Raw genomic sequence first — 144179 nt, forward strand, 5'->3', positions numbered from 1 at the left:
TAGTGGGAGGGCAGCAATCTCCAGCTCTCTCCTCTCCAACGCCCCCTGCCACTACCTGCCCACTCCCCGGGCCGCGAGGAGACTAAGAGCAGAGGACGAGGGGGAAGAGAATGAGAGGAAAAGCAAAGGCCACAAGTTTGCAGCCTTTCTGGGAGCCCCCGGCTCAGAAAGGCTCCTCTTCCACTCGGAGTCGCTTTTCTTCTCTTGTCTCCGGCAAAGGTTCAGTGAGTCCATTTTCTCAGCCTCCTGCGGCAACGGAGGCGGGAGAAGCAGTCTCCTAGCACCCCAGGAGGTGGTGGAAGTGCCTACTGCGGGCCGCCCAGCCTTCGCGGAGCAGCCCCAGGCTCCCTTGCCAGGCGCTCTAGCTGCGCCCTCCCGCAGGCTCCTCCAGCCTAAAACTCTGTTGTTGCACCCTACGGGGCCGGGTGCGGGGAGGGGCAGAGGCTTCCTTGGAACTGAGGGTGCTGAAAGGACAGCTCCACTCCGTTCAGAAGCTCCCCCAAACTATCGGGCGGGGCTGTGCCGAAGCCCCGCTGGGCGCCGGCCTTGGGCTGAGGGTCGGGAAAGGCTTCTTTCACTCCCCCTCTCTGTCTCGCCCAACCCCTGCGGCTTCGCCCCCCATCGGGTTCGTCGGCTAGTCTGGAGGCGGCTCCCGAGCCCCCCTTGCGACTGGCGCGGGAAAGACAGTTTTCTTCCTCTGAGCTCGAGACAGGGGGCTCCTCTAGGGAGGGTGGCTTTCTTTGCCTATGCCCTGGAGGGCTCCCCTTCACTCCAATCACACGCCCCTCTACCTCCTCCCCTACGTTATATTAAGGAGATAACGGCTTCTTTTCTCTTCTCCTTTTGCCCAAACCCCTTAAAGATTCCTCCCAACACCGGGCTCAGGGCGCCCGAGTGCTTTTAGGTTGCGGTGGAGCCCGAGGGAGAGATCCCGAGCTTCAGAGACGTGAGCCCCGCTAGCTGTGAAAGGCATCCAGCCCAGGTAACAGACAAAGGCCGCGATCAATAATCGCCACCCCCGTGGGGCCTGCGGAACAAGGGGACTTCAAGGTGATTGCACCCGATCTTCCTTCGCAGAGAAGGGGACTGACGCCCGGAGCTCGGACCCAGAACTTTTCCTTGCTATGCTAGGAAGGCCTGGCTCCTTTTAACCCCAAGAAAAGTTTCCTCAGACACCTAGGGGCTTTTATTGCTCGCTCACACTCTCTTTTTCTGAAGTTCGGCGGAATAGTCCGAGGGAGGGAGAGGACACGAGCATCTGTCTGTTGCCTAATTGTCCGGAAGAGAATCCGCCAACAAGCCCACTGGCAGTGAAAGGGTTAGCTGCTTGGTGTTGATTGTTTGAGTTCTTGAAGCAGGGTGAGGGGGAAGAGGGCGGGAGCCAAAGGGGCATTTTAATTTCCTCGCCTGACACAGAAATTCATTTTTTGCAAAGAAAGAGCCACATCCAGCAGCTTGGGATGATGGATCGGACTGAGACCTGTCGCTAGAGACTCTGGAGAGGGCTTCCCTTTCGGTACGTGTGCTTGTGTGTTTATTTGTGTATGTAAATTGATTTTAATTGATTTTTCCCAAGTGGCTGCGGATGGGTGTACACACACACACACACACACACACACACACACACACACCACGCCACAATACACACACACACACACACACACACACACACACACACACACACACACACACACTCCAAAGAGCTCTATGACTGCCCGGGAAGTCCCAGCACACTGCCTATAGCGGAGCTTTGAAGCAGGACTTTCAGGCGGGGATTTGGTATGTTTTCTTCTCTCTCTACCACCCCCACCTCTTCCTCTCACAATTCCTGCTCTCCCTTCCTGCCGCTGCCTGCTCCTTAGGAGGTTACTGCTCCCGGGGCAGTGGTGGAGGTCAGCTTCAAATCCATGACTCGAAGAGATAAAAACGGGAGACCTGGTTTGGATTTCTATTGAGGAGGATTGGCAAGCCAGCCCTGTCTCTCTAGTTCTCTAAACCCACCCCTCATTCGCTTCTTTCTCTCCGCCCCGCCCCCCAACCCCCCACGTGTAGACATCCAGCTGCCTGTGTATGACACGGACACCAGTATATGTGGGAAGTGGGGGGAGCACTGGTATCTAGGAAGGTAGAAAGGCAGCTGGCCACAGGCGAGACCAGGGACCAGGTTCCCAAACTGCTTCTTTCTCCTAACCAGGCGAGGAGCTCGGGAAGATTTTGAAGATAAAGGAGTCCAGGTCATTTACTGAGGCGGGAGGGCAGTGGCAAAGAATAGTGTGGTGTGGAAGGGAAGATCCTAGCAGGGTGGTTGGGGGCTCTGTTGGTAAGGTTGGGAGTGGGGAGAGGAGAAGCAAAGATGCAAAGCGAAAATATGTATGTGGGGGTGTGCGCGGGGTGGGAGGTGAAAGTGGAGGGTGAGTGGGTGAGATGAGGGAGGAGGGTGGAAGGTCTCTCTGCTTCGGGAGAAGCCACTGTCTCCCTGTCTCCCTTTAAGGTAGTAACATCTCTCTCCTCTCCCTCTACTCTACAGGAATGTAATCTAGGATGCTCATTCTCAGGTTACTCAATGTGGTAGCCCCAGTCTACTTCTTGTGCATCTCCCTGGTGACCTTCATCCTGCAGCTCTTCCTTTTCCTCCCCAACATGTTCAAGGACCCCACAATCACCCCTCTCTTCTCTCCGGCTTTGCTACATGGGGCTCTCTTTCTCTTCCTTTCTGCCAATGCTCTGGGTAACTACATCTTGGTGATTCAGAACTCACCTGAAGATCTGGGGACTCGCAAGAATGCGGGGACTAAAGGAGTGGCCAGCCCTTCTGAGTGGCCAGAAGCAGGCAGGAAGGCCTCATCTTCCTCACAGAGCACCCACTTTTGCAGGCTCTGTGCTAGGGTCACCCTGAGACACGACCATCACTGTTTCTTCACAGGAAACTGCATCGGAAGCAGAAACATGCGAAACTTCATCATGTTTTGCCTCTATACTTCCTTGGCTTGTCTCTACTCCATGGTAGCTGGAGTGGCCTACATCTCTGCAGTACTCTCCATCTCCTTTGCCCACCCTTTGGCCTTCCTCACACTCCTGCCTCATTCCATTAGCCAGTTTTTCTCAGGTAAGTCGGCCTGATAACAGTGACCAGTCTCAAGGTCATAGCTACCACCACCAAGATATCACATAGAATCTTAGAGCTGTAAGGGAATTGAGGAACCACCAAAAGTCAAGCCCTCTCATTTTAGAAATGAGCAAAATGAGATCCAGAGAAATGAGTTGATAGGTCCAAAGTGATACAGAGCTATTATCTTTTCTCTTTACTGTCTTCTCCTGGATCTTTTTCACTGACAATGTGATCTTGGACAAGTCACGTAGATTCTCTGAACTTTTGTGCCTCAATTTCCTCACATGCATAATAATATGCATAATATTAATATATAATATTAATAACATGCATAATAATGATTGCACTGCCTATCTCACAGGGCTATTGTAAAGGAAATATTTTGTAAGCCTAAGGTACCATATAAATATGTTATAATTAAGTGGCACAGTGGATAAAACATTGGACATGAAGTCAGGAAGACCCAAGAGGCCTCAAACTAGTTGTGTAATCTTGAGGAAATTACTTAATTGTTGACTGCTTCAGTTTTCTTGGCTGTAAAATGGAGATAATAATAACTCCTATGTCCTAGGGTTGATATGATATTAATAACTACATTCTATAAACTTCTAGATGCTATATGGATGCTCTAGCTAGTAATCATGAATAAGTGCTTTCTAGGATTTTTCTGTTTTCCCAGAGCTTTGTAACCATTTAAATTAACTGGATCCCTTTACACTGCTTAGAGGTGACTCAGGAATGGCTATTTCCTTGGAGCATGAATTCTGGTAGCTCCTCCAACCTGGGAAGACTCTGAATCCAAATCCAATGATGGACTATGTGCCCATTGTCTGAGGACAAATCTATTTAAATTGGAAAAGTCTTATGACAAATTTAGTGACAAGGGGATGAATTTTTGGCCACAGTACCTCATGAAGACTATTTCCAAGGGAAGAGAGTGATTGGGGTTTATACTGGCAGAGTGGGCACCCACCCAGATGTGATCTCAATGTAGCATTGTTACGTATCAGGAGTTGTTATTTTGCCCATGTACAAATTCTCTTCCCTGAGGCAGATCACAGATTTTTACCTGTCTGTGACTTGTTAACTCTGAGACATTTAATGATTTCCTCATGGTCACACAACTGGTAAAATTTGAACCCTGGTCTTCTTGAATTCATAAGCAGTGCTTTATCCACTATACCATAATATCCACTTCTCATTTCTATACATATACAAGAGAAGGTTCATAAATTTTCCTGCCCCCCAAGATTGAAGACAAACATCAAAGAAAAAGAGATTACCTAGCAAAAGTTAAATCACAGACTCATACATTTACAAGGTCTTCTTGGGGTTACCTTAAATGCAATCCCCTTGTTTTTCAGAGGAAGAAATTAAGCAACTTGTTTAAAGTCACCTGAGTATTAAGTAGCAGTACTGGAATTTGGACCCAGGTCCTTTGACCTGCAATTCCACTACCCTCCTGTCAGAACAACTCCAGGTGCAGTTTCTTATTTTCCAAATCTTCCCTACTTTCACTCCTCCATCACATCTGTTTTGGTAAACTGAGCTGGATTGAATGGTATCAGCATTTTGGAGAACAAATTCAGGATGTCCAAAAAGTCTTAGTACAGTTCTAAGCTTGAGTAATTTAGAACTTTTGGGACACTCTGTGTAATATTGCCCAAGTAACCACTGTAACTGACTTAAGTGGGAAGTCTTGGAATTCAATCCCTGAATTGTTTCTTTTTATTGTCATTGACTTCTGACTTTACTTGAATGTGGATACCTCAACCCACCTTAAGAAAGGAGAAAAAAAGAAATACATGGATTAAAACTGAAAAACAGATCTCTACAAAAAAAGAACACCCCTTACTGGCTGTTTGACTTTGCATATATCTTTTTCTTTAGATACCAGTTTCCTTACCTATAAGAGGACTGTTCTAGATTAGGTAATTTTAGCCCAGGGTTCACAATAAGATTTTAAGGAGTCTGTTAATTTGATTGGAAAAAGTGGCAATTTTGATTTCCACATAATTCATGGTTTTCTTTATAATCCTTTTTAAAAATTATGCATTTATGAAATCCTGTATTTTATTTTGTACACCTAGATATATTATTCTGAGAAGGGAACCATAGACTTCACCAGACTGCCCATGGAATCTATGCCATAAGGAAACAGTTACTTTTCTAGTTCTTTAGAAAAAGTCTGTTCAATCCCAAATTTTCACTTTTTCCCCACTTAAATCTGGGTTGGTAAGGATAAGAGAAAATGTATTTTAGATGTGAAAGTGGATTAATAGGGAGTAGAAAGGAATAAATAGAACTGAAGTGCTTTCCACCATGAATGAATTTAGCTTTACTGAATTATATTTTTGGTAGCCTCCCATAGCATCCATGCTGATTACGACCTGTGAGGTCAGAAGTATAGGGGAGCAGAGCCAACCCAAATCCCACCTATAAGGTATAGTTTAAAATCTATTCATACATACTTAATTAGTTGATTCTGCAAAGGAGATGGTAATGGATTCCATGTCACTACCCCCATCCCATCCTCTCCCTCATTTCTATAAGAATAAATCAAAGGAAGACAGAGAATGGCACTTTTTGGTACCACTTCCTTCTTGGAATGACAATCATGTGGGGAGGAATTAGACTGAGGGAATAGGAAGTATGTAGAAACAAAGGAAAACTTTTAAGACCATTCTGTTCCTCACAAGGTATCATTTTGGTGATAGTATGGTTGATACAATTTTCTGAAGTATAAGCTCTTTCCAGGCAATGGAAGTACCAGGCAGAATTTCATCAGAGAAAATTCATCGGAGTGGAGGAGTTGTGGCACAGAATATAATTTCATGAGGGTACAAAGAATGACCCATTTCCTAGAGAGTGAAGTTTTGTTCATATAGGATTTCCTTTATCTTGATAACACCAGGAGAAAGGCACAACAGTGACAGAACCCTCTAGGTATTGGTAGTGGATGATTGTACCTCAATTATGAATTCAAGAAGACCAGAATGTCACAACAGCTGGATGACAGTTGTGGGAAGATAACATATCAACCCAGAAGAGAAGATGACTCTATAGATATTAGAATCATGATGTTAGAATCAAAGACCCATTTGCTTCTTGCTAGTAACTATATAGAAAATCATTAATTATATTTAAATGACATTTGGTTGAATCCTGAAGAAATTTTTAGTGCTGGGGATTGGAACCAAGAGAGATTTGAGTGATTAGTGCTAAGATAACAATAATCCTCACTATGTAGCACTCAGACCCACAAAAAAACACTTTTTTCACTGTTTTGTTGTAAAGATTTCATCTCCATCTTACACTGAGAAAATTGAAGTTAAGAGAGTTTAAATGATTTGCCTGTACTAATGAAGCTAATAAGTGATAAAACTAGGATTTAAGGAATCCTAGGTTGCTTCTAGAACTCAGAGACCCAAGGTTTCTGAAGAAGAGGAGAAAGGGGTTCTAGGGAAGTGATTTTATAGCAATAATCTGACAGTATGAAAGCTAACAAAATAGGTAGGTCAAGGGTGGGGTGGGAATGGAAGTGAGTTCAGTGGGGTATGAGCTGAGGCAGATGGAATGGGAAAGCTGTGGGATTGCTATTAAACTTTCTTTCCAAAGTAGTTTAATAATTCAAAATGGACTATTTCAAAGAAAGAATCCTGAAATAAGTATCTATTAATGATAAGAACAAGTCTGGGAACCACTCCAGAGTGCAGCCTGAAGTCTATTTGAAATTTACTCAGATTGGGACAAGGTGGGGAATAAAAAGAAGCCTCTTTTTTTAAGCTGATGGAAGAATTTTATGCATAGTTGTGAACACCTGGAAAGTGGACTGGTGACCATACAGAGTTTCTTCACCTACATATGAATTAGGAATGAGTCTATGGGTTGCTCAATTTTCTGACTCCACTCCAGACATGGAGAATGGACAGTCTTTTTGTCTTTTCACTCCCATCTTATCCTAAGAACATTTTATTTGGCACTTTATAATTAATACAGCATTTTGGTCACAACATTACTGAGGAATAGATTTTTTTTTTGCTTTTCAGTCAGTTCTCTCCTATTTAACTCTTCATGGTTTCATTTGGGAATTTCTTGGCAAAGATACTGGAGTGGTTTGCTATTTCCTTCTCCAGCTCATTTTGCAGATGAGGAAACTGAGGAAAACAGACTTAAGTGACTTGCCCAAGCTAGTAAATGTCTGAGACCTGATTTGAATTCATCTCTTCCTGACTCCAGGCCTGATGCTCTATCCACCCCTTCACTGCTTTATTATTATCTCTATCTTTGTAAAATTATAATCTCCATTTTATAAATAAATTGTTGTTCAAGAGGTTAAATGGTTAAATATCCCAAAGATTTAATACCTATGTATAATCTAGGGGAGCAACTTCTGGAACCAAGTATTACCATACAACTCATTCTTCCTTCCCTCTCCCGCTCCTTTATCTCTTTCCAGACTTTCCCAAAACTGCTGTCCTACCTTACATATCCACATCCCCTGAAGAACCCACTGAGGCACATAACTTCTATTCAGGGTGTCCGTTGCTATCCCTCCTTCAGTCTTCCTTTCTCCTCCAGTATTTTTTGATTCAAAGATTTGAAGCCACGTCCATTCCCACCCAACCTATCCCCAGCTTTTGAGAAAGTCTAGAAAATTCAAAACTGGCTCAAGTTGTTTAATATAAATAACACTGCTCTGGCCTTATGATCTGGTATTTCAGATGCACATCTTCTACAGTCAATAAAATTGCAAGTGATGTGTGTCCTAAGAGAGGAGAGGATTTTTTTTTATCAAAAGTGGTGCCTAGTTATTGTCCTTTTGAAAAACTAGACAATTATTATTGCTGAGTAGGTATGACACCTTATTAGATATAAAGTCAAATTCTCAGTCAACATTTCCACTACTTGGCAGAGTAAAGAGAACATTAGATTTGTAATCAGGGGACCAGCTTTGAATCCTGACTCTGCCATTCTCAATCTGCATGCTCTTGGCCAATTTGACTGACCCTTATGGGCTTTGATTTCCTCATCTACAAAATAAAGAAGTGGACTTAAACAAATTCTAATGTTCCTTCTAGCTTCAAATCTGTGATCCTGAGGAGCTTAAGGTCCTTTCACTAATTTGCTGTGTGACTGAAAACAAGTTTGCTTCATCTCTTGCAATGTCAGATTTCTCATCTTTAGAATGGAAGTAAAATAACTTAACCTTTTCCTGGCATGCAATGATAAATAAGATGGAGTGCCTCAAGCTCTTCAAAAGAAAGGTGCCAGAGAACTTTCTAACAATTAAAACAGTCCGGCTTTAATTCCAGTTCCAGTTTAATTCCAGTCAAATGGAACAGGCTATTATCAAAGGTAATGAGCTTCCTGTCCCTGGAAAGATGTAAGTCAGGTCTGGATAAATATCCTCTGACAGGGATTATTAGAGGAGAATTCTGCAAATGTCTAACTCTTAGGATTTTATGATTTGATGAAATATCCAGTATTGTAGTTAAACTTTAGAAGAAGCAGAGGCAATGGGTCTAGACAGCTCAAACACCTAGAAAGAAAACAGGCTCCAGCTTGTAGATATTGCATCCTAGGGGAAGAGACAATAATATCTTCTCTATTCCATGCTTGAATTATCATTAGGCTATATCTCTAGATAAAATTCTGCGATAAATAGCTCTGTCTTGTCATGACTTGTCCCTGGATCTCACTGAACATCAAGAAAAGACAAAGTTAGATTATGTATGTGGATCTACTCTAATTGGTGAGACATTTCCCTTCCCCCATCTTTTCTGCTCCATAATGACAATTCTTTCCAGTCCACCTTCCTTTAGTCCTGAATAAGCAATGCTATGGGGGATCCTTAAGGAACTTGTTTCCTTCTTGGCCTGTGGACAACCAATAATAATCAGAACTGACAGGAGAAGAAATGGGTCAGAAGAATGACTTAAAAAAACCAAAATTATTCTGGCCCTTTTTCCCCTTCTCATCTCATGCTGGCAGAAGGTGATTCTTTGAAATGTTAGCTGGATTGAAGTCTCAGCCTCTTGGGCAGTTGGATTTATTTTTTTCTGACTTTACAAAAAAGGAGAATCACCAAACCCCATGGAAATTTGGGTGAGATAAAAATGCTAATGAAAAAGTCCTAACTCATTCCTGCTTCTTCTCTGTCTGGCCAGATAACACTTCTTAACAGGCCTCACCTAGATTTAAAAAGGCAAGATGTAGGCAAGACTTAAAGTAGTGAGTGAACTGAAGTCCATGGGGCCAGGGAATATGTCAACTAGCAAGGTAAAGGGGACATATGGGATTTAGAATTCAAAACCAAGAATAGATTATAATGGTGGCTGTAACCTTGAGATCATTTCAGAAGATAGTATTATCTGATAAAGAGAAATTCTTATGGCTGTGACAATGACTATTTGGGTGGACTTAGAGCAACATAATTTGAGAAACATCTATTAAATATCTACAGTAGACAGAACTGTATTAAGGTATTGACAGAGATGTATTTCCAACTTTCACAAAGTGGGAAATGTACGGTCCATCAGCATGGCATAACACATTCAAAAAACCTATAATACAAGATAATAAATGAAAGCTACAAACACAATGCTATATAAAATCCAAAAGGGGAAAGGTCATTATTAGTGGAGAGATAAGAAAAATTAAGAATATAGATTTTCTTAGTAGGAATATAGGGACTTTTGAAATCATCTATTCCAGCTGCATTATGTTACAGAGGAAAAAATGAAGGCCTAGGGAGATTAAGTGACTTACTCAGAGTCACACAAACAATGAATAGAGCCTAGATTTGGAGAAAGGTCTTCTGATCCCAAACTATTGCATTATTTTGCCTTCATGAAGGAGATGACATTTGAATTGTACTTTAAAGGATAATTCAGAGGACATAGACATACCTAAATAGCCTATCAGATCCCAGAAAAGCAGGGCAAAATAGGGCGATTGTGTTTGAGGCTTTGGAATTTAACTTCAGCCACCGTACTTCATCTCCCTCGGACATTCTTTTCACATCTATAAAATAAATGTGTGACCACTGTCAGAGAGAACTGAAAGTAGAACTAGAGCTAAAAACTGACTGAACATTTTTCTCTCAACCAGAGTCGTTTGAAAATTACTTTGATGTCCCTCCTGAGGTGAAAAAATAACTAAGTTGATAAAACCTGCTCACATGAGTCAGTTTCAGTTTAGGTTGGCTTGCCCAAACTTCTTTAGTTTGAGTTAAATGTGGACCTTGGCCAGTCCCTAAAAGTTCATGTTTTCAGGAAATTTCATGAACTAATTGGGACACAGCAAAATATATTAAGGTTAGAGGTTAGGAAGAACTTCCTCATTGTGGGAGGAGAAGAATTTAGATTATTTCTTCATGGAAGAGCAGAAGGATGGGATAGACAATGACCTATCTGGGTCAGTTTAAGTATGGTCTTATTTAAAGAAAGTACTATTAGAGAGCTCTGGGAACCATTCAGCTTGAGGAGTTTTAAGATGAGTTCTCTGTTCCCCCTGCATTTCTTTAATGACTTTTAATCACTTCTGAAGTGAGTATTTCTAGAACCAATCCTGTGACTTATTCTTGGCCATTCTGTCACAGAAGGTTAGAACAGAAAGGACCCTTAAAGATGCCCATGACCAAGCCCTCTAGTTTGACAAAATGAGGAAACTGAGAGACAAAGTGATGAAATTTTTTGTTTAAGATCCCTTAAATAGCAGAGGTAGGATATGAAACTAGATCTTCTGCATCTGAAACTGTCTCTTTCCACTAGATCAACCTAGAATCATCATTCTGTTCCAGTTAACTCATCCACCTTATAAACTGACAACCATCTAGCGACAGTCTTCCTGTTTTGTCCTTTAATGCCACAATCTTGTTCCTCTGCCCTGATATAGAAATTTTCCTCTTGCTCCCAGCTGGGAAATAGAAAAGAGGGAAGTAATGATACAACTCCACAGAAATATCAAGTGTTCTTTTTCATGTTCCCTGAATGAAAAGCATAATGGATCTCTTACCTTTATAAACCACCGTTTCTATTCTCTCTCCCATTCATCCTCCTGGCCCTCCCTTCCTGTGACCCTGATAAACAGCAGCACAGAAAGAAAAAAAAAAGTTAGGGCAGTTAGTTCATTTCTTTTCTCCCCTTGCTGCAGCTCTGTCTGCAATTGCTTCAAAATGTAGCTTCGGTCTCATTAATCTCCTGGCGGAAATGCATGAATGGGTAATGTTTCTGTACGTGGTCTGGGTGTATAAAATGTTCTCTTCTCTTTCCTTTTCCCCTGCTCCTTCTCACTGCTCCCCACCCCCTACCAGGAGCTGTCCTTGGTTCTGAAATGTTCGTCATCCTCATGCTATACCTCTGGTTTGGGATTGGACTGGCCTGTGCTGGCTTCTGCTGCCATCAACTTCTGTTGGTGCTTAGGGGACAGACCCGACACCAGATGCGCAAGGGAATGGTGGTTCGTGCCCGACCCTGGAGGAAGAATCTGCAGGAGGTCTTCGGCAAGAGATGGCTCCTGGGCCTTCTGATCCCCATGCTCAATGTGGGGAGCGAATACCCTCGACATAAGGGCAAATAATCATCCTGCCCTATCTGGCTTGCTCTCTCTCAGTCCTCCCCTTTCTTTATCTTTATCCCTGCCGGAACACAGGCATATTTTCTCACTTCTACTGATGATACACTAGAATACTCAGCAGTAGGGAAAGGTCAAGTCAATTCTTAGCATCCCAACCTACAATCAAGTAAATAGGTAGTAATAAATAGAGGACCAGCTGTCACTCAGTAGAGAAGAAATTCAATAGCCCAGAATTCTGATACTCATATCAGTAGAAAAACAAATTGACAAGATAGCCATGAATTTCCTTAGGACTGGTTCCCACTGCTCTTGGAACTTCTTTTTAGGTCCCCTCTTCTCTCCTTACCCCCAATTTCCCAATCCCTCTGTCTCCACTCATAAAAATTATATATGATGTTATTAATAAGGTATACTCCTCTCTGTACAGTCTTCCTCCAATACCTTGATGAGGGTAAGGTTGGGGAATGATGGATTGCTGAGACTGGTGTAAGTCTTAGAATGGCCTTGAATGCAATGAGAAATGTTTAAAAATAAAATATATGAGAGGCCAAGCAGTTGCTAGCCCCTATTCTGTCAACAACAGGAAAGACTAGGCAAATTTTAGAATAATAATAACTTACATTAATATAGTGATTTAAAGTTTATAAAGAACTTTGCATCTCATTTGAAACTTACAGGAACACTATGAGGTAGGTACTACAGGTATTATTATCCCAATTTCACAGATAGGGAAACTGAAGTCCCAAATTGCTTCTTCAATGTTAATTCTAGAAAGGAGCATAGAGATCATGTAATTCAATTTCTTTTTGTAGAAAATAGAGTCCCAGAGATTTCCCATGCCTTTAGTCAGTGGCAAATTGGTACTATAACCCAGATCTCCTGATTCTCAGTCCACTCATTCAATGCCCTCTCTTTCAAGACTTTAGAAGAAAATGTAAGAGGGATTCAGTTACTCCTTTTTATAATGCATCAAGGTGACAGCAGATGGTTTTGAATTTTTACTTTCTGATCAGTCACTTTTCCTGTCCACCCTACCCTACCCTGTCTCTGCTGTTCACCACAACTCAGAGCCTAGTGATCAATTTGATTTTAAAGACAATTACTTTTCATCCACCTGGCTTCTTTCCAGCTCTTCTTACTTGGTTGGCATCCAGGAAGACAAGGGCAGTAGTCATAAAGATAAAAAGGAGCAATGAAGTTAGAAAAATGTGTGAGGATATTTAATGACTGTATGTTGGGCCAGCAACATGGACTGCAGTATATTGGGGTCAACAATGAAAGAGACTGAGGTAAAAACAAAAAGAGTGTTTTATGAATGAGAGTTTATTGTTAGAGAGGGAACTCTGTCAAAGAAACCTTATAGAACATACATGAAGGATCATATGCAAATAAGATTCCAGAGCTGGAAGGGTTCTTAAACATCATGTTATAGAGGAGGAAACAAGTCCAAAGAAGTGGCAGAGCTTGCTCAAAGTAATACAAGGACATGACAGAGCCAGAAATCAAAACAAGATTTTCTGACTCCAAATCCAGTGCACATTATTCTACACCTCATTTCAATTTACCTGATGCTTTCCCCCACAATGAAATGGGCTGCCTTGTGGTATATTAGTTTTAGAAGTATTCAAGAGAAGCTGGATGAATTAGTGTCAAAAATTAGGTCATTTGACCATTTAGTTCTACCAGAACCTGTAGTAAACCTTAAAGGGTAGAATAAATAGTAGGTTAGGACTAATGGAGATTTTTGTTAACAAGCTAAATAAGGGAGAATCAGGGAGTAGGAAGTCTTTATTTCTGGCAACCAAGTATTCTACAAATCTAAGGATGTTTAACCTCAATTGCGTGTATTAGATTAGAAATGGGGAATAAAAATTTGAAATCCTGACCCTCTCCTAATTCTACAGAACCCTCCCCAGCTCCTTTCAAGCTATGAAGCTAGTGATATGGTTTTGTGGAGTCTGACGGTATACTGGGAGTGTCAGTGTAGAATAACCTAAGAAAAGAAGTGGGTCAGGTGAAACTTAGGGAGACAAAAGTCTGATTCCCATCAATAAGGGGTGTGGAGGAACCAAGTGACACTTATATATATGGTACTGTATTTTCAACAATGAGTGACAATAAATGTTTGGTTTTTTTAAATTTATTTTAAGTTACCATCTGGACTCTTTGGTTGTCAGCTGATTTATTGTTTTGTGTTTAACCCTCACATGGGTGTGCTATAACTGTTCATTGGTAATTTATGGACATATCAAAGAGGCCTAATTCCTTTCCTCTCCTTTCTTATTTGCCACCTTATAATCTGCCTTCTCCAACATCTCTACTTTCTCCTGCTCTTTCTCTTCTTGTTCTTACTCCTACTTCTCTATCATTCCATCATTTTTTACTACTTCCTCTTTTTCTTTTTTCCTGCTCTGGGACTCCTGAGCTCTCCCATTTCTTCCTCCCACTGCCATTCCACCAACACACACACACACACACACACACACACACACACACACACACACACACACACACCTATCATATGCTATCCACTTCAATTTTCAATGCCACAATCTTTTCATCTAAGAAAATGTACTATTTTTTAAAAATCTTACCCTAGGGTTTTGGCTTCATTCCAAAATCCAGGAACAAAAAAGGTTTTAAGTGGCTTATTTTTTAGTATTAGCAAACCAACATATTTTATCTTCTTCCTATAGAAGGAGAGTCATTTCTTTACATAGAACAGTTCCATTCATCCCATCACTGCTTCAACCACTTTCCTTTCTCCTGGGATTGCAATTCTCTTTGTCTCTGTTTGTTGCACCTGGGTCCACACAAATCTTCTGACTCCTGCCTATAATGCCTTGCTATTTCCCATGGGGAATGGGTTCTGGGGCTGCTATGACAGAGTCTCTTCACAGTGAGACATAAAGAGAAATCTATTGACAGGAAGTCAAATTAAGATGATTATAATAAACTAGATATTCCCAGAGAGCCTTAACTGTGAAGCCAAAGGCCTTAAAGAAGGAATAATACTAGGATAGATTTATATGATTGCTTTATTTAAAGGGCTGAAACTCTGAACAGGTGCACTAGAATCAGACAACCGAGCACTTAAGGCTAATTACCCATTGGGCAATACTCTATTAGCTTATGGTTGGAAAATGACCCTTCCCACTATTCTGTGCTGGCTTGGATCTTTTGATGTACACAGATAATTGTAGGAGGGATTGGGGTGGGGTAAGACAAGCCAGAGTCACTTTGGAGGAAAACAAGAAGAAGGGAGCTAGGTGGAGAGTATGTAGTTTTGTCCATCTCCTTTACTTTTCCTCCTAAAGACCAAGGACTTTTGCTGATCCGGACTCTGGATGATCCTGAGGCCTCCAGGGAACTAACTCGGACTTCACAGCTTTACACAAAAGCCTTTCACATATCACATCACATTTGATTCTTACTATAACCTTAGCAGATAAATAGTGCAAGCATTAGTATCACCCTTTTCCCACTCTCATTGATGGGAAAACTGATATACTAAGAGATACAATAATGTGTTTAATATCACACAATTAATGAGAATCAAGAATATCTAGATGGATATCAGTGGATGGAGTACTATGCCTGGAGTTAAGAAGACCTGAATTCAAATCTGGCCACAAAGACTTACTATATCTTGGGCAAGTCATTTAGGCTGTTTGCCTAAACCCACTAAAGAAGGAAATGGCAAACCATTCCAGTTTCTTTACCAAGAAAACCCTATGAGGGAAGAGAAGAAATAGCTTGATGGTGCAGTGGATAGAGCACCCACCTTGGAGTCAGGCTAACCTGAGTTCAAATCCAGCCTCAGAAACTTAACACTTCCTAGACAAGTCACTTAACCCCAATTGCCTAAAAGGAAAGGAAGGAAAGAAGAAAGAAAAGCCTATGCATAGTGCTGGTCATGTAGTGTCAGATACAACTGAATGGCTGAACAACAAGAATAATAAGAGTGAGCATGAAAGTCAGAACTTACAGGACTTGGAGTTAGAAGGGAAGTCAGAGACTCCTTATTCTGATGATCTCAGAAGAAGACATTGAGACCCAGGGAGGCTATGCTAACTTGACTAGGATGATATAGCTAGTAAATGACTGAGATCAGATTTGAACTCACTTAACTCCATGCCCAGCCATGAGCCACCCTACATGACAGACTCGAATTCTACCCCAAGTTCTTTTTGTCATATAAATTTCCTAAACAGCAGTAAGCCATGGAGAAGAGCCAATGGGGCCTTTGATGAACTCAAATGGTCTGTTACCCATATGGCCACATCAGTGGAGCTCTGATAAGACATGGCTATATTTTAGTTACAAAACAAGCAAAAACAACCCATGATTTGTTCATAGTTCCCTTTCCTTTTGGGGTAATACATGTTGTCATAAATCATTTGGGAATATCTTGGCTCACAAGTTCACATTATTTTCTTCCCTTCTTTGGTGTCAGATTCATGAGTTAGTGAATTACCTTGAACTCCCGCTTCCTGTTTTCACAATTCAACACAAAAGCAGCAAGCACAAGATGCATACAGATCATGCTTTAGAGGTCTTTTCATCAGGGAACTATCAAAATATGGTAAACCCATATTGGAAAGCAGTTACAGAATTCGCCATATTGCTAACATTAATTTGTCAGGACATTTAGACTTTTCATGAAGAACTTTATGATCCTATAAAGTCCAGAATGGTTTCTGTGGATTCCAAGGTCACATTTCCTTTCCATCCTAATGGTTTATCCTAATGGGGAAGACAAGATGTAGACAATGATGTGCAAAAACTTATATGTAGATAAATTGGAGATAATCAACAGAGGGAATTCTCTAGAGTTGAGAGAAGTTGAGAAAGTCTTTCTGTAGAAGATAGATTTTAACTGAGCCAGGACATAGAGGTGAGGTAGGAGAACATTCCAGACATGGGGAAAGACAGTGAAAATGCCTAAGTTGGGAGACTGGGTTTTTTGTTTGAGAACAGCAAGGAGGTTAGTCTCAATGGATCAAATGACAGGCTTCAGAAAAATCTGGGAAGACTTTTATGAACTGATACAAAGTGAAGTGAACAGAACCAGAAGATTATACACAATAATAGCAATATTGTATGATGATCAAGCATGAATGACTTAGCTATTCTCAACAATACAATGATCAGTACCACAATATAATGTGGTTGGACTTATGAAAAATGTTGTCCACTTCTAGAGAAAGAACTCATGAAATTTAAATGCAGACCAAGCATTTTAAAAAACTTTATTATTCTTAATTTTTGATCTGTTTTCTTTTGCAACATGACTAATGTGGAAATGTTTTGAGTGACTGACTGACCATGTATAATTTATATCAAATTTCTTGTCTTCTCAACTTGTTATGGGAAGGAATTTAGAACTCAAAATTAGAAAAAAAACTGTTAATTTTTTTGCCTATATTTAGGAAAAATTTTTTTAAAGCTAGAAAAGTAACATTGATGCTCTGCACCCTCTCTGCAACTTGTATAGTTTTAGAAATTGCCTAGGAGCACTGAGAAGTTAAATGATTTGTCTTGGGTCACACAAGTCAGTATCTGAAGCAAGACTTCAATCTGCCTTTTCCTGGTTCTAAGGCTAGTTCCATTTCTTACACACACACATACATACATACAAAATAAATATATGTGTATATATATATATGTGTGTGTGTGTGTGTGTGTGTGTGTGTGTGTGTGTGTATCAGTATACACACAATACTGTCTCTGGCTTTCAAAAGTTTAAAATAAAGAATGGAAACAATTTATCTAAACTCAAAGGGTTAGAAGAATGGAAGGCTGAAGAAAGAGTAACACCCTTTCCATATGGGCCATCTCAAACAAAATGTGCAATGTACAAAGCTAAAATCCTTCCATATTTTTCTTTATTTACATAGATGGAAAGTGTTGTTTCCCAATCACTCTGTCACCCAGATTTGTCCCACTGTCTCTAAGTGTCCCACAAATCTCTAACATCCCTATTCAATTTTGTTTTTCACTCTATTAGTTGCTTTCTTTCTGATGTGTTTGTCTCCCTTATTTTTTGGAGGAAAATAGCTACTTGCCCTCTTTGGCTGATTTTAATCATCATAAGCATAGCTACTTTTCCTTCCTTTTCCTGTCAAATTTCTCAAAGAAGTGATCTTTACTTATTACCTTAAACTCCTGAAATCTGTAGTCTCCACTACACTATTAAAGTTTCCTTCTCAAAGGTTTCCAAAAAATCCCATGCTATCAAATCTTAAGTACCTTTTGGTAATCCTCATTCTCTTTGGCCTCTCATTCAAATCTAGCCTTTTTCTTATCCAGTTGGATATTATGGTGCTATCTCATACTCAATAAATCCTAAAATGAATGCATTGCACTTTCCCCCAAACCAATTGGCTCCCCCAACTTCCTTTTGTACATTAGCAAAACCATAATTTTCTATGACTTTTTGAAGGCTTTTTTTGATTCTTCTCTCCTCTCAATATATTATAACTAAGCAATCACCAATTTCTGTCAAATATTCTTTCTGAATATGCCATGTGTCTTATCTCTTCCCATGATCACCACAGTGGTCCAGCCTGATATTTCCTTTTGTCAGATTGACTGTAATAGTCTGATATCTTTTCTGCTTCTAAACTGTCTCCAATTCTTCCCCTAATTAATTTACCAGACAGCTGGGTGACATAGTTCAGAGGTATCATGCAGCCTGAACCAGATTGAAATGCTATTTGGAAATGTTTAGCTGGCTAGAAATACAATGAAATAGAAAATCTCACAGTTTAAAACTAAGTCAACATGCAGCCTGAGAAGATCCTTATGTACAGATTGGTGGGCCCCCATTTTTATTTAAATTTAATTCTACTAGTATAGTGGATAATATGCTACATGTATGACCCTGGACAAACAATTTTATCTCTTTTGGCCTCAGTTTCCTTTGTAAATGGAGTTCTAACTCACAAAGTAATTGTAAGAATAATAAGACAGAACATATAAAGTACTTTGCAAACCTTAAAGTATTTTAAAATATTAATTATAATTATTACTATTAAAATATTTATTTCATTATGTTACTACCCTTCAAAGACTTACAGGGACTGAGGCAGGGCCCTACAATTCTTTCTCTCTTTTTTTTTAAATTTAAACCTTTTTTATTTTAAAAACATATGCATAGTTTTCAACATTCATCCTTGCAAAACATTTAGTACCAATTTTTGTTCTGCCTCGCGTCTCCCTGAAAAGAGCCACATCCATCAGGATTGATCATTGTATAATCTTGTTGTTGCTGTGTATAATGTTCTTATGATTCTATTCACTTCACTTAGCATTGGTTCATGTAAGTTTTTCCAAGCCTTTCTATACAGTTTTTTCAAATCTTTATAGGGTACACGGTAGGCAGTCAATTAATATCTGAACGAATGAATAATGAAGTTTGTCCAAGGTCAAACAGTGGGTCAATGACAAGCATGATTAATAGTTCATGCTAGCTTTGGAAAAGACCAACTTCTCTAGACATATTGATAATTGAACTTGATTTAGCAATTTCTTTTGGAGCCTGAAAACATTTTTTGAATCTTGGAGGGGATAGCATTCTATTTGAGCTTGTGGAGTGATACATGACAACAAAAAATGGCCTGTGCTATTCTGGGATACATCCCTCTGCAGTAGTGACGTGAATGGTCCAGGAGGTGGTCAGAACTCACCACATTGTCCTGGTACTGTCTCAAGTGAAATGCTGTGTATTATATCTAAGTCATCCGATACAAAAGAGACAGGAGCTGCACCAGGAGAGAATAAAAATGACCCAGTGCTCAGCAGAGAAGACATCTGAGGAAGCAAAATTTGTATCGTCTGGGAAAAGGAAAGACTGAGGAGGGTCATGATCAACTCTAAAAATATCTTCCAGGTGACAGTGTACATGAAGGGCAGGCATAACTCAAAGTCAAAAGAAATGACAGAACCCAGAGCAATGACCTAAAACACAGGAAGTGAGATTAGTTCCATCCTATCTTTCTAACCTTCTCTAATGTTAATTCCTTTCCACATACTTGATGCTTCAGAAAACTAGGCTGTGTCTTGTTCCCTGGCACATATATCTCATGTTTTCTACTCTCTGCACCTCTGATTTACAACCAAAAATATCACCCCATCCTTTCTAACCACTGGATTCCTTTCAAGCCCAATACAAATGCTACCTCATTCACAAAACCTTTCTTATTCTCCATCTCCTTCCTTCTCCTGTGATAATAACTACTCCCCTTGGACCTTAAAAAGCACTGTATAATTCTCCAATATGCTTACTAAAGAATATTAGATAGTGTACCTATCTGGGTTTGTGTCATATACCTGCAATAGACTGCAAGCTTCCTAAAGATAAAACTATATTTAAATTTTTCATCCTAGCATGTATGTTCTCTATATAATAAATGTCTGATGAATGAATGAATGACTGCCTACAGGATAAAGCTGAAGGCTAGTTACTGTAGACAAGATGGATCTTGGAAGTCTATACAGGGATTTAAGGGGTTTACCCAAAGAATCCTATTCAAAAACATTTCTGCCTATCCAGACTTTAGCAGTGCTTAAAATTATAACAATTAATTAACAATTCATTCCTTTAGGTTAAAACATTCAGTCTTCAAAAGTCTCTTGTTATGATGCAGATATTATGGGGAGAAATAATTCCTTGAGGTGGTTATTAGCTATTCATACTCTCGAGGATTGGTTTATAAGATCACTATCTAAATTATAGATGACTGAGGACTGGTCAGAGATGACATAAAGCAAAGAAAGGTTAGATTGAGTTGGTGAAAATGACAAGTGACATCATGTGTATAGGGCATTGCTTAGGAAGAGCAGGCATTGATGGGCAAAACTATAGCAGCAACATCTGGGAAGCAGCATGAGAGCACTGAAAAGCAAGAATTGGGATTGCCATCCCTGGTAACAACCATTTTTGCTAGGGTTTGGCATTCTTACATCAGAGCTGGCAAAAAAGATATCAACCTCAATTTAAGGTAGGGGGCTACCAATCCAAAGGTGTTAAAAGGAGGGGAATGTGAAGAGAACTCAATTCAGATAGATGGAAGAAAGGATAAAACTGCAATCTTAGAGCAAATGTTCCTTATGGCTTGAAATTCTTTGATCTTAAGAGATCAAAGCTTCTTGAACATAGTTCATTGGACATAGTAGACACTTAAATGTTTTAAAGTAAATGAATGGGTGAGTGGATGGATGATACAGCATTAAAAAGCACTGGTTTGGGAGTCATGCGACTGTATTAAAGTTCTAACTTTGCCACTAATTAGCTGTGTGTCGTTGTTGTTGCTATTCATGTGTCAAACATTTTATGACCCATAGCACACCATGCCCTGGACCGGAGGGGCTCATCTTCTGATGTCATGCATTTTAATAATATTGTCCATGGGGTTTTCTTTCATTTAGCTATGAAAGTCCTTCCTCCATAACAAGGCAGTGATTCAGGAGGGGAATTAGCTGTGTGTATCCTATTCAAATCATTTCACTTCCCTCAATCTCAGGTTCCTTATCTGTAGAATATGGGAGGTAAGCTAGATGATTGTTAGAGACCTTTCTAGTTATAACCTTTGGATCTGTTTTATAAGCCATGAGAAATAAATTGTGGGGATATAGGCACAGGAGGGAAACAATGAAGCCTTTCACAGTAGAGTAGTAAGGATGATAGTGTGGACTTTGTGCAAGACAGGTGCTCAATAAATGTTGAATGGTGAATAGATGGAAAATAACCATGGAACAAGGTCAGCAAAATACAAATTTTGATTTAAATAGCCATGGAATCAAACAGTAATCATGCAGCAGGAAGAATAATAGATTGAATTCATAATTAACAAGCTGTGTGATCTGGACAAGTCTCTGAGCTTCTCAGTGAAGACTTATGCAGCTTGTGTCAAATATTCCTTTCAAACGTCTCTCAAATTAGCCTATTCTCTTTAATTACCCACTGATTCTGCTTTTTAGTAGATCATCTTCAGTCAGGGAATAAACATTTAGCAAATACCTGCCATGTGCCATACACTACTAAGCACTGAGGATACAAAGAAATACAGAAGATACTGTCTGTTCCTTAAGAGTTCACTGTCAAATGGAGGAAACAAGACTTAAACAAATATATAAAAACAAGCTCTATATAAAATAAGTTGGAGATCATGAATAGAGGGAAGAAAGAGTGGCATTAAGGCAATCAGAAAGGGCTTCCTATGGAAAGTGAGAGTTTAGCTTGAAGGAAGCCAGGGAAGCCTGGGGGCAGAGATGGAAAAGAGCATTTCAGGTTTGGGGGAAACCAAGGCTTCTGTAATTTGTATATCTTCCCCATTGAAAAACTTAGAGAAATTTAGATTTTGAGAAAGAAGGGACCCTTGCTGCAGGCAGAACTGCACCTAGAACAGAATGACTGAGGCTTTCCCCCAGAGTATCAATATCCATAAGATGCACTTCCACCTCAGTGGCAATCTTCCTCCTTTCTACAATTCTGAGCTAGCAGATCCCTGTGTATTATAGTTTGCAAATTTAGGGCAGACTTATCCACAAAATGAGATAATTTCCCTCCCCAGGAACTACCCTAGGCTCCTAACACTATGGTACTCCTTCCACACTAACTCTTTGGATGGTGGTGTAAGGGAGAGGAGAGGGGAGAGACAGAGAGACAGACTGTCTGGGAAACAGATTACATCCTCTCCTGGCACAATTGTATTCACAGACAAACTGTCTTCTCTGCATCATCAGAGATACTACCTCTACTGCCACTCCCCATCCCCAAAACATTTTTTGGAAGCTGAAAGAATTTCTAGTTACAACTGTGATGACAGATCACCTGTTCAACTTCCTCATTTGAATATTGAGAAAACTGAGGCCCTGGGAGGTTCGGTGAAGTCACATAAATAGTGGTGGATGGCAGAACCAGGATTTGGACTTAGGTCCAATACAATTTCTCCCAGCATCAGAGATATGAAACCGATAGGATTCTGATAATAAGCATAACTAAAAGTGTTCCAAGTGGAAGGGAAGGAGGGAGAGAGGGAGAAGAATGTGTGATTGGAATGAAAAATTAATTCACTGACACAAAGGGAAAACCAGTTTTCAGAATGGCCATTTTACCTGAGCTAGCCAAGGTAAGTAAGGCAAGATCATAATGATGCTTCCCTTACACAGGCAAAGTAATTAGCATACAGAAAAAAATACCAAAAGGGGGCTGTTAGATAAAAGTATTTAATTAGATAAGCTTTCAGTAGGAAATTTAAATTACAGGGCAGGATGGTAAAATCCGAGGAAAACAAAACTCTTTAAAAGATGTTTTGGGTCTCTAAGCATTCTGATACTATAATGCTATCTTCCTGATAATCTTATTTATGATACTGAGTGAGTACAAATTTAGTGACTGCCTTGCTTAAATCCAATTCACACACAAGTCTAGAGATTACTCTATGATGTCATTGCTTCTCTTTGAAAACAAAGGATGAACAACAACAAACATTAAAAACCACAAGATGACTCCAAATCACTGATAATAAGATAAAAACATTAAGATTTCTCCTCATTCACACCCGGAAAATTGGTAAAGATGACAGTAGTCAATGTTAAAGAGGTTGTAGAAAGACACGGATAAATTGTTGGTAGAGCTATTAATTGGGCTAACCATTCTGGAAACAAGAGCCATTAAGAAACTGTGGCTAACATGACCAGTTTCTGACCAAAAGACTCACTGGTAGGCACATACATTGAGGTATATGAATTAATCAATAAACAGTAAATTCCTACTATGTGTCAGGCATTCTGGTATGTGATGAAGATATAAAGAACAAAACTTCTATTCTGAAGTAACTTCACAAATAAAAAAGAAAAGTCCCTTTTATACACACAAATTTGCATTTTTAAAAAACTAACAAAGAACTGGAAACAAAATAGGTGGTGTATATTGCCAGAATTTTGGGTTAATTTTCCTGAATTGATTATTTTTATTGATTTTTGTTACAAGGAATGACTCTGGTTAATGGAGGGGGGGAAAGCTATATTGGGAAATGAGTAATATAAAACAAGATATTAAAATTTTTCTTTAAAGAATTCAATATTCTATCACCAGTTCATCTCTAAAAATCTATGCTCTGGGGCAGATAGGTAGTGCAGTGGATAGAGCACCAGCCCTGAAGTCAGGAGTACTGGAGTTCAAATCTGGCCTCAGACACTTAATACTTCCTAGCTGTGTGAGAGTTACTTAATCTCAATTGCCTCAGTAAAAAAAACAAACCAAAAAACTTATGCTCTAAATTTTCCTTAAGTTGATATATTCTTTGATACTGTTCTAAACCATAAAAGCACATTTATGTAAACAGTCTTTGCTTTACTTAAATTTGTATTACACAAATTCAATTTTTTATAAAGTATTCTAAAAGAAATCCTCATTCTAAAAGAACTCTGGATTAATTTTACTGTATAGTATTGCAGTCACAGTCTCTCATTCCTGCCCCTTGGTTCGGCCTCCTTTTTCCCATTTTTGGGGCAAACTCTAGTCATATAAAAATCACTTTATATAGAGGTCTGTGGAATGGTCAATTTAAGTGAAGTGAGAGCTGTCTGCACTAACTGTCCTAACCTTGAGCAGATAAACACCTGATGTTGCATATTGTTGTCAGTAGGGGGAGGCTCTGGGCCATTTCTGCAAACAGCTTTTTGCAAAACTTTACCTTGGCAATATGGTTCAGGGAATAAATCTTGTATGACAGGATTACTTGAATAAATAGTAAAGCAAGCCAAATGGTTTGTATTTCTGTTCTTTTGCATAAGTATAACCTTTTGTCTTCTCTGTCCTGTCCCTCATGCTGGGTAAAGCATCACCCTCTACCACTGAGAAGAGAGTCCCACACAACCAGGCCTTGGAACAGTGGTCCATTGATTAGATTGAGGTCTTCTAGGACAGAATTGTGCTGGGGCTGGAAAACCTTAATAGATTTCTAAATCTAATCACTCAGCTCTGGGTCACTCCTGACAAGCAAGGCCCATTGTCTGGCTAGGTCTTTGAAAAGAGTGAACAATAGTGGTTTTAAAAAAATGAATCAGTAAAGTTGGCAGGTCAGCAAAGTAGGGGCAGAAGACTTGGATTCAGTTATAGCCATACCATTAATAGAATAATGAAAACACATAAATGCTGAACCTCATTTATTGCCATTCAGTTGTTCAGCTGCTTCTGACTTTTTGTAACCCTGTGGACCAAGGCATGACGCTGCTAATCATGGGGTTTTCTTGAGTGAAGTGTTTGCTATTTCCTTTTCCAGTGGATTAAAACAAAAAGGTTGCCCACGGTCACACAATAAGTGTCTGAGGCTGAATTTCATCTTAGGGTTTCCTGAATCCAAGCCCAGCATGCTATCCACTAAGTTACCTAGTTACCTCCTTTTCTCACCTGCAAAAATGACAGTATTCATTAAGATTAACCCTAGGAGCAAAACTGTCTTTTCCTGATATGACTTTAAGATCATCATGCTCTTATTACTATTAGTTTTATATCCCAAAGGAATGAAAAACAAAAAGGAAAAGGGCCTATTTGTACAAAAAATATTTATAGCAGTTGTTTCTGTACTGGCAAAGAATTGAAAATTGAAGGGATTTCCATGAATTGTTGAATGTCTGAACAAATTTTTTATGATTAAGTAATTAAGTAATTAAGATTCAAAACAGTAAATGTTTTTAATTGTATACCTATTTTATATACCTACATACCTGGGGTCATGTAAAAATTTCTTGGGTGAAAAAGGGTTGCTAGTGGAAAAAGTTTAAGAAGCCCTGCTATAAGAAGTGATTAGGAGCTCTCAGAAAAACCTGTTAAGATTTACATGAATTGAAGCAAAGTTGAAATTAGCAAAAATAGAAAATTGTACATGGTAACAGCAATATTGTATGATAATAAATTGGGAATGACTTAGTTATTCTCAGTAATATAATGATTCAAGATATTTCCAAAGGACTCATAATGAAAATTGCTATACATATTCCAAAAAAAGAACTGATGGAGTCTGAATGCATATTGAAGCATCCTTTTTCTTTACATTCTTTATATTTCTTAAGTTTTTTGTCTGTTTTCTTTCATAGCATGATTAACATGGAAATATGTTTTGCATGACTGTACACGTATAAAGTATGTCAAATTGCTTGCCTTTTTCAATGATAGGGGAAGGAGTGGAAGAGAGAATGAAGAGAATTTGGAACTCAAAGTTGAAAAAAATGAAGACAAAACTTGTTTTTACATGTAATTGGGGGAAAATGAAAGTATTTAATATTTAAAAAGATCACCATGCCCTAGGCACCTGGTGATATACCTGATTGAATTTTTTTGCTGCCTGATTCTAATCCTATTTTAAAAGTTTGTTCTTGCTCAAATATGAGGAATTGTTTAATAGATTTCTAATTTAGAAATGAGGTTCCAGACCCTTTATAGATGGCTGTCCTAGTTTGGAGATAGCTGTCCTGGGCACAATGTGAAGAGTTCATTGGACTGCTCTATCATTGGTTTTCTCTGACTCCTACTTCTATGGATTTCTCTAGTTAAGCTACATGACCTTCCCTTTTGGAACTTTCCTTAAGCACTTCAAATAAAAGAATGTATTGCTTTTAGCACTGACTGGACTGACAGATTCTCCTTAAAAGCACTGTTAGTTCTGGCATTATACTATGTCATCCAGTCGAACCGTTACCTATAATTTCATATTCAATCTGTGCATCACATTTTAGGAAGGACATTGGTAAACTGGAGAGCATCTTGAGAAAGAATATCAGGATGGCAAAAGGTCCCAAGCTCATGTCAAGTTGTGATTGGTTTAACAAACTAAAGTGTTTAATATGGAGGAGAAAATATTTAGGAGATACATAAACGATATTTTCAGGGCTGCCAGAAGAAAGTTTAAATTTGTTCTGTTTTACCTCAGATGGCCCATTTAGAAGTAACAGGTAGAAGTTGCAAAGATACAAAATGTCCCAAAAGTCTCTGTGCAGTTGTTAAGTCTTTTAGGACATTCTGTATACAAAGCAAACACTTTGTAACCACTAGAGTAATAGAAGAGTTGAATGAGCTGACTCAGAAATTAATAGGTGCTCCTTTACTTGAGGTTTTCAAGTGAAGGCTGGGGGAATACTTGTGGATATCATTGAGAGGATTTTTGCACTGAATTAGATGGCTTCTTAATGTCTCTCTGAAATTGTATGAGATTACTAGAGGAGAAAGTATTATCAAGAAAAATGAGAGGAAGACCCAGAATAGAACTTCAGGAGACCCTGATATTTAGGGGATAGAAGATGAGTGATGATCCATAAAGGAAATGAAATCTCCATTTTGTCCATCAAAATACCGTGAAGGACTTCAATTAATAATTAACAAACACTTATTAAGTATCTACTATGTATCAGACACTGTACTAAGCAAGGGGAATATAAAAAGAGGCAAAAGATAGTCCCTGCTCTCGAGTTTATAATTGGGATAAACAAATATATACAAGGCAAGCTTTATATCTATAAAGCAATGGAGTTTTAAGAAAGATATATTTACTTCATTGAATCTTATATTGACCCTCAATAACCTCCCTTCCCCATTAAAAGAAGAAACCCCAGGAAAACTCAAAACTTCTGAGCTATTCTGTCACAGTAAGATTATTAGTAATGACTCCTAATCCCTTTTCCAGTAGTAGAGAATTTAAAAATCAAGTAATTGTTAATTCCCAAGGAACCTCCCCACCACCCCACTAGTGTGAATCTATGTTTCTTGCATACACACCCCCCCATCCTGGTTTTGTTAGATTAAAAAAAATATTAAAACCCATCAGATTTTGTTGGTTAGCGTTCCCCATTTCCTCTGGGATCCCAGCAAGATGCACACAATTCTAACTGGGTCTCAGGGGAGTACTTTCAATTCCAGCTAGGGCTAGTAGATCTGACCTGTTTCCACCATCTTCCCTGACTGTCCTTAATATAGTAAGTTGTTGTTTTTCAGTCATTCATTCATATTCAACTCTTTATAACCCCATAGACCATTGAATGTTAATATTGTGCATGGGGTTTTCTTGACAAAGATACTGGATCAGTTTGCCATTTCTTTCTCTAGTGGATTAAGGCAACACAGCTAGTAAGTGTCTGAGGCTGAATTTGGATTCAGATCTTCCTGACTCCAGACCAGGTACCCTGTCTACCAGGTACTCTGTCCACTGAGCCACCTAGTTGCCTCCAATATGTATGTAAATATGTGTTCTCAATGGGCAGCTACATGGTGCAGTGGATAAAGTACCAAGCCTGGAATCAGGAAGATTTGTTTTCCTGATATAAAATCTGGCCTCAGACACTCATTAATTATGTGATTCTAGGCAAGTCACTTAACCCTATTTGCCTCAGTTTCCTCATCTGCAAAATGAGCTGGAGAAGGAAATAACAAACCACATTTTCTTTGCCAACAAAACCCCAAATGGGGTCACAATCTGAAAAAAAAGTCACAGACTGAAAAAAATGTCTTCTATAAGGCTGGCTTCTTTTACTATTTTATTGTGTGCTTCATATTTCTTTATTATTTTGAACCTTACTAGATCTCCATTAAGACAAGGATTTGCTGAATCTAGCTAAAATAGGTCTGTTATGGTCAAAGTTAAAAAGAACTAAGAGAAAACAGTGACATAGAAGCCAAGGGAGAGACCATTTTAAAAGGTTGAGATGATCAGTGTCCAAAGATGCACAGAGGTCAAGGAGAATCAAGTCTGAAGAAAGGTCATCATTTTTAGCAAATAAGGGATTATTGATAAATTCAGAGAAAGAAGTATCAGTAGAATGAAAGTAGATTACAAAAAGCTAAGGAGTAGGTGCTTAGTGAAAATCTGAAGGCAGCCAGTGAAGAGTACAAAGGAAAATAGCAAGGTCACACAAAGGTCTTAAGGATGGGAAAGATCTTGGCATGTTGGTGAAATATAACTACCGATTCAAGAGACCATTTTGCTGATTTTTAATTGTCAATATTTGTGTTCATACACCCAATTTAATCTACACAAATCTGTCAATAGCAAAGAAAAAAGGCTTCAATTGAAAAGAATTATGGGACTGTTATCAAACTTTTGGCAAGGAGAAAATTATAGAAAGCTAAAGAATTTTTCTGACACAATCTTTAAGATTATTTCAGAAATCATGATGCCTAAGAAATCAATGATCATATATTTGTTCAGCAAGCAAACTAAAACTTAGAAAGTGGCAAACCAAATGAACATAAAACTGAAGCAGTCTGACATTTGAGTTTCAACCCCAGACATGACTCTTTTGACATTGAAACTCTAAGCCAGTCCTTAAGCAACAATTGCAAAATTCAGGTGATAGGGCTTCTCTACCTAAAAGAATTTTGCAAAGTCAATGTTTGCATAAATCTTTAAAGAACTAAGGGCATAGGCCACAAAGGACAATGCTTCCAAAGATAATTAAGGCTAGACTGATAGATGGTTCATGATTCTAAAGGAAATTTTTTTTTTACCCAAAGGTCTTCTGGCAAACTCTCAATTCTCTGTCCTTGTGCAGCAGGGGAGCAGTTGCCCAGACAGGGAATGCTCTGATTATTCTAGCTGTATATTTGGCTGCTACAGCATTATGAATTGTTTGTTTTCCTGGCTCCTTATTTATGCTTCCTTCTTATGTGTGTTTTGCCTCAGTTAATATTCATTTGAATTTACTGGCAATAAAACAAAGAAATACCATCAAGAAGATGGTGCAGTGGACAGAGTGCTTGGCCCTGAGTCAGGGAAGACTCATCCTTCCAAGTTTAAATCTGTCCTCAGACACTTACTAGCTGTGTGACCCTGGTAAATCATTTAATCTGTTAAGTTCCTCATCTATAAAATGAGCTGGAGAAGGAAAAAAGCAAAACATTGTAGTATCTTTGCCAAGAGAACTCCAAATGAGGTTGTGAAGAATCAGACATGACTGAAAACCAGCAAGAATGAATCTTAGATTAAGGTCAGAGTACCTGTGTATTAACATACATACAGATATTATGCATATCGGTAGATGACTTTGGGCAAATTACTTCATTTTGTGACCCTCAGTTTTCTTTTTTGGTAAAATGAGGAGATTGGACTTGATGATCTATGACCATTCATGCTAACTCTAAATTAATGACCAGCTGCTTTTTCTTGTGCAGCATGATGGCTAGGGAAATATGTTTAAAAGAATTGTATGTGTTTAATCTATTTTGGGAAGATGAAGAGGGAGAAAAATTTGGAACACAAAGTTTTGCAAAGATGAATATTAAAAACTATCTTTGCATGTATTTGGAAAAACAAAATACTATTAAAAATAAATAACCAGGTATCTGTAAACTATACCAGATGAATCAAACAATAAACTTTTTTTCATTGTGACCTATTTGATTTTTTTTATTAAAGCTTTTAATTTTCAAAACATATGCATGTACCCTTTGACTCAGCAGTGTTACAAATAGGCTTATATCCCAAAGAGATTTTAAAGAAGAGAAAGGGACCTGTATGTACAAGAATGTTTGTGGCAGCCCTCTTTGTGGTGGCAAGAAACTGGAAACTGGGTGGATGCCCATCAGCTGGAGAATGGCTGGATAAGTTATGGTATATGAATGTTATGGAATATTATTGTTCTGAAAGAAATGACCAACAAGATGACTTCAGAAAGGCCTGGAACTGATGCTAAGTAAAACGAACAGAACCAAGCAATTATACATGGCAACAACAAGACTATACGAAGATCAAATCTGATGGACGTGGCTTTCTTCAATAATGAATTGATTCAGACCAGTTCCAATTGTTCAGTGATGAAGAGAGCCATCTACAACCCAGAGAGAGAACTATGGGAACTAAGTGTGGATCACAACACAGCATTTATATTCTTTCTGTTATTGTTTGCTTGCATTTTTGTTTTCCTTCTCAGGTTTTTTTTTCTTTCTAGATTCAATTTTTCTTGTGCACCAAGATAACTGTATAAATATGTAAACATATATTGGATTTAACATATATTTTAACATGTATTGGACTACCTGCCATCTAGGGGAGGGGTGGAGAGAAGAAGGGGAAATTTTGGAACAAAAGATTTTGCAAGGATCAATTACCCATGCATATGTTTTGTAAATAAAAAGCTATAATTAAAAAAATATGCATGGATAATTTTTCAATACTGACCCTTACAAAATCCTTGTGTTCCAAATTTTCCCTCTCTTGTCCCCACCTCCTTCCCTAGATGGCAACTAATCCAATAAATGTTAAACATGTTTAAAAAATATGCTAAATCCAATATATGTATACATTTATATACAATTATCATGTTGCACAAGAAAAATCATATCAAAAAGGGAAAAAAATGAGAAAGAAAACAAAATGCAAGCAAACAACAAAGAGAGTGGAAATGCTATGTTGTGATCCACACTCAGTTCCCACAGTCCTCTCTCTGGAAGTAGATGGCTCTCTTCATCATAAGAACATTGGAATAGGCCTCAATCATCTCTTGTTGAAGAGAGCCACATCCATCAGAATTGATCTTTGTACAATCTTGTTGCCATGTACAATGATCTCCTGGTTCTGTTCACTTGGCATCAGTTTATGTAGGTTTCTCCAGGCCACTCTGAAATCATCCTGCTGGTCGTTTCTTATAAGACAATAATATTCTATAACATTTATATATCACAACTTATTCAGTCATTCTCCAATTGATGGGCATCCATTCAGTTTCCAGAGGTTTTTTTTTTGCCACACAAAGAGAGCTGCCACAAACATTCTTGCACATATAGGTCCCTTTCCTTCCTTTATGATCTCTTTGGGATACAGACCCATTAGAGACACTGCTGGATCAAAGGATATGTACGTTTTGATAGCCCTTTGAGCATAGTTTCAAATTGCTCTCCAGAATGGTTAGATCAGTTCACAACTCCACCAACAACATATTAGTGTCTCAGTTTTCCCACATCTCCTACGATATTTATCATTATATTTTCCTGTCATCCTGGCCAATCTGAGAGGTATGCAGTGGTATCTCAAGTTGTCTTAATTTGCATTTCTTTGGTCAATTGTGATTTAGACTACTTTTTATATGACTAGAAATGGTTTCAATTTCTTCATCTGAAATTTGTTCATATCTTTTGACCACTTATCAATTGGAGAATGGCTTGAACCAATGGTCTTCAAAATTTTTAAATAGGGGGCCAGTTCACTGTCCCTCAGACTGTTGGGGGCCGGACTATGGTAAAAACAAAAACTCACACTGTCTCCGCCCCTCAGCCCATTTGCCATAACCCCGCTGGCCACATAAACGTCCTCAGCAGTCGGCATCTGGCCTGCTGCCCGTAGTTTAAGAACCCCTGGCTTGAACTCTTATAAATTTGAGTCAGTTTTCTATATATTTTAGAAGTGAGGTCTTTATCAGAACCCTTGAATGTAAAAAGTTTTCCCCAATTTATTGCTTCCCTTCTAATTTCCTATTTTTCCAGCAGTTCTTGTCAAATAGTGAGTACCTATCCCAAAAGTTGGGGTCTTCAGGTTTGTCAAACACTAGATTACTATAGTCATTGACTATTTTGTCCTGTGAACCTAACCTATTCCACTGATTGACTACTTTATTTCTTAGCCAGTACCAAATGGTTTTGATGACCAGTGTTTTATAATAACAAAAAATATTAAGTACACTGTATTGAATGTGAATGAATAAAATGTGTTTCTTATACTAAGCATTGGGAATAGTAGTACAAAAGCAAGAAAGTTTCTCCCCTCAAGAAATTACATTCTGAGAGAGACAACATATGTAGAAAAGTACAAGCCAAGAAAGAATGGAGAACTCCGTACAGGAGCAAAAATTTGCCACAGCCCATCCATAGTGTGGATAATCATGCTCTATACCAATGTCTCTATTTTTGCTCCTATGTTAAAAATAACATAAAACTCCTGAGGTAGACATATTCATGTATAATCTTAGGTCTCATTATTTCACACCTTATTTGAAGGAAGTTGGTATTTTGAAGAAAGTAGGAGAGAGAAGTTAAAATGATTCAGATAAATTATTTTGACTTTTTTTTTTAACAGCTTCAATTTTTGTAGCAAGCATTGTAGGCTTGTTACATGCTTCTAAGTGCTTCTGATTTCTCCACTAGACAAATTTAAGCTATACTTTACACTCCTACATGAAGTGCTGGCTCCAAGCCAATCACTTTCAGCTGCCCCATGGAGTGCAAAGACATCAGCAGGTTCTGCCCTAAGAACAGAAGCACTGATGTGGCTCTGATAGAAAGTCATTTATTAAAATAAACAAGCACCCTTCCAACACTTACTGCAATCCTCTAGATAAAGTAATCCTTTCTGAAAATTATTTGGAAAACTTCAATCCTGTACTTTAAAGTCCAGATGAAGGGTTCTCTCCTAGAGCTTATCATTCCAACTATTGCTGCCTCCGACTTTGGCTGGTGCTTTTGGTTTAGGATTTCTTTACTAAGTCCCCTGAATTCATTTTTTTTTTTTTGCAGCTACCACACTCACTGTGTTAACTTCATATTTCAAAGGACTTTGTTGCTTCATCCTCTCCAGCTGCTGTAATGGAGCTATAGGCATCCAGAAATGTTTTTTTCTCATCCAACAAGCATTCAGAAGTGGAAATAAAAAGAAAAATTTGATGTATTTAGAAAGCAATTGGGGTTAAATGATTTACCCATTGTCACATAGCTAGAAATTATCTAAGATTGGATTTGAACTCAGATCCTCCTGATAGTGTTATCCAGTGTGTCACCAAGAGAGAAAGGGAGAAAGAGAGGGAGGGAGGGAGGGAGGGAGGGAGGGGGAGAGAGAGAGAGAGAGAGAGAGAGAGAGAGAGAGAGAGAGAGAGAGAGAGAGAGAGAGAGAGAGAGAGAGAGAGAGAGAGAGAGAGAGAGAGAGAGAGAGAGAGGAGAGAGAGGGAGAGAGAGGAGAGAGGGAGGGAGGGAGGGAGGGAGGGAGGGAGGGAGGGAGGGAGGGAGGGAGAGAGCGAGAGAGAGCGCACAATACTCTGTTTTGTTAGGTGGTATTTCATTTTAATAATAGCTAATATGTATATAGTACTATAAAGTTTGTAAAAACATTTTATAAACATGATATAATTGGTCCTCAAAACAATCCTGGGAGATAGGTGCTGTTATTATTTTCATTTTTGCAGATGAGGAAATAAGAGTCAGAGTGTCTGAGGCAAGATTTGAATTCATCTTCTTTGACTCCACATCCAGCACTTACTCACTGAGCTTGCTATCTGCCTAAGGAAAAGGGACATAGAAGATATACACAAACAATTATAATACAAGTGGAACATTAAGGTCAAATAAAAGTACAGCTGGGTCTGTATCCCAAAGAGATAGCTAAAGAGGGAAAAGGACCCATATGTGCAAAAATGTTTCTAGCAGCTCTTTTTGTAGAGGTAAGGAAATGGAAATTGAGTGGTACACATCAGTTGGAGGATGGCTGAAAAAGTGACGGTATATGAATCTAATGGAATATTATTATTCTATAGGAAATAAGTAGACTGATTTCAGAAAAGCCTGGAAAGACTTACATGAATTGATGCTGTGTGAAGTAAGCCGAACCAAGAGAACATTGTACATAATAACAAAATTATGTGATGATCAACTGTAATGGATTTGGCTCCTTTCAGCAATGAGATGATCCAAGATAATTCCAATAGACTTATGATGGAAAGTGCCATCTACACCTGAGAGAGACCTATGGAGACTAAATATGGATCATAACATTATATTTGCACCGCTTTTTTTTTGTTGTTGTTTTTGGCTTGCTTATTTTTCTTTCTTGTGTTCCCCGCCCCTTTTGATATGATTTTTCTTGTGCAGCATGATGAATATGGAAATGTTTAAAAGAATTATGTTTAATCTATATTGGATTATTTGCTGTCTTGGGGAGGAAAGAAGGAGGAAGAAAGGGAGAAAATTGGAATACAAAGTTTTGCAAAGGTGAATGTTGAAAATCTGCATATTTTTGGAAAAGCAGAATACTATTAAAAATTTAAGAAAGCATAGAAAACAATATGTGATCTCGAAGGAGTGATGGATCACATCAAAGAAAAAGGATCAGAGGCAGACTGGTAAATAAGATGGCTCCTAAGTTGAACCTTAAAAGAAAGGTAGGAATCATATTCATCAACTTATTAAATAAAAACTTATTAAATACTTATTTATTAAATGCCAACTCCTAATGCTAGGCACTGTACTCTATGCATTAAGGAAATAAAGGCAAAAATGAACACCCCATACCCTCCAGGAAGCTTTCATTCTATGGAATGGAGAGAGAACATGCCTCAGGTTTTTCCACCTGCAAAATTGGAAGGTTGGACTTAATGACCCCTAAGGTCCCTTCTAGTTTTATGTTTATGAGTCTATGGAGGGAAAGGAGATTCTACTTGGCAGTGGTTGGAAGGAAGTGCATTTTAGACATGAAAACCAGCCTATGCAAAAGCAGAGAGATGGATTGTGGTGTCAGGTGTGAGGAAAGCTCAGTCTAGCTAGAACAGATCTTGTGAAAGGGAGTAATGTATAAACTAAGAAAAAGGGGTGAGCCAATTTATGAAAGGCTTTAAATGCCAAGCAGAGAAATTGATATTTGGTCCTCTCAAATTGGAATTTTTTCTTTGGGAGGGGCGAGGTGATAGTGATTGGGAGGGGTGGAATCATGTCTTCATTGTAGTACAGGAGCCACTGGAGTTTGAGTGGGGATGTGATGGGACAGGTGATAAAGTCAGGCTGATTTGGAGAAATCATTCTCTCCTAGTGCTGACTGGTCTCTAAACTCTCCTGGACTTTCTCTATAATGTCCCCCTTATTCTTTTTCCTCCTTTTATGTATATTCTTAATTAAATGTATATTCTCCCATTAAAATAAAAGCTCCTTGATGTCAGGAATTATCTTTCTTTTGACATTTATCTGTATTCCCTGAATAGTACCTGGAACATATTAAGCACTTAATAAATGCTTTTTGACTTGAATTGGACTTTAGGGATGGAAGGAAGCACATATACTACAGACAAGGTCAATTTATCAGCTTTTGGGGGGTTAATTATACTTCTTTGTCACATAGGAAAGCTCTATAGAGACTTACTGAGAAGTGAAAATGAAGCTAGAACCTTCCCCACCCCAAAAAAGCATCTGTAAAAAAACAATTTTAAGTGAGCAAATGAAAACAACGAGCCCTGATTTTTCATAAGAAGTTTGGCTGAAAATAAATGGCATCTATGATTTAATTCCAAGTGAGTGACAATTGAAACATTGAGAATGTTACTTAAGGGTCCTTATCCTGGATTCTATCACTAGAATTCAAAATATTTATCTGCACACTGATTTTATGATATCTTGTGCCATTCTTTGAAGCAACTTTAAAGCACTTTGGAAAGTGCTTTACACTTTACACTTTAGTTCTCAACATTTCTTTGAGTCAAGTACATAGTAAGTACCATCCTCCTCCTCTTAAAATGGAAGAAATTGAAGTACTATGAGATAAAGGCTTCTATTACAAAGATGAATTTGTCATTTTCTGCTGCCATTCCCCTGAGCAGGTTCTAATACTGCTGATTCTTTTTGGTAGCTTTTTTCCATCTTTACTCCCTCATTTGGTGTGGTAAAAAAGTATTATACAAAAGACTGGGATCAGGATAAAGCTATCACAAAGTAAAGCCTCTAATTTGTGACTACAATGAAACTACATTAAAATGGACATTAAGACCTACATAATAAAAGGCAAATAGGCTTCATACCTGGTAGTGGGCAAAGAAATCCAGACAAAAATAGATATTTATTTCACAATCACTTAAAGTTAGCATATTACCCAAAATATAAAAAATGACATCACGTCCCACTTATGAAGGGGGTGATTGATTGGAGAATGATAATTACCAGAAAAAAAAAAATATAGCATCTGATCTAATTTCAAGTTTAAGGCCTCTTTGGAGAATAATAATTCTTTGTTTTTTTCTAGTGCTCTGAATTGTCATTAACTGAAGTCAGATAATGCAAAATCATAAGCAATGCAAAGCCACTAAAAAAAGCAATTCATAGATTTTGCTACCAACGATTCTTAGTCTAAAAATCCATTTAACTGAGTCCTATATACCTATAAATAGAATTTTCATAAAACTGAGGAATTGCTCTATAAGCTAGCAAGACTTATTCCCAACAATTTCATTGCAAATCTGTTTCTAAATGGACCAAAGTCCATTTTTAAAACCATCTACTCGGCTGTCAATAGGATAATGGTTTAGCAGGTACCTTAGCAAATAGGTAACCTTAGATGAATCAAGGTCATTTTCATACAAAAACTCTTCACATAAAAGACTTTCAAAGAAAGAAAGAAATATACAAGAAAACACACAAGATATAAAAGAACCATTTCTAAATGTAGGCCTACTCAAAGCCGTTTGAAAAGGCACTGGTGTATCTTAAAAAGTTTCTAATATAGGTTTCTCTTTTTTTGTTATCACATCCAGATAAATAAAATGGCTGAATGAACTACTCTCTCTCTCTACAGGTTCCACAGAATATAAGAATATAGTTACAGATATACTTTCACTGCACATGAAAACAAAGTGCTTAATTTCTCTTCCCTTAACTCCCTGGAAACCATCTCTCAGGGAAACATCAGATTTTTTTAAAAGATGGTAATTTTGCTTCAAAAGTAGTAGTTTCTTTAGTCATTTTTGCCTGTGATGTATGCTCATTTTATTTAAAATATGCTTTTAAATAGAAATATACTTATATTGTACAACAAAAGTTCCCAGCGTTTCTATCTCCCAGCCTTCAGATCACTGGTGCCATGAAACTGAGGATAGAGAGGCTTGGAAAATAATAAGCAAGCCCAAGGACAAGAAAAGAGTGACATCACTAACAGAAAAGCCATTTATTAGGTGTCTATGAAAGTATGGCAAGTTCAGAGGGCAGGAATGAATGTAACCATGGCCTGCTTGATTGCTTATCTCATACATTCTTTTAACTTTAACAGAAATTAAGTTTGGGGAATCCAAAAACATAAGGCAATGTGCCTGATGATTCTCAGGTCTCCCACGTTCCCTAGTTAAAAGTTATGAACAGCTTTTGCTTGTGAAATGCGAAAAACTTCTAAGGTCGATGAATTTGGGCTTTTAACATACCTTCATTCTCTAACTCCACATTCCAGTTTTCTCTTTAAAAAACAAAACCCAAACAAAAAACCATGAGTAACGGGGAGATGAAGCATGGCATCACGGGAGGGCTGCTCTTGGAATCAGTCTGGACAACCTAGGGTCAAGTACTGCCTCTGATTTACATTAGCTGTGTGACATGGGCAGGTCACTTTTCCCCAAACTATCAATACCTCAGTCATTCTCTCCAATGATCACTTATGGGTAAGTTACCAATCTCCATTAGTATAAGATAGTTTCTACACCAAGTTTCCCAAACTGATCAAATCATAGGACCAGTTTACAATTTTTAAAAGTTTGAAAGGTCTGAAACCAACTCAGACATTTACTAGGGATGTCAGCTAACATGCCCTTAACTTCTAGGAGCAAAGTACCATATTGTACAAAGTGTTCTAGGGAGAATACATATCTGTTCTCTGCCCCACAAAAGATCATAGACTTCTGTTATTAAAGTGAAAAAGACCAAACATTATTCAAGTAGGTGACTTTTATTTCTCTTTCAAATTTCACAGCCAAGTCAATTTCTGCAAAATTGCATCCTTTTCCCAAAAGATATTGGTTAATTTCTACCCTATAGAATTCATAGCTGGATATGCATATTAATGTATGCATAACAGTTATGTCCTAACTATAGGTTTCATGAAACTGGGAGGGGAAGGGAGAGTCAGCTAACAATTCTATAGTTAAGAAAAAAAGAAATAAAAATGTTATCTATTATAAACTTCATTGACTCCATTTCCATATCCAATTTAATCCAACACCAATTTTTTTTTCCTAGAGGCATTTCCATGTTGTTCGTAGTAACAGCTAAAATTCTATGAGCCAAAAATACATCTTGGACACCTTTTGGATAAGGTGTAAGCCAAGATTGACTTATTACTCACAAAAATGTTTGCTGTTTCATATATTAGATCCATGTACGCAATCTGCAAAACCAATGCTACTTACAGCCTTATCCAACCAATGAAGCAGATATCTTCCTGATCAGCCCAAGAGTCGTTCTCTCACACGCAGATCTGGTTTCTGTTCCAGTTTGCTGGCTTCAATGCAGCTCCCTCCACCTTCCCAAGCTTAGATTCTCTACTCAGATCTAGCTACTTACAGTTTCATTAGAGAAAACCTATGCTATACAATCTCTTAAGACTTTCAACACGGGGAGATCTAGAACAGAAAGATCATCCTGAATCTTATCTGTTTCCTATTTCCATCTAGTAGTAAGGATCAATGGCAGATTTCATTATCTTTTGCTACGATACTAAGCAAAATGCAAACCTTAATAGGGGAAGAGTACAAGAAGCTTACAACTCTACTGAGGATTTTTCTGATGAAATTAATTTGGTTCCCAGTAAGTGTTTTCAGTTTTGCCAAACAGCAAGGCTCATAAGCGGTGTCCAGGCTGTTCCGGAATGCACCTGGCTCTATCGCTTCAATGCCAAATTTATCTGCCAAAAGGAAGTTTTCTTAGCAGGGTGCACAGTGTGCCACTGCTCTAGTACCATACAAACAGATTCAGAGGAAGTAAGCAAGTTGGGCCAAGAGAAGATCTTCAAAGGACAAGAGACTCTGTTCAGTGCCATAATTTGCTCTTGATTTAACTTCCTCAAGAAAACATAAGGTAGGTAACAATTCTGTACTGATTAGAGGCGAGTATAGATAAGTGTAAGAAGAATTTTTAATATTTATGTTGTATAATTCTTTTGAAATCAACTGTTCCAAAATCCTAATTTAAAGGTAGTGGGTCCTTTTCCTGTGACCCAAGGATGAAATTTTCTATTATGTTAAGAGTTATTCTTATAAGATAAAGAGGATTACCTTCAGCTTCCTTAAATTTCTTTCTTTCTTTTTTTTTTTTTCCTGAGGCTGGGATTAAGTGACTTGCCCAGAGTCACACAGCTAGGAGGTGTTAAGTGTCTGAAACCAGATTTGAACTCGGGTCCTCATGAATTCAAGGCTGGTCCTCTAACCACTGCGCCACCTAGCTGCCCCAGCTTCCTTAAATTTCAAGACTTTCCATATGGTTGAAAAGTTGAAGTCCCTGAGAATTTTTCTGTTGTCTTCATTATGAAAATTATTTCCTACACACTGAAATCTCAAGATAATGAAATATTTAAATCAAGGGATTAAAAAGTTTTCTGGGTCTAAAACTTTTTCATATAAAAACTTGTTTTTATCTTTCTGCTCCAATAGAAAAACATCATGCTTTTAACAAGTCTGAAAAATCTGATTATATCCTTCTTTTCTGTATGAACTAGGATCAGCTATCTAAGTCTTTAGGGCATTTCAGTAATCTCAAAAAGATGATGGAAGATGTTATGATATAACCCAACCCTCTCTAATACTGGAAGCCAACATAAGTTTTAGGGCTTGAGGGGAAAGTGATAAGCCTGAAGAGAAGTTTACAACTGAAAAATTTTACAGAATTCAAGGTTCACCCCCTAAAATGTTTCTCCTCAGACCTTCAAAGGAATGAGGAAAGTACAGGGTAAACTTTACTTTGGGAATCACCTCAATTTGGCATGAGAAGTTTTAGATCCGATACAAAGCCAGTTATCTCATAGCTGATGAGGAATAAAAGCATAGCCCCTTGAACTAGACAGATACAAACAAAAACATCTTAGTTCTTCAGGCCACCAAGTCAAACAATTAATTCATCAAAAACCATTGCCAGGTTTTTATTAGAGGATTCTAGATGTTATGTAATCCACTAAATACTTCAGAAATCTTAAATTATTTTGCTTAGGTGTGAGGTCTTGATGTAGAGCAATCTGGTTTGTAAGTAAAAATCTATAACTAATGTCACTTTAATGCTATTACAGTTTCACCTCAATTCTCCAGTTCAAGACAATGAAATCTTAAGTGGTTAGACTGCTTTGCATATTATGTACCAAAGGAACTGAGGGTTTGGATCAAGTGACATTCTATCTGTGAAATATAGAAATAATGCAGACACACATCCACTCGTTTTTATATGTGATTAAGACAAGTCAGCAAAGATCCATTAAAATAAAAGTTTCCTAGTCTTCAGTCTTATAGATGCTATAGGACCCACTCTGTGTGTATGTATGTGTGTGTGTATTTCTCCCACGCTATGCACCTGTAAGCCTGCTAAATGAGTGGGATGATGAGGGGGTAATTTCTAGGAGAGCTCAGAAGTATGATCCTTTCTATCCTCACTGCATGTGTCTCTTTTTTCTACTACTTGTTTTTACCACTAGAGTTCAGGGACAACTCCAACCTGAGGTTTCTGCTGAAGTATGACATAATAAGGACATGTACAGATTAGCCACAAGAGCCAATGTATGTAGGTGCTCTCACAAGTGAACCTTTAGGCATGTTCTTAAACTATAAAACAAAAATAAAGCTTCTCTAGAAGCTTCAGGGGACAGAAGCAAATGTCAGTCAATCACTAGATTCACTTCAAATGATGGCAAAATATGCCTCCTATGCTAAGTTTGTATGAGCAGATAACACCTCAAAGTGACTTCCAGTTGGACTGGACACAGATGTTAAAGATGCTTGTAATCTGGCCCAAGCCTGAGGAGCATTGCCCCTTGTGGCCTCCAGCAAGAGCTGGGTTTGTTCTCTCAGACGATCCAGTTCAACCTGAGTTGCCTGGTTCTGACGAATCAATTCCTTGGTTTTCAAAGTGATCTCCAATAAGCCAGACCTATGCAAGATGACCAGGGTGTTCTGGAAGCGCCTATGCTTGTTCTGCCGTTGCTCATGGAAAGGTTCTGAAGGGTGGCAGAGCTGGTCTCCTGCTCCAGGTGGGCCATAAGGAGCTGATAATGCCGAAAGTGTCATGGGACTCTCTAATCCGTGCAAAGTGCTATCAGATGAGCCAAGGGGGCTAGCAGGGGAAGCAAAAGCCAGATTTGGAGCTTTAGCCATATGGCTGCTAGATGCTGCTGGACTATCAGGAACAGTCTGTAGACTTCTACTTGCCACCAAAGGTGACAAATTCTGCTGAATTGAGTCCTGAGCAAGTTTTGTGTTGGGTGGCACTTGAGAAGAATTTGATGACAAAATATTAGTCTTGATTGACCCAACAGAAAGTAAACTTGTCCTGTGTCTCTCTGTACAGACTCTTTTCTGCATACCAGTTTCTCCTCTTTCCTCCGGGTTTAGGGCAAGGCCCCTCTTGCCTGGATGTGGAGCTATTTTGGTGAAAGAGTTTAAAATAGGCAAGTAGTTTCTGGAGTCATTTTTCTTCTCACCAGCAGGATATGGACTAACAGGAGGCGGCACAGATGGATGAAGGAATAGTAGCTGTGGCTGAGCTGAAATCACTTCAAAAGAGGGCTGGACAGTCCAAGACTGAAGATTGGATGAATTTCTGCCCTGAAAAGAAGAAAGGAAAAGAACTCCATTACCACAATTTACACACTTATTAACATTAACAAAGCATCAATCAGAATTGTCAGAAAGGTTCCTACATCTCTCTAACCCCCACAAACAGGGTTTCCATGGCATACATAACAAATCTGGATCACATCACAGTCATGATCTGAAAGAAGCCCTTTCAAAAGCTGTGCTTCTGACTACAAACCCTATAAAATAATGAAAAGCTATTTCATTTTAACACCTTTTCTAATAGAGAACAAACATTTTTATTCCAAAGGTGTCACTTAGTTGTCAGTAGCTGGAGTTATTGTATAATTAGGGTCATAGCTAAGGTGATAATAAAGTATGATACCATTTCTGACATCAAGTTAAAAATGTAATGCCAACACATGAAATATAGGCTTAAGGTTTCATCCTATATTTCTCCCTCTCCATTGTTAACACCTAGAAAGTGTCATATAAATTTACTGCCTTCACTTCCTTACCACCCACCTAGTTCTCAGTCCCTTCACCACTCTACTGAAACTCCTCTCTTCCAGTTCCAATCTGATGGCTTTGTCTCAGCCCTGATTCCTCTCTCTACTCCCAATCTTTCTACAGATTTTTGGAAATGCTGACCCTCCTCTTCTCCTACCTAATCTCTCGTCAGGATCATATGGTCACAGCCTTAAGAGCTGAAAGGGACCTCTGAGGTCATTAAAGAGAAATTAAGTGATCTGCCCAAGATTACATAGATAGTAAGTGGCAGGGCCAGGAATGAAGACAGTCTTTCCTTAGTATGGATGATAATGAGCATTCCTTTGCTGGATCATCAGCCCTTTATACATCCATAATTAGAGTGTAATGTTCTCCCAAAACTTGGTCTGGCCTGTACCCTTCTCCAAGTTCTTTTCCTTGCTTGTCTTATCCATTCCCATGATTTCAAACTATCACCTTTATATAGATAATTTTCAAATCTATAAATCCAGCTTTAATCTCTCAAATTTCAATTACATATTATAAACTACCTATGGAACATTTTCACTTAAATGTTCTGATCTACAACTCAAGCTAGACAAATTAAAAACTGAACATGACCATCCCTTCTAAATCTCCCTCTCTCCTCAATTTTCCTATTTAGAGAATCACCATCTTCCTAAGTCAGTCAGTTTTGTAATCTCAGCATTTCCTTCATGGCACCACCATAGTTCAGACTCTCATCTTTTAAATGTAATAGCTAACCAATCTGTGTCCCTAATACAAATGTCCCCCTCCCCTTTCTAATCCATCTTTTACATAGCTACCAAAATAATCTAGGAATTATCATATCACTTCTCAGCTTTAAAAAACAAACAAAAAAAAAACCCTTTCAGGCATTTTCTACGATCTCTGGGATAAAAACATAAATTTCTCAGTCTGGCATTTAAGGTCCTGTACAATCTGGTTGCAACTTAGCTTTCTGTCAGGCAGTTAAATAGCACAATGTACAATGTTGGGCCTGGAATCAGGAAGATGTGGGTTTTGAACCCATTGGCCTTAAATACTATCTGGGTGACTCTAGATAAACCACTTTACCTCTGCTATCTCAGTTTCCCAACTATAAAATGGGGACAATAACTGCACTTACTTCTCCAAGTTTTTGTGAGGATCAAATGAAATAATATACATGAAGCACTTTGAACAGTGTCTAGAACATAACGGGCACCTAACATACTTATTTCCTTCCTATTTTTCCCAGTACTATATAGTCTTTTACACTATGTTCTAGCCAAATTGGACTTTGTTCAGTAGACTCTGAACTCAATGTCATCTCCTGCCTTTACACAAACCTTCTCCTATAATATCTAGAACACTCCCTCCTCAGTTGGATTTTTTGAATCTTTATCTTCCTTCAAGGATCAGCTTGTATGGATAACATGATTTTGTTGATTTAATAATTACATTAGAAATTCTTCAAAACAACAAACATAACAGTGGAAGCCATCTCCTCTCTTAAGTCTGATTCATCCAAGTATTAGTGTTCTCTCATTTGGTCCCTTCACTCCCTATCTTGTATCTTGCTTCTTTGCCAATATATCATATCTGTCTTCTACCCCAATTGAATATAAACTTCTATAAGGCAGGGTTGCTTTATTTTTGTTTCTATAGTCACAGAACAATATTTTTTTCATAGTAAAAACTTAAGTATTTGCTGCATTTAAGTTTGTTGTAAAGTTGACTTCCATTCACAAAGAGAATCCATTTTTTCAAACTTTCATAAATTTGACCCTAAAGTTGGGTGAAATTTGCAGTAGATAATTGCTTTCTGTTTTTAAGGCAATGAAACCGGAGAGATATAAAGTGTTTGGTGATATGTCTCATAGAAGATCTTTAAATCACTGATTCAGATTGGATTGTATCCTAACTCCTGCAAGCTGGTCCAGTTCTACCCCAGTATTGAAGATCCTCAAAAGGATCTTATAAAGGTATAGGTCAATTCAAGGTCACCCTACTATAAAATATAACCACAGAAAAACATTTAATTCTGAGATTTAAGCCTGTTTTGCAAGACAGACACATAGGATAGATATAACCAAACAAAGAGTAGATCTGAATGCCCAGGAATATGTTAGACTAGGGATAAACCAGGAGTAAAGTGACTATTTTAGCCAAGAACAAAGCAGAACTTTTATCTTGTTCCTAATTCACTCATATTATAAGTGTGGGTCAGAATAAAGAAGAGATTTATAAGGTAAATGCTGATTGTTTCACTCTATTCCAGTCCTAGGTGTTAAAAATGCCCCCTCCCCTTAACCCATCATTATTTATGAGAATGTTTCACTGGTACGCTTTAGCACAATACAATATGTCCACTGCTCTAAACGCCATTTGCCTTAGTTATCAGATATGAAAATTTATTTTATAGCCAAGTATCACATAAATTTGTGAGCTAGACAAGAACTTAGATCTCTTGTAACCAAACTCCCTCATTTTTACAGATAAGAAATTGAGGTCCATTTTCGACAAAGATTTTGTCAAGGTAACAACTAACCAGTAAATGGGACTATAACCCACACAAGAGAAAAATAAAAATATGTTAAACAGTACAGCAAAGGATAGAGCATATTACCTAATAACACACAAAGAATATCATAAAATGGATACAATATGCTTCATCACTTATCATACAAACAACAAAAAGGGTCCTAAAACAACAACAACAACAACAACAAAACAAAACACCAAACACTTAGCAAGGTAAGCTACTTAAAATTAATTCTCCATTCTTGTCATTCCCTAGATTTTCTACCCCAATATACCACAGCAGCTTTTCTAGCCCATCATATGAAGACTATAGCAATGCTGGAAAAGCACATTCAGAACATAACTCTGGATTATCATCAATTTTCTACCAGCCTGGTCTACAACAAAGAAAAGCTATAACTACACACACAAGAAAAAGAAGCAAGGGGCTCAGAGAAAAAGAAACACAAATAAAAGACACAAAAGAATGAGACTAGTGATTCAAATACATTTAAATTAGTTTTTATTTACTACCTTTAATCTTGCTTTTCATTGAGAATTGCATTAGCAGCTGAGAGATGATTTCTTGAACAATATCCCTTTTCGTAATTCACTACAATACCACTAGGCTTCCCTGTTAGAAATCAATAATCCAGAAAAAACCAGGCAATAGTTATAATGCTAATGTTTCTTGTGAAATTAGAATCATGTTCTTTAAACTACACAAACTAAGATGTAAAAGTCAGCTATTCAAAGCATTTTTATCTTCTAAGATACTCTCCTCAACCAAGGATGGTCTTCATCACTATAAGAACCATGTTTTTCTGACCACAGAGGATGAAAAGCTCTTTCCTTAAATGATTTTTTGGGCTTAAGCATTTTCTGTTCCTCAGCTTTTGCTAATCACAAATAGATTCACAGCACTAAAGCTCTGCTTAAATTGTAAACCTGGGTTTACATGGTTATTATGTAATGTGTATCATTAAAGTACAAATTTACATACTTCCATTGTACCATAATTGTTAACTATCAAATCTGGTCAAGACTACATATATATAAAAGAGTTCATTTATCAAATAAATATCAATGGGTGCTCTTGTCCCTAGACCTCTGTATACCAGTAGGCACAATCTTCTGTTCCTTTTGTGTCTAAGCAGTGAGTGAATGTTTAAACTGTTCATATAAATTTCCAAATTCTAAAGATGAAATTCTAGGGTTATCAAAATCTTATAACCACTTTTCCTATCTCACCTTCTAAACATTCTTTTTGCCTTCTATTCCTTGACAACCAAAATATATCTAAATCTAACTAGAATGACTTTATATATCACTTTTTCATATTTGCCATGCTCTGAAATACTAAACTGGCCTAGTAACTGGTAAGACAACACGCTAAAATAAATTGGCATCCAAGAGGATTGCCCATCTGGAAGCATTACAGGACAGATTCCTTTGTATATAATTAAAGGACTGACAAATGTGTTCACAGGACTTACATGTTAAAGTTCTCATAATCAAAGATCTAACTCAGATCCAATTGATCAATGATAGACAGAATCAGCTACACCCAGAAAAGGAACACTGGGAAATGAATATAAACTGTTTGCATTTTTATTTTTCTTCCCAGGTTATTTTTACCTTCTGAATCCAATTCTTCCTTTGCAAGAAAAAAAAAAAATTCGTTTCTGCACACATATATTGAATCTAGGATATACTATAACACATCTAATATGTATGGGAATGCCTGCCATCTAGGGGAGGGGGTGGAGGGAAGGAGGGGAAAATTCAGAACAGAAGGAAGTGCAAGGAATAATGCTGTAAAAAATTACCCATGCATATCTACTGTCAAAAAAAAAAAGTTATAATTATAAAATTAATTTTAAAAAAAAGTTCTCATAATCATTGTTTTTAGCTATATTAGTGAGTGGAAGATGAACATTTTTACCTTACTAGAAAATTTCAGCACTAGTCTGTTCTTTTCTGACACGATCCCAAAACCTTTGCTTTATTCAAAGGATAGAAGATAAAAAGACAAAAGTCCTTAATAGAATGAAAGAATGTGTGTGATACACACACACACAAATATTTATATGTATATATAAAATCTACTAGGGAGAAAAAAAACGGTACCATTTATGTTCTTCACTCTAAGTGGCCAAATAAAAAGAAGAAATCTTTTAAAAATGGAAAGTACAGGCTTTTAATATACAGATTTTCAGAGACTTTTTTTTTCAGTGATCCTCACCTGTTTGACCAACACATTCTTCATGACAACCATGGAAGACAGAGCTGGAAAGGAATTACTTGGCGTTGTAGAGTTGTGTCGGGATCCATCTTCTCCATGCCAGTTTAGAGTGTTCAGCATATCCTCTGCGTCCATTTGTTCTGTAGAGCTTAAGCATTCTGAGCTTCCATCTGATGCCAGGAAAAGTCAGAAAAAGTAATTAATTGAATTTGCAGCTACTGGACAACTTATAAGCATTAGTCTTATTCAATGGCCACTGTTATTGATGAGGGGCTCATGCTAAAATGAATGCTACTTGATGGTTACTTGGCAGTCATTGGTTGCAATGAATTGTGGAGTTCCAAGCAGATTCTTCTGAACAGGGATTCATATTTAAATCCCTCTCATCAGAAGGACCACAAACTGAACCTCAATGAAAATCTAAATGGGGGGAATTTTTTATGTATGAAATTAACTCTTTTAGCTTGGATTTAAAAACTATGAGGAAAATTTACAAGTCCTTTGTACTTGTACAATCCAGAATTATATAAATAGGGTCTATATTCCTAATATAAAATGCACAAAAACTGAAGAGAAAATAAAAATTATCCCCAGCCCACTTTAATTGGAGTTATACACCACTATTTCAAACTTTTTTAAATATTTTAATATCTTAAAATTTTTTTATTATTAACAACCAGTAACAAAAATTAACATTTTAACACAGAAAAAGATCAAGAATTTGTCATAAGACTCTGAAAAGAAACTGAAATTCTGTTGTTTTTAAATATATAAAAACATATATGTGACATGTGTAAAACATATATATTCAATATATAAATAACAAAAACTATTCTATATGTTTGTCTCCTATTTTTTTTGTTTCTTCTGTGAAGATTTAAAAAGCATATGGTACTAATCTTTTCTTCACATATTTAATCACCAAAATACTGACAGAATACTCCAAGAACTTTGAAGGAGGAAAACAAAAATTAAGAACAATGTTCTGAATGTTCTAAAAGTTAATTTCTGGCAAACAAGTTATTTTAATGCATCACACAGTAATTTTATTGAGCTGATTTCTTAATTGTTAGCGATTAACAATGTGCAAAAGTGGTTTTCCTGCAGTCTGATAAGCTATTCGTGTGGAGAAAACAGCTGAAACAACAGAAGCATGAGCACTGAAATATTTTTCCTTGCAACCACCTGCAGCAGTGGGAAACATTTGGTTTAAAGCTCAGAGATCAAGCTGTAACTAGATGTCCCAATATCCAGATATTGCTGGCAGGTGCTTTAAATGTAATGTTACAGTGTGACATCAGAATAACTATTTTGGGGGCAGCTAGGTGGTGCAGTGGAGAGGGTAGTAGTTCTGAAGTCAGGAAGACCTGAGTTCAAACACTCAGACACTTAACACACACACACACACAAAGAATAACAATTTTCAATTTTTTAATATTTATTCTGCAGATAAAAGTGTCTCATCTAGTCATATGTTATGAGTGGAGGAGATTTGAAAACAAGCTGTTATAATGGATGTATGGATGTTCAGTCATTTTCAGTTGTTCTGATTCTGTGACCCCATTTGAGATTTCTAGGCAGAGGTACTGGAGTGGTTTGCCATCCATCTCCAGCCATCCTACAAATGAGGAAACTGAGGCAAAACGGGTTGTGACTTGTCCAGGGTCACACAACTAGTAAGAGTTTGAAGAAAGATTTGAAGTCAAGAAGATGAATCTTCCTGACTCCAGGCCTGGCACTCTGTGCACTATGGTACCACCTAGCTACCCCCTATAAAATGAAAGATAACAAAAAAGTATTTTTAACCTGAAAATCCAGAGTCCTTATCTGACTCAGCAGCTGCCATGCTGAAGTGATGAGCCATTTGTTTCTTCTCCATTACTTTGCTGAGTTTAGCCAATAGCCTTCTTGGGCTGCTTCTGGGTGGGTCTTTTCTCTCCATACTCTCACTGTGCAGGAAGCCAGTTCATCAACACTCTTTCCATCTGGACAACCCTAGGATAACAATCAAATAAGAAGTCCTTATGCCTTAGGAGCTGAAGAAATAACTTCAATGATGAGGAGCAAATCACACACACAGCAACTAACTCCCTCCAGCTTCTGCTCTGTTTTCTCATAGACCTCAAGAAATAACAATTTATTGTAGTTGGTAGATTAATTTCCACCCAACTTTAATATATGGGGACTTTTAGTTTCATTTCCAAGTTGAAGTATAGTCAACTGAAAGTTTTGCATATCTTTAGCAAAGAAACATTTTACTAGAATGTAAAATTTTAGAAAAAATAATAATTTCTCAATTTACTTTTATTTCTGAGATGAAAAAGATGTTTTTGGACCAGATACTACTTCACATCTCAAAATTTAAAGTCTCAAAGCACAGCCTAGACTTTCTCTCAGTACCACTACTCTTTCAATACTTAGTCCAAACCATTTGCAAACCACCCCAAAGATAATTCTTGTCTATTCTGGTAGTTTTTAGATTTAAGGGTAAGTTTTCACAAAAATTCAAATAGGTCATGAAATAGGACTTTATAATGGAACAGTTCACAAACATGCACAAAGATGACCTAAGCCCTAGAATGGGAGGAAGAGAAATAAAGAAGTATTTGGTTGTTGAAATCAAATTTGAGGGTTTTAGGCAGAAAGAGAAAGAGAAAGGAAGGGTAATGAGTAATAGTCTAGTGGAAAAGTTGCTCCTAGACTTGTAATAGCTAGTTGCTTCACTATCTTTCTATCATTCCTAGTTGTTCAAGATGTTTTACTCAAGGGATGGGCATGTAGATTACTATTCAGGTATGTTTGATGGGTGTCACAAGTGGGGAGCTGCTACAATGCTGGGATATAAAAGTTTCCAGAAAGGGACTCAAAGAGAGGGTGTTGGAGGAGGAGAGGATGGGGTATCAAGCAGGATATTGCTTAATAAGTCATAAGAACAGTTTTGTGGACTCTGAAAGATAAAAACTTTGGGATGATTAGGATAAACTGATGAACAGCAAATTAATAGTAACATCTTTATTTGTATAGAATTTTGTGGTTTACAAAGTTCTTTCACACAGTCATTTCAAGACAATCCTAAAGTGCAGACAGAGTACAGGTTTTGCAAGTAAAAAAAAACAAAAAACAAAACTGTACCTCAGAAAACTTAAGGAATGTGGCCGATGTCACAGAAATCAAATTGTTAAATGCTGAAATGAGTCACAAAGCTAAATCACACAATTGACAGATCAGTGGAAGCTGACACTACCTCAGATTTAGTTCTTTCAAAAAGACCCTTTTAGGATTAGTAAAGAAAACACTAAATGGGTACTAAAAGGTTGGCACTAAGGAACACAAAAACCAAAACCAAAACCAAAACCAAAACCCAAAGATCTGGGCTAGAGCAGCACTTAAGAAAAAAAATGTAGCAATAAGCTTGAGTCTAAGTATCCCAAATTCTTGTAATATTTAAAATTCATAATCCATTTATGATTTTATTTTATGAGATTTATTGATATTTAATTAGGATTAAGACTTTTGTTTCCTTGTCTTCTTAAATGTTCTGACATTACTCAATTATTCACAGAAGACAATTACTATTAAAAAAATAAGCCTCCCCAACTAACAAATGAAAACTGATCTTTTTTTTTTACTTGACCAATAATCAATTGTTTGCATATCATAAATTATTAGATGTGCTCCAAAACTGAGTCTAGTAGTTGAATCAGTCAGTCTCTAGCAATTGGAGAATTGTGAAAGGCTTCACTGAGAAAGGGTATCTTGAAGGAAATAAGATGCTCTATGAAGTGGGCGACACCTGAGAGCATTCCAGGCATGGGAGATAACTAGTGCAAAAGTACAGATACTACTGTAGCAATGCCAAGAACTTCTGGCAATCACAAGCAACTAATAAGTAAGCAGTGGAAGGACCCAAACTAAAATTAAATTGAAATTAAGGGTGTTTAAAGCTTGCCCAACTCCTTCTTGACTGTAATAGAATACATCAGAAAGCTTAGTCAATTTGAATGGGAACAAATTTCACATTAAAATACAAGTATAGTTATTTAGCAAAACATTCGATTGATTTAAAGACACAGATTTCTTTATACAATTCATTTCTAATGACCAAGAACTCCTAGACAGGTTACTCATTTATTTTTAAGTGCATAAAGGACAGAAAATGGAAATATCATTTTTTGCATCGAATTGTGAATGTCTCAGTACTAGATATGAATTTGACAGTTTGGATAACCCAGATAAAACAGTGGACTAAAATTATAATTGTATCTCTAATTAAATTAGGTTCTTTTGTGTGAAATGCAACAAATGTACACATTTTAATTTTCTTGTAAAGAACATTACTGTTGTTGTTAGGAAATTAATTGCAGATCTCTTCAAAATGGAAATAGATGTGACTCAGGGATAGTCATTCAGACTAATACAAGGATGAAAATGAAGAACTGAAATTAGGAAAGGAGTTCCATATTCTTTTTTGTAAATAAGTCAATACGAAGTTTCTTATCTAAGAATGTTTGTCTGAGTGAAGAAAGCTAACTCTCCTCTTTTAATAAACTTTTTTTTAAAGACTGTACAATTAGCATAGCTACAGACTAGCAAACTGGATTTTATTCTGTCACATACAAAATGGGAAAAGCCAATCTGATTGCAGATTGTAAGTAAGTAAATCATAGAGAAGTAAGAAGGTCATAAATTTCTAGATCACAAGATCCTACAAGCCATCCATTTTACAAAGGGCAACTAGGTAGCACAATAGATAGAATATAGGATTTAAGGGTCAAAAAAAGCCGAGTTCAAATCCTGCCCCATATACTTATTGGTTGGATGATTCTCAGCAAGCCACTTAACTCTTGGTGACACAGTTTTCTCATCTGTTAAGTGGGGATATAGCAAGGGGAAATCAATTCAGTTAAAGTACTATACAAATGCTAACTCTTCTAATAATTGCAGATGAGAAAAATGAAACAAAGAAACATTAAGTGACTAGCCCAGGATCACATTATTAGTAGATATCTGAGCCAGGATTTAACCCTGAGTATTCCTGACTCGAAGCCTAGCACTATATTCACTTTACCAAGAAACTATCAAGTGAGATTTGAACACAGGTTCTGTCTCTAAAACCAGAACTCTTTTTTTCTATTGTGTAGATATGCCTCCATATTTACACAGTATCCATCAACACTATAACATCTGTGATTTGTTATTGTTTTATTTAAGAATTTCAGGTATCCACCTGATACTTTGTATTACCATTTAGAGTTTTCTGGGCAAAGATAGTAAAGTGGCTTTCCCATTTCCTTCTCCAGCTCATTTTACAGATGAACAAACTGAAGCAAACAGGGTTAATTGACTTACCCAGGATCATATAACTAGTAAGTATCTGACACTGGACTTGAACACAATAAGATGGGTCCTTCCTAATTCTAAGCTCAGTGCTCTATCCACTGTAACACCCTGCTGCCCTGAGATATCTGTAATAGGCAAAAAGAAATAAACCAAAATATATTTTATCATGGTAAACAGAGAAATTTTATATGTAAGTTCCTAATGTAAAGTTCTATTTCTAGAGAATAGAAATTAATGTCCCAACAGGTTCTTAAGAACTAGATTATATCTTTAATTTTTTCCCCCCTCTGGGGAATGAGTCATATTTCTTTCAATGAATGGTGATGAGGAAAATTAACCACTGAACAGAAGATTTCAGTAATAAATAGAACCATCTGAGGCACTCAACAGGAGGGAGAGCAGATAGGCTGATGGCATTTATTTATCAAAGATCTCAGACTAAGAGCTACACAAAATGGCAAAATATCAAAACCTAAAGTAATTGCATTGCTTTTCTCTCTTCTAAATTAAGTACAAATTTAAATGGCCACTGGCAAATGAGATTGAGAATTCATTGCTCAACTCTTTGCCTCTAAGTCATCTGTTCATTTCTGGCATAGGCTGACAGTGGCTAAAATTACTTCACAGACATCTAAAATTCTACTGTGAAAGGTGTTATTTTTCTAGGACCTTATTAGAATTGCACTTAACCAAGATAAACGGTCACAACTAGCACTAATTGGATTTTTCTTCATATAAATAAAACAATACTTCTTGAGAGTCCCCAGAGTACAAAGATCATATGAAAGGACAAAATAACAATAAAGAATTTATATTAATTTTTTCAATTAATCTATGTAAATTAATATATATATATATATATTCAAATTTATTAACAAGAACCACATATTATAGTTTCTAAACTATGGTTTATAACTATTAATTACTGTTTTAACAAAATCAACAAAATGATAAAAATCCACTCCCAGTCCATTGTCTTTCTGAAGCTTTTTGTAACACCTCTTATTTGGTGCAGTAATTCAAAAGGCCTTCACTGTTTCATAATCAAAGGTTATACATTTCCAAACAAAAGACTAATAAAATTAATCCTAGATTTAGTCAATTTTATGGCTCAAAAATATAATCTGCCTCTCTTTTCCAAGAGAGAAATGAGAAAGTAACTAACTTGGATGAGGTGAAAAAAATTAGTCACAGGATCATAGACTGAGAGCTAGAAGTGATTTTAGAGACCATTGAGTTATTTTACAGATTAGGAATATGAAGCATAGAGGTTAAGTGACTTATTCTACTAGTATCTGAAGCAGGATTTGAAACCAGGTCTTCCTTACTCAGGTCTGTTCACCGTAGCATATACACATGCTAGTTGAGGCAAAGCAACCAGGCAAATTAAAAGGATATGGGTTAAAAATTATATTAATTATTTTCAACAACAAGATGAACCAAATCAGTTCCAATAGATCAGTGATGAACTGAACCAGCTACACCCAGGGAAAGAACTCTGGGAGATGACTATGAACCACTACATAGAATTCCCAATCTCTATATTTTTGTCCACCTGCATTTTTTATTTCCTTCACAGGCTAACTGTACACTATTTTAAAGTCCGATTCTTTTTGTTCAGCAAAACAACTGTTTGGATATGTACACATATATTGTATTTAACTTATACTTTAACATATTTAACATGTATTGGTCAACCTGCCATGGGGGGGGGAAGGAGGGGAAAAATTAGAACAAAAGGTTTGGCAATATCAATGTTGTAAAATTACCCATGCTTATATCTGGTAAATAAAAACTATTAATAAAAAAATTATATAGATTTGCAAATCAATAGCTGTGCTACCAGCTAAAGAAGGGATCACTTATGAGCTTGGGCCACTTAAAAAAGAATGATAGAAAGGAAGGAAAAAAGGGTAAGAATAAAGAAAAGAAGGAAGAAAGAAGAAAAGAAAACCAAATATAAATGGATGGTCTGTAAAATTTTCGTTTGCTAATCTTTGCCTGAAGTCTTTTCTTAAAAGTTTATTTTTTAAAAGTAGTGTATATGTGGAACTGAGAGCTTAAGACCAACTCGACATGATAGAACAAACAGGTTGAAATATAACTCTACAAATAAAAGCACAGAATAAATATAGCTGGGGCAGTAAAGTAACAAGGCACCCTAGGTTCTTTCTCTCTTTTGAATTCCTAAACCGGAATTATAACTCAACATTAGTGTATTCTAACAGAGGGGAGAGAGGGCCTAATTTTCCAACACTTATACTCCTTTTCATGCCCATTGCAGGGTCGCTCCCGGACCACCTTTGGAATGGCACACTGCACAGAGTTTCCTGCAGTTGGTGCAGTTCCACGGCCCACTTTCTGGTCTCCCTTCAGAAAAGTGATTTATGACTTGGCCTCCATTTCCCATCTGCTATAGGAAGCCTTTCGATGACAATGACCACCTGCCCACACCCATCAGCCCACATTACATCTGTGCAAGTCAGCCTCCACCAGCCTGTCGGCTTAGCAGGCCGGGACAGGGCTAACCTTGGGTTCTGTGACTGTCAAGCCAGCAGCCCAAGGCAAGCACCCAACAGCACGTACTGCGAGGGTGTCCTGGACAAGCAGGCTCTCTCCAACCCGCACCCCAGAACCAAGCAGCGCTGCCAGCTTCTCTTCCCACCAAAAGTCAGTCTTCTGACTCCAAACTCTCTTCTGTTCAATCTCTTCCACTCCGTCACGGACAGTTCCGCCGTCCCTCCCTCCCCGCCAGGAACACCTCATAATCCCCTAGCAGCTTCTGGAGTGCTCTCCCCTCGGAGCTAGCCTTGTTTTTCTGCTGAATCTATCAAGGGACAGCCCCACCTCACACGTACACACATCCATCCTTCCCCGCAGGTTCCCTCCTCCCCACGTGTCCCCTTCCCAAACTTTCCACTTCGTCTCCCCTCCCTTAACTCTTGCACTTCTGCCCCCTGCCCCCACTCCATTCTCTCCCTTTCCCTTCCTTCATTCACCCGTCAGCTCCCCCTCCTCTCCTGAGGACCCTCCCTCGCAGCTTCCCTTCTTCACCACCCGCGGTCTACTTCTCCTTCAGGCATCCTAGAAAAGGCAAGGATTTGGAGGAAGGGTTCAGGGAAAGTCTCATTTTCCTCACGTGAATGACGCTGCCAGCCTCACAAGCTTTCCTCCCGTGCAGGCAGGCAATGCCCATTTCTCAGAGTCGTTGCAAGAACCAAATGCAATAACGTGTGTAGAGCATTAAGGAAATCTCAGCTTACTTTGATCCACCCCTGCCCCCCTCCTTTCTCGGCCTTTCCCGGCTCCCCGCACCTTACCCTTCCCTATCGCTCTAACTTTTTCACAAGATTGAAAGCTGAAGGAGCTCTAGTCGATCCTACATCAAACTCCTTTATTCTACAGGTGCAAGGCGGCCAGACGGGTTAAGTGACTTGCCCAAGGTCACACAGGATGGGATTCGATCCTCGAACCCGGGTCTCTGAATCTTTCTTTCGTGCCCCCCCACCCCACCCCCTTCCTAGATTCCACCGGCTGGCCCTTTGACATTCTCCGCATCCTGAGACCCGCCGCTTTCCCTACTTTCCCCAGCTCTGCCCCGTTCCCTTCCAGCCCGCGGGCCTTTTCTATTCTCTCTCACCTGGGGCAGGGGTCGCTACTCCAGGACCAAACACTGGCTGTCAGGTGGCGCATGCGCAAACCAGACCCCGAGACACCATGACAACCCCCGTCATCGTCGTGGTCGTAAAGTTAGTCGAGAGTTTCCCTCCTCCCCCTCCCGCCCCTTTTCTTCTCTCCGCCTCCGAGAGGGCCTTCCTTAGCCACGTGACCCAGCGAGAACCTTATAGACCACTTCGTTCTCCTAGAAGGGCCTTTTCGCAAACATCCCCCTCCCCTTCCACCGGAACCAGCTGACACACTTGAATCGACCTCGCCTCCCTCTTTCTAGGAGCCCGTGGATTGGTGGAACGGGAGGGATAGTGTACGCGTCCTGCGAGGCAGCATCTTTCTACTGAAGACTATCTTTCTTGTTAGGCGGACATCTCTATGGTTTAAAAAAAAAAAAAAAAAAAAAAAAAGGCGGAGAGCGTAGGGGCGCTCCTTTAGACCCCGCATGCGCAAGACGTTTTTATCGCCATTTTGTGAGACAGATCCTAAATTTGAGAGAAAGTAAGGAGATGTATGTGTCCCACTTCTAGTAGATGTAAGGAAGTATGTGGGTCCTTGGAAGTTTAAGGTCCGAAATTCCGCAAATCCTAAGAATTGGGACAAAGATTGATTTTTTTGGGGGGAAAAATATATATATAGATATAGGTATATTTTTTTTTAAAGAACTACGACTTAAAAAATGAAATCACACTAAAGACAAAAGTAAAATGTTGTAAGCTCCGTAGAGATTTGAGCCGATTGAAACTAGGGGCAGAGCGCCCTGCGTGCCCAGGACGGTGTCCCGCCCAACTAGCAGTCAGGAAACACTAGTGGCGCTGAACTGGGCCGGCCCGGAGTGTTCCTGGGATGATGAGTCGTACTTTCTTCCTAGGCTCCTGGGGTCTGAGCTCACTTTCCTCCATCAGAAAGGCAGGGCTTTAGGCGGAAGAGGTTTTTAGGAGGTTCAATTACACTAGCGTGGAGGTGCTGGGCTCAGCTCAGGGCGTGGGAGGGGGAAGGCCAGGGAACCGGTCTTTGGACATTTTAATGTAGAATAGTTTGATCACGTGATTACCTTGATAGAGGTGACTCCCAGGTGAGATTCCTTCTAGTTACATATTCTCAGCTGCTAAGAGCCCTGAGAGGTTGGGTCCTGCAGCCAACGCACTAGAGGTGCAACCTGAATCCTGGTGGTCTTGACTTCAAAATGGCTTCTATAAGTTGTCTCTTATTGTATACACACACGCTACATATACTATACATTTACACACATATCCACAGATTCATACACTAATATGCATACACAGATTTATACACGTGCACACATATATACACTGTATACAATATACACACATCCATACAATACTCATGCACATGCACACGCATATGTAATATACACATACACGTATACATGTATAACATTCACATACCCATGTATACATATAGCAATATATACATTAACACGTACACATACAACACATGTACACACAATATAACACAATCACACACATGTATGTGCACCTGTGACATAATAACCACATTTATATACATCTAAAACCATAGGCATGCACACAAATTCATGCACATGTACATATATGCATATGCAATATATACACATACATATTCATACACATAAATATACACTATGTGCATTTGTACATATATATACATTCATACATGCATACCTATATCCAAATTCATACAAACACACATACATACATATATGCACGCATACACACATTCACACATATACACATGTATATGCTATATATACATATACACATTCATATGTATACACCAACATTCATATATACACACATATGCGCACATATATCCGGTCATACATATGTATATACACAATACACATTCATACACATGTATATACAAAAAAGCATGCACACTCACATTCATACACATGTGTAACACATAATATACACCCATATGCACACATCAATACACACATCCATACAGATACATACACATATACACACATACATATCCACACACATATACATTCACATGCACACATTTACACATGTGTATATACATGCGTACACATGCATGCACAGATTCACATAATATATCCACACACATATGTATACACACACATATGCACTGAGAAATCAAGATGAGCTTCCAGCAGGATGGAGTTAAGCTTTGAAGAAAGCTAGGTGGCTCATTGGATAGAAAGTAGGACCTGAAGTCAGAAAGAGTTCAATTCCAGCCTCAGACACCTACTAAGTCTGCAGATCTTGGGCAAGTGACTGAACACAATTTGCCTTAGTTCCTTCATCAGTAAAATGATCTGCCAAAGAAAATGGCAAGCCACTCTAGTATCTTTACCAAGAAAACCCCAAATGGAGTCATAAAGAATCAGGATGAACAACAACAAAATGGTGAAGAGAAATGCTTTTGAAGCATGTGGAATAGCTTGTGCAAAGAACCAGAGGAGTAACTGAAATAGTAATGGTAATAATAATAATAGCCAGCATATACATAATGCTTTGAGATTTGCAAAGTGCTTTACAAATATTTTATACAACAATCTGGGAGATCCTCATTTTACAAATGAGGACATTGAGACAAGAAGAGATTTAATGACAAGTAAATGAGTGGCTGGTAGATGAGATCAAATTTGAACTCAGGTCTTCCTGACTTAAAATGCATCCCTCTATCTACTTTTCCAGTTTGGCTAGTTTGACTGGAATGCAGAATACAAAAGAATATGTGAAGGAGAGTAATGTATAGGAAGCCTGGAAAATTAGGCCAGAGCCAAACAGAGGACTGAGACCAGCTCCAGGGCCTCACTGAGGATAAAGTATGACACAGGACAGTCAAGTACTTTGACAAAGAAGTCCCATTTATTGATCTGAGAGCCAAGCTAGTGTTGCAATAACACCAGATGTCTCTAAGTTACATAGTGTACATTCCATGGTTACGTTTTAGTTAGACATTAACATTAAACAGTAGCAGTAACAATTTATGGTAATAGTCATAAATTGTCTAGTTTGTAATGCCTTGTTCCTGCTATATGCATTCATCACCCAAGTTATCTTAAATGTATATCAAACATGTTTTCCTGATACCTACATGTTCACATAGGTGTCTTCCAGATTTATTACATCCTTGTGCTAGCAGCACTTCTTTGATCCCACTAAAGTCAGTAATAGGTCAAGCTGTCTCATTCTCAACCTTGGTTACAGAGGGAGTAGTGAACATCTTAGAACAAGCCCAAGCCTACAGAGCAACTAACCTTTGTGAAGCTCTAGGCTGTTACTTACTGCTGTCCCTCTACATCTTCCCCTTTTTTTAACTCAAGGTATCAAAGGTCTATGACTACTGATAACATCCCATGAAGCACTAACTTAAGTAAAGTGCCACCACAAGCATACATAGCCATCAGGAGAATAAAAAAAGTCCAAAATGTCCTAGGCTATTAAACAGATTTATCTTATTCAAGATACCCAATATATCTTTTGTTGAACTTTCTTCTTTTATCACAATCTTGCTGCTTTCAACATCCATGGTAATAGTTTTTAATCAGTCCAAATCTCTCATCCAATGTAGAGTTACTCCATATCCCATTCAGTTTATCCCTTATCTTATATCTGGTCTTGTCAAAAAGGCATAGGTGTTACACAAGTATAAGTGTAGTGGTAATCACAGCAGAGTTGAGATCTTCTAATAAATCTAACTCATCTCCTGTGGCCAGTAGTGCAGATTGTAAAGTACCTAATTCATGTTCAAAAATCCAAATTCACTTGCCACTGTGCTTTTATAGCTCTAGACATCTTTAGCTAATTTCTGCAAAAAAATCCACAATTTGCATAGAGTTTTAACTGTAGATACCTAGTCAGCTGAAGAAATAGTAGAAGCAATAAAAGATACAAGAGATACAATGACAAATATAATACAACTACTATATCTTTTCCTACATATTGTTCTCTTCTGTAATCCTCAGTGCATATCCCAGAGGACTTTGTCTGCAATGCTGGATATCACCCACCCTTTATTTTAGGGGGGTACATTGAATATTTGGGTCATTCTATGATAATGACTATAATATTTTCTCCCGCATATGACTCTCTTGTCCCATTAAGACATCGCATGATAACACACCCTTATGCTATAGATGTCTTCTGTCTGAATTATGTTAACCTGAGTTATATTGCATATCATGAATGCATGTTCCTTATATAAACAGGCTGAGGAAGTGGTTATATTGTAATATGTATGTCTGTTGCTAGTACCTGCTCCATAATATGTTTGTCCTAATGCTGTGATGGCTTTCCACAGCAGTGATTATAGTGTTCCCCTGGAGGACTGAAATATAGGCTCAAGTTATCCTAAGGTCTTGTCATCATGATGTGGATGGCTCCAGGTTTCCAAATTTAAGGGAACTAGGCTGTGATATGGATTAGAACAATGCACTCAAAGGTGGTGACTTCCCTCCCAGCTAGTGGTGGTATTACAACAAGGGTTCTTGAAATTTTTTTTTTTCCAGTTGTGACCCTGCATGTTCTAAACCTATTTCTAGCCCTGATATAGTTAGTTATCTGGAGCTTGTTTTGAGTTCTAAATAGTACGACTCCTCTTGACAATAGTTGCCTTTTAGCTTCAGAGTAAGGATGCAGGTGGAGCTGAGCTGTGATTCTCTCCCTCTCTGCCTTCCCTCATTAGCTCCTTCTCCTTGACATGCTCCAGGCCCAGTCACTCTGACAGCTGGATTAAGAGCCAATTAGAACTCTTGGTAGCCTGCAGCTCTCTGACCCATGATTTGGGCAGCAAAGCCTCTCAAGCTAATGATCCTCAATCCATGGGGAACAGCCAGGGGTCTGAAGCCATCATTCCTGCTTGGAAGCTGGAATGGGTCCAGACTGAGACTAGATTGACCTTAACCTTAGAATCCCATTATGTTTTGTTAAAGGAGAAGCTGCTAGAAAGTTAACCAATCTCCAAGGGGACAGCTCTGGTTTTCATTATGACCTGTCAACTCACCTCCTACTCTCCAGTATTGCTTCAGGGAATGCTAAGCCTCTGGTACAATCCTCATGGCCAGCTACTGCAGTTGCAAGAGAAGCAAGGACTACTGAGAGAGACAGTGTAGTGTCATGGAAAGAGGACTAGACATTGGACTAAATGAGCTTTAAGACTGGATCTCCTCTGACTCTCATTGAAATACTCTTCAAATTGCACATGTTTAATCTATATTGGATTACTTGCTGTCTAGGGGAGGGGAGAAGGGGAGAGGGAGTGAGAAAAACTTGGAACATGGATTTTTATCCTGGATTAGATGCATGTTCTGGTACCACATAGATATTCTGTTTCGGGCCTCAAATTGGTGTCCCCTCCTTTTCTTCACCTGCATTTGCAAGTACATAAGTGTAACCTCGACCTCATGTTAATAATTTATGTGGCCATTGACCTGTTTTCAGATCTTTCCAGAGGACAGGACCTAATGGATCCTTGCACAAGCAAGATGTTTTCTGCTCCTAGAAAAACCTTTCAGCAGAGAATAAACCATGATCATTAAGAGTTAAAAAAAAAAAAAAAAGGGTTTATATAGCATCTGGGACCTATACCCATATCTCCCTTTTTGTTTTTGTAAATAATATCTTTATATCTCAGTGTTTGCGTTCAACAATTGCCTATACTTGAGAATTATATGGTACACCAAACACATGAATAATATTATATTGTAAGCAAAACTGTTTGAACTTGTTTGATGTGTTAGAAGGACCATTATCTGTTTTGAACATCTGGGGAACACCTATAGTAGCAAATACAGAAAGCATGTGTTTTATGAAATGAGTTGTAGACTCACTAATTTGAAGCATATCTACAGTGAAAAAGGAAAAGATGTCTACAAGAACATGTATGAAAGATACTTCCCCAAAGGAGAATAATGAGTTACATCCATTTAACAAAATGTCTTTAGGATATATCAGCATGCTGTGAGATGGTGGACAATGGAAGATATGATGTGCAAGATTTTACTATATGCCTGGTCTGTTCCCTTGAGATATGAAATTGCTTGTGTAAAGATTCCACTGATTGATGGTGTATCTAATGTGATTATTGTGCTTGTTGTTCTGTTAAGATGCTAAGATCAACTAACTTGTTGATCTGTAATGTCATTACCTTCATTTATAGGTCCTGGTAATTTCGTGTGAGAATTGATATGCATGAAGTATGGGGGATGATTCTGACTATGTGTAAGTATATATGACTACTGTTATTACAAATGACAGTAGTTTCTATATGATATACAGCAAATACTAAGTATTTGCTGTCAGAAACCATATTAAGGGGAACATCATATTCTTTTGAGTAAAGGTATATGGTGATGTGAATATATTTTTTCTGATATGATATATAATAAGCAGCTTTCCCAGTTTTAGTGGCATTAGTGAATATAGTGGCTCCTTGCATAGGTTGTTTCTAAACTATTTTTGGAAATATCCATTGCTGCCTTTGTATAAATTATAGTACAGGATAAGCATGTATGTTGTCTATCTTTCTAGCATAGGTACCTATAAATATCTGCCAATCAGAATCCTGTTATAGTAGATGATCAATTTGTTGTTGAGTATATGGCTGATGAATCATGTAAGGATCATATCCATGAATCTACATTGGCCCAGATCTTTCTCTAGTAATTGTACTACTTGAGAGGGATAAGGAGTAACTGACCTTGATGATTGGGAGGGTAAATACAGCCATTCATATATCTGAGCCTGATAATGTAGGATATCAGTGAGTTGTCTTTCAGTAGCTAATATGTTTAGTTCTAAAAATTTGAAAAAACCCTAGACAATGTACCTTCTTGGAGTTTTCTTTCCACAAGCTGTATTGGCTCCAAGACTGATTGTGTCAATTCTTGGGGGAATCTAATTTTGGTGTTCCTTGCAACGTAATATATAATGGTTGCAATTCACTATTTGTAAAGGGCTAGAACTGAGCAATGCACTTGGATAATGAAACACGTGAGACTAATTGCCAATTGGACAATTCCCTATTAACTTGTTTGAAGGTTGACCCTCCCCAGCTGTTCTGTGCTGACTTGACTGGTGGGACAAAGAGGGGGGAGTGACATGTGTGGGAGGAGTAGGAGGAGGAAGAGGAAGTGAGACACAGAAGCTGACTCAGTCTCTCCTGGTGTTTGAGGGAGGAAGATGTGTGTGAGGTAGCTAGGCCTAACCCCCTGACCTTGACTGTAAAAGATCAAGAATAAAGACGTTTAGTGATCCTGACTCCAGCTGATTTCTGGGAAGACAGAGTTCCAGCATTTGGGAATGTTTTTAGCTAACACCTGCCCCATCTCAGCTACTAGAGATTGCTGGTTTAGTCCTGAATAAGGTAAGTTCCTTATTTCTATTAGAATACTCACCTAATCTCCTGGTCACCTGAGGACTTCAGTGGAAGTAGGGTGCCGGCTCCACACTTGGACGCCAAAATGCTGTCTTCCCAGAAATCAGCTGGAGTCAGGATCACTAAATGTCTTTATTCTTGATCTCAGGGGGTTAGGCCTAGCTATCTCACACACATCTTCTTCCCTCAAACACCAGGAGAGACTGAGTCAGCTTCTGTGTCTCACTTCCTCTTCCTCCTCCTACTCCTCCCACACATGTCACTCCCCCCTCTTTGTCCCACCAGTCAAATCAGCACAGAACAGCTGGGGAGGGTCAACCTTCAAATAAGTTAATAGGAAACTGTCTAATTGGTAATTAGCATCACGTGCTTCATTATCCAAGTGCATTGCTCAGTTCTAGTCCTTCACAACTATTAGTAATTTTCAAATACAGCCTAACAATTTATATCCCCCAATAATTTTTGGAAATTATTCAGCGTTTTTAGTATATCCTTACATAATTGTATTTTATGAGGTTTAATATTCTGATCTTTCACTATATGACCCAAATAATTGTATGTAGGTTTTCATTGTATTTGGTCTGGGGCTATCCTGAAACCATACCTTTTGAATTATTGTATTACCTTTTCCAGAATAATTGGTAATTCTTTGTTTTATAGGATAGGCACATAGGATGTCATCCATATAATGGATAGTGTAAACTTTTGGACAAAAGAGTTGTCTAATAGAGTTAAGAATTTTGTCAACATATTATTGGCACATTGTGGAACAATTTTTCATCCCTTGAGAAAGGACCTTCCATTGATATCGTCTTTGTGAGACCTTAAGATTAGTGCTAGGCACTGAGAAAGCAAAATATTTACAATCCAGTTTTTGTGAAGGTATGGTATAAAAACAATCCCATAAATCAATATCCTAGAGTGGTTAATGTGCTGGAATCATAGTGGGAGAAGACAATCCCAGTTGTAAAGCTCCCATGCTTTTCATTTTTTCATTTATTTTTCCAAGGTCTGTTAACATTCCCTATTTTCCAGATTTCCTTTTTATTGCAAAAATGGGGGAATTCCAAGAACTTGTGCTTGGCTTAATATGTCCTTTCTCCAATTGCTCTTGCACTTTTTCCCAAACTTCCAGTTTCTCATTGTTGAGCAGCCACAGTTCCACCTGTATTGGAGAACCCTCTTTCCATTGAATAGGGGGAAATATCCATCTTCTCAACAGGGGGCATCATTAAAAATCCCTTGTCCCTCTCTCTATGCCCAGGTCCTGTATATCTTGACCCCTGATAAGGACCATGCCTAAGTGTGAAGGGGCGATCAGTTCTCCAAAAGCCCTCACAGCTGTGAATCATAACACTTGAAGGAACTGCAAATCATCCTTTGCTAACGCAGATGTTGCTTGTGAATTGGGAATGAAGTATATCACAGGCAAGAGGGAAGAGGTCAGAGAATGCAACTGCCTCTCATTTTCCTTGTATCATTATCATCCTCTCACACGAAAGGGGATCTAATTCTGACCCACAGAGGGTCAGAATTAGATCCCCAGCAGGCACTAGCAGGTGGCTCCCCAGCAGCCTCTAGCACATTGCTCCCATAACAGATTCCACAAGGTCACTGGGAGTTATGGGATGACATATGACCTAAAAACTCCTTCCATCTGTTCACTCTGCTATCTTAACCATTGGGGAGGGGGGAATTACACACCCAATCAAACCTTAGATGATTGTATTATCCATTTCTAATGTCCAAATGCCCATGATGATGGCTGATGTTTTGGGGCAATTGAGAGCTATCTGCTCCTATGTCTATTAAACCCTTAACCCTTTCCCTTTGAATGAGTATTTTAAGAGTAGGTCATTGTTATGTCCTGGGTGATGCTGATCTAGTTGGAATGAATTGAGGTGTGAGAATCCCCTCTGATCAGCCCAGGTTCAACATGAAAGAATTCACAAACCCAAAAAGTCTGAATAGCAAAAGAGATTTTTATTGGCACTGAGAAGCCAGCTTTGCTAGGAAGACAGACTCCTCAGTGGCAAGATCCTGTCAGAGAAATCTCAAAAGGTTATCACTGAGAAGAGAATGTTTTTACAGTGGGCAAAAGTCCTGTTAGGCAGCTGTGCCAAGAAGAGAGGTCCCTTGGCAAAGCATAATCCTGCTTCAGACTTCTGCAGAGATTTGGAGTTCAAAATTGTTTTTTATTAGCAGTCTGAGACTTGGTTCCAGTTGAAAAGAGAGTTGATGCCCCCAGGCCTAGACACTTATCTTGGAGTTTTAAGCCACTCAATAGGAATAACAGGCCCAAATCTCCAACTGAATAAAATCATTTTGAAGGCTTTTTTTTTCCGGAGCTTGGAATTTCCTGAAGAGGATTAGGCTATCCCCAAAAGATCACTAGAGGATGATTTGACCAAGATCTCCAATTGAATAAAGCCATTTGTCTGGGAAGATATGCTTTCCTAGACTTTTTGGAGTCTGAGATCCCAAATCTCCCTTCTTTTACAGATTAAACAGGAAACAGTTTCAGAGTTCATCCCCATCACTAGGACTGCTTTTATAGTTGAACTGTATGTGTTCCTTTTTGGAATAAGGCTTAGGATGAGAATCAATTTTCCAATCACATAATCCATTTTAATCATTATATTGGCCTCTTGTAATATATGTAGGACCACCATTATAGCCCTTTATGATCTAAGGGAATGACACTAGTTTGTGTCATAATGCCGAGGACTTTGGCATGGTATGTGTCAGTTACAATGCCACATATCCCAGGAGGTGGGGTCCTTCAAAGGGATGGTGGTGTGTTTGATGTAGCACAGTTCAACATCCATCAAAGCCAAAAGAGAAAAAACTGAAGAACCAGATTGTTGAACCAGGGAGTCTACTGATTGTTGAATGAAAGTTACCATGGCATGGACATGGGAGGAGTCATTTGAAAAGCTGCCCCTATTGTTTGTTGAGGCTGGATTAAGCCTCAGAAGGAGTTTCCCAGTGGTGACCTGCATTCATTAGCCCAGTGACATTCTTTGGGCAATTTTGGGCAAGGACCAGAGCGTTTAGCCAGCTTCTTGATCTTCCTACTATCTTTTTTGAAATGGGCTGGCTTCCCACAAAAGAAACATTTCTAACCTCCCTTCTTTACTGCAGCCATCACCTCTATGGCTACCCATACTGTATACATTGTAGTTCCTACCTCTTGACACCTTTGTGCAATCACTATTGCTTCTCTGTATTGCCTGTGTTAGTCTATCCAAAAAGTCCATGAAGCTTTCCGTGGGCTTCTGTAATATTTTTGTGAATGACATCCACCTAACCTGGTATCTGAACCCATGCTTTCCTAGCTGCTTTGACAATTTGTTGATAAGCCTGAATATTATATCCCAATTAATGATTTAAAGGATTGTAAGCTCCTGTTCCTGTTAATTGATCAAATGTAATGTTAATACTCATGTGTCTATTCTATCTTTTGATACTCCTTATAACATGCAGCTTTCTGCATATAATAATCATCACCATCCAAAGCTGTTTTTGCTACTTGTAGCCAATCTAGAGGCCACAGGACTAAGTTTACTATAGTGTTTATTAAAGCCTTTACATATGGGCTATTGGCCCCACACTGGGATGTTCCCATCTTTAACTTCTTTAGCATTTTAAATTCCAATGGCTGATGCTCTCTATGGAAACTTCCAATACCTGGCACAACATTTGCATATCTAAAGGAACCTCTTAATCTTTTCCCTCAGCTACATAGAAAGCTTTTTGCAAAAAGAAAAAGAAAGCTATTTGCACTGCCGTTAATAGACTCCATTGCTACTGAACAATGCTGCCTTCCTTGCTTTTTCTACATCATCATAAGAGTGATGATGCGAAGAAGGCGGTGGTGCTGTGGGCAGCATTTTCTTCAATCCCCATGTCTCTTACACTTTTTCAGCCTCCTCTTTCCCTGAGTCTATTTCCTCCTCTTTCCTTTTGCTCTCCACATTCTTTGTTATGCATGGTTATAGCTACCTTTGCTTTCAATGTTTTTGTAGCTAAGAACTTTTTTTTTTTGGGGGGGGCAGCTTTTGTAAGTAAAATTTAACCCATTCCAAATAGAGAATGTTATTACCAGAAAGGCTTTTGGACCTTCAACTCGCAATCTTTCACTTATCTGCTTTTTTATTATCTCCCATTTGTTGAGTGTGAAAGGAAAACCAAGGTGGAAAGGAAACCAAGGACAACATTTCTCTACATAGTGCATGAATTCTTTTAATTGTTCAATAGTAATAAGTAACCTATCTTTTACTTCTTTTTTTTTTAAGCACTTTTAGATATACCTGTCTTTCTCCTGATTGAGATTGTTACATTTTGTTGAACTAGACAAAATAAAACTAAAGAAGCCCAAAATTTTAAATTAAACTACAACTCCTCTTCTATCTCCAATATCCATTGCACTTGTTGATTTTTTGCTTTCCTGCTGTTTCCCCCTTACCTTTGTTGTTCTGGAATCTCCATCGGGGTACTTTTTCTTTGCTGCTTCTCTGTTTGGCTTAGTCCCTGTTCTGGTGCCACTTGTGAGCAGCTCAAGGGCCTTGCCAAGAAGAAAGTATGACACGGGAGAGGCAGGTACTTTAGCAAGGAAGTCCATTTATTGATCTGAGAGCCAGAGTTTATATATTCTTCAAGCTAGCGTTACAATAACACCAGATACCTCTTAGAGTGCATCTATGGTTACATTCCATGTAGACATTAACATTAAACAATAACTAGCAGCAAACAACCCATTTATAGTAACATAATCGCAAATGGTCTAGTTTATGCATTTTAATGCCTAATGTTCACATAGTGACTTCCAGATTATTTACATCCTTGTGCTAGCAGTGAAGAGGGGACCCTGAAACTCTGAAAATCCTTGAAGGAGAAAATCTTCAATTCTGCCTCAATGAGAGACCCTGCCCCAACTCCTTTTTCCTTAAATGAATTTAAGTTTTAACTGCTTGTAGGAGGAATGAAGTAGGTTGTATTCCCTTTAAGAAATTATATTTCCTATTGATCTGTGATTCCTGTCAGATTCTTAGCCCCTCCTGGATGAGGCATATCCTCTCCAGCTTTTCTGAATGCCAGGGCCTTTGATTCACAAATCCTGGTCAAAAGTACTCCTTTGAATTCCCATAGGAGATCCAGGCTTGTTCCCAGCCCCCACTGGATTTGAGCCAACTTGGGCTCTCCCAGCCTCCATGCTCCAATTGTCCTAGCTCCCGTTCTGATTTGCTTGTCTCCCCTCTCCCCCCAAGACAAGCAATATAATGAGCTTCCATCAACTAAAGTTTTTGCAGATGGACCTCGGTGGTTTACCCAACTGCCAGGACTTTCTGTCCACTGAGATTCTCAGTGCAAAACTCCATTTTCCATAGTTCTGCCCATTGAAATAATATTTTTTCCCCCATGTTATTCTCTTCTTATCCTCACCTATTTCCGTAACCAGACTTTAATGCTCTGTTAGGGTTTCTAACCTTACTTCCCATCCCTATAATAAACTTCTTTTATAAATATAGGTTTTCAGGTCTGTAAATTCCTTTACAGAGAATCTCTGCACTGCCGGAAGGGAGTCCCCAAAACTCCCTATCCTTGCGTTGAATCCCAAGGGGTTGCAGGGGGGCCAAACCTCTCCATTTGGTTCCCTGAACTCCAAACCTGCCACTAGACCTTATTTAACTCCCTGACCACCATAAACCCTAATTTCATTCTGGTTCCCTAAATCTAAACCTCATCAGCGGTTCTTCTTTGATCCCACTAAAGTCAGTAAGGTCAATATGTCCTATTCTCAACCTTCATTACAGAGAGAGTGGTGAGGATCTTTGAACAAGCCCAAGCTTACAGAGTAATTAACCCTTGTGAAGCTCTAGATGTTACTTACTGCTGGCCTCTACAGAGGAATGTGTAATTTGAACTAAAGGCAAGAGAAAGCCACTAGAGTTTCTTAAAAGAGATGAGTGCCATAATCAAGCCTGTACTTTAGGATTATCGATTTGGTAGCTGAGTAAGAATGAATTATGGAGGGAGAATGAATACAAGACAGACCAATTTGGAAGAAAGCTTTTATACTAATCCACATTAGAATTGTTCAGAGCCTAAATTAGGGTGTTGCCCAGGAAACAGAAGATATAATGCCAGATCACGCTTTTCCCCAGTTTAAAGACTACCAAATAGGACCAGGACTAAAGAAAAACACAGAAATATAGAAAATCTGAAATCTGGTAGTTTTCTCTCTAGTTGAATATGAAGATTGAGGGTGGGAGCTGGAGCAAGGAATGATTCCTGATAGAGGGAAAATCGAGGAATGGGAAGATGAGATTAAAATAGATTGAAATAAAATACTCTCTATCCCTTTGTGGAAGATGAACCTAGGTTAGAAACACCCTGAAGCTCAACACCTCCTGGCCCCTGGAAACTCCTAAAATGATCCCCTGAATCTCAGTCCCTTCCCACCCTCCTACTTGGCTTCTGGGAAACTCCCAAAATAATCTCCACATTTAGTTCATTTGGAAATAATCACCACCCATTATTGATCTGGAAATTAGTCCTTCTAGTCATCTGGAGATCACTCCCTAGAGTGAATACATATTGAGATTGTGAAATTCCAGTTTGGCTGGAACACAGATTGTATGAAAGTCATTAATATGAATTGATTGGAAAGATTGATTGGAAGTTGATTGTCTAGGGCCTTAAAATCCAAGTTAGAAAGCTGGGAGGTGATGTTTCCCTCAGAGCAATAAGGAATCACTGTAGGTTTTTAAGTCTAAAACTACTTTAGGAAGTTTTTGTTTTAGTGAATGATAGATTCAAGAAGAAATATACTATCATTAGAAATACCAATTAGGAGGCTATTACAATAGCCTAGCCAAGTGATGATTGGGATCTGAACTGGATTGATAGTATTGTATATAGAGAAAAAGAGATAATTGGAAAATATATTATGGAGATAAAATTGACAATACTTAGTAACTGATTGGGTATGAAGGATGAAGGCAAGCAAAGAGTCTTTGATGATTCTAAGTTTTTCAATTTCTGTGCCTGGCCAGATGGTGTTGCCATGTAGAGAAATAGGGAATTTGGGAGGAGAGACAAGTTTAGTAGTCTGGAATGAGATAAGTTCAGTTTTGGACATATTAAGTTTGAGATGCCAGAGGGACATTTAGTTCTTTCAGCTTTCAAGAAGAGAGAAAAGTCAGACATAGTCTCATCTGTTCATCTTAGATTTTTGGAGAGTAGATCTCTATAAGATCAGAGAAAGGATAAATGTTAAATTTTTGTAAAGGAAGTATGCTCAGGAGAGATGGGAAACTCTCAAAAGTTAAACTCTATAGAAACAAATGTATTTTCAATGAGTAGGAAAATGGGGAGTTGTCAAAAAAATTCTAGGCAGTTGCAGATGCACAGGGAATTCATTGGTGAATTCAAGAGTTTTAAAAGTTTTGTATTTAAGATAGAAGCAAGGGCAGTTAACAGAATAGATAGAAAGCTGAGGATGATGAGAAGCTGCTGAGAAAGGTTAAGTATGACCAAAAATATAAAAAAAAAAGGTTAAAAACTACATTAGTAAAAAGTGGAGGTGGATAGAATGATAACAAATGATAGAAATAAGGCTCAAATCTTACTTTCAGTTTTCTCTGACAGGAAGAATGACCTTTGGGGAAAGAGGGAAAAAGAAGAAGAGAAAGGAATATAAATTTATATAGTATCTCCTATGCTTAGTACTTTACAAATATCTCATTTGATCCTCAATTCTGGGCGGCTGCTATTATTATTATTCCCATTTTACATTTGAAGAAATGAGGCAAAATTAAAGTGCCTAGAGTCACATAACTAGTAAGTGTCTGAGGCTGGATTTAAATTTAGGTCTTTCTGACTCAAGGCCCAATTTTCAATCCACTGTACCACCAATTGCTGCCTCAAACTGGAAAGGAAAAAAACAAAAATGGTCATCAAATTACCTCCCCCTAGATCTTTTTTCAAACAAATAATGCTTTAAGCATGTTTCCCCATTTGTCAAGTTGATTTTTTGAATTCCCAAGCATAAGACTTTAAAATTATCCCATCTAAATTCTATCTTCCATGATATGGTCTAGTATCTTAACCTGTTAAAATCTTTTTGAATTTTGATTCTGTTATCTAATATTAAGTAATCCTCTTAGCTTTGTGTTATTTCATATTTAATAAACATTACATCTACTCTTTATCTGAGTCACTTATAAAAATAATATACAGAATAAATCCTTGGTGGCATTACACTAGAGATCTTGATCTATTAATGATTACTCCTTGGATTAAGCCATTCAGTCAAATTCACAGGAGTAGATACAACTTCAAATCCAATAGTGCCTAATTGTATTGTCTATTCTACTTTTCCTACTTGCTCCAATTCTTCCTTAAGAATGTAATAGAGGCTGTCAAATGTTAAAATGTAGAAACAATGAAAAAAAATTTAAATTAAAAAAATAAAATGTAGGCTAAACTATCTACAATGTTCTTACTGTCTCAGCAATGATGTAGAAGAAAGAAGAAGATGATAAAGAAGAAGGTGATGATGAAGATGAAAGTTAATCTTACTTTACCTGTTCTTGATGATCAATGTGATTATCACTTGCTTTTCTGGATATTCACCAACTATACTTTTAATAATGCATTTTAAGAGGTTTTTCCCCAGGAAGCAATGTCAAACTCATTTGTCTATATTTTATAAACTTCTCTCTTTTTGAAAAATCAGAATATTTATTCTTCTCTAGTCCTGTGATGTCTTTTCTCCTTCTGTGCCATCCATCCATTAACAGTGGTTCAGAAAAAAAAGTAGTAAAGCAAATTCTTTTATCACCCTGAGATATTAGGGCTTGATGAATTGAACTTTGGGGCAACTAATTGATCTTTATTATCATCCTACTTATCTTGGGTATAAATTTCTTATTATCTTCGTTCATTCTTTTCTTTTTATTTACAAAATATATGCATGGGTAATTTTTCAACATTGACCCTTGCAAAATCTTCTGTTTCAAAATTTCCTCTCCTTCCCCCCACCCTCTCCCCTATATAGCAGGTATTGACACATCACATCTTGCCCTGCATACTAGTTATCTTAATTTTTCTACTTGAACTGACTTGATACAATTTAGTTCAGTAAACATTAAACCTTTATTCTATGCATAGCATTATGCTGGGCTTGGGGAACGGTTGAATAAGAAATTTAAAGAAAGCACCTTCCCTATCCACATGGAACTTATAGGCTAGTAGGGCATATGCACTGAAATTTATAATACAAAACGTATTAGTAAACGTATTGGGAGCAAAATGCTATGTGTGTTCTGGGAGAGAGTATTATAGAAGGATAAGATAATATTTTATGATGAGTAGGCTGATTTCAGAAAAGCCTAGAACCACTTACTGAACTGATGCTGAGTGAAGTGAGCAAAACCAGGAGAACATTGGACATAGTAACATGTGATGATCAACTATGGTAGACTTAGCTCTTCTCAGCTGTGCAGTGATCCAAAACAATTCTAATAGACTAGCGATGTAAAATGCCATCTTTATCCAGAGGGAGAACTCTAGAGATTGAATAAGGATCAAAGAATGTTATTTTCAAGTTTTTGTTTGCTTTTTCTTTTTTGCTAAAATGGCAAAATCTTTCTGATTTTTCTTTCACAGAATGACTAATATGGAAATATGTTTTTAAAACTTGGAATTCAAAATCGTACAAAAATGGATGTTGAAAACTTTTTATATGTAATTGGAAAAATAAATTATTGAGAATAAAAAAAGATGGCATTTTAGTTGAGCTTTAAAGGATATTTAGGAATTTAATAGTTGGGGAGTAGGGCAAAACATTTCAGATGTAAATAATAATGTGAGCAAGGATATTTTTTGCTATTGAGACATTTTTCAGTTGTAATCAACTTCTCATGACCTCATTTGCAGTTTTCTTGGAATGAATATTAGAGTGGTTTGCCATTTTCTTTTTCAGCTCATTTTATAGCTAAAGAACTGATGCAAACAAGCTTAATTGATTTGCCCAGGGTCACACAGATAATAAGTATCTGAGACTGGATTTGAACTGTTAAGGAGGACTCTTCTTGACTTGAGTCCTCGTGTTCTTCTTTACCGCCTATAAGCAATAGTAGGGAGTAGGAAATCAGTGACTGTCTTTGAGGCACAATAAGAAGTCCAATTTATCTAGCACAGAGAATACTCTTTGAGAGTTGGGATTATTTTTGCCTTTTCTTTGCATCTTCAGTCATTAGAATAATGCCTGGCACATAGTAAGTACCTAACGAATGCTAAATAAGGGCTAAAATGCAAGGCAAAAGTTTGAACTTAATTTGATGGAAATAAGAAAGCACTGAAATTTTTTGAATAGAGGAAAGACATGAGCATAGTGGCACATAAGGAAAATTAGTCTAGTCAGGATATATATGCATTATAGGTAAGAAAAAATGGAGGTTAAAAAAAAAGATGTTAGGAAATTACTTTGATAGCCTGTGAAAGTAATCATGAGGAGTCTGTACTAAGATGGTGACAGAGATGGTGACAATGGGAATAAAGAAAAAGGGATGGGTTTGAAAGATGTTACACAAGTGAACTTGACAAGACTTGAAGATTGATTAGATATGAGAGTAAGAGACAGGGATGAACAGAAAGAACTTAGACAAGAAAGGCTTAAGACAATAAAAGAGTTTTTGTTTTTTGCTTGTTTTTCTTTTAAGCTATGCTGAGAAAAAGAGGATGATCAAAGAAAGAATAGGTCTGTGACTTAGGGCAAATGGAATATGATAACAAATGATTGAGACAAGGCAGAAGTCTCAATTTTATTTCTCTTCTTTTTTTTTTTTTTTTTTTTTTACTCTGGCAAGGAGAGCAACTTCAGGCTTGAAAAGAAGGAATTAACAGTGATGAAGAGAGCCATCTACACCCAGAGAAAGGACCGTGAGAACTGAGTGTGGACCACAACATAGCATTTTCACTCTTTCTTTTGTTTGTTTGCATTTTTTTCCCTTCTTGATCTTCTTTTTCTTGTGCAGCAAGATAACTGTATAAATATGTAAACATATATTGGATTTAACATATATTTTAACATATTTAACATGTATTGAAAATAATATTCTTTGATCCTCATTCAATCTCTAGAGTTCTCCCTCTGAATAAAGATGGCATTTTACATCCCTAGTCTATTAGGATTGTTTTGGATCACTGCGCAGCTGAGAAGAGCTAAGTCTACCATAGTTGATCATCACATGTTACTATGTCCAATGTTCTCCTGATTTTGCTCACTTCTCTCAGCATCAGTTCAGCAAGTGGTTCTAGGCTTTTCTGAAATCAGCCTACTCATCATAAAATATTATCTTATCCTTCTATAATACTCTCTCTCAGAACACACATAGCATTTTGCTCCTGCTAATTAGTAAATTAGTATTTACTAAAAGGTTTTGTATTATAAATTTCAGTGCATATGCCCTACTAGCCTATAAGTTCCATGTGGACAGGGAGGGTGGTTTGTTTAGATTTTTTATTCACCTGTTCCCCAAGCCCAGTATAATGCTATGCATAGAATAAAGATTTAATGTACACTGAACTAAATTATATCAAGTCAATTCAAGTAGAAAAATTTAGATAAATAACTAGCATGCAGGGCAAGATGTGATGTGTCAATACAAGGATATGAAAAAATACTTTAGAAATTCAGAAAAAGAAGAACATTGCTAATGGGGAAGATCAGGGAATGTTTTGAGATGAAGTTTAAGTTGGGCTTTGAAAGTTGGGTAGGATTTTAACAAAAAAATATATGGGGGAGGTTACACAGGTAGAGGGAATAGCATGGACAAAGGCACAGAGTTGGGTATCTTTATTTTCCCTCTAAACTAATTGTGTCCCAACTAGTATTCCTCCTCATTTTTTAAAAGTAATGAATAGATGACTACTATATTCATGACACACTATGAAGGCCAAGAAAATTCAGTACATCAAAATGTAGTTATCAAGTACAAATTATACAAATTAATCTGAAATTAGTTTAATTGTGAATGTGTTTCATATTTAGGTATAAATGCTAAACAATGTCATAATTAATATTACTTTTATCCAGATAAGCCAAAAAGTATGGTTCTTATAATTATTAATTACATCAATTCAAATCTTACCTCAGTCATCCTCATTTGTAAAATGGGGGTATTAGTCTCAGTATCCTCTAAAATGCCTTCTCTCTCTATGATGATTTTCTCTAACTAATTATCTGTATAATTTTGTCTCTTTCTTTACTTGTTCCAGATTCCTAAATGTGGTATCCCCTCCTGACTCTCATGAGAAGATGTTCTCAATTCATACTAACATGAATTAAGTTTCTTAACTTAAGATTCTTGTAATGCAATATAGATTAGGAAGTACTATTTCTCTTTTCCAAAGGAGTTCATTAGATCCATTTAAGGCTCTTATCTTGCCACCACCTTGCAAAACAGCCAGTAGGGGGAGTCTTGTCTCCTTCTATATTATATTCTTGGTTTCCAATTATAGGTCTTTCTTACTAGCTCCCAATTTTTTTCATAATATATTAAGCTGAAATTGGTGGTTAAATGTATTTACTACCCTTGAGAAGACTCAGTGTAGCAGAGGACAAATTCAACACGTATTTAAGTGCTTAAGACTATGGTTTAGGTCCATAGGATGCAATAATCAAATAAAAAACAAGATTGACTATAAATTACAAAGTATTCATATCAGAATCTATGTTATACATACATATACATTTGAGAAACAGTTTATCTAAGTTCAGAATTTCTTCTACAACAAGGTCATGAATCTTTTAGTCACAATTTTCCAAAATTATCTACTAATTATCAGTTGAAATGATATATGTAAACATTTTGCAAAAACACTACATAAATGTTAATATTAGAATAGTAATGACCTACACCAATGCAGAGAACTTATAAATTTACAAATTCTTGAGCTATTGATGCATCTATATTTGATTTTACTGATAAAATGTAACCAAACAATCTCTGGTACATGAAAGTCTCAAAGCATAGAGAAAAGAGAAGAGGGAACTCAATTTGTACTCTTTATAGGTAAGCTGAAACTTCTAGAGCTAAAGCAGGAAGAAACTAATGATGGGACACCCCATCCTTCTCTCTCAGAAACTCTTTGCAAAAGGCCTTATGCAATTGGACCAGTGTCTACTTTATTCCCTCTAAATGAATGAAAGGAGAAAAGAAAGATATAGGAAATTTTTATTTTGAACTACCATCACTACCACTATTATCACCATCGCCACACACCCCTCCCCATCCTCCCAAAGGGAAGTTAGAGAAAGAGAAATGTAAGTTTTAGATCTGAAAGGGTTTTTGGTATCATCTCATATGGTTACCATATTTTATAGTTGATATAACTGAAGGACTGAGAAGGAAGCAACTTTCCTAAATTGAGAAGACTCAGGATTAAAATTCAGGCCTTCTGACTTAATCTCATTTTCATTCTCTGTCTCTTTAATATTTCCTAATTAACCTATACATAAACATGGGACAAAGCTGCTCTATCATTCTTGCTCAAAAACTTATGCAAACTCCTACAAGAAGAAATAACAAATAGTAGGAAGAACCCTGGATTTGCAGTCAAAAACCTGAGCTTGAATCTTGCTGTATTATTTGACATGAACAAGTAAATATTTCTCTGGAGTTCATTTTCTTCATTTGTAACAAACAAGAAGGGATTGGCTCTATAAACAGCTCTAAAATTCCATGAATCTGTGAATTATGATTAAAATGTACTCATTAATGGGTAATCAATAATCAGTAATCAATGGACTTCCACTTAAGATGGTGATGTGAAAATTGAAAGAGGAGCCCAGATCTCCCAACTTCATCAAAAGTCTTAAAAGGAACATCAGATCAAATAATGATCAAGAAATTCAAAAAAAACCAATAGTGAATTCAGTCATATAGATCTGAACTACAGATATCCAGAAACCACAGTTGTCAGAAGAAAGTTTCTATTGGGGAAGCCAAATCAGGTAAATAGTACCTGAGCTACCTGAATGAACTTAGGGAAGCTTGAAATCTATAGTCTTCTGATTGGGGACATGAAGGTTAGGATTGAAAGACCATAATGCTCTGATCAGGAAATCCAAAGCACCCTGATTAGAAATGCCACAAGAGGAGTGAAAATGAGCAGTTTTTTGACTTGACTGAGAGTGGAGGATTTGAAGAATTGTAGAGTTCTCACTAGAGATGGCTAAGGTTAAGGATGGTACTAAAAGAATGCAAACCTTTTCCCAAGAACAATGAAGCCTTCTAGCATTCTGTGCACAGAAACACCAGAGGAAATAGAAGTTCAGATAATTGGGATCGAGATCAAAAAGAACCAGATCATTTTATCCAAGAGACTGAGGTTGGGAATAAATGGTGGGGGGGCGGGGGGGAGGAGGGGAGAGGACACTAAACACAATAAAAAAACACTATGGGGTCAAGAATGCCCCAAAGATAAATATGAGTACAGGATGATTGGGGTGGGGTGAGAGGGGAGGTTCAGCCTTTTTAAAAGTCTATAAGACTGATTGGAAGAAATGAAGCAAAAGATTTTTTTTAAAAGGAAGCTTGGCCTATTTCTGAATAATGAAGAAATCATAAAGTTCCCAGAGAAGACAAATGAAACATAATTTCTTTCTCAGAACAAAATAGGAAGAATTATTAGGTCAGAACACTGAAAACATTGTAAAATACCTGTCATATGGTTTTTGCTTAATTATTTTTCTTTCAGATTACCTTTGTCTAATACACATGTGTATGTATGCATGCATATATGATACATGCATGTATGTGTTATATATAATTTGTCTCCTCCATTGGGATATATGTATTCTCTATAGGCAGGAACTGTTATTTGGCTTTCTTTACATATCCAGTGTCTAGCATAATGTCTGTCACATACTGGGCTTATTGACTGTTTTAAAATAGGCAAAATAAAGCAAAAATCACCCAAGAATGTCACAGTCAAAATTCAGAGCGTCAAGATCAAAGAAAAAAATATGATAAACAACCAGAAAGAATTCAAGAATCAAGGAATCCATGTCAGGATCAAATAAGACTTCATAACAGCTATATTAAAGAAGGAAAAATCCTAGAATATGATGTTCCTAAATGCTAAAGATAAAGAATTCCAAATAAGAATGATGTACTGGGGGAAAATGAATACAATCTATAGGAACAAAATGGACTTTTTAATAGAATAGAGAGGACTTTTAAGCATTCCAGATAAAAAGACCAGAATTCAGTAGAAAACTGCAAATGCAAATACAGGAGTCAAGAGCAACCTAAAAAGGTAGAAATATATTTGAGCAACTGGAAAAGACAAAACAACGAAGCATTTACAATCTACTAGAGGGAAATAGACAAATGCTCCTATTAATTTTGATGTCTTTCAGGGTTCCAGTTAGAGTTATATAAAGGAAACCTAGGGCTAAAGTATAATTTTATTCTATTTCATTGGTGTTAAAAAGGAAAGAAAAGGAAAAAGAAGCAAAATTCACTAGCAGAGAAGTGAGAAAGAGGGAGAAGATTACTCTTTCACATAAAAGAATTGATGAGAAAATGATATTCAAACAAAAAAGGGATGGAGGGGAAGATCTTATGAACTTAGACTTAAATAATAAAGGAAAGGATACATACACATATACACAACATTAACTATAAGTATTTAAAATTTTTCCTGCAGAAAAATAGGAATATGAAAGAATAGAGAAAGGGGTGTGTGTGGAATAGATAATATTTGAGAAGGAATAATCTCAAACTCCAACTTCAGAGAGATCATAAAAGACGATTAAAATTTAAGAACCAGAGAGCAGGTTTGGGTCTTGATGAAGAAAGGAGGATGAGAAAAATAAGAATAGATGGGGGCAGGGAAAGGAGGAAAGAGAAAAAAATAAACATATAATCCTACTATGTGCAAAAGGCAAAAAACAGTGACTCACAGTCACAGGTCAGATTCCTTCTCTTTTTTTCTGCCTCATTTATGTAAATGGGAAGTGGAGGGGGGCGGAGTACGAGGTTACAATTTTTGTTAGAATTAGGGCTTGTCCAATGGTGCTATATCTCTAGAGCATGTACTCTGCCTGCTGCCAGCCCAGGTGGATAAATTTGGGGAGCCTGTTTCTGGAAAAGTGAAATGGCATATAATGGATGAGCTATGTTCCCTAATTTGGAGAATGCATAGTCTATTGTTGGTTCCTGTCATTTAACAAAAAGATGAATATAGGACCCTTAATTGGTGGCTGGGCTAGAAATAAGGTTCATTCAAAAATTAACTGGTCAGAATGAGTCTATAAGCCTCTAGATAGGGATAGGTCTCAGGTTCTTTTCATCTGGGCTGACATGTGGTCTATGAATATGAACTTCTGTTCTTTGTCTCTTTGTGTCCTTTCCTGTCTTTAGGTGAAGGAGTATTGGGAACCGTTAATATTTGTGAGTTTTTATAAGTTGTACCAGTGAGATATCAGAGGCCCAGAAAATGGTGAGAATGATGGAGAGATCTGTGTATTCTAGCATAGATTTAAGGCATCAATGAAGCAGAAACAGTGATTCATTCATCCAACAGTATTTGAACTATATTTGAAGTGAACTTAGTGAGATGAATGCTTGTAGCAAATGTTTTAAGTATGAGCTCACTCTTCCTAGAGACTGAGGTAATAGGTAGTAGAGTGTAATGCTCCCCCACTACAAGGAAAATGATATAACTTTGTAATTCCTGTTCTTACTATGTCTTTTTAGTAAATATCCCTTTTAATGACACTAATAGGTTAAATGAACTTGGGGTGCTAATTACTGGTTATTAACATCAGAGAGAACACCAGAATAGGGACTTGAGCTAATTGCATTAGAAAAGTAATCATCCCCTCGGGAGTACCCTAAAACCCTGATGGAAGGATGCAACCAGTCTAGCTCTGGAAACTTAATCTATGTGTTGAGTTCTCCTAAACCCAATGCATGAGTTAAAAGTTAAATACAATCTATTGCTACACGTGGAAATTAGGGAAAAGATTAATCATTCCCCATATGAAGGGAGGTATGTGATTCAAAACCATGATTTTTCTTTTATAGTAAACTAGTCTACTCAAGAAAACTTGTCAGTAGCACTCATTTTGAGAAAAAATGTTTTTGAGTTTTGAGTTTTGAGAAAACTTCATGATTTTGACTTGTAGTTTCTACTTGTTCTACTTATTAAGTGTGCCTTGCATTTATTACTAACACCTCATTCCCTATTATTAAAAACCTGTTTGACTCCCAGTTTTCTCAAGAATTACCAATTGACCCTGGAAATACAAGCCAGAAAATACAAGAAGCAGCAATAGAAAACCATGTGAAACTGAGGACTTTCTATAGAAGTTCTGGCTTCTTTCTAATAGCACAAAAGTCCATGAATTCCAAGATCAAAGATGTCCTCAGGCAGAGTTATGAAAAATTTCTTTTTTTGTTTATTTCCCAGGCCCCTCTGTCCTCCTTTTTTCATTCCATCCATTCTTTTTAGAAGGATTTATTATTACCCATGAGTGCTTGGTATGTCTTCTGACTATTTGGGAACATACCATCTAATTTTGCCTTCCCTCAGGTAGCATTCCATGCTCCACACTTCTTCTCTTCCTCTTTAAAGTTACATATTCAGTTCTTTATTCTTCATGACTTTACTTTTCTCTAGTTAACTTCATAATTTAGCATGTGATAAATTATTACTAATGGTTGATATTGGCTTAATGAGCTATCCCTATTATTTTACCTTTTGACCTACTTCAAATGCCTTAGGCCAAAAGAATTGAAAATTCAGGCATTATAGCAAGTAAATAGTAAAGATACTTTAGTAAAGTGAGAACATTCAACAGTTCTTAAATAATAGCATATAATGATAAAGTAGTTTATTCTGCTTATATATATGAGCAAGAGTATAGGAAAATAAGTATCTTGATAATATCTTGCCTTCTACTAATGACAGTTTCTAGACTGTACCCAATTCCCATCCTTAACACCTGTCATTCTAGAATTATAAATGTATTGAAGCCATGGGGAAAGGTGATATATCAGGACCTAGAAAGCCAAGTCAGAATCTGTGGTTGTTCTGAACTAGGTCAGATTCATGCCAATACCCTGGTAGTTTAGGTTAGATGTTAGAATAAAATGAAATACTTGCAGGTTATTCAATAGTTAACCAAAGGAAAATTATTTTGACAAAGCAAGAGGATATTCAACAAGAATAGGTACTGAGGATATTTTGAGTTGATTCAGCTAAATGAAGCTCTCTTGCCTGAATTGTCTATGATGACAATTAGCTCTTTGTGTCTATGTTGTAGTCAAATGACCAGGAAATGATGTCCACAGCCTGAGCCCTTAGTCTTTTGAGCCAACCAAATCTTAAAAATGGTTTCAGTTCCTTTTAGAGAAAAGCTAGCTTATCTTTCATGAAGAGAGGGGTTAGAATATTGCTTCCACCTCAGTGATATAATATTCATCTAGCAGGCACAGTGGTGCCCAAAGTCAAAACAAATAATATTTTATAATCAAGCGAGATCTAACAATATTGACCCCAAAGGGGCAGAGGAGAAGCAAAATAAAATGTCATTTAGCTAGAAGATCACCAGAAATTTATGGAGGCAAGCAAGAGTAAAAATATTTGCCTAAGGACAACACAAAGCAGAATCTGTAGTCAAAATCAGGATACTTAGCACATAAAATAAGGTTAAGGGATCAGAGTTTCACACTGAGAAGATATCAGCAACCAATATATGATGATATGATCTTGATCCTGAGATATATTTTACTAGTTAAAGCAGGAATTAATCCCCAAATTTCCCAGGGGAGAAGTGAATGAATGGGTCTGACTAGAAAGAGTTAAGAAGGCAGCTATTAAGATGGATTCTGATATATTAATAAAGGCTATGACTTTATTTTTCTTTAGCAATTAATTTCTGATTCAGTCATTCCAGTTATTGAAAGCTATTACATTGTTGATGCTCTTAATTAATCAAATTGACTTCCTTACTTCTAAGTATTATATTGAGTGATTTCTTGTAAATGATCATCTCCAACATTTGGATTGGTATGGTAACTAACTGGAGAAATTCCAGTAATAATTCTTCAAAATCCTGATCTGTGAAAGTGATAAATTTTAACAGCATAATTCTACAGGTAGAAACATGTAAGACTTCACACTCTAAGGCTTTACTTTCTAGCTCTGAATAACCATTATCAGTACTTTTGACAGATGATGAGTTGGATGGCACCCATGATGTTGACCCTCTGGGTAATTTTAAGTCAGCATAACACAAAGTTGAATAAGTGTGTACCAGATGTTGGATTGAACTGCAACAGCTATTAAGGCTATTTAGTTAGTTTCATATTGATTTGGAATCTGTTCTCTTTCAAGCTGATTGTCACATTTTGTAAGATCTTAAAGCTATATCTCAAACAGGATTTACTCAATCCAACTAAATGGTCAGAGACTTCAGTGGACTTTAATCTTGATATCAAGGAGAGTTTATTCATCTTCTTACTTATCTTGACCTTTTGGAATCTTAGAGTGAAAACAAATGAATCTTTTACCCCTCCAAAATTTGAAGTGACATTTTAAAGTTATTTCCTTGTCTTTGTTTAATGTGAAATGGTGTTTTAAGATCTTCCTACTTCATTCCTCAATGCATAATTTTCAGCTTGTTATTTCAAAGACTAGGATGTCATCACTGTACTTGAGTGAATTCTTTACAAGGCAGCTCATTTGCCTACTAATGTCTTTGAAATATGTTCAGAGAAAGAAATTACTAATAGTGGCCATTTATTTCTTCCACTGAAGTTCCCTGTGGGTAAAAATAAATAAATACAGCATTGCTACAATTTGAATCAGTCTGAGTAGTTGACTATCTTTGTTAAGATCTTATTTAGATAGGTGCTCCCCATGGCTTCAGTTTTAATGTGAATATCATCACAGTTGATGTAATAGGGTACTCTCATTTAAGGCCCCTATTTGGATGACAGCCATTGCCATGCATTGCTACGATGTTTTTGGTCTTTTACTTTAGGGACAGTGATGACAGGAAGCCCACAGGACTTACCCATAGGGTAAATCCAGATAAATTTTCAGAAATGGCTTATGTTAATAGTTTAATGAAATTCTCCCTCTAGCACTTTCTGACAGGGCATAGGGATTTTCTTCAGTGGCCTTGCACTTCAAAAGTGATTGTGTCATCTAGGTATAGGCAATCTTGGCTGTCCTTTACCTGTTGTCTCCTCTTGTCACATTTAGTAGGGAACAGCAGATGACAACATGACAGGTTCATCTTTATTACATGGGGAATTACCAAGTGGTTGCCTAGCAACTCAGAGTGCAATCAACATCGTCTTCTGTTTTGGAATGTAGAGTAGTTAGAGATGCCTTCCTGTGAGACTGCATTTTGCCTTTTCTGTTTTTGTTCTAGAAAAACAGATATTCTCTCTGTTGGGTTTTTTTTGGGGGGGGGTGGTTTGGACTGTTAAAACATGGTTTCATTTTGATTTTTGCAAGCAGGAATTTCAAAATAACCATATCATGTTAGCAATATCAATTGTTCAATTTTCAAAATTATGAAACAATTGGTTTTATCAAACAGATATATGTGTTGTATATTTGTAAAATAAGATTACTTTGAATAGATGAATTATCTTTTTCTTTATTGTTCAAAGAATCTTACATATGCTGGCTTCTGTATATTCACAATTTCCAGATGAAATAAGTTTAAACATATTTTTAACGAATATAAACACTTATTCTTGAAATATGACATTGCTAATGTTATTTTTCATGTGTGGTGACATGGCCCCAAACCCTTAGCATTCTCATATGTGTATGTCATCATCTTTTTATATAATTGTGGCTTCTTGCACTCATTTGAGTCTTGTGCTTCAGCAGTATATAAAAACATCCAGCATATAACAGCTCAAAGAGCAAGTCTTTGCAGTATCACAATCTGCCCTTTCTCTAAATGAAAGGGAATTTTGTAGGATTTAAAATTTAACTACATTTTGTACAACCTCATTGCAGGTGCATTCATGCCAAGAGAGTACAGCCGATCCCCTAGAGTATTCCAGGACTTGTCACTCAGGGGTTGGAAGGGAAACTATCTCGGAAGAAGAGTGCTACAATGTATGGTTATTATGTGGGTGGTTGTACATCATGCTTCTAGAGGACTTCAAGATGAAGTGAGATGACTATGGTTGATGCAGAGAGGAAGTATGGCCTGCCCCTTACCCACATCAGCACCTTGGATAGTACTTTTCTGTCAATAAGTGCTATCTTTAAATTACAAAACAACATATTTATTTCTTTCTTTTTAGGGATATACTTTATATTTTGGGGTAACTGATAACCTTAAATTGATTTGTCTTCTTAGTTTTCCATGAGAATACTGAGTTTTAATCTCCTCTTTTGAAAGATCTGAGGAGATAATTCTCCTCTAAAAGTACTAATGTACATTAGTACTCCTTTCCCACCTGCCACTGAAGAGCCTATTCAGTCTCAACAAGAGCTGCCAGAACTGCCAATACTAAATCACTCATTCTTGTTTCTACCTATGGGGCTGTTGTCTTGCCAGAATCCTGCTCAAGGATCACTGGAGCCTTTACAACAGGGTGTCCTGCTCCCATTAAGTCATTCCATTCTCAGCTCAGACAAAGACCTACCACGGATACTATTTCAATTATCTTGTGGGATTAAATAGCTTTTGTGGGTTGTTCTGCTAAGTATCATTTGTGCAATAGTTTATATGGAAAAAAATATATTTCACATTGCAAACACCTGACTTACAAATGAACATTTGGAAACTCATTTAAATTGGAAATTGTCTGTAATTATCCCAGTTCCTTTTTAACCTTCCCTCCTAAGACTTATGTGCATACTTTTCAATTATCTTTGTGGCCTTCTTGTGAATCAGGGTTCTTTAAAAGTGTGTGTGTGTTTATGTGTGTGTGTGTGTGTGTGTGTGTGTGTGTGTGTGTGTGTGATCCCTTTAATAATCTAGTGAAATTTACAGACCCCATTCTCAGACTAATATTTTTAAATGCATAAAATAAAATTCATAAGATTACAAGGAAAGTCAATTATATTAAAAATAAAGATACATTTTTTTATTCAAGTTCATAGACTACCTGAAATTTCTCATATTAAGAAACTGTTCTCTAAATTCTCTATGGGTTATATCTAAATCCTCTCTAAGGGTTAACCTTTCTAAGGGGTTACATTTCTCTTTAAAATTTTGAGTGTAGAATACTTCACACTGTCTATGATATATTACTTGAATGTCTGATGTGTTTTAACTATAATGGGGGATTATTAGTCAGTGTCTATAAGCTGTGTAGGTAAGAACCTTATTATCAAACTTATTATTAACATCTCTTCTATAGCATTTTCTATTTCTATAGAACTCATAGTTTGAGATAAACTGATACACCCTTTTTCTTAATTCATAATTGACATCCATGAAATTTTAAATTGTTGCTAGCAAATTTTCTATTGCTGCTGGGAGATAGAATAGAGTGATGATAAGAGCACTGAATTTTGTTTGAGCCATTTTGGTTTTGAGAAAAATATAATGGGAAATATGGTGTAAAAACCAAAAGACATCAGTAAATTATATAAAAAGAATTCTTGTCCTGATAGACAAAGAGGAATCATAAATGTGTGAGCAAATAAATGGTACAGAAGTTAGTATCCAAAGTCAAGGAATCCTCCTGAATCTGGTTAGAACTCATTTCTATCGCTTTGATCAGATGAATCTTTTAGCAGCCAGTAGCCACTTGGGGTGAATTTTTTTCCAGATGAGTTTTAATGAAAAATAAGAGGACAGAGTGGTTTCTATCAGTTCTAAACATTGAATTTATAATTTATGTAAGGTGGCATGATATGGCAGCTTTGGCACATTTCTCAATATAGCATATCTATCAGAGAAAAGGTCATATATACATACATACATATATATATACATATATGTATATATATATATATATATATATGGCAGATTGTCCTGGGGTTTTGTTTGTTTGGCTTCAAATGTATCCTCTTCAAGGATGAATTGATTCCTTTGAGTTCACTTAATTCTCTTATGTAATCTGTAATTTTAAAAATAGTGGGGGAAGGAAAGTTTTCTTAGCACCTATAGGCCAAAATCTTGTGGAGAAAAAGCCCAGTTTGATAGAGGAATTGGCAGATCTTATTGGCCTAAGGCCATTATTAGTTTCTGCCAAGAAGACAGATCTTCACAGATTCCCCCAAGAGGCTTTAGTTTTTATGTATTTGCATCCCATATGGAAACAAGAAGTACATCTAAGCATGAGGCATAGTTTTGACCTCATTATCAGAGTGAAATTCTAAATAGTTCTGACTTTTGTTGTGTTATTTCCAGTGCAGGGCCTATGTCTGGGACACATTTGAATGAAATACCTTAATTTCACACCACACACACACACAACAACACATACACACACACACACACACACACACACACACACATATATATGTGGTTCTAGAGACTTGTTAGAGCTGTTTTGCCTTGTCTAATCTCCTCTGCCTAGTGCATAGAAGGTGCTATATAAATGCTTATTCCCTTCTCTCATTTCCTCTTCTTATTGGAGGCTGATTTGATGAATATTATAGGATTAGTCTTTTCATTGCCACTCAAAATAATCCCTCATCTTACATATTACATCATCATAAGAGTGAGCTGAGGGAGGTAACTTGGTTAATAGTCTGAAGTACCCATTAGATTGATCTACTGTTGTTGTTTTTTTTTTGTTTTTTTTTTTTGGTAAAAATCATTTGGGCTAAATCTAGAGCTAATATCCTTAGCAGCTGATGGAGTAGCAAAGTCAAGATGGGATCTGTATCTTGGAAGCCACAGCTGGTATATAAAGGAGTTCTTTTCTCAATGCAGAAAATGTGTTATGCTTTGAGGACCCCAAGATTTGTTTCAAACATGGTATTTTCAGGTGAGGCCTTGCCTTGGGGCCAAAGGTACCTTTATTGGTTCTTAGAAAATGACTTATTTGGTCAGAATTAGGCTACCTTTGATATTGCATCTTGATTAGACTGGGGATCAAGAAGAAGACAGATTCTATTTACTATCTTGTAACTTTAAAATACTTAATGGCAGATTTTTAAAGCTGTTGTAGTAATTTTTTTCATCATCTAAAAGGGGAGGAATGAATTTAGATTCTTTGGTAGCATGGCATAGTATACAATGAACTGACCTCAAAGTCAGGAAGACCTGGATTCAAATATCTCTGACATAGATTCATTATATAACCTTGAGGCAGTTACTTAAATATGGTGTTCTAGGTAACTTTAAGATGATCTCTATTGGTAGATGAAGTTCTTCAACAGGAACTCCCCATGCCATTGAAATTATAGGTTCAGTCCCTGTTCCTCACCTTTGCCTATCTTTACTTCTTATCCTGGGACTTCAATGCCATAAGAATAATCAATGGACAGTGAGATAAGAATTTTAAATGCTAAATAGAGGGGTTTATATATTATCCTAATAGTGAGTCTTTGGAACTTCTTCAATAAGGGAATGAAATGATTATAATTGTGCTTTGGAAATAGCTATTTGGAAGTTATGTGGAGAGTTGATTGGAAAGGAAAGATGCTGGAGGGTCTTTCAATAGTCCAGTCCAGAAATAACGAGGGTCTGAAATAGGATGGTTATAATGAAAGTGTAGATAGTGGGATGGATGAAAGAGATATTGAGGAAGTATATAATTGATAAGATTTGGCAACTGATTAGATATGAAGAAAGAAAGTGAGGAGTCAAGAATGACACCAAAGTTTCAAATCTGTTTAATAGAAAGTAAAATGGTGCTTTCAAAAGATACAGAGAAGTTGGAGGTGGCAGGATAGATTTAAAAGACAATGAGTTGAATTTGTCATGCTTATGGAAAGAAAATGTACATTAATTCCCACCTCCAGTACTTAATATGTGTATGATCCATAGGCAAGTCACTTAAGTTGTTTAAGCCTTAGCTTCTATCTGTAAAATGGGGTTAATAATATCTATCTCACAAAGCTGTTATAAGGCTAAAATGAGATGATTTATGTAAAAAAAAAAAACTTGTTATGGCTTTTTAAAATTCTAAACTTAAAACACACACACACACACACACACACACACACACACACACACACACAAAGAGGTTTTTTTTTTCTTCCATATAAGAGAACACAAAAATGAGGATTCTCTATGAAATCAATATCCATTTAATTTTACTTTCCTTTCTTAAAAGTATAAAATAAATCCTATGCAATACTTTCAAAACATTCTTATTTATGCTTCCTTCTGTATTTGCTTTTACTCTATTCCATACACTTAAAAATATTTAATGTTCAATACTCATTCAGGAGTATTCCTATACCTAAATCCACCCTCAACTTGCTGAACAGTTTCCCTCAATTAAGGAGAGAAAAAAAGAAAGGATGAAAAAAAGAAAATAAGAAAGATTTTTAAAATCCCCATAGCAAATAATCATTTTCCATTAAAAAAATTTACACAATGGTCTTGTTCAAAGATATGTCTCTTTCTATACATATGACGACCATTATATCTTTCTGTCAGGAGGTGGGATATATTCTATCTTAGATCTTCAGGAGCTATACAAAATGCTGCTTAACATTCAAAGTCTTTAAAATCCCTCATACCTTTCTAGTCATCTTACTTATTCTCCTTACTTTATTTACTCCCCAACACATGCTCTTCAGTTCAGTGATACTGGCCTCCTGGATGTTCCATGAACAAGATAATACATCTCTTGACTCCAGGCATTTTCTTTGGCTGTTCCCATACCTAAAATGCTCTGTTCCTTGGCTCCAACTACTGAGCTTTCTGGTTTCTTTTAATTCTAACTGAAATTCCACTTTCTATGGCAGGCATTTAACAAATTTTGATTGATTGTGTTGATCATAGTTCTTAAGTTTTTTAAAGTTGTTTTTCTTGATAAAGTCAGTGTCCTGATTTAAATTGTTCTAGTTCTGTTCATTTCATTCTGTTTCAATTCAAAGTATCCAGGATTCACTGAAATTATATTTTTTGGTCATTTTTTATAACTCGATAATATTCTATTATATTCATATTCTTGTTCAGCCATTAATCCTTAGATTCTTATTCTTTGCTTTTCCTTCCCCCCCTCCTCTCTTATTTTTCCCATTCAGAATCAGGAGGTTTGCTTTGTTTGGAACTATTCTAAGATATTATCATCCCTCTTATCCTTCTCTCTCTTTCCCTCATTTTCCTCAGTTGAATTTGATATATTGATATACCAAACTCCTTATGTATCGGTGTGTTTATATATGTATGTGTTTAACTTTCTTTTTTTTTCATTTCAGATAAGATCAGGCTTAACCTTATTTTACTCTAATTCTTCCTCTCTACATTTTTGGACTCTTCTGTCATATGCTAATTGTGAGAAATAGCAGTTTCCACCACCACCTTCTTTCTATATCATTTATAAAGCACTTTGTAGACCTTAAGGAACTATCCTTCCAAATTGTGCTCAGCCTGCAAGGTTGGTACCCATTGTAAAACTAGCTACTGTTTCCCTTCAAGTTTATAATGATAACCCTGGGAGTGAGGTGAGATGGGGATTGCAGAGTAGTTTCTTTCTTGATAACTTTGGAATAGCCATATAGAATACTTCTTTCAATATCATTCACATACTTCCTTCCCTCCCCTATTCCATATCAATTTGATTAGTTATCTCTTCAATATAATTGATAACAACTTACTACCAGTTAGTTTTGCCAAAGGGATATTTACTCATGAAAAATAGAAAGAACTAACGTACAAAAATCTCTAAAGCCAGAAGCCCACTCTCATTTGCCACTCAGGTCTGTGGGGAGAGTGGATTCAGTCTTAAAGTGATTGCCACAAATATTTCTCTCACCAGTTGATTTCTAGGTGTAGGCAATGGACAAGTTGTTCCTTTGCTTGTAGGACACAGTGCCTCAAGTCTTGAAATGCTTTACAATTGGAATGGTCATACTGATCACTCCTTAAGACTGACTTTGCTGCAGCTGCTGGCAAATTCTGCTAGGGATTCCAGTTGCTGGAATACTTCTGACCTGTCAAGGCTAACAAGGTTATCTGATCTATTCTGCCTCTAATACCAATTCATCAAAGATTAACAAAGAAACAGCAGCACAGAGACAAAAGAAACAACAGTGCCATGCATTCAAGGTCCCATGGCAATCTGGGTGGGAAGATAAGAGCTAGCTTTTTCCCCAACCAAAGATTTACAAATCACTTAAACGCCCCGAAGAAGAAAGCATTTTCATCTATATGTCCATTCCTTTTGTGTGTACACTTAGTTCAGGCTCAGCAACCAATTAGAAGACTTTTCATCATAAAGTAAGTCAATAGGAAACAGACAGGATACTTGAACATGCTCTGAAGCAGGTAGGTAAAGGGCCACTCCTCCATGACATTTCTGAAAGCAGGCTCACTCAGCCTCCATTGGATTGATAAGGGGCAGGACATACTGCATAAGGTCTAAGTAGGAGGCCCTATTAGCCAGTCCCTGCCCACCTCATTACACAAGTATTTGGTGATGTTCTATACATTTGCTACTAAGTGCTTTATAGATGAAGATAGATTTCTGTTCCTAATGCACTGATCCTTTCTCTGCTCAAAGCTCAAATGGATCCCTCTAAGCAAATAGTGTTAAATAATGTTAAAACTCTTTGCCTAGCATTTGAGGCCTCATGCAATCTAACTTTCCAAACTTATACCACTCTTTCTCATGTGTATGTGCGTTTATTTTCTTCTTCTCCACCTGTTCAATTTCTGTCCCTCCCTTATAATCCAATTTAAGGCAAATGGCCATTGATCTTACTCCCTCAATCCACGTGAACTTTTCCCCTGTCACATAGCCCTTTGAACTTCTCAAATGCACTTATCATTAGGTACATTATTTTACCTCTTTTTATTTTGCATGCTATTTATAGTAATATGTGGCATTTCTCTTCTCACCTGACACTGAGCACAGAAGGAGCACTTATTAAATGTCTGTGAATTTTAATTGAGAGGGTCCTTAGTCTTTAGGAATCTACATGCCTCAGAAGATTTTTTTTTCCACAAAAGGATCTCTTCATTAGAATCTTCTCTAGAGTTTCTCAATGATTGACTTCAAAAATTGATGTAGGATCTTCATAGTAACAATTCTTATATTTGGATTCCTTCTTTTTCTCACCTAGTTCTTTACCTTGCAGCTCAAAGAGAGGTTTAGAACTTTCAATTCCATCCAATCCCAGGCAGCCTTTTACTTTGTTACTGGTGGGGAGCACAGCCGATCCTTATTTGATACTAATTCTATCTTTGAACAGGGTATCTCCTTTTCTCTGCCTGGTCTCCAGAAAAGGACAGTTTCATTCCCCTGGGGCCAGAGAAGAACAATCATGGAGGAAAAACCAGAAACAGCAACAGTGAAAAGACATTGCAGTAAATGAGACATGGAAAGCCTGATTAGGTCCCAGCCAGATCATCTCAAGGGATTTTTTTTCATTGGCAGTTTTCCCTCTATTACTCTTTCTAGTCTTTTGCCCAGCCTCCTTTTACCCTCTCCTAGCTGGCTGAAGACAAGGAATTCCGACCAGACTTTGTTTCCAATACTTCACACATACTCCTCCATTAATTCTTCTTCAACTATGTACAGTTCCACCCTGGTCTCCCACCTCCCCCTCCCCCCCAAGTAACTCCCTTTTCTCTCCTAGAACCGACACCCTTACAGGCAGGAGGAAATTAGGAAAGAGGGTGAGGAGTTCATGGGGTGTGGGTGTTTGCAGGGGACAAAGAGTCCTTTTATTTTTTGCTGTCTTTTTGACAGATTAGAAAGGGTGAAAAAAGTAAGTAATCTTGGGGATGGCCAGAGAAGCAGAGTGAGTCACTGGTTTTGGCTCTAAAAACAGTAGAAGACCTAGGGGTGGGGGGAAGAGAAGGATTTGCCTTAGGATAAAGTTTGGTATCAAGTGGCTTCTATATCAATCATACCTCAATTATCCTCTCTGCCTCTCCCTTTTCTGCTTTAACATATTTTCCAGATATTTTCACATTTCCTGAGTGTAAACTGTTATTTTTACCTTCTGAATCCAATTCTTCCTGTGCAACAAGAAATTCGGTTCTAACACATATATTGTATCTAGAATATACTGTAATATATTTGACATGTATAAGACTGCCTGCCATCTGGGGGAGGGGTTGGGGAGGAAGGGAAAAAATCTGAATAGAAGTAAGTGCAAGGGATAATGTTGTAAAAAAATTACCCATGCATATGTACTGTCAAAAAAAAAGTTATAATTATAAAATTAAAAAAAGAAAGTTAATCATTATTTTCACATTTCCCTGAATTTCACAATACCTTAAATTTTCAGGACAAGAGTATGTGGGACATTTTTTTTTTTTTTCAGAAGAAGGAAAAATAAGACCCAGGGTAGCAGTGGAGATTCAGAATCAGGAAGACTGGATTTGAGTCTTACCTCAGACACTTAATAAGATGTGACACTGAGACAAATCACTTAGTCTCAATCATCTCTCCCAGACTCAATTTTCTCTTCTATAAAATAGGGATAATAATACATGTAGAACTTAAGTCATGGAGTTATGAAAATCTATAAAGAGCTTTGTGCAACTTAAAGCATTGTACAAATATTAGCCATAAGTGACTTTGAATCATAGAACACTAGGTCTGCAAAGAACTCCTGAGACATCAAAGCCGACTTCCTAAATATTCCGATAAGGAAGTAGCGCTCCATAGACAAATAGTGATTTATCAAAGGCCACATGGATACAGGCACAGCTGGGATTTGAGACCAGGTCTTTAAAGTCCAAGTCCAATAATATTTTCTCTCTACCAAACCAGTTTGCCTAAACTTTATCCATTCCAGCCAAATTGGTCTTATTTCCCCACCACATCTTTCAATGCAATGTTCATTCATAGATTCTAGATTTAGAGCTAGAAGGCTTTTCCCAGCTCATGAAGTCAAATTTTCCACTTCCATTTCACAGATGAGGAAGATGAAGCCACTTGCCCAAGTTTGGGGAATCTCTGAGTTGGACATTCAGAGACTATTACCCTTATGGAATATTATTGCTCTGTAAGAAATGACCAACAGGATGATTTTAGAGAGGCCTAGAGAGACTTACATGTACTGATGCTGAGTGAAATGAGCACAACCAGGAGATCATTATACACTTCAACAACAATACTGTATGAGGATGTATTCTGATTGAAGTGGAAATCTTCAACATAAAGAAGATCCAACTCACTTCCAGCTGATCAATGATGGACAGAAACAACTACACCCAGAGAAGGAACACTGGGAAGTGAATGTAAACTGTTAGCACTACTGTCTACCTACCCAGGTTACTTATACCTTCAGAATCTAATACTTAACTTGCAACAAGAAAATTGGTTTTACACACATATATTGTATCTAGGTTATATTGTAACACATGTAAAATGTATGGGATTACCTGTCATCGGGGGGGAGGGAGTGGAGGGAGGGAGGGGATAATTTGAAAAAATGAATACAAGGAATAATGTTATAAAAAAAATTACTCACGCATATATACTGTCAAAAAATTATAATTATAAAATTAATTTTAAAAAAGAGACTATTACTCTTTTACTATAGTAAGAGGAATCCAAGCAGTTGACATAGTGATAAAATTGGGATATTAGCTGTCAAAGCCTGGGTAAATTTCCTCATCTGTAAAATGGTAATAAAATAGCACCTTCCAGGGTTAGTGTGAGGATCAAACAAGTTAGTTTTGTAAAGCACTTAGCATAGTGCCTGGCATGTAACAAGTACTAAATACATGCTTGTTTTCTTCCTCCCTTCATAGGCCCTTCCATCTACATGTGTGAATGTCCAGGTCTGATTTCTATATTTTACAACAAAATGGTCAAACAGCTTCAGCCTGAAAGACATAGGGGTCAGTGGGTTTGCCTCTTCTCCCTGCTACATCCAATGCTAGCCCACCCTTATTACTGTTGGGCTGTGGGGAAAATTAGTTGGTTCATTAATGACTGAAGATAAGGGGAGATTAGAAATCCCCCTCCTATTAAGAACTAGACTGAAATCAGTAAAGAGCTTCCCTCCCCAGGTCAGTGGGGAGCTGTCTAATAACAGTCGTTGCAGATGTGTAACTCATCTGAACTGGACCAAAGCCAGTACCCCAAGAAGCAGGGCCTCTCTAGTCAAGTGACCCTCTGCCAGACCTCTGTCTGGAAGGGGTCTTATATATAAGGGGCCTGCTTTGCCAGCAGACATGGATGGATTTTCAGTTGAGAAAGTAAAGAAGAGATGGACAGCTGGAGATGGTCGATGCAGCAATTGAAATGCTTGGAAGAAGAGAGGGTATCCTGGTTATAATAAGAACTCCCAGGGTGCAGTAATATCCTCCATCTCCCTTTTCATGTCCTTCATTCTTTCCTCTAGAGAGGGAAAAATCCATATAAAACAAGCGTACATCTGAGGACTAGTGTAAGGTAGCTGAAAGGGATTTCTGAAAGAATTTTGTTTTCAGCTGCCAAATGATGCTTTCTAAAGCAATAAGCATGATTAATTACAATCAACTCCTCTTGACCACAATGTAGGAAAGCTAGATGTCAGCCTATGGCTTCAGTCCAGACTCATGTAGTTACCTGAGACTGCCACAAGGTGTCATTGATCTGTCACAGCACTTACCTATAGCCAAAGTGCTGGGCAGTTTTGCTTATCCATCAGCAGATAGAGCAGCATGTCCAGGGGTTAAGAGAAAGCATCTTCTGTTACCTCCTTTAGCTAACACCAACGCATATTTATACTTTGTTATATATCCTTAGTTAATCTTTCATAAGTTTTCTGCAGGTAACCATTATATATATATATTTTTGTTTGTTTGTTTTACAGATGGACACTGAAACTTTAATGAGTTGAAATGACCTCAATTCCTAGTGGAGCCTCAGAGAGATCAAATGGAACCTCAATAAGGAACTCGTAAGATTTAGAGTTTGAAGGAACCTTAGAAAACAGAAAAACATAGCTTCTGAACTGGAAGGAACCTCAAGCATGTCCCTTCATCAGTATTCCCTACCCTGTGTACCCTCCCCTAGTCCTGCTTATGTCATGTATGTTTTCTTTACTCCACTGACAGCATGATAACCCAGAGAGAATGTAACCCATGTGTTAGGGGCAGCTTTCTGTGACGGATTTTGCTGTGCTGTCTTATTAAAGGCCTTTTGCTTTGAACTGGTTGGTCTAGTGAAAGAAATAAATTGATAGGGGCTTCTGAACCATATTTTTTAGTAGATGCTGACTCACAAAAATGTGTTGAATCTGAATTAGCTTTTTCAGGGTGCAGATGTCTGTGTGTGTATATATAAAACAATACGTGTATATATTTAACACGTGTATGTGTGCGTGATAAGTATGTACATATAAGTATAGTGTGTGGTATATTTCACATACATATATACATGTGTATATATTTTATTTATGTACATCTAAATTTCAGCCATAACATCCCTTGGTGAGTCTGACTGTCTAGAAACAATGCTCCCTTCTGTTCTTCTATACACCTTTCCAAAGGTAGCATTTTACTTTTGCACTTGAGCTTTTGTGACTTCTTTTTCCCTTTAAGAATGTTCCTTTTGCCCAAATTTAACCTGAATGCAAATATTAGGATATAAAGAAGATTAAAGAATCATCATCGTCGCTACCAAATATACTTACTAAGGACTTGGCAAATGATTTTGGCACAGTACCTGCTGGGGTACCATGGAGACAGGTCATATTGCAGTAACTCTGGGATTTATCAAGGGTGGCAGTGCTCAGGTGGAATAAAGTAAGGCAAGAATTGTTTTTTTTAAATATCCCCATCTGCTTTCCTATTCAACTTAGGAGAACTGCTGGGAAAGGCACTTGAACTGTCTACATAAATTCCATCAGTTTTTGGTCTTGGGGTAAGTTCATTTGAGCTGGGGTTTGGGGTAGAGACTGTAGTGAGCCAGGAAAGGTGGTGATCCATCACCCAGCGTCCTACCTAGACCCTATGAGGGTGATGTGGAAGGAAGGTAAACTCTAGGAGAGGGGTACCCTAACAATAGAACCCAGTGAGGATAGAGGACTTTAGTATGGGTATAGTTGGTCCATATGGTTGGAAATCCACAATATAAGGAATGGCGATCGGGATCTCACACGCAGGGCAAAGTCCTGGTTGAAGGTGGCAGGGAGGATAAGTTCAAATCTTTCCTCAAGCACTTTTAAGCTCAGAGACCTTGGTTACTTATCCTTCCTCTCTTTCAGTTCCCTCATTTATATTGAGGATAATAATAGCAGCTACTTCTCAAAGTTGTTGTAAGGATCAAATGCAGGGGGAGGGGAGCATAAATCACTTTTGCAAAAGCTTAAAGTACTATCTAAATGTTAGCCATTATTATTACTGTACTAGGTACATTTCTGCTGGGTAGACAAAAGATCAGAAAAATTGTTTCTCAGTTCCAAGAATCTGGAGGGGGCAGAGCAATAAGCTGTTCCAGGGAGGTCTCTTCTAGCCCTTATCATCTGGTGTCCTTTATTATTTAAGTGCATCCAGACTCACACCACCGTCAGGCCCTACCTAGAGGCAAGGCCAGTGACAAGCCGGAGTGGATAGCAGATATTCCACTAAGACATTGTAAGAAGATTCAAGATAAGGGGACTAATGGATGACAACTAATTACCACCCCACGTCTTGATTCATCCACCAAGGTGAACACGTGCAAATATAAGACATGGGGGAATAACTATCTTTATACCGTTTTAATGGTAGCTGTTGGAGGGAAGGATGCAGGAGCAGGTTTAGGGAAAAAAAAAAAAAAAAGAAAGAAAAAAAAAAGCATTGGGTATCTATGTTGAGAGGTACGGAGTAATCAGGATTAGGATTTGGTAGCCTATAGCCCTGAGGTTATTCACTGAATGCTGCCTGAGACCACTTTTGACACTCATGTGTACCACTTTCTGAATTCTCCATTCTTCTTTCTCTCTCTTTTCTTTTTCTTCTCTCTCTCTCTCTCTCTCTCTCTCTCTCTCTCTCTCTCTCTCTCTCTCTCTCTCTCTCTCTCTCTCCCCCCCAGCTCTGTCTCTCTGTCAGTCTCTCTCTGTCTCTGTCTCTGTCTTTCTCTCTCTCTCTTCTCTCTCTGTCTGTCTGTCTGTCTCTCCATTTCTGTCTCTCCCTCTGTGTCTCTCTCTGTGTCTCTCTCTCTCTCTCTCTCTCTCTCTCTCTCTCTCTCTCTCTCTCTCTCTCTGTATGTCTCTCTCTCTGTCTCTCTGTCTCTGTCTTTCTCTCTCTGTATCTCTCTCTCTCTGTCTCTCTGTCTCTGTATGTCTCTCTGTATCTCTCTCTGTCTCTCTGTCTCTGTATGTCTCTCTCTCTGTATCTCTCTCTCTGTCTCTCTCTCTCTCTGTATCTCTCTCTCTGTCTCTGTATGTCTCTCTGTATCTCTCTGTATCTCTCTCTCTCTCTCTCTCTCTCTCTCTCTCTCTCTCTCTCTCTCTCTCTCTCTCTCTCTCTGTATCTCTCTCTCTCTCTCTGTATCTCTCTCTCTCTCTCTGTGTGTCTCTCTCTGTCTCTCCCCCTCCCTATCCCTCTCTGTCTCTCTCTCTCTTTCCTCTCTCCCCCTCCCATTTCATTGGTCTAATTAAGCCTTAGACATTCCAGGGTTACCCTGGCCAGTGCTTAGTCAGATTCAGAGCTTAAAAGGTTGCTGAGCCTAGAAAAACAGAAATGTGACAGATGAGGAAGGAAGGAGGGAGAGAAGGGGAGATAGAATGAGAGAGAGAGAGACATAGAGAGAGAGAGAGACAGAGAGACAGAGAGAATGAGACAAAGAGACAGAGACAGAGAGACAGAGATGGGGGGGGGGGGGAAATGAAAAGGGATGGAGGGAAAAGGAGAGAGTATGGAAGTCAATTATGTCTCCCCATTCCTCCTCCTCCGCTCCACACGATGGCAGTAAAAACCTTTTGGAGCACAGAGCCGCTTTCTCTCCCCCTTCTGAAGCAGAGGGAAGGAAAGAAAGCCACTGTTGTCCAGACCTATATTATGAGGCACCACTATCCTTGGCCGGAACTGCAATCAGTGTCCTTTCTTCTAGTGACGGTTGAAGTCTGTGGTAGGACAGAGTAGGAGGGCCGCCAGTTATTTCACATCCTGAGCGTGGAGGACGGCTCCTTCGACTGCTGTTAGAACTGAGGGTATGAGTGTTTTTGGCCCCTGGTGTAGGTGGCAAGAGATGGGAGGAAGAACAAGGAAAAAAATCAGAGGGAAACTTGGATTCTTGTTCCAGCCTGACCCGGCCCGTTCCAGCCCGACACCGTCACCACCAAAGCCTCCCAGTTCGGTTCAACTGAGAGGGAGTAGTGGGAGAGACCACTGGCTTTTCTGACCCCAGGTTTCTGAGCCTGGTGATGACACCCAGGCTGAGGAGTGCAGGGGGTGAGAGAAGTGTGAGGCACGGGGTAATGGGAGAAAGCGAGCCCCCTGAGAGGGACAGGGGAGGAAGGAGTGCATCCCTGAGATGTCTCACTCCTGCAGCAGAACCCCGGTTCTCTAGCCCTATGCACACTTCTGCTCGGGCCCCTTCCCTGAAGGCGATTTCCCTGGGAAACAGAACTTATCCTTAGAAATGGTAACTCAGGACTGGCTGTCCCCTCTTTCCTTCCTCCCACGGGCAAATAGCCTCCCCGGGCTCGTGGTGCCGGCTGAGGAGTTAGGTCAGTTCTGGCCTTAGAGGTGGTGAAGAATTACAAAATAAAGTATGTCTGGGGAGTTTTATACCTGGTTACACAGCTAAAGTTAGCAGGGACCGCTGCTCCTGGGATAGATGTTAGTAATGTTAGTGTTCTGATTCCTGAGGCAGGAGACATCCCTGTGTTGGGCATTGCAGAGGAAAGGTAGAGGGAAGAAAGGGGTAAAAAGAGGTCTTTATGGACCCACTTCTTTTAGACTGGATTGGCTGAGACCCATTGTACCTCAGGAGCTTTTCTCATGTCTATCAAAAACGCATTTCTCTTTTTCTCCCCAGCCCCGTGGGGCTCAGTAACCCAAGTCCTGTGCTCCCCTTTGCACACTATCTTGATTTCCACGTTCAGGTCTCCTGACCAAGACTGCAGGAACTTGGAGTAAAATACAAATTGTGGCGGAGGGGGGGGGGGGGAGAGGGGTGTTGGGTCTAAGCAACTGAGGTGGAAGAACTGAGCGGTGCCCTCAGCCCTGTTTGTGCATTGGTGAAACTCGGGGCTCCTCTCCAATAATTCCCTTCAGCTTTGATCAGGAGAAGCTGTGGAGTTAGTGGGAGGATAGGAGAGCTGAGAAGGTTCATTAAACTTGATTTTTCAGAGCAAGAACTCAAGCCAAACTTGAGCTTCCTAAGCCCTTCTTAAACTTCCGGGTCACTGAATCTCATAAATCTTCCTGGCAGGACTAGTGCCCTTGTGATTGTTCACTGTGTGAGCAAGGGGGACTCTGTCCCTAGGGGACCAGGCTTCCCCTGCCTTCCCTGGGGTTTCTTCAGTAGAAAGGAAGCCTCTTAAGGACAGGGCCATTTTCTGTTTCTGTCCTTGTATAAACTAAGTCTTCACCAATCATAAACAAATCGTTTGTTGCTGGCGTTGCCCTGAATCCCCCTCCCACCCAGCTGCCCGCCTTCCTGCTAACAAAGAGAGGGTGCCCCTCTGAGTGAATGGGGCTGTTCTCTGAGTGAGGATGTATATTTTTTAATTTCTCTAGGAAGGTCACTGTGGGGGGAGAGGAGAGGGGGGGGCTTCAATACGTGCAGTCTCGAGCCTGTTACGGTTTTCTCATACAATTTAATCTGCTGCCTGGATGGCCTCCAGCGTCCAAGCCAGGGACAATCTTCAGCCTTTGGAATTGATTTCCTGGAATTGGGGAAGGCCCAGCCAAGCATCCAGATGACAGATGTGCGTTTGCAAGCGTTTGATGCAGCCAGGCGACTAGCTGGAGAAAGTTAAAATTCCCTCTCCACCCTACTCTCTGCTATGCTAATCACCCCCACCCGCCCACCTCCCTCCTCAAAATCCTCTTTGTTTGATGTTTCCTAGGGAGGAGAACTCCCGGCTGAGTCTCCCAGCTAAACTCCCCATCTGAAGAAGAGCTGTGGTACAGGAGAGCTGCAAATACCTTCCTTCTTTCTCAGAAACTGGGGGTTCCCCCGACCCTCTTTCCTGGCCCAGCCCCCAAGTACGGCCTTCTTCTCCCTCGGGATGGAGTGTTGGCTAAGCTCATTCACCAGAGCCGAGGGAACCGGGGGCCTTAGCCAGTGTCAAAGGCTGTGCTACAAACGGCAGGAAGAGCTGAGATTGGAGAATCTGCAGTGGGAGGTAGAGCTGCATGTTAATAAGGAAAACCAGTAAACCCACCAAGGACCTGAGAGCAAAATGGAGATGCTGGTAAAAACATGAGTTTCTAGAATGAGAAATTAACCTCCTTTCCCCACTCTGTTCCCCCTGCTCCCTCCCAACCCCTTCCCCTAATCCATGAAAGCATTGCAGAGAAGTTCTAGGACAGGAAGCTCAAATGCCCCCCTGAGAAATCCCCTTTTTTGGACCTCCCTGTCTTCAAAGGTGCCCCCAATCTAGGACTAAGTATGGGCCAGAGAGATCTCTGAGGCTCTGTTTTCTCATTGGTAAAATGAGAATTTCTAAAATCCTTCTAGCACCAAAGCTATGATGCTTTAATAATGCTTAAAAAAAGGCAACTAGCCTCTGAGAAATAACCCCCTGCCGTTTCCCACTTGGGACTTACTAAAAATTATGATAGCTGACATTTATATAGCATTTTGAATTTTGTAAAGCATCATACATGTCAATCAATCTATAAGTAATTTTGTGCTCATGCTCAGTTCTGGGGTAGGGTGAGGTATGTGTGGATGTATGTGTACTAGTGATCAGGAACACAAAGACACAAATGAAACAGCCCCTCGAGGAGCTCACCTTCTATCAGATAAAACAGCCCCTCAAGAAGCTAACCGTTATATATTCTATATTGCCACAAATATATGTATCTACACATGTGAAAGCATATTTTAAACCTATACAAGGTCATGAAGGGAAGAAGTTCAGTCTCACGTAGGGAATATTTGAACTGAGACGAGAAAACTAACGCTTCTTAGTGACTGGGGTGAGGAGAATGCTTTCTTGTCAGGCACGGAAGAATAGCCTGTGCAAGGAGAGAAGAGAGGAAGTGTCATGTCGTGTGTGTGCGGACAACAAGCCAGATGGGCTGGCTATCGAGTGCATGAGAGTAACCAATAAATAATAAGGTTGGAAAGGTAGGCTGAGACCAGATTGTGAAGGACTTTAAATATCTAAAAGCTTGTATGCACAGAACTATTTGCATATTGTCTTCTCCATTAGAGACATAGGAATGTCTTATGATCAGACACTGTCTTGCTTTCCTTTGAATCTCCAGTACTACACCTGGTTTATAGTAGGCAATTAATATATACTAGTTGAGTGTGTGACTCACAACTCTGAGTTTGGTAACAAAAGTATTATTGGTATTGAAATAATATCAATGTTAATGTGATATACCAGTTCTGAAACAATGTTGATATTATATATACATATCAATGTAATACGTCATCATGTTACGATATAAGACCCATACCATCATGAAAATAACTAATAGTTACTTACAGTACATAGAGGATCTTAGCAATAAGAACTAGCATTTGTATAGTGATGATGAGTCAAGGACTGTGTTAAGCACTTTACAAATATTATCTCATTTAATCCTTACAAAAACCCGGGGAGGTAGATATTATTACTTCCATTTTATAGCTGAGGAAACTGAAAATAAGAAGACTTTTCCAGAGCCACACAGCGAACACATAGGAGAGGCTGGATTTGAACTCAGGTCTCCTTGACTTTAGTTCCAGCACTCTCTCTACTTTGCCACTTAGCTGTCTCTAGATCTTGGAATAAGGAAGCCTCAAACTCAGACTTTTACTCTGATACGTACTGGCTATGTGGCCATAGACAAATCATTTAACTTCTCAGTGGTCTGGGCAATTCTTTTGAGACTACAAATTAACAGATGAGTTTTTCATCTGCATAACTGGAGAAAATTGTCCATACAAAAAAAATCCTATATTAATAAAATCAAAGGTCTACACAAAAGAAAGCAAAAATCCCACTTATATAGGATACTTCAAGTTTATATTTATAAGCTTTAAGGTACTGTGCTTTCACAATGGAGAGTACAGGAATTATTATTATTATTCCCATTTGCAGATTAAAAACTTGAGGCACAGGATAAGTGACTTGCTAATTATGAACCAAGCCTTAAAAATGATGTCTTCTGATTCTAGAAATCCATGCTTATGTGTTTATACCACAGGCCAATGGGGCAGTAAATGGAGTACAAGGCGTGAAGTTAGGAAGACTTAAGTTCAAAACCTGCCTCAGACACTTGCCAGTTGTGTGACCCTGGAAAAGTCACTTAATCTCCATTTGCTTCAATTTCTTCATCTCTAAAATGGGAATTATAAATAATAGCACCTATCTTCTTAGATTGCTGTGAGGATCAAATGGGATAATATTCGTAAAGCACTTAACCAACTAACTGTCACATAAAAGGTGTTTAATAAATGCTTGTTCCCTTCCCCTACCCAGTTCCCTTTCTCTCATCAAAAAAAAATCCTTTCTTTGACTATGCTCCATAACAAGACAGAAACATAATATGGATCACATAGTTATTATTTTTAGACTGGACATATGAAGATGGGATTGAGAGATTTGATGGAAGAGACCTCTCAAATATTTCCCAGCTCCCTGAGGAACTGATAAAGCCTTAAAGGAGGGAAAAGGTCTTGCGTGTGCAAAAAATGTTTGTGGTAGCCCTTTTGTAGTAGCAAGAGACTGGAAACTGAGTGGATGCCCATAAATTGGAGAATGGCTGAATAAATTGTGCTGTATGAATGCTATGGAATATTATTGTTCTGTAAGAAATGACCAGCAGGCTGATTTCAGAGTGTCCTGGAGAGCCTTACATGGACTGATGCTGAGTGAAATGAGCAGAACCAGGAGATCATTGTACATGGAACAGCAAGGTTATATGATGATCAATTCTGATGGACATGGCTCTTTCCAACAATGAGGTGATTTAGGCCATTTCCAATGATTTTGTGATGAAGAGAGCCATCTGCATCCAGAGAAAAGACAATGAGAACTGAATGTTACCACAACATAATATTTTCACTCTTTTTGGTTGTTGCTTGCTTGCATTTTGTTTTCTTTCTCAGATTTTTTCCTTTTTGATCTAATTTTTTCTTACACAGCAAGAGAATTGTATAAATATGTTTACACATATTAGATTTGACATATATTTTAACATGTATAACATATATTGGATTGCTTGATGTCTAGGGGAGGGAGTAAGGGGAAGGAGGTGATAATCTGAAACACAAGACTGCAAGGGTCAATGTTGAAAAATTATCCTTGCATATGTTTTGAAAATAAAAAGCTTTAAAAATAAAAAAGGAACTGATAAAGCTTGTAGTTTGTTTTCCTCTGTTTATTTTTTTATCAAGTAAATAAGGCTAAGGTCTCTTAGAATCCCAAATTTCCTTTAAGACTTAAATCTAGCACCATCTGCTAATGTTACCCTGACCCCTCTAATCATCTTGAGTCTATTTGTATTTATTTTAAATAGAAATGTGTAATCAACCTGCTGTACTTATATATGTACATTTGGTTTTCTCCAATAGCCTGTAAATCATTGAAGGCGAGGATTCCTTTTACTTTAATCTCTATAATGACATTCCTTTGCACAAAGTAGGTAATAATTTTTAACCCCAGTGTTTTGTACATAGTAAGAATTTAATTAATGCTTTTTTCATTCACTCATTCTATTAACACCTATTGGTTGGGTATTTGTACCCTGGCTTCTTCTTTATTCCCCCCCCCCACCATATTTCAGACTCTGATTTTGCCCTGTCCTGGATCTACCAAAATTGCTTCCTAGCCATCTTCAAGCCAAAGCATTGCATTCCCTCTCCCCAACCTCCACCTTCTTCCAATTCAATTAAGAGTATAAGCTCTGGAAGGTCTGGGAGTGTCGGACTTGCTTAAATTTGTGCCCCTCGCATTTAACACAGTGTCTGGGTACATTGTTTTTATTTAGTCATTTTTTTCAGTCACATCCAGCTCTCCATGATCCTTTTTGGGGCTTTCTTGGCAGAGATACTAGAGTAGTTTGCCATTTCCCTTTGCAGATAATTTTACTGATGAGGAAACAGGGGTAAACAGGGTTAAGTGACTTACCCAGGGTCACACAGCTTGTAGTCAATAGTAGTGTCAGAAACCAGATTTTAACACAGGTCTTCCTGATTCTAACCCCAGTCCATCCATGCTATCCCTTAAAGGAGGAAAGTTACACCAAGACTTATCTATTATGGTCTTCATTTCTTTCAACCAAATACTGGTTACCCAAAAGATACTAATAAAAATTGGAAAATTATACAATTCTGAATATATCAGAAATATATAGAGTGAATCAGTTCTTGTGATGGAGACAACATGAGATCGCCGATAAATCAAGAAGGGAGCTCTGCTTTGCACCAATGGAAAATTCTCAAAGTCTTTAGGGAGGTAAGCTGGAAGGCAGTTCTCCCTCCATACCTGCAGTTTCCAGAATCTTTGTTTTTGTTTTTGTCTGTATTGGGCCCAGATAGAATCTAGAATCATGCATGCCCTCTCTTAAGAAAGAGAAGAAGGAAGAAGGGGAAGAGAAGGAAAAGGAAAGAGAGAGAAGGCAGGGAAAGAAAGGAAGGAGGGAGGAAGAGAGGAAGGGAGGAAGGAAGGAAGCAAGGAAGGAAGGAAGGAAAGGAGAAAAAGAGGAAGAGAAGGGGAGAGAGAGAGAGAAAGAGGGAAGGGGGGAGTGAGGCAGGGAGGGAAGGAAGGAAAGAAGATCATCTCCAAAGTCCTCATATCAACTCTGTCTATTTAGTCTTTTTATCCCCACACTGTTGGATTAGGCCCAGAGAGAATCTTACAATCCTATAACCAATATTGGTTTCAATATTCAGGGCCGGGCTAATTCTTGCCAATCCTCAAAGATCCTCAGCTTAGCACCAGCCCTTATTCTGCATGGAAGGGGAGGGTCATAGAGGGAAGGAGAAAGGATAGAACTTCTTTTTCACTTCTGACTCCAAGTGAAGGTGAATAGCAATTGTTGTTGTGTGGTCCAGAGACCCTGAGTGTCTTCCCTTTCCCAGACTGATTTTATTTTTGACTAGGTAAAAGAGGCCATTCTTTGCCTCAGTTCTTAAGTACCTTAATTACTGAATGGGCATTGCTTCAGTCAAACTGAGATCTGTTAAAGACGTGACTTAAAAAGGTCAAGCTCTCCCCCTACATCCAGGCCCATCTTTAGTCACCCTGTTCTCTATCTGGCCACTGGTCCCAGATGGCTCTGGAGGGGAAGATGAGGCAGGTGACCTTGCACAACCCTTCCTCACTTAAATCTAATTCATTTGCAGGTCATGGCACTCCCTCCCTAATATCATAGTCCTCTTCAGGAAGGAAGAACAAAAAACAACAGCAGCTATCCTCCAAGGAGCCACAGATGACCTGGGAATGTAAACCTTTTTCCAGCTAACTGGCTTCGGAGTTGCTGTTGCTGCTGCTGCTCAGGATTTCTGCTGGCCTTTCCTTCTAAACTTCCAGAATGGAAGCATGAAACCCAACCTATCTGGCAAGGCCGAATTCCAGATTCCTACAAGGAGCTCAGGTTGTCCCACAGGCACAGGGACCATTGGCTAGTGCACTGGAAGGAAACTCTGGGTGTGTCATGGGCTTCTCTGAGTAGTCTGGGATGAAGCCTCCCTTTAGCCAGTGCCCTTTCATTTCCCCTGGGCTGCTCCTGATTTCTGCTTACCTAACGCAGTGACTGTGCTACTGGAAAGACAGGACAACATAGGCCACAGCTTGTAATCCATTGTCCTGTATCCCTAAGGGTTAGCAGGACTTTGCCCATTCCATCATTTCACTGGATAAAATTAAGAGGACGCTGAAAAGAATGATAGAAGGGCCAAGGAAGTAGACCAAGTCAGAAATCAGTATTCTGTGTCCTTTTCTGGACTCCTCTGAGTTCCTTCCCTAACCAGCTCTTTGCCATGGCTGATTTCACAGAGTCTTCATTACTTTGTAATTTTCCAGATGCTGTCTTATTAGAGGCGGCTTTCATGGAGAGAGATCAGTATCTCTGCTGTGTGAGAGCCAGTAGAGAACTGGGCCCTCTCCTCCCTGATTCCTGGCTTCCCTCTCCCCCTCTCCCCCCACTCTAGGATTCCCTTTCTTCCAGCAGACTGGTATAATCTCCTCTTTCAAGCTCCCACCATCTCTCTGCCAACACTCATTCCTCCAGATTTGGGTTTTCCCTTTTGTCTCAATTCTCTCCCATATCTTCATCCAAATATAAAAGGAGATTTGTTTTATTTTCACCCAAAATGCTGTCTTCATACGAGAATATTCAGATCCTAGGAAGCAGATTGAAAAATAATATTCTCCTTCATTTTACAGATGAAGAAACTGAGGACTTGTGTGACATCATGTGAAGTTGAACTGGAACTCAAACCTAGGTTTTTTGGGTTACAAGTTCAATGCCTTTTTCTTCTTAGAGCACTGACTTAATTTTCTCTGACCCGATTTTGTCTTAAGACAAAACATTCATATCTCACCAGGGTCTCCTGCCTTCTGGCTTTTTCCTTTGGTACAGAATTTCTTTTTCTAAAGAGTCTGTATTAGTTGTGGCTATGGAGAAAATTAGTTATATTCTTGACCACCAAAGAACAAAAAAAGAGATCTCATTTGTATGATTTGATTTGATTGTGTGCACCTTAGTGAACCGTCACCTGCTGCAGATCTAAATTGTTGTTGTTCAGTGTCAGTCATGTCTGACTTTTGGGGACCCCTTTTTGGGGGTTTCTTCCTAAAGATAATAGAGTGATTTGTCATTTCCTTCTCCAACTCATTTTCCAGATGAGGAAACTAAGGCAATCAGGGTTAAGTGATTTCCCCAGGTCACACAGCTAGTAAGTGTCTGAGGCCACATTTGAACTCAGATCTTCCCGTCTCCAGGTCCAGCAAGCACTCTATCCATTGCATTATCTACCAGCAGAAGGAGATGCATGGCCCTAAATTGTCAATGGCTTTCTTTTTTGGATTCTATTCAGACCATGATGATTCAGAATGCAAGGTGGATATTTTCTCTGGCCAACAGAGACTTGTAATAGCCTTCTTTTTGTTTCTTGGAAAAATTGAGAGCCCTTAACCTTGTAATCAAAGACTCTCTATAATCTGATTCAAATGGATCTTTCAATCTCATCTGCCATTACTTCTTAACATTACTCTACCAATGCACTGCACTAAATTTCTGCTTCCTTTTTCCCCCCTCTCCCCAAATGCTTTGCATAATATCTGTCACATAGAAACACTTAATAGATGCTCGTGAATAATGAAAATGAGAATAAGGAATAGGATAAGGATGGATAAGTAAAAGGAGATTGTAGTTTCATGGCTCTGGATTGGGAGTTAAGGATATGAGTTTTGTTGCAGCCTTGAGCCTCTATAAAATGAAAGGGCCTGGACTGAATGATAGCTAAGATTTCTTTTAGTTCTAAAATTGTCTTATTTGCTCAGTCACACAGTTAAGATAATAAACAATGCAAGCCATTTCCAATTGATAAATAGTCAAAGATTATGAACAGGCAGTTTTCAAATCAAAGCTATCTATAAGTATATGAAAAAATGTTCCAAATCACTTTTGATTAAAGAAATGCAAATTAAAACAACTCTGAGTTACCACCTCACACAAATCAGATTGGCTAAGATAACAAAAAAGGAAAATGATAAGTATTGAAAAAGACTCCGGACACTAATGTCCTACTGTATACTGTTAGATGGACTAATATGACAGAAAGTGAAAATTCCAGAGTTAGAAGGGATGTGGGAAAATTGAGATAACAATGCATTGTTGGTGGAGTTGTAAAATGATCCAGCCATTCTAGAGACCAATTTGGAACTATATCCAAAAGGCACTGTGCATACCCTTTGATCCAGCAATACCACTACTAAATCTGTATCCCAAAGAGATCATAAGAAAGGGGAAAAGACCTACATGTACAAAAATATTTATAGCAGTCCTTTTCATGGGGGCAAAATATTGGAAATTGAGGGGATGCCCATAAGTTGAAGACTGCCTGAACAAATTGTGGTAATGAAATACTATTGCGCAATAAGAAATGATGAGCAAGCAGATTTCAGAAAAACCTGGAAAGACTGGTATGAACTGATTCAAAGTGAAAAGAGCAGAACCAGGAAAACACTGTACACTGTATCAGCAACATTGTGTGATGATTAATTATGACTAACTTAGCTCTTCTCAGCAACACTATTATTTAAAGCAAGTACAAAGGACTCATAATGGAAAATTCTATCTACATCCAGAGAAAGAACTGATGAATTCTGAATGTGGATTAGAGCACTTTTTTTCTTTTTTTTTACTGAATGCAGATTGGAGCATTTTTCATAGTTTTTTTTTCTTTTGATCTGTTCCTTCTTTCACAACTGTGACTAATATGGAAATATATTTTACATGACAACACATGTATAACCTATATCAAATTGGCTACCATTTTCAGAAGAGAGGAGGGAAGAGAGGGATGGAGAGAATTTTGGAACTCAAAATCTTGTAAAAATAAATTGTCTTGACATATAATTGGGAAAAAATGCTATTTTTTAAAAAAAGATAGTAATGAAAGCAAAACTCAAACCCAGGTATTTTGATCTCAATTCCAGTGTTCTTTCTACTGTGTCATACTGCCAATTGGCCTAGAATCAAGATTTTTTAACCTATATTCTACAGATCTTGGGGATGTAGATAGATTTCCAAGGCTTTGTGAGCCTGGATTGGGGAAGATTATATCTTTCTTTTCACTAACTTCAAACTTAGATTTAACATGCTTTTCAATGATTTAAAAATATGATTCTGATAAGGGGGTCCATAAGCTTCAGTACACTTCCAAAAGAGGCCATGACACACCAATGTAGCTCATTGTTTTGTCCTGGAAGTTAAAAAAAAGTCTGGGTAATCTCAGGAACCCCTAGAATTAATTTAAATCAGTGCCTTCTTAACAGACATCTTGAATAGATTAATGACTATCAGAGGGCATGGGAAGGGAAGGGAATGAGCATTCTATAAAAGGGCCTGACACTGATGTTAGTATCATTCTCATTTTACAGTTGAGAAAACTGAGGCAAACAGAAGGTAAGTAATTTTTCTAGATTGTAAGTACACTAGACCTGATTTAAACTCAAGTCTTTTCTGACTCTAGGATCTATCCAACTGCTTCCTCTGATCATTCTTCAAAATGTCTTTTAAAAAAAGAGAGATAGAGAACACTAGTTCACTCAGGATCAGAAATGAATTTCTGTGTAGAATTTCAGTTTACTCTCTCCAGGGCTTTTGACTGCTTTCTATAGCTCATTGTGCCATCTCTTCAACTAAGCTCCTCCCTATCTTACCGATACTAATATAGTATCCTACTGCCTCCTGTTACCTATTCGACAAATTTATGATGCAGGAATCCTGCTAAGGCTTTTGAAATGTTCTTTGACCTTCAGAGCATCTAGTTGCACTTGCATCCTATTTCCAGAATGATCAGACTTTAGATTTAGGAATAATGCTTTTCTGACCCATGCCTAATGACAAAATCCTGACTCTGATAATCATCTTCCGTTTGAGACTTCTGACCTTTTATTCTCCACTGGGGCACCAGTTCATTAATAATGAAAAGGGGAGGGGGGAGTCTATGAAGTGGTGTAGTAGATATAAATCACTGAAGTTAGGGTCAGAAATACACAAATACAATACTACATCAGTTACTTGTTAGCTGTATGACCTTGGACCCCCTCAGTCTCAGATTTCCTCATTGAAAAATGGGGATAATAATAGTACCCATCTCGTGGGTAGTTGTGGATATCATTATTATTACTATTTCCTGAGCTCTAATGTGGAGTTAAGCCTCCTCTCATACCCATCTCCAACATTCAGCCTGTGCATTTAAAATGACCTGCATATTGGGGCATAGATTCTCCTTGTTCTAAATCCTCATTTCTGGCATAATAAGGGATTAGACCAGAAGATTCTAAGACCTTTCCAGCTCTGATATTCCATGAGTCAGCCTGGTATAAAGGAAAAGGTATTGGATTCAAGGTTAGAGTACTCCTCTGTACTTCTATATGGCCTGGGTAAGTCACTTTGCTGAGCTCTTTTCCTCATCCATTAAAAAACAAGGATAATATTTGCAGTATCCAACTTGTATGGTTCTTGTAAAACAAATCCTTTTATAAAACAAAAATGTCATTTAAATGCAAGTAAATAGGATTCAGGACACTCTGAAAAGCATCAAGAGGGCTTTACTGGGGACTTAACACAGATCTCAGTGCAAAGAAGCTCTCCAACCCTCTTTGTCACAAGATTAATTATTTTCTTCATAGACCTCCCGAGTATATAGGCTAAGATGAACACTGAAGAAAAGGGAAGTTACTCATTTTGCCTGTGTGATTTTAGGCAAGTCATTTAACCTAGAGACAGTCATGTGACACAAAAAAATAGTGTTAGTCTTGAGAATAGGAAGCCTGAGTTCAAATCCTTCTTTATGCTTTAGATGCTTTAGATGTGAACCTGGCAAGTCATTAAATTTCCCTCCAATTTCCTCATCTGTCATAAGAGGGGTTATTCCTAATGTCCTTCTAATGTCCTTCTTATAGTCCTATCATCCCTCTAGGAATCAGTTTCCTCACTTGTAAAAATGAAAGAGATGAACTCCATAAAGGCTTCCTTCTAGTTCCCTTATTATCTAAATCTGTTCTTTTGTGCTAGTTGGAATCTTATGGGTTAGAATCCCCATTTCTATTCAGCCCCAGATAGTCTAGACTACACTGTTTGTAAGGGTAAGGTAGGTTCTTTTCATCCTTTGACTGTTTGCCATCAAGCTAGAGGTAGTCATAGCAATGCAACATCTCTAACTGCTTTCCTGGTCTTCCTGCTGCCTAGCAAAGTCAATAGCTTTTTTCCTTTTTCCTAGAGTAGAGCTGACTCACCAGCCTGATACTGTAGGCCAGCCCAGTCTATGGAATGGAAACTGCTATTAGTATGCAGGGCAGGTACTGAGGACAGAGCTGTCTCTATGCAACAAGCTCTTGATCTGCTTCTGTGGCTCAGAGGAGAGGGAGGGAGGGAGAGAGAGAAACAGAGAGAGAGAGAGGGAGAGAGAGAGAGACAGAGAGAGAGAAACACAGAGAGAGAGAGACAGAGAGAGAAAGAGAGAGAGAGAGAGAGAAACAGAGAGAGAGAGAGAGAAGAGAGACAGAGAGAAACAGAGAGAGAGAGACAGAGAGAGAGAGACAGAGAGAGACAGAGAGAGAGACAGAGAGAGAGAGACAGAGAGAGACAGAGAGACAGAGAGAAACAGAGAGAGACAGAGACAGAGATAGAGAGAGACAGAGAGAGACAGAGAGAGAGAGAGAGAGAGAGAGAGAGAGAGAGAGAGAGAGAGAGACCGACCTATTACAAGTTGATTTTTTTCTGAATGCTCAGAATATAGACCAAGAGTTTATTAGCATCCTAACTCCATCTTTTCATTGCCTGCTGGTTAACCACTATTCTTTAAGTAATTGCAAATGAAAATGACAGAGACCTTGGCAAATCACAGAAATAAATTACTTGCTATTGTTGCAGTCTGGCTATTTGGGGGGGAAATGCTTTTCACAGGGGAAGAGTGGGGTTTCTGAGCATCCTAAATTCTCACCTTCACTGCAAAGACAACCATACTTGTTTTACTTCTTTATTGAAATGAGAGGATTTTTCACTGTTTCCTTCTAGAGGATGGAAACAGCATATTTTATGTGCTTGTATATCAGTGCATCTCTGTATTTATGTATTGTTTAGTTCAGTATAAGTATGGGTACTGTATTGGCAAAAATGACTTAAAGGAGGTTATGAGGAAATTTAGAATAAAAGTATCTTAATTTAAATTCCAGTCTGCCCTGAATGTATGTCCTTGGGCAAAGAATTTTTACTTCCGTGGACTTCACTTTCCTCATCCATAAAATGAGGAAGTTTGCCCTAGAATCAAGATTTTTTTAACCTGTAATCTTTAGATCCTGGGTCTGTTGATAGATTTTAGGGGGATTATGAGCCTGTTTGGGAAAGAAAAAAATCTCATCTTTCTTTTCACTGATATCCAACTGAAATTTAGCATTGTCCTCACTTATTTAAAAAACATGGTTCTGAGAAGGGGTCTACAGGTTTCACTGAACTGCTAACAAACACACACACACACACACACACACACACACACGCACACACACACACATTAAGAACGCCTGGGCTAGATGGTCTCTAAGGTCCTTTTTAACTTTAAATCAGATGATTCTAAGGACATTATGCATTAGTCCAGTACCTTAAGCAATTAAGCAATTAATTAGTCTAGCAATTTACCCATTGGTTGCTGTTTTATAATTATTTCTTTCCAAGAAGACATCAGCATTTGATATATGATTTGTCACTAAGCAGGTGGAACCACATGGTCTGTCTCTGAAATTCAGCATCTTTTAGGGTAGAACATGGCAGCCATTTGTTATTTTTACATTCATCAGTTATAATGAAAAGTCATCCTTATTTACCAAGCATAGGTATCTACTTTTAGTTGGTGGAAATCTAAGTGTAAATGTCCACTTTTTATTTTGGTCAGACATAGGCCACTGATTGTAAAGGAATTTTTTAAAAAGCATAGAACATAGAGTTAAGTTTCTTCTTTTCTTTGGTGTTTGCTTTCACCATCTGGGATAGGGGCAGCCTTTCCTGGGCTGGTTGTTGTTTATGGGTGGTTGTTTGTGGGTGTTATTTTCTTTCTCTAGGCCTCAGGCTCCCATCATTAAAATTGGGGTGACTTGAGAATGGCTCTGTCTCCCAGACTTGTCTGAGAAGAAAGACCACTGGACTTGGGATCTGAAGGTCTAGATTTGTGTCTCAGCTTTACAACTTACTAACTTGTTACTTTAGTGAAGGCATTGAATCTAATTGAGTCTCAGTTTTATCATCTGAAAACATGGAGACAGTAATACTTGGACTACCTACCTATTGGATTATTGTATAACCCAGAATATACACTACAAAAAAAAAAACCCACTATACTTGGAGTCATTACACATAGGTTTGAATCCCACCCAGACCACTACTCATTACTCACTGGAAGGTCACTAAATGGCCTTGGAAGAGTTACATCTTCTCTGGACTTCAGTTTCATCATTTGTTAAAAGAAGAGGATGGACTAGCTGATTTCCAAGGTCGTTTCAAGATCTAAATATGTGAAACTACATGAATGTGACCTCTAATAATAAAACCTTAGGCAGCAAAACCTTTTAATAACCTAGGGCTTGTATCTGCTCCAAGCAGTCCTCTCCACCATCAGCTTTCATCAGATCATCTGATTTGTAGTTGCTTTAACAGCAATTAAAGGCACGAAGAGCAAAAGGAGGAAAAAGACACTCGTCTCCCATTGCATATGGTTTGTCAGAAATCAAACCTCCAGAGCTGGCCAACCTGCCAAGCATTATCCCCTGAGCTCAGCCCAGCTTTGAAGAGAGTGAGCAACGGCTGCTAATTGCAGATCCAGGATGAGGAGTGAGGAAGAGGCAGCCGGGAGGCAAGGAGAGAAATCATCTTCTGATGCACCAATTACAGATCAGCTGGGATGTAATTGCAGAGTTGCCATCCAGGCTGCTGGAGGTATCAGGCCTTCCCTCTCATTAATCAACGATAATCCAGAATTATGACCCTTAATTATTTGCAAAGATGCTTATGCACACACACTCAGGCACGAACACAGACACAAGTAATTGATAATCAACTGTGTAATTCCAGGTAATAATTCTGTCCAGGAACAGGCAATTGACAGCATCCTCTCCAGGAGCTGATTGAAGCCCAAGTCACCAGCAGCCGCAGGTTGGACTTGCCAAGGTGAAAAAGCTGCCTATTAGTAAAGCCAGTGTCTGCAGAGGAAGCACTACCTCCTGTAGTGTTTGTATTTTCACTCCACTTCCCCAACTACCTGGCCAACTCTCTCCTGGCATAATTTCCAAGAATCCCCTTTTAAAGCTTCCTTTTTACCCTGCCTCTTTCAGTAAGTCACCCATAGAGCACAGTAGTTTTATAATTAGAATATAGGAATAATAATGATTATTATAGCAATTACAATAATAGCAAACTTTAATATAGTACTTTAAAGTTCATAAAATACATACACATATACAAATATACATATTTATACATAAATATATATATATATATATTGTTACATCTCATTTGATCCTCACAACTGTAGATTGTGGGTGTTTTTATTATCCCCATTTTGCATATGTGGAAACTGATGCTAAGAGAAGAGCTAAATGACTTGCCCAGGATCAGTCAGCTAGTAGATGACTAAGGCAAATATTGACCTCAGGTCTTTCTGATTTTAAACCCAATTCTCTATTCACTGTGACACCTCCCAGACTAAATTGTACAAAACCCAAACTAGGAAGGGTGCACAAAAATGAGCCCTACATAAAGTTGAGAGACAATAAAGCTCAGTGGAAAGACAGCTTAGTCAGACTCACAGACCTAGGTCTAAAACTAGTTCTGTTACTCACTATCCATGTGACCTCAAGCAATTGATTTCCTTTCCCTGAGCTTTAGTTTCCTCATCTACAAAGTGAACAGGTTGTTCTAATGATCTCCAGAATGTCTTCCAGTGATCATCCAACTCTTTGGACTTTAGGATCTGGGTTTTTCCCATGCTATGAGCTGTCTTTGGCTGGATGCTCAAAGTTCTGGATGATACATCATAAAATACAGAGTTGGAAGGAACCCCATCCATGTCTACTCACTCATTTTATTGATGGAGAAAGAGGGCCAAGTAGGATGAGTATGACCTTGTGAAACTCAAGGTCACAGAGTCAATAAGCATCAGAGACAGGATTTTAATCCAGCTTCTCTTTCTGCAGATATGGTACTCATTCCACCATACCAAATTGGGGTTACTTTTAGTTTTCAATCCTATGATCTTCCAGTTCAGGACACCCTTAAAAAGAGAAATGCACCAGAATGCATACGAAGTCACATAAAAATCAAAGCCATGGGCAAAGGGACTGGGACTACATTTTTTAAAGCTACTAATGACTGAAGTTATCAGAACAGATTTTGCTGCAGCTCAGTGGAGGAGGCAAAGGACAGGAAAGATGCCAGAGTGGAAAATTCACTAGGCTAGGAATCAGGAGAGTGGAATTCATCTAGTTCTAGCTTCTACCCCTAACTCACTGTGTTACCTTAGGGAAATCATTTCATCTTCTCCTGGACTCAGTTACTTGATCTGTAAAATAAAGGTTTTGAACTGGATGATTTCAAGGATTATTTTACCTTGTCTCCTTCAAATACAGATCCCTGAAAGTAGGGAGAGTTTTATTTTGGTCTCATTGCTTTCAGATTACATCTAGAACAATAGCTAGCACATGGTGGAAACTCATGATGCTTGTTGAACTAATTGTGATGAACAGACTTGACCACTAAAAAGAGATAAGAAAGTTTACCTGACTCCTTTCTTTGCATGGGCCTATGGGTGTAGAACATCACAAAATGGTCATATTTGGTTGATAGTTTTGCTAAACTGTTTTTCTCCCTTATTTCTTTTTCATCCTTTGTTACAAGGAATAACTCATTGGTTGGAGGTGATCAAGGGATTTGTTCAAAATGGAGCTGATAAAACAAAAATACTAATAAATTTAAAATATAAATATTTTTAAATGTTTCTTGAATTAAGCATTTTACAGCCATATGGTCCAGGGTAAGTTATGGTTGTAGCATTTTATCCCACAGGCACATAGGAGATAATTTGTGTAAAATACATTACAAAATTATAAGCCCTATATAAATATCAGTGATGATGATGGTGAGAACAACTACCATCACTACCATTTCCTAATGTGGCCCATTCCTTTTTTGGAAAACTGATTAAGAAGTTTTTCTTTAAATCAAGTCAAAAATATGCTTTTCTGTTAATTTTACCCATTGTTTCTAGTTGTTTTCTAGTTGAAGCCAAGTGGAACAAATCTAATTCTTCTTCTTGGAACTCTCCTCGACACTTGGGACTTGCCCACACTGAAACATCAATCTTTCCCAATGACTTATTCAATTTGGAATATCTTTCCACAAGGCCCACCCCCTTCTCCAACTGGTGAGTTCCTCTTGGGATACAGCAGCCTTCACTCTCCTGATCTTTTTCCTGACTGGATTTCATGACCATATACCTGTAATGGATATCTCTTCCTCCCCAATATCATTCTATTCCACTTCCCATGTTACACCATGAAGCTTTTCAGTTTCTTTAGATGTGATGTCTTCCCTCTTTACTAAACTGTAAGTTCCTTATGGACAGAACTTTTTTTTGCTTATATTTATATCCAAAGTGCTTGACACATAAGTGCTAAGAAAAAGAGAAAAAAAAAGTTTTTCCTTCCTTTCTGGTTTTTTGCCTCCCTCCCTCCTCCCTCCTTCCTTCCTTCCTTCCTTCCTTCCTTCCTTCCTTCCTTCCTTCCTTCCTTCCTTCCTTCCTTCCTTCCTTCCTTCCTCCTTCCTCCCTTCCTTCCTTCCTTCCTTCCTTCCTTCCTTCCTTCCTTCCTTCCTTCCTCCTTCCCTCCTTTCCATGATGTTTAAAAAGTTCAAGAGACATAGTTTCTGGGTAATTTAATTTCATTAATAAAGTTAGCATGTTATTAATAAAAGAAGTGGCATTCTCTAATGCTGAAGATCCTTTATAGTAGTGGGCTCACAGTTATGCACTTGGAAGAGTGGGTGTTTCTGAGGCTGGCAATCAACTATGATTATATATGATTATAATTAGATGTGTGCTCATTCTAATGAGGATCTTGGGGATACTGTAATTTGGATTACTCAAGTTTTGGTCAAAGAGACTTATCAATTTCCAGATAACCTGTCTGACAAAGGGAGAATCCACATTTTCCTAGACTTGTCTGAGTAAACACAATGACCAACAATCCACCCATTCACCTAAACTTAGAATTCCTTTTATTATCTTTCATTAAATCTTAGCTTGGTAAGTCTTTGCCCACAATTTCACATATGAGTTAATTTCTGGATGAGGAAGTAGAAAAGATGAAAAAAACTTTGGTCCTAATACAATAATTAGTTATTAAATACTAGAGAGAAATAATCATTCTCTCCATTTCTTCCTCCACACAACTCCTCAAATACTTGAAGAAATTCATCATGTACTCTTTACATCTTCTCCTTTCCAACTTAAACACCTCCAATTTATTCAAACCCAGTTTCTAAATTATCTTCATATTCTGAAAAAAGAATATGAATAAATAAATAGTTTTCAAAAGAAGAATTGCACATTTTAACAGCATATGAAAGGTTGCTCCAAATTACTAGTAATAAAAAAATGCAAATCAAAACAACCCTGAGATTTCATCTCACACCTAGAAAATTGACCAAGATGAGTAAAGATGAAAATAATCAATGATGGAGGGGGGACATAAAGAGAGGCATACTAATATACTGTTGGCAGAGCTGTATAGCTCTGTATAGAAAGGCTATGTGGAATTATTCTAATCTTTATATGGCTCATCACCATCCAGTTCCAATAAAACAATGCATGATGTTTGTACAACAGAAGACTTTGGGGATTAAAGAAATTTGCTGATTGCTCATTAATTTGTGAGTGATCCCTCTCAATATGCATGTGCATAAGGAATGGGGAAGACTGTCCTATTTCATTTACTCTAGTGATTTCCTATTGCTTCTAGGAGTAAATAATACAAAGTGCTCTTTTGGGTATTCAGAGTCCTTTCTAACTTAGCCCAGTCTTTCCAAACTCCCTTCACTATATCCCAATGCATACTCTTCCATTCAGTAACCCTGGTTTCCTGGCTGTCCCAGGAAAAGGACATTTCATCCCTTGACTCTAGGCATTTTCCTTGGCTGTTCCACATGCCTGGAATGTTCTCTCCCTTCTTCAGTGTGATCACTAAATTTCTTGGCTTCAAATCCCTATTAAAATCCCAATTTTTTATAAGAAGCCTTCTCTAATCCTTCTTAATTCTAATGTTTTCCCTCATTTAATTTATTTTTTAAATTTATGTTTAAATTGTATTTCCTATTTATCCCATATGTGGCTTACTTTGTATATATTTGTTTGTATTCTGTCTCAAACATTAGACTGTAAGCTCCTTGAAGAACAGGGACTGTCTTTCACCTCTTTTTTATATTTCTATTATTTAGCACAGTACTAAGCAAAAAGTAGCTGCATAATAAATATCGATCGATTGATTGTCCGTTCACTATGATATGAGTCAACATATCAACAAGCTTTATTTAAGGATTACTGTGTGCCAGGGCCTGTGCAAGGGTTCGGAATATAAATACAAGCAGGAAGACAGTACTTGTCCTTAAGGTGCTTAAATTGGAGGGGGATGGGGAAGTAATGTAGACAGCCTGTAAAAGGTAGCTGAAAGTGGGGATTGGGAGGTGACGGTATTCAGCAGGGGACATGGTAAGATCTTGGAGAGCCAGAAATGCAGCCTGAAGATGCAGTTTCCCTTCCTTAAAATGCAGGTTCTGGGATGAACCAAGCAACCAGAGAAAGAGGTTTCAAGGGCAAAAGGTACTTCCAAAGTTCAGGAAGAAGAGATTCAGGAGAAGAAGAGGTTTCAGTGACATTGTAGACAAAGGGAGGCTGGGATGCACCAGTGCAGAACTTGTGTCCAGCTGGGCTTCGTTAATTCAACATGCAGGAGCCTTTAGCTGCTCTGTCCGAATTAGAAGCTTCAATAAGACTAGGATTTAAAGGCAGAAACAAACAAAACAAATACTTAAAAAAATAAACGTCAGGGAAATGTTTCTCACCATAGCTCACATGTGGCAGTTAACTTATGCAAATAGACACACTTGGTATTCATCTTCCCCTCCTCTCTATGATAGGGAAATTTTAATGATGTTTAAAAAAAAAAGGCATCAATAAAAGATTATTTTAAAATTAAAAAAAAAAGACTTTAACAAAAAATAATAGTACTCTGTCTCTATGCTGAAGTTTATTGGTGTAAGCACTATCACATGCTTGTGTGCTCACACAAGTATTTTTTGTAGTTTGTCCTTCATTTTTGAAGAGGATCAGTGATATCACAGGGTGACGCCTTGACTTGCATAGAAAATGGATTAAAATTAGTAAGAATTACACAAAGTCATCAGCCTCCTTCTCTCACCCTGAGTCACTAGAGTTCAGTGACAGGACAAAAGTCAGAAAGACTGGCCATGGCCCTGGGATGCCATGGATGACCTTAGCACCTTCATATCTGAACGAGCTCTAAATGGGTATTCGGCAACTTTCATGGCCCTTGGAACAAATTGTTCTCGTCTGCCCATTGACTGAAAAATGGCCAAACGACAACTTTGTGTGTCTACATATGTCTTAAAAGCTAATGGAAATGGAACTTTAGGAAAAAGATGTTAATAAAAATTTCTTAAGAATATGTCTTTTTTCCCCAATTTGCTTTAATACAAACCATTAGAGACTTAGTCTGGGTTGAAGCTAGAAAACTGAAAATAGAAACTTCCTAGACAGAGGCCATGGAATTGACTGGTCTGCTTTGGCTGTCTGTGGGGAGAAAAGGACCAAACCAGAAGCCACCTAAATGGTGACCAGGAGGGCCGATGTACAGACTTTACATATTTATCATCCAGGCTGTTATCCAGAAAGACTCTTTCTGTTTATGTAAACCTCCCCACATGTGGGTGGCCTTTCATTAAGGGGGAGGGCTCTGTCATTACCCTAGTACAGAAGGGCCTGGAGCAAGGCTGGCATTTGGATAAATGATGGGTGGGGGAATCTGGGGAAATTTGATTGTCACCGAAGTATGGCAGAATCCATTTTGAATAAGTCAAATAAGTGGATAAATATGCTTCAAGGCCTGCCTGGAAAAGAAATGGCTGTTGGGTATGACTAATTTTTTTTAGCTCACCAGCAGTGACACAGCCTCTTGAGTATATTAATAACAGCAACAACAGTGAAAAACAACTCATATTTATGTAACATTTGGGGGTTTAAATAACACTTTCCAATAGCCTTGTGAGGAGTGATGCCTAATGTTAGTATTATTATTATTATTGCCACCTGGCTGCCACATCTAGGATACCAAGGCTCAGACCCAAAACATAAAATCTAGCCTTGAAAACCAAGAATTTTTGAGTATGATTTCTCTTTATAATCCACAAAAAGCCACTCATGCTTCTTTGAGTTGTCAACTCCTAGTCATCCTCAAATGTTTTCCATTTGTTTTTCTTTTTTTCTTTTTTTAGGGGGGGAAACTGATGCTTAGTAGCCCATTTAACCTACTTAGAAAGTTGGATCAGACTATGGTTTACAGAGTAGTGGGAGTTTTGTGGAGTCCAGACTAATTTTGAATCCTTGTTCTGCCATGTATTAGTTAGGTGACCTTGATAGGTCACTTAATATGTCTTTTCTTCAGTTCTTCATCTGTAAAATTCCTGGTCTGAAAACTCCCTACATGAATATAGATCAGCATCTATCAGTTATATATCAGCTTTTAAAAGTTAGAGCCTTATAGAGTTGCTGTGATCCTTGGGAAATTAAGTGACATAGCCAGTATTTATCAGCAATACTTGAATCCAAGTTTTTCTGCCTCCAAGGTTATCTCTTTCTCCACTATGCAATAATACTGTGCTGCTTTTCTTCCCAAAAATGTTTCTTTATTTTTTAATTGTTTTTCTTCTGGTTATATATTATATTAATTTTTAATACATATTTCTTAATGGATCATGTTGGGAGAGAAAAATCAGAACAAAAGGGAAAAACCATGAGAGAGAAAAAAACAGAAAATAAAGGGAAAAAAAGTAAACATAGCATGTATTGATTTACATTCAGTCTCCATCGTTCTCTCTCTGGATGTTGATGGCATTTTCTCAAATTTTTGGGGGATTGCCCTGGGTCGCTGAACTGCTGAGAAGAAAACCAAGTCTTTTATAGTTGATCATTGCACAATCTTTCTGTTGCACTGGTTCTGCTTGTTTTGCTCAGCATCAATTTGTGTAAATCTTTCCCGACTTTTCTAAAATCAGCTTGTTCATAATTTTTTTATAGAATAATAATATTCCATTACTTTCATATAGCATAACTTATTCAGCCATTCCGCAGTTGATGGACATCTACTCATTTTCCAGTTCTTTGCTACAAACACAAAGTTTTCTTTTGTATTATGCACTTGATAAATATCAATAAGCTTAAACATTTCCAAACATGAATTACTGAAATATAGAATTGTTCCTGAAACCATGAGTCGCCCACATCCTCAAAAAACTTTTACTTTGTCCATCCATTCCTTCTAACCATTATACCATATTTCTCCTGCCTTTTGTGACTAAACTACATTAGAAGGCCTTAGGCAAGGCAGGGCTTGTTAAACGTTTTCTACTCCTGACCCTTTTCACCCAAGAAATTTTACATGACCCCAAGTATAGAAGTATATAAAACAGATATACAAACCAAACAATTAGTTATAATAAATTATAATTTTACAACCTCCACAGTAAGTTACAAAACCCTATATAGGGTTGAGACAGTTTAAGAAGCTGGGAAGTACCTCTACTTCTCTGATCATCCAACCAAAATTCCAATATTACCAGTGATCTCTTAATTGTCAAGTCCAATGGCCTTTCTCAAACCTCATCCTTCTTGATTTCTTTGCAATCTTTGAGACTATCATTTTCTCCTTGACATTCCCTTCTCTTTAGGTTTTTGGGACACTATTCTCTTCTGATTCTCTTCCTACCTATCCTATTGCTCCTAAATTTCCTTTGCTGAATCTTCATTACTGATTACAGCTACCAAATGAATTTCCTAAAGTACAGGTCCAGTTTTCTTATCCTCTACTGAATAAACTCCAGTGACTCCTTATTGCCTCCAAGAGCAAATACAAAATTCTCAGTTTGGCATTCAAAGTCTTTCATAGCCCGGCCTCCTCCCCCCCTTTCCAGTTTTATACCTTATTATCCTACACATATTCTTTGATCTACTAACATTGGATTCCTGGCTGTTCCCAAACAAGACTTTTTATCTCTTATCTATGGATATTTTCCATGGCTGTCCTCTATGCCTGGAATACTGGCTCTCTTCTATTCCGACTACTGATCTTTTTGGCTTCCTCTAAGTCCCAACTTAAATCCCACTTTCTATGGGGAAGCCTTCCCTAACCTCTCTTATTTTACATATATCCTGAAATATAGCTTGCTATGAAGATAGTTATTTTTACCTTGTGTACTCAATTAGATTGTAAGCTCCTTGAAGATAGGGCTTGTTTTTTGTCTCTTCTTGTATCCTCAAAGCTTAGCACAATGCATGGCACATAGTAGGTACCTAATATGTGTTTATTGATTGACTGTTGATCATTTTCTATTTATCCTGTATCTAGAATGTTTGTATGTTGTCTCTGTCATGAGACTGTGACTTCCTCAAGGTCAGGAACCGTCTTTTGCCTTTCTGGATATGCCTCGACTTAGCACTGTACCTGGCTCATAGTAAGTGCTTAGGAAATGTTTATTGACTGACTATTATGTAGAGTTTTTTTTTAAGTGCATCTTAAATTGAACACTCTAATTCCAACACTACTCTGCTTGTCTGTGTCCCCTTCTGAACTTCCTTCTGTTCTCTTCTGTATATATTTTAAATGTTTTATTGATATTCTTTGTTCTTTTTTATTTTTTGTATTGCTATCACTATTCTCTACTTCTTTTCCACACATCTCCCTTAAAAAATAAAATAAGAGCTATCACTTGTAATAAGTGCATGTAGTAAAACAAAACGAATTCAAATGTGATTCATGTTGTTTAGTAGTGTAAATTGTTCTCTAGCTTCTATTATGTTCACTTTTTATCAGTTCATATAAATCTTTCCAAGTTTGAGTCCATCTCTTCTGTTATTTTTTACATTGGAATAATGTTTCATTATCATAATTTTGTTGAGTCATTCTTTAATTGATGGACACCTACTTTGTTCCAAGTTCTTTTCTCCAATAAAAAGTTGTGCTACAAATATTGTTGTACATATGGGTCCTTTAACACTATCTTGAATTTCTTTGGGTAACATATCTATTAGTGTTATTGCTAGGTCAAAAAGTAAGCAATTTAGTGACCTTTTATATGCAATTCTAAATTGCTTTCTATAATGGTTGAATCTATTTGTAGGTCTACTAGCAACAATGATATTAGTTTGTCTGTTCTCCCATAACACCTGCAACAATTGCTATTATATTCTGTTATCCTTTCTGTTATCTATACCATCTGATGGAAGATGGAACCTCAGAATTCTTTTAATTTACATTTCTCTAATTATTGTTGGCTTGGAATTATTTTTCTCTTTTGGTTGTTGATTGCATTTTTTCTTTTAAGAACCACTGCTGTCACTTTATTAATAATGTGAAAGAATAATATTATGTCAAGAATGCTATCTTCAATATGAACTGATGAAAAGTGAAGTGAGCAGAAGGAGGAAAACAATTTACACAACAACAGCATTGAAAAAGTAAATACCTTTGAAAGGCTTAAGAACTCTGATCAATACAATGACCAAATCCAATTCCAAATGACTTGTGAAGAAAAATCTACCTCCAGATAAGAGAGCTGATGGACTCAGAGTTCAGATGGAAACAGCTTTCCTTTTCCCTTCCCTTCTCTCCCTTCTCTTTCCCTCCTCTTTCCTCCCTTCTTCTTCCCTCCCCTTCCTTTCTTTCCCTTCCCCTTTCCTCCCTGTCCCTTCTCTCCCCTGCCTTTCCCACTCCTTCCCTTTTCTCCCCTCCCTCCCTCTCCCTTCCCTTTCCCTTTCCCTTTCTTTCTTCTCTCTATTTCTCTTTTTGACATGGCTAAGGCAGTGATTTATTTTGCAATAGTTTTTTTTTTCACCTTCTCAGTGGGTGAAGAAAGAGAGGAGGGGAAGATAGAAAATTTGAAACTGAAAATAAAATTGAATTTTCAAAAATGATTCAGGATATTGTAGTGTTTCACATTGAATACATAAACATCAATTGTTACTGTACAATACAACAGATGTCTACCCAGAGAAGCCTACACAGAAGGAATACCAATCATAGCACATACCTTGAAAGTTTTATTTTGTTTTAAAACAAATTCCAGATAATGGGATACAGACAGAGAGATACAAAGACAGACATGGAGAGGGAGTGAGGGAGAGAGAGGAGAAGAGAGAGGGAGAGAAGGAGGGAAGGAGAGACAGGGCAAGAGACGGAGATAGAAAGACAGAGAGAAAGAATCAGAGAGACAGAGATAGAAAGACAGCTAGACAGAGATAGGGAAGGGAGGAGGGGTGGGAGAGGGAGAGAAGTACATGTAGCACCTACATTACAGGGATGTTCTGAGGATCAAATTATACACACACACACACAGAGAGAGAGAGAGAGAGAGAGAGAGAGAGAGAGAGAGAGAGAGAGAGAGAGAGAGAGAGAGAGAGAGAGTATTTTGAAAACTTTAAACTGCTATGCAAATATTATCTGGAGTATGTTTGTGATGGAAATAATCTACCTGGGCACTTGTTTGGTTCAGCTTAAAGAACAGGTCTTGCCTTAACTCCTTTTAATGGTCTATCTGTTTGCTTTGGTAGCTTTATAACAGTCTCATCCACATAGTTGAAGAGTTTTGTTTGTATGTAAGAAAATTAGCCAGAGGATGTATTGTATCCTAGAGACTTCATATGAAAAGTACGTATAATCAGTCATAGTGCCTGACATAATGTCTGTGTCACAGAGAAAGTATCTAATAAATACTTGTTGATTGATTAGTTGAAATACAGCAGGAAGACTTCTGTGAACTGATGCAAAGGGTAGTGAACAATAGTAGGAAAACAATCTACATGGTAATATCAATATTGTAAAGAGAATCAACTGTCAAAGATTTAGTAATTCTTATCTATGATCCATTATAATTTTAAAAGAATTTGTATGCTCATGAAGATTAAAACATAATTTTTTCCTTTATTTTTCTTCCTTTTTTCTGGAATATGGCTAATGCAGAAACATGTTTCACATGACTTCATGTATATAACAGTTATTGTATTTTTGTTTTTCTCTATCTACCCTTCCATAACTCATAAGCAAAGGACATCTTTTGGCTATAGCTCTCAGGGTTTAAAGATTGTCTTTGTTCTCTATATTGTTTGGGGGATGAATTCTGAGAATAATGGCCAATTGTACATGCACATTCATGTCTGGGCTACACATGCCAGAACATCTGCTCCACATGCCTGTGTGAGAGGGGTGTGAATGTTGGCACTTGTGTCTGCATCTGGAAGGGAGAGTGTGGATTGGGAGCTTTATCAATGGGTGTGATTCCTGTAACTGTCTGTTTCTATGTTATATGCATCTGAGATTTTGTCGGGGAACCTGAGAAGACAGAGAGTAGAACAGAATCTATGAAAATGTGAATAATCTGAGAGTTAGGAGGTTATCAAAGACATAGTAGCAGATATCTAAGGAAAAGAGTTTCTGGGGGTGGGGTTTGACCCAGTCACTGGCCCACTGGTTGATTCTTGTGAAAAGATACCAAAAAAAAATTTTTTTTTTTAATTAGAAAAGAACTAGTAAGAACCTGATAGTAAGGTGTCCTAAAGAACTGGTGTGGGCCTTTTCTTATCTCAATAAATGTTTCTCCTTGGTGAATTCACCTTTTCTATTTCCTCCTCCTCCTCCTCCTCCTCCTTCTCCTCCTCCTCCTCCTCCTCCTCCTCCTCCTCCTCCTCCTCCTCCTCCTCCTCCTCCTTCCTCTCCTTTTTCTTTTTTCTCCTCTCCTTTTTCTTCTCTCTCTCCTCCTCTTCCTCCTTCTCCTCCTCTTCTCATTCTCAATCTAATCAGTGTCCAGATTTTTACCAATTTTCTTTTCACTACATTCCTTTCATTGATTATCTCTTCTCCAATCACATGATTCTAACCCTAGTTCAGGCTCTCATTGCCATTTCTTATTGGTTTCATTTCTTCTGATCTTTTTCTTTCTTAAATTCCTCCTTTAATAGTTACTAAAAGAATCTTCCTGAGATATAGATCTGGTTTCATTACTCTCTGACTCAAAAAACTTTCAGTGGATATCCACTGCATCTAGAACAAAGTATTCCTCAAGCTGGGATTTTATATATCTCATGATCTAACCCCCTCCAATATATCTTTCCAGATTTAGGCTTTATTGCTCTTTTTTTTTTTTTCAGATACTCTATATTCTAGGCAAATGGATTCCTAGTTTTTTTTTTTCATACTCAATATACATTTTTTGCTTTCACGAATTCTTACAAGTAGTCCCCTCATGCCTGAAATGTACCAGTTCCTCATTTCTTCCTTACAGATAAGGAGGGGGAGGAGAATACATATTTATATGACACTTACAATATACAAAACACTTTCAAAATTATTTATTTAAAATTATTATATTAGTAGGTATATAATAAATGAGTGTTGAATTGTAAGAAGTACTTGCATTCAAATCTTGCTGCAGACAATATAATCCGTGTGTCCCTGGCCAAGTTATTTAACATCTCTAGATTTCCTTAGTTGCAAAATGAGGGAGTTGTATTTGATGACCTGATTCTCTTTCATCTCTAAATCTGTTGTTATGAGCCTTTGAATTGATCTCTTCTCTCTAGAGTAAAGCTCTGAACTAAGGGTTAAGAAATTCTGGTTCTACTATCAGCTCCACCACACACTGGCTACATGGTCTCTAATAAATCACTTCATCTCTTGGTCCTTGGTTTCCTCTTCTAGCAAATGAACATGACTGTAAGAAGTGACAAATAGGCTGATTTCAGAAAAACCTGGAAAGGTTTACAATGAACCGACGCAAAGTAAAGTGAACAGAACCAGAAGAACATTGTACACAATGATAGCAACATTGTATGGTGATCAACTATGAATGACTTGGCTACTGTCAACAATACAGTGATCCAAGGCAGTTCCAAAGGATTTGTGATGAAAAATGCTATTCACCCCGAGAAAGAACTAATAGAGTCAGAATGCAGAATGAAGTATACTATTTTTTACTTTTTTCCATGTTTTTTTGTCTGTCTTCTTTTACAACATGACTAATAAAGAAATATGTTTTGTATGATTGCACATATATAATCTATAGCAAATTGCTTACTTTCTCAGGAAAGTAAGAGGAGAGAGGGAGAAAATTTGGAACTTGAAATTTAAAAAAAAAATTAAAATTGTCCTTACATGTAATTGGGAAAAATAAAATTTTTAAAAATGAAATTTTTATTTAAAAAAAAAAAAAAAAAAAAAAAACTAGTTGTTTGGACTATTTGCTCCAGCATGATGGTTTTTTTTTTCTTTCTTTCTCATAGGTCAAAGTTGCCCTGTTAGATCTTACTTTGATAATATAAGAAGAAAAAATAGTTCTTTCGGGTTGACTCCTAACATTTCTTTGACCCTGAACTTCTTTGAAAGAGGAATAACAGGAGTGGCTCAGTGGAACAGCTCAGAAAGTAAGCAACAACATTCACTCCTCCCTTCAATGATCCTCAGTTTCAACTCTACAAGGCAACGAAGAGAATACAATGTTGTAAGCTGGGTTAATTCCCATTTGATGACCCAGGTCCTACAGGACACTGGTTCAAGGCCTGCCTGAGCTATTCTTTTCTTCTCCATACCTTTGTCAAGCCTGTCTCCCTCCTTGAAGAGCTTGCTTTCACAGCATTGTCCAGAAGACATTCTTTACTGTTTCTGACTCTCCGTCTCCACTCCTCTCTGTGGAAAGAACCCTGATTGTGAAATCTAGAATCTGGATTCAGTTCCAGCTCTGCTACCTAAGTGTTGGGTCATCTGTAAAATAAGGAGATTGGAATAGTATATCCTCTTTAAAGTCTGGTTCTTTCCATCTCTTAAGTAGAATTTAGAAAGCCAAATTGTGTTCCACTAATTCTAGCAACTTCTTGACTTGTCTTTCATAAGCTGTCTTGATTAAATTCAAGATAACTCTAAAAAGAATGCTTGCTAGAAGGTTACCTTAGTTAGCCATCCTCCAAGTCCAGCACTATCAAAGGCAAATAGAAATGCAGCTGTATACCCATATTGACTTAGAAAACTACAAAGTAGCATTATCTCTATTGTATTATATTTTTTATTTATTGGGTCAAATATTTCCCAATAATTCTAATTCTAATCAGATTCTAGCAGACTTATAAGGTTTACCCCAAAGCATACTTAACACAAGTTTAACTCAAATGTGATGTCTCTAATCTAATCTAACCTTCTTATTTTACAGGTAAGTATAGAAAAACTGATGCTTACCTAGCAAGGGAATTAGTCCAGGCTCTCACAGGTTTTTGGGGAATTTAAACCCAGACCTTTTTACTTTAAAAGTAGCATTCTTGCTCTGAAGATATTCTAGAGAATTGAGCATTAATGTGCTGGGGATACAAAAAGGGGGGGAAAGACTATTCTTGTTCTCAAGGAGCTTACAATCTAATGGGGAAAGAACAAACATATATAAAGCAAGTTTTATAAATAAGATAAATGGGAAATAATTATCTAAGGTCAAAGAATTGTAATATGATAGCCCTAGGTCTGAAAGGGACCTCAGTGGTAGGAACTAGAACCTTCTTCCTCAGTAATCCATACACATGTGCTATTGGGTAGTCCAGACTGATAAAGAACCTAGAACAAGAAGGGATAAACAAAGAGCTAAATATTTGTAAATATTTGTCAGTCATGTCTTTCTTGAAAATTAATCTTGGAGTATTTCACTCTTCCCTTCTATAGCTCTCCTTTCCCCCATTAGAATGTAAGATACATGAGGATTTGCTTATGTCTATAACTTCAATGTTTAGTGTGGTGATTGGCACAGTCATTACTTAATAAATGCTTTTTCATTCATTTGTCCACTTATTCATTCTTCATATAGTTTTTACTATACCTGTGAATTGGTTCTAATTTTTTTATTCTGAACTTAATACCAAATAAAATGATCATTTACATATGCAAACTAGAACAGCAAAAAAAAAAAGGTTTATATCTAAAAACGCAAATCTCTTTTATGTAAAGCTTATACTTCCTTTCAAGTATATAATAAATTCAACATATTATTTCCATTTTATATATTTTTAAATGCTTCAGTAATTCTCTTTTATTTTTGGGTGGGTAGGGGCAGGGGAAACCCTATTATTACTACTCTTTCCCTGTAATTCCCCTCCCAGTTGAAAAAAAAAGGAATTTTTCTAATAAATATTCATTATCAAAACAAATCCCCACATTTGCCATTTAGAAAATGTCTCATTTCTGCCCTTTGAGTCCATCACTTTTCTGTCAAGAAGTAAGTAGCAGACATGCTTCTTCTCAGTCCAAAAATCTGTCTTGATGTTGAAGGATGTAGAAGGTCCTTTCTTCTTCTGAGATTCAACAACTCCCTTGTTTCAGGTACCTCTACTAATTCTTAATATCCCCCATTCTCATGAATGTTTTGACATTCATTTTCTTTTTTCTATCCCTCTTAGAAGTTCCTTTTCACCGTTCACTTCTTTTTTTCATAGTTATCACTCTTTTCCATTTGTTCACTTCTCCATTTTCCAGTAGCAATTAGCATTCACAGCCCTTCTCAATTTAGCTTCAACAGAACAGTCCAGATTAATTTAAGACAACAAAATATTGTGGTTAAAGAGCAGGCGCTAGAATAGGCAGGAAATGGAAGCAAATTATATTGTTGATAATTACTCCTGATGGGCAAACCACCTAACATCCTTGATTCTCAGTTTTCTCATTTGTAAAATAGAAATAATGATACATATTTTACACACCTGAATAGTCTAGTATAGAGCTCACACAAGATAATAAATACAAACTACTTGGCACAACTCAAAGTGTTGCATGAATGTCAACATTCCTCTCATTTATTCTGTACTATCGCACAATTAGAACATTCTCTTCCTCCTAATCTTGTCCTGCTTTCTTCTGTCTCCCAGTCTTTGCTAACACCTTTCTCCATGCTTGGAAAAGATTCTTACCCTCTCCCATCTATTGAAATTCTTTTCCTTATTTTAAAGTACAACTCAGATGTCACTTTTTCCAAAGGAACCTTCCCTGAGCTAGCCAAATGAAAAGTTTCTCTTCTTCCTTGATATTTCATAGCATTTGTTCCAAAAAAAATTTCATCTTATATCAGTTACTTGTGTGCATGTCATCTTCATCTCTCACCATTTGACTATAAATTTCTTAAATTTTGTTTTTAAAAAATTATTACTGTTGTCTCTTATTTTTACTTCATAGTCCTTTCCTAGGAGCACCACCCTACCCATCCTTGAATGGAACTCTTCCATGTAACTCAGAAAAAAAAAAAGGTAAAACTAATCAACACATTGACCCAATCTGTCAGCTCTACAATATCAACTTAGATTTAATTAATCACCCGAAGCAGTAGCAAGGAACAAGGTTAAAACAACAAACTTAAAACCTTGTCCTCCATCTCTCCTGACTTTCACTTATACCTCCCTCTACTTCCCTCATCCCCATCCCCATCAAATCCATTCAGGCTTAGTGGTACTCTGAGAAGGGTGACAGGTCTGAAGTCAGGAAAACTAATCTCCCTGAGTTTAAATCTGGCTTCAGACACTTATTAGCTGTGTGACTATGGACAAGTCATTTAACCCTGTTTGTCTCTGTTTCCTCATCTGTAAAATTACCTGGGAAAGAAAATGGCAAACCACTCTAATATCTTTGCCAAGAAAACCCCAAATAGACTCACAAAGAATACAACATAACTGAATGACAGAAACAACTACCTCCCTTTTGATATTTCTCCTTATTGTGTACACACCATTTCAGGAATATAACTTGGATGGAATGATCAAACTAAAATATATTCTAGGGAGCCAAAATGTAGTAATGACTGAAAGTACTGGTCTATTTGAGGAACACAGAATCTGTACCAAGAATAATTAGTTAAAATAGAAATCTACTTTGTCATTTTAAACTATTATAAACATCCAAATAAACTATAAAGGGCATATGACAAAAGATGGTATCTGCATCCAGAGGAAGAACTCATAACTTGAAGTATGCATAGGATATTTATATAGCCATGTCTAAGGTGGGGGGAAGAGAACAGAAGAAAAAAGAAGAAATTTTACATGATAATGTTATATATGTAAAAGGAATATTAAGTTATACATATTAGATTTGCAGTTTCATGTGCAATCCTCTTTTATGTTATATTATCTCATGGAAATACTTGTTTTATTCCATAAATTAAGAATAAATAAATATAGGAAGCTGCTTTACCCAGCGCTTTCCTGCTTGGATTGGTCTAAAAGTCTTATTAGTTAGGGTTGTACTTCATCCTCATCCATAAAGAAACTCTACACCCACAATTAAACTTCATATCCATTTGGATCCCTACTGGTAAAAACTTCCCACAATCCATTGTCTGTTGCTGCAGCTGCTACCCCCAGTTCTTTTTTTTTAAGGTCAAATCCCAGCATGAATGTGCCTTACCTTTTGAGTCTAGTTTACATTTTCCCCAAATCATGATTGGAATCTCCCAGACTCATTTCACTGACAAGTCGTCTCCGGTCAGTCCCTGGGTAGGGCTTGTTTACTTGTAGCTTGTTCTGCCCTGCCCAAGAGCATAAGAACATCTTTAGTTTGCTGTCTTTGCCTGTGGCCCCTTCTCATCTGGACTGAAAGGAGACCAGCTTCCTATTCAGCTGATTTTCCTTTTTCCATCTCAGTGTAGTCTAGGATATCAACTCAAATTTAAACCTGGTATCTATTTAAACCATCGTTTCTAGAACTTTTTCTGTGAATCTTGAAAATCATCATCCCATGTCCTTCTGCCTAGGGCTTTCTCCTTCATTGTCTCAGGGCACCTCTTTAAAGAGACCTAGATTTGAAGTCAAGAGTCCTGATTTCAAGTTCCAGCTTTTCTCCTCCATAACTATGTGACTATTGACTTGATATTTAACATTAATGAGTTTTAGTTTTCTTCTCTGAAAATACAGATAATGTCCTTACTGTTGTTCCTCAGTTTGTTTTCCAGTCATATTCAATTCTTCATGATCCCATTTGGGGTTTTCTTGATCTTAAAAAAAACAACAACAACAACCTAATGGAAAAAGAACAAAAATTCTTTAAGGAACAGAATTATTTTAAAAGCAGAATAAGTCAAATAGAAAAAGAGGTACAAAAGATCACTGAAGAAAATAATTCCTTAAAAATTAGAATCGGTAAGTGGATGCCCTTTATTTGGAGAATGGCTGAATAAGTTATAATCTATGAATATAATGGAATATTATTGTTCTATAAGAAATGATGAGCTGGGTGATTTCAGAAAAGCCTGGAAAGACTTACATGAACTGATGCTTAATGAAGTAAGCAGAACATTGTACACAGCAACAACAAGATTATGTGATGATCAACTGCGATAGACTTGTCTTTTTTCAACAATGAAGTGATTTAAGGCAATTCCAATAAGCTTGTGATGTATAGAGCCATCTCCATCCAGAGAGAGAACTATGGAGACTGAATATGGATCAAAGCATAGTATTTTCACCATTTTGTTGTTATTGTTGTTCATTTGCTTGTTTTTTCTTTTCCATGGTTCCCCCACACCTTTGACCTGATTTTTCTTATGCAGCATGATGAATATGGAAATATGTTTAGAAGAATTACACATGTTTAGTCCATATTGGATGGCTTGCTGTCTAGGAGAGGAAAGAAGGTGGAGAGGGAGAAGGAGTTTGCAAAGGTGAATGTTGAAAACTATCTTTGTATGTATTTGGAAAAATAAAATACTATTTAAAAAATTAGAATTGGGCAAGTGGAAGCTAATGACTCTGTGGACTTTAAGACAAAGTCAAAAGAATGAGGAAAAATAGGGGGAAAATTGAAATTAACTTATTTAAAAAACAATTGACTTGGAAAAGAGACCAAGGAGATATAATTTAAGAATTATTGGACTACCTGAAATCCATGATAAAAAAATCCTAAACATTATATTTCAGGAAATTATAAAGAAAAACTCCCGTGATATCTTAGATCTTAAGTGTAAAATAGAAATTGAAAGAATCCGCTAATCACAAAAACTCCAAGAAATATTATAGCCAAAATTCACAGCTTCTAAGTCAGAAGAAAATATTTCGAGGAACCCCCTCCCCAAATAATTTAAATATCATGGAGGCACAGTCAGGATCACACAAGATTTAATAACTTCTATGTTAAAAGAGGCAGAGGGTTTAGAATATGCTATTCCAGAAGGCAAAGAAGCTAGGATTACAACCAAGAATAACCTCTCCAGCAAAACTGAATATAATCCCTCAGACACTTAATGAAATAAAGAATTTTCAAGCATTCCTAATGAAAAGACCAGAGATGAATAGAAAATCTGACATTCCAACAAAAGACTTAAAAGAAGCATAAAAAGATAAGCATGAAAGAGTAATCATAAGGGAATCAAAGGAGTTAAACTGGTTACATTCTTATATAGGTAGGTGATACATATAATTCCTAAGACCTGAATCATTATTAGGGAAGTTATAGAAAGAGTACATGGCTATGGGTCGGTTATTTTGGGATAATCTCCCAAAAAGGAATGTAAGGGTGAGAAAGAAGCATGCATTGGGGAAAAGCAGGAAGAGAGATTCAAAACAGGACAAATTTTCTCACTTAAAGGAGGCATGTAATCAAGAGTTTTTATAGTGAAAGGAAAAATGGGGATGGTGGCAATGCTTTATCCTATTCTCATTAGAATTGATTCAAAGAGGGAAGAAAATATATACGCACTTAATTTGGTATAGAAATCTTATCTTATCCAATAGGAAGATAGGAGGGAAAGGATAAGGGAGAGGGCAGATGGGGTATGCAGTGAATGGAAGCAAGACAGAGTTGAAGAGAGGTAAGATAAAAAGAGAGAGAGAAGGATAAAAAAAAAGAATATGGGTTGGACGGAAATGTATGTTTAATGATCATAACTATGAATAGGAATGGGATGAGTTAACCTATTGAATAGAAGCAGGTAGCAGAATAGATTGAAAACCAGAATCCAAAAATATTTTTGTATACAAGAAACACATGTGGGAAAGAAAGACATACACAGAATTGAAATGAAGGACTGGACGAGGGCAAGGGTGGCAGTCATGATCTTAGACAAAGCAAAAGAAAAATTAGACTTAATTGAAAGAGATAATCAAGGTATCTAAATTTTGTTAAAAGATACCATAGACAATGAAATAATTTTTTTAAAATAATTAAAGCAAGTTTCTTTGATAAAGGTCTTACTTCTCAAATTTATACACATAAGAGCTATTCCCCATTTGATTAATGGTCAAAAATATGAACAGGCAGTTTCAGAAGAATAAATCAAAGCTGTCTATAGTTATATTTTTTAAATGATCTACAATTGATTAGAGAAAGGCAAATTAAAACAATTCTGAAGTACTACTTCACACATATTAGAAATGACAAATGCTGAAGGGGCAAGGAAAATAGGTATATTAATGAATGGTTATTGGAGTGGTGAACTGGTCAAACCATTCTGGAGGACAATCTGGGACTATGCCCAAAGGGCTATAAAACTCTGTATCTCTTTGACCCAGCAATACCCTTAAGATATCTGTACTCCAAAGAGATCAAAGAAAAAGAAAAAGAAGCTATAAACACAAAAATATTTATATCAGCTTTTTGTGGTAGCAAAGAATTAGAAATTAAGGGAGTGTTTATTAATTGGGAGATGGCTGAATAAGTTGTGGCATATGGTTGTGATGCAGTACTATTATGTTATAAGAAATGATGAATTTAAATCTAACTTCAGACACTTAACACTTCCTAGCTATGTGACCCTGGACAAGTCACTTAACCCCAATTGTCTCAGCAAAAAACAAACAAACAAAAAACCATGGTAAGACCTATTGAACTCATGCAAAGTGAAGTAAGAACTAGAAGATCATTGTGCATAGCAATAGCAATGTTATAATGAGGATTCATTGTAAAAGACTTAGCTACTCTGATCAAGCAGTGATTCAAGACAATACCAAAGGATTCATGATGAAAAAAATGCTATCCACTTCCAGAGAGAGAACTGATGAACTCTAAGTACAAATTGAAGTATAAATTTATTTAATTTTTTGCTCTTTTTAAAATCAATATCTAATATGAAAATATGTTTTGCATGTGTAATTCATATTGTTGGCCTTTTCAGTGGGGAGAGGAGAACAAGAAGGGAGAGAAGCTGGAACTCAAAATTTAAAAAGAAAAGAATATTTGAAATTATATTTTTTCAAATAAAATAAAATTAGTAAAAATAGTTTGTATTAAGGATCAAATTAAATTAAAATACATAAATCTTTGTAAATATAATTCAGCATATAAATAATATGAATTATAAGAGAAGTGGAATGTAACTTCTTCAATTGCAGGGATGCAAGTGTTTTGTTTGGGGGTTAGGGTTTTTTGTGTGTTTTTTATTTAATATTTTACTTTTTCTCCAATTACACATAAAACAATTTTTAACATTTTTTTTAAATTTTGAATTCCAAATTCTCTGCCTTCCTTATCATGGAGAAGGCAAACAATTTGATATAGGTTTTGTTATTACTGGTTTTTAGCACAATCCCCAGCACAGACTAGAGACTTAATAAATAAATTCTCTGAAGTAAAAATCTGGGAAGACTTCTATGAACTAATATAAAATGAAAGTAGCAAAACCAGAAGATACTCTATAATATCATAAAGCAAAACAACTTCGAAAGACTTAACTCTTATCATTGTAATGACCAACCATGACTCCAAAAGAATGATGATGAAGTGTGCTCCCCAGTTTCTGACAGAAGCGATGAATTCAAAGGGCATGATGAGACAATTTGGAGGACACAGACAATACAGTAATGTTTTGGTTGACTATAAATGTTTGTTATAAGAGTTTTATTTTTATTTTCATTTTTAATGAGAGGAAGAAATGGATAGAAAATAGATTTTTATTCATTAAGGAAAGCTTCATTTAATTCTTTAAAAATTTAAATGCTAGGATTTGATTCAATCAAGTGATTGAATTATACAAATAGCATGGATAATACTAGTATCAGAGAAAACTGGCCCCCTACACATACTCTGAGTTAATTGTCATATCAGGCTCTGACTTATTCTTTTGTGCATCAGAAGACATGTCTTTAGCCACAGTATTTCCTAGGGGCCTTTATTCTTGCCTTATCACTTCTGTCATAGGCATGATCCTTCTGTGAATAGAAAAGGCTAATGTCATACCTTACTTAAAATCCTAGGGCTGGAAGGGATCTTAGGGAAGAAAGCCTACATTTATGGAGTAATTAATTTGTCATATGACCACTAAAAAGACCTCTTCAACTCTCCTTGGTCTTATAGGCAACACCACACCTAGATCATTCAAGGTGGATATTTATGAAATTTCATCACATCTACAGAGAAGGTGCCCATTAATTGGGGAATAGCTGAATAAATTGCCATATACAAATGTGATGAAATATTATTTTTTTAAAAAATAATAACTTTTTGTTTTCAAAATATATGCAAGATAGTTTTCAATATTCACCCACTCAAAACCTAGAGTTTCAAATTTTTGTCCCTCCCTTTCCCCCACTCCCTCCCCTAGAGAGCAAGTAATCCAATATTTGTTAAATATGTGCAATTCTTATATATATATATATATATATATATATATATATATATATATATATATATTTCCACATTTATCATACTGCACAAGAAAAATCAGATCAAGAAGGGGGAAAATGAGAAAAAAGCAAGCAAACAATAATAAAAAAGTGAAAATACTGTGTTGTGACCCATATTCAGTTCCCACAGTCCTCTCTCTGGGTGTAGATGGCTTTCTCCATCACAAGTCTATTGGAACTGGTCTGAATCATCTCATTGTTGAAGAGAGCCATGTCCATCAGAATTGATCATCGTATAGTCTTGATAGTTTGATAGGTCTTTGGGCATGGTGATGGAATATTGTTATGCAATAAAAAAAATTAAGGAAAGAGGTGGTTTCAGAAAAACCTGGGAAGATTTATATACTGATACAAAGAAAAGTGACCAGAACTAGGAGAACAATCTCTACATTAATAGTGATATTGTAAAAAAAAAAAAAAATCAACTTTGAAAGACTTAGTAACTCTCTGATCCACACGATGTGCTGTTGTTCAGTAGTTTCAATCATATCCCACTCTTCCTGACTCCCTTTGAGGTCGTATTAGAGTGGTTCTTCAGCTCATTTTATCGATGAGGAAACTGAAGCAAAAGAGTTAAGTGACTCGCAGCAGGTCCCACAGCTAGAAAGAGCTGAGGCTGAATTTGAATTCAGAAAGACTAGTTTTCTGACTCTGCTGCCTCACCTACCTTCCTCTAGTATATTCAATTAGATGTCCTCAAAGATCTCTCTAACCCCAAATTTTTGGTCTTTTGTGTTATTTCACTGGTAGGAGGGGAAGAAGAGGGAATTCCTGGAATGAAATGAAGCCTTTGTAACCAGGTTTTTCTTTATGAGTAAAGTTCAGTGTTTTTTTATGGACTGCCAAGCAAAGGTCTAAATTTTCCAGAAGTATAGTCTAATTTCTTTACCCAATAGTAGTTTGATATAGGACCCTATGAGTCCCTGACCTGTTAAGTCAGGAATGGACACTTTTTAAATGTTGATAGCTTTAGTTTTCCTATTATTTTCATTTAAAAAACACATACATACATATAATACATACACACACATACATACGTTTCCCTCCATTCTTCCTTACCTGTTGAATCATTCCTTGTACTAAAAAATAAAAAGGCAGTTCAGCAAAACTCATCCCTGCATAAACAGATTCTGATGGCATATGCAACATTTAACACCCCTAGTCCCCCACTTCAACAGAGAAAGGAAGGAAGCTTATTTTCTTCTCTCTTATCCAGGGTTAAGCTTGGTCATTACAAATTCAACAGCATGTAGTGAAAAGTGCACTTCTTATGAATGCTGGCCAGCAGGGGGAGGTCACACATTGTTTTCTAATTGGATTTACTTTGGATTCAGGAGGTCTTTTCAGAGTTTTCATTCCATTTAAGGGACCCAGCATATATTTGTTGGGTTCTGTCAGCTACAGAGCTCTCATTTAAATGGAATTCTTCTCCAGTAAACTGTCATATATGGTGCAGCAAAGAAGATGCTGAATGGGAAGTCAGGAAGCTCATTTCTAGTTGTTATGTGTCCAGTAATTAAATGACCTTGTAAAGTCTTTTTGGATGCTGTAATGTCCTCATCTGTAAATTGAAGAAGTAGGGTATGGCTGGGTAGAAAGATCTAGAGAGTCTACTTTCATAATTAGATTGTGACCTTGAACATATCATTAAACTTCTCTGTAACTTCGTTTTCTCCTGTGTAAAATAGAGATCATGAAGTCATCTAATTTTAGAATTGCAAGACCCAAGCAGCCATTTAGTCTAATTCATGTCCAAAAAAAAGCTCCCCCTCACTATAGCATACCCAAAAGTCAGTCATCCAAGTTTTGATTGGAAACCTCCAATGAAGGGCAACCCCTGGCCTCTCAAGGTAGTTCTTTCCATTCTTGAATAGTCTAATTGTTAGGAAGTTTGTCCTGACATTAAGCCTCATTTTGTTTCTTTGCTATTTCCATTCATTGCTCCTGGTTTTCCCCTCTGTGCCACACAACTAGTTTAGGCAATCTTCCATGTGAAAGCCTTTAAAAAATTTAAGATAGTTATCTTGTTCCCTCTGAACCTTCTCTTCTTCAGCCCAGACATTATCAGTTCCTTCAAAATGTTACTTAAATCCAGTTTATTGAAAATTCAAGATATCACCCTTATGATGTCATTGGTCCTCTTCAAGAACAAAGGATGAACAACAACAACAATATGGCATGGATTTAAGCTTTCTTTTGGATGTTCTTTAGCTTACTAATAGTCTTCCTAAACTAGGTGCCTAGAACTGAACACAATACACCATATAAGGATCTGACCAGGACAGAGTACTGAAGGACTATAACATCCTTCTTCTTGGAAGCTATGCCTTTCAATACAACTTAAGATTAAAATAACTTGTTTTGGACTCTCCTATCACATTGCTGATTCATATTGAGCTTACAGATCACTAAATCCCTTAATTTTTTTTCAACCAAACAACTATCTAATCATTCTCTTCTTTCAATTCTCAATTTATACTTACAAGTTGATTTCTTAAACCCAAGTGAAAGACTTTACATCTATCCAATACTTCATTTAAGTAGATTTAGCCCAATGTTCTGGCCTGTTGAGATCTTTTTGGACCCTAATTCTTCTACTCAGTGGGTTAACTATCTCCCCTAGCCCTGAGTCATCTGGAAGTTCAAAAGGCATGTCTTTATCCAAATCATCAATAAAAATGATAAACAGCACAGGGCTGAGTGCAGATCCCTGGGATACTCACTTCTAGACCTTTTGCCAAGTTGACATTGAACTATTATTGACTACTTATTGAGTCTGGCCATTGAACTGGTTCCAGTTCCATCTAGTTCACATCTTTCCTGTCTTTTCTGTAAGAATAATGAGATAACTTTTCAAATACTTCCTTAAAATCAAAGTAAACTGTCACATTCTTCTCAGAGTAGCATTTTACCCCTGTAGTAACTCTATCAAAAACAATAGTGAAATTAGTTTGTTATGACATGTTCTTGATGAAGTTATGTTGGTTCTTTGCAACTATTTTTTTTCCTAAATCTTCTGTGACCATCTCTTTAACGATCCATTTGAGACCTTAAGAATGGAAATCAAGCTCATTGGCTTATGGTGATCAGACTCTATTTGCTTCCCTCTTTTGAAAATTAGGATACTCCTTGCTAGTTCTTCAGGGGAAGTCAGATTTTAAAATGAAATCATGGCCAGTGGTTCATCTACCAGTTCTTTCAGTTTCTAGGGATGTAGCTTCTTCTGGTGTAGATAACTTGAATTTATCAATGTGAACTAAGTGCTTTTTTGATGTATCCTTAAGCACCTTCTCCATGTTAAGCATTTTTATTCCATCATTTCCAGTGCAAAAATCGTACTCCTTGTCAGAGAAGACAGAAGAAAAATCAACACTGAATAGGTCTGCCTTCTCTTCATCATCTCTTATCAATGTCCTATCTACTTTAAGCAGCAGCTCACATTTCTTTGATCTCTCTTCCTCTCCCTAGACATTGTTATTCAGTAATCAATTATGACAACATGGGCAATATTGTCTATAGGGTTTTCCACTGAAGAGGTTTGTGATTTCCTTCTCTAGTAGATTAAGGCAAACAGCAGTTAAGTGATTTGCTTAGGGTCAAACAGTTAGTCAGTGTCTGAGGCTATATTAGAACTCAGGTTTTCCTGATTCCTGTCTGAGTGCTCTATCCATTGAGACATCTAGCTATCCTTCTTCTTAATAATCCTTCCCACTCCAAAACAAAACAAAACAAAACAAAACAACTTTTTTTCTTTGTTCTCCTTGACAACCTCATCTTATTCTAAAGATTAGTAAACTTGATGGTCTTTTTTCAAGATTGTCATGGTCTTTATTTATTCAGTGTTATTTGTCCTAGTGTCCTTGCTATCATTTTCTGTACATTAAAAAAAAAAATCTAAGTTGATAAGTTCCCTATGCGTTCATATCTATCTCTTCAAACAACTCTCACTTTCCTTTTCCCTGAAATTGCTTTCCTTTGTACCTGTGGGATTTCATTCTTGAGAGTTAACTCAGACTGACTTTCCCTGTAGAGTTTTAATACCTGGAGTCCTACCTTTTCTGCTTATCCCATTCAAAAGCGCCTGGGTCCCTTTGAAATCTGCTTTCCTCCAAACTAGGGTGCATGTCAGACTATGTCCAGATTTCTTTCTCTATTACAAATTCTGGCAGGTAGAAAATGGTTACTTCCCCCACAAAATTCTCATTATTTCCACCCCAGCAACTTGTCCTTCCCTATAGGCAGACTCAGATTCAGAACAGAATTCCTTCTTGCTGGTTCCTCTAACTTTGAAGAATGAAATGCTGATTAAGACAAGTCAAAAAGTTCTTAGTTGCTTTGCTTTTGGCTGAGAACTCCAGCAAATGCCTGTATAATTGAAATTATCCCATTGCTACAATATCTTACTTCTGTGCCAGGTTTCCAACCTATTTTCCAAACTCTTGATTCATTTCCTCTTTCTGTCTGGGTGGTTTATAGTATGAGCAAGACAAAACTGCTCTTGCTTCTCCTTCCATTGATCTTTACCCAAATGCTCTCTACCTTGTTTCTCCTCTTTGGTTTTGGCCTTTCCTTACATGAGATGCTTCCTAGATAGATAATGCTACTTTATGCTGCTTTTATGAATATGATATGGTATACCTACTCAGAGCCATAGTCCAGTAATAGGTTTCATCTCACTAATATTTTCAAGGTCAAATTTGTTTCTGTGTATAAGGACCCCACAGTTCCTCTTGTTTGTTGCCTTAATTTGGACATTTTGCAGACAGTAAAACTAGAAGTTTTACTTCTGGCTTCTTTTAAAAATATCATCATTAAATTTTTGGGTGCCTTACCTGCTGTCCTTCCTCCACTGTGGCTACTCTCTGTTATGTAATTTGTTATCTATTTTTTAATACACATATTATATAGTCTTCTAGTTTTTCATATTTAATATATATAATATAGTAGCCTAGATTTTTACGGAATTCTATATATATAATGTATGTACATATGCACACATAAATAAGCAATATAATCCCTTTTCTGTCCTTTTTATTTTTATTTTATTTTATTTTTTTCTGAGGCTGGGGGTAAATGACTTGCCCAGGGTCACACAGCTAGGAAGTGTTAAGTGTCTGAGACCAGATTCGAACTCAGGTCCTCCTGACTGCAGGACTGGTGCTCTATCTACTGCCCCCTAAATGTTAATTTTGGAGGAGTTTTGCAGAAGCCACAGAAAACATGTGAAGGCCAGCAGATGACACAGAAAAAGTTTAGAAACACAGATATGCATTAAATATATATATATATATATATATATGTGTGTGTGTGTGTGTGTGTGTGTATGTATATGTGTATATATATATATATATGGTATTGTATAATGTCAACATACTTTTGTCTTGTAATAATTTAGACCTTTTTTGGTTTAAAATGAAGGTCAAAAAATGTATGCAGATTTTCCAGATCGAGGAAGCACTGTGTCTTAACCCCCACTATGTAAAAAAGGATAATTGAATTCTTTTAAAATATACTTTTTAAAGTTTTTTTCAATTTAAGAAACATTTTTTCTCTCTCCCACCTTCTCCCTCTGAAGAAGAAAAACAAAAACAAAACCCTTGTAACAAAAATGCATTATCAAACAAAACAAATTCCTACTTCGGCTATGTACAAAAATATTATTCATTCTATCTCTTCAATCCATTGCCTCCATTTTAAAAGAAAGGCAGCATCAGTCATAATTGATCCCCTAGAATGATGGCTGCATTTGAATAGATAAGAGTTCTTAAGTCTTTTAAATTTATTCATCTTTATAATAATGTTGTTATTTTAAAAAGTATTTCGGTTTTTCTCACCTCATTCTGCATCAGTTCATACTAACTTTCCCAGGATGCTCTGAAATTATTTTTTTCATTATTTTTTATAACACAACAATATTCCATTACATTCATATACAACAATTTTTAAGGTATTCCTCAATTACTGGGACACTCAGGTTATAATTCTTTGCTACTACAAAAAAAAAGCTGCTATAATATTTTCAAACATGACAAACATATTTTTATCAGTTTTTGTCTGGTACGCTCTGTCCCTGGTCATGTGGGTAGCTACTGGTGCAGAAAGCACTGAACCTAGAATCAGGAAGACCCATCTTCTTGAGTCCAATCCAGCTTTAGACACTTACTATCTACATGATCCTAAGCAAGTCATTTAACCCTGTTTTCCTCCATTTCCTCATCTGTAAAATGACCTGGAGAAGGCATTGGTAAATGATTCTAGGATCTTTGCCAAGAAAAACCCAAATGGGGTCATGAAGAGTCAGACATAAGTAACATGACTGAATAACAGGTGAGGAATCTGTCATTCTGGTATTTTAGAAAGTTCAAAACCCACTCTCAGACCTTCACTTCTTAGCCAGATGTGCCCTTACATCTTTTCCTCTTCTGCCTCCCTTATATTCACTAATCATATG

The 144179-nt window shown here is 37.6% G+C and overlaps 2 protein-coding genes and 1 long non-coding RNA gene across 7 annotated transcripts; 2 read left to right on the plus strand and 1 right to left on the minus strand.

Moving 5' to 3' along the window:
- The first annotated feature begins 318 nt into the window (after positions 1-318).
- On the plus strand, positions 319-13832 carry ZDHHC22 (zDHHC palmitoyltransferase 22). Of its 2 annotated transcripts, none has more exons than XM_074289924.1 (3): positions 319-1516; positions 2528-3106; positions 11427-13832. In XM_074289924.1, exons 2-3 carry the CDS (start codon positions 2542-2544, stop codon positions 11690-11692), a joined length of 831 nt encoding a protein of 276 aa, XP_074146025.1. In that variant the 5' UTR covers positions 319-1516; positions 2528-2541; the 3' UTR covers positions 11693-13832. The 2 variants fall into 2 exon arrangements, with proteins under 2 accessions (XP_074146025.1, XP_074146026.1); XM_074289925.1 differs by lacking the exon at positions 319-1516 and adding an exon at positions 1631-2234.
- A 24507-nt stretch (positions 13833-38339) lies between these two features.
- CIPC (CLOCK interacting pacemaker) lies at positions 38340-64066 on the minus strand. 3 transcript variants are annotated; one of them, XM_074289928.1, is made up of 4 exons: positions 63817-64066; positions 49245-49433; positions 47439-47608; positions 38340-42208 (listed from the first exon to the last, which is right to left on the minus strand). In XM_074289928.1, the coding sequence occupies exons 2-4, from the start codon at positions 49378-49380 to the stop codon at positions 41309-41311; spliced, it is 1206 nt and encodes a 401-aa protein (XP_074146029.1). In that variant the 5' UTR covers positions 49381-49433; positions 63817-64066; the 3' UTR covers positions 38340-41308. The 3 variants fall into 3 exon arrangements, with proteins under 3 accessions (XP_074146029.1, XP_074146028.1, XP_074146027.1); XM_074289927.1 differs by lacking the exon at positions 63817-64066 and adding an exon at positions 56419-56626; XM_074289926.1 differs by lacking the exon at positions 63817-64066 and adding an exon at positions 55308-55496.
- LOC141556196 (uncharacterized) lies at positions 56564-96112 on the plus strand. Of its 2 annotated transcripts, none has more exons than XR_012486458.1 (3): positions 56564-56948; positions 62580-62641; positions 74675-74974. It is a non-coding gene; the product is annotated as an uncharacterized LOC141556196 (long non-coding RNA). The 2 variants fall into 2 exon arrangements; XR_012486457.1 differs by lacking the exon at positions 74675-74974 and adding an exon at positions 95757-96112 and having other exon boundaries at positions 56566-56948.
- The last annotated feature ends 48067 nt before the right edge of the window (positions 96113-144179 follow it).

Source organism: Sminthopsis crassicaudata, chromosome 2, assembly GCF_048593235.1.
Source record: "Sminthopsis crassicaudata isolate SCR6 chromosome 2, ASM4859323v1, whole genome shotgun sequence".
Taxonomy (NCBI): Eukaryota; Metazoa; Chordata; class Mammalia; order Dasyuromorphia; family Dasyuridae; genus Sminthopsis; species Sminthopsis crassicaudata.

Excerpts from the sequence above, each read along its gene's own strand:
- CIPC (XM_074289928.1), bottom strand. The coding sequence starts at position 49,380 with ATGGAGAGAAAAGACCCACCCAGAAGCAGCCCAAGAAGGCTATTGGCT. Across the intron at positions 47,609-49,244 it reads TAAGGACTCTGGATTTTCAG|ATGGAAGCTCAGAATGCTTA; the intron begins GTTAAAAATACT and ends TCCTGGCATCAG. Across the intron at positions 42,209-47,438 it reads AGAATGTGTTGGTCAAACAG|GGCAGAAATTCATCCAATCT; the intron begins GTGAGGATCACT and ends TCTTCTTTTCAG.
- ZDHHC22 (XM_074289924.1), top strand. The coding sequence starts at position 2,542 with ATGCTCATTCTCAGGTTACTCAATGTGGTAGCCCCAGTCTACTTCTTG. Across the intron at positions 3,107-11,426 it reads CATTAGCCAGTTTTTCTCAG|GAGCTGTCCTTGGTTCTGAA; the intron begins GTAAGTCGGCCT and ends ACCCCCTACCAG.